General features: G+C 32.9%; 2 protein-coding genes and 1 pseudogene across 7 annotated transcripts; 2 read left to right on the forward strand and 1 right to left on the reverse strand.

Annotated features, from left to right (window-relative positions):
* The first annotated feature begins 16,892 nt into the window (after window positions 1-16,892).
* On the forward strand, window positions 16,893-88,006 carry LOC126725283 (putative leucine-rich repeat receptor-like serine/threonine-protein kinase At2g19230). 4 transcript variants are annotated; one of them, XM_050429846.1, is made up of 13 exons: window positions 16,894-17,108; window positions 18,742-19,297; window positions 20,762-21,123; window positions 22,296-22,434; window positions 23,084-23,155; window positions 23,723-23,794; window positions 23,879-23,959; window positions 24,218-24,381; window positions 26,044-26,249; window positions 26,386-26,512; window positions 29,134-29,196; window positions 85,237-85,426; window positions 87,466-88,006. In XM_050429846.1, exons 1-13 carry the CDS (start codon window positions 16,952-16,954, stop codon window positions 87,872-87,874), a joined length of 2,598 nt encoding a protein of 865 aa, XP_050285803.1. In that variant the 5' UTR covers window positions 16,894-16,951; the 3' UTR covers window positions 87,875-88,006. The 4 variants fall into 4 exon arrangements, with proteins under 4 accessions (XP_050285805.1, XP_050285803.1, XP_050285802.1 ...); XM_050429845.1 differs by lacking the exons at window positions 85,237-85,426; window positions 87,466-88,006 and adding exons at window positions 29,435-29,624; window positions 31,568-32,232 and having other exon boundaries at window positions 16,902-17,108; XM_050429848.1 differs by lacking the exon at window positions 29,134-29,196 and having other exon boundaries at window positions 16,893-17,108.
* Window positions 88,007-113,072: 25,066 nt separating this feature from the next.
* Window positions 113,073-118,808, reverse strand: LOC126725288 (uncharacterized). 3 transcript variants are annotated; one of them, XR_007655389.1, is made up of 5 exons: window positions 118,732-118,799; window positions 118,021-118,148; window positions 114,160-115,453; window positions 113,899-114,072; window positions 113,073-113,605 (listed from the first exon to the last, which is right to left on the reverse strand). XR_007655389.1 is itself a non-coding variant. In XM_050429856.1 (5 exons), exons 3-5 carry the CDS (start codon window positions 114,340-114,342, stop codon window positions 113,345-113,347), a joined length of 618 nt encoding a protein of 205 aa, XP_050285813.1. In that variant the 5' UTR covers window positions 114,343-115,453; window positions 118,021-118,148; window positions 118,732-118,789; the 3' UTR covers window positions 113,073-113,344. The 3 variants fall into 3 exon arrangements, 1 of the variants encoding a protein (XP_050285813.1); XM_050429856.1 differs by having other exon boundaries at window positions 118,732-118,789; XR_007655390.1 differs by lacking the exon at window positions 118,021-118,148 and having other exon boundaries at window positions 118,732-118,808.
* Window positions 118,809-122,007: 3,199 nt separating this feature from the next.
* On the forward strand, window positions 122,008-125,130 carry LOC126725291 (uncharacterized; annotated as a pseudogene).
* Window positions 125,131-144,179: the final 19,049 nt, after the last annotated feature.

A 144,179-nucleotide genomic window follows, 5' to 3' on the forward strand; every position in this document is an offset into this window, starting at 1 on the left:
TGAAATGGAAGTAATTGGAGCCTATTAATGTTAATTGGAAACTAATTTGGAGCCTATTAATGTTAATTATGCTAAAACTATTATCTTGCAAATGACTTTTGTTCACCATTTCATTTATATCTCTCAAAATATTTTGAATTTGTGAGTGATGTTAATATTTCCAGAAACTAGACATCTGGGGCTTCAATTTAAGCACAAGAATGAGGCAATTCTGATTAGAATTGAGAAAGATATGATTTTTCAAAATTAGCTCTGAAAACTATTGCAGGAGCTAAGGGAAAAATTGAGGTATTAGACATTGAGCTTTCTCATCACTCCCACCAACCTCCAAATTTAATGCACAAACTTTCTCTAAATACTGAAATAGGGTTTAGGTTCATGATTCTCTTTGACCATTTGTCAACCCTCATTAAATGCCCTTACATTCATATTTTCTCCAAAACTACTATATAAACTCTTATTCTCCTCCATTCTGAAGCACACAAAAACATCCTCTCTTCTCCCCTCTTGAGTTCTAGTGAAGTAGAGTTAGTCTTGTCATGTCTTGGTCTTCTTGAGACTCAAGGTATTGAGTGAAATTCACTCTTCCTCTCCTAGTCCTTCTTCTCTACTCCACCCTTAGGACTTCCACCAAGGTAAAGTTAGTCTTCTCTACTCCACCGTTTGGATCTTGCATGCAGGTATAATCTATTTCTCTAACTTGTTGTTTATATTGCTATGATGAGAATTTATGATTAAAGCATGCTAGTGATTATTTAAATTCTTTGAATATGTTCTTGATATTCTTAAATGTTCATATGCGATCTTTACATGTTCTTGGTTGTTCATCACATATTCATGCATGACATTAGTTGTAATCTTAAATCCACATCCAAAATATGAAAAACATGTTAGTTTCATAATTCTCTCAAATCCTTAAATCTAGGATACCACCATTCACACACACTCACTAAAATTTATTTTTCAATCGAAATTCAATGATTAATAAATGAAATTAGGGTTTATCACATGCACACACATTAAATTTAACATGAAAATTAATTGAGAACATATTGGATGATATGATATAAATGTTGGCCTAACATCTTCCCATCCTGTAACATAACCTCTAAGCTTAGGTTAAGGGTTACTAAATCAAATGCTTATCCATGTACCTTTCAATCTTTAGATTGTAGTTAGGCATTCTTCAACACCGGCTTGCCCATATGATCCCTGCTAAGACTCTAGCTTTGCATTTCAAACCAAAAGTTGCATCGTATCAACCTTTGGTCAGTTGGGTGAAGGAGGCAGCCAATTTATGAAGGGGAGAGGTTGACAAGTTTCTATGCAAACAGTTTACGACATCTACACGGACTCACAGAGTTGTCTAGTGATTTGGATCATCATTATTTCTATTTTGATTTTGGACCAACTATAGGGTAGATTATTAGGTTCTAAGACTTTAGGAACTAATTTATTAAAACTTCAATTTGTATATGTTGGCAAACCATGACCAAAACATTTAGTCTAGGTTTAGACTTGCTCAAAGTTTAGTTTAATGTAAGTTTGGAATCGAGTAATTACAGGAAATTACAATTCAATTTCTGCAAGGCTTGATTGATTGAAAATTAGACTCAATCAATCGAGAATCGTGAATCAGCAATTTTCTGCAGAATTCTCAAACCAGCCTAAGGCCATATGACGTGTAGGGTTAAGTGTTTCAGTTTTAGTATAAAAGAAAAAACCCTAGCTACATTTTAGAAGTCTTTGTTGATTTGCATATTGAATATTTTGTGAGATTTGAGAGGTGTTTACCTTTAAACACACACATAGAGCTATCAAGATAAAGATTTACATCAAGAACTTGATGGTTGTTTCAGTTGCTGCATAAAGAACTTTTAAGAAGATCTTTTAAGAAGATCTAAAACCTTTGAGTGGAGTCTCAAAGTCACAAGTAGGAGAACTTGTGGTTGCTGCAGATTAAGAAAAGAAGTAGTTTGTGGACTCGGAGCTGTCACGTGGTCGTGGTAGTAAGTTTTCTACACGAGATAGCAATAGGATGTTAGTGGTCTAAGTCTTATTGTACAAACTTCAATTCTTTCATAGTTGATCTGTTTCTACCTTGAGGATAGCTAGGTTAAATCCTCCCTAGGTTTTTTACTGGTTTGGTTTTCCTAGGTCATCAAATCTGTGTGTTCTTTACTTTCCGCATTATATTTGTTTAACCTAGATTTAATTAACAAACTTGTTAATCAACTTGGCTTAATATTAGATTAAATATATTGTGTTAAGGGATCTAAAACCTAACAAGTGGTATTAGAGCAGGTTAGCTCTTATGTTAGATCTCTTGATTTAAGAGTTGATCATTGACCCCTGTTGTCATGAAACACGACTACTCTCTTGTGATTCCTCCACACTTTGATGGGAATAACTATGTCTGTTGGAAGTTTAGGATGAAAGCCTTCTTGAAATCTATAGATGATAGAGTGTGGAACTTTATTGAATACGGATGGGAGAAACCGACTACTCCTGTTAGTGAGTGGTCTACTTCCCAAAAAGAAGCAGCCGCTTTTAATAGCAAAGGCATGAATGCTATTTTTAATGTTGTTTCTATAGAAGAGTTCAGGAGAATCGCAAATGTTGAGGTTGCTCATACTGCTTGAAAAATTCTCCAAACTGTGCATGAAGGCACAAAGGTAGTTAAAATAAACAAGTTGCAGTAGTTAACAACTAGATTTGAAAGCATTAGGATGTTTAAGGATGAAAGTTTTGATGAATTCTATGCTAAGATTAATGATATTGTTAATTCTGCATATAATTTGGGTGAAATTTATGATCAACCTAAGATATTTAGGAAGATTCTTAGATCCTTAACTGAGGACTTTAGACCCAAAGTAACTGCCATTATTGAAAGCAAGGATGTTGATGACAATGGATTTGATGATGAACTCTCTTTTACAGAAATTGCATATCTTGCCAAGAACTTTAGAAACTTTCTCAAGAATAAAAATAGAAGGGCAAGAGGTAGAAACAATGCTGAACCTAAAAACTTTAAGAAAAATGAACCAACTAAAATCAATAATGTTGGAAAAAAAAGAAAAAGTTGGTCAATCTTCTAGTAATTCTCTAGGTTAACAATGTTTCGGTTGTCAAGGGTATGGTCATGTAAAATCTGAATGTCCAACATTCTTTAGATCAAAGGGTAAAACTATGGTTATAACCCTTAGTGATGGTGAAGTTTCTGATCACAAGTCTGGAAGTGATGAAGATGGAAACTTCTTTGCTTTCACAGCTACTGCTGTAGTTAATGAAAGTGATTTGATTGAAGAGAACCCTTTTGATGGGGAACTCTCTGAGTGTGCTGACTTACATAACAAGCTATGCAAGGTTGCAGCAAAGGATGCAATAAGTGTGGATTTAGGGCTAAAGAAGATAGCCACTCTTGAACATGAAAAGAAAAACTTGTTGTTGAATTTGCTTGATGCTAATGAACTGGTTAATAAGGTAAAGACTGAAAATATTATGTTGCTTGATAAGATTAAGAACCTAGAAGTAGAGTTGTCTATTGCTAGAGAACAAACAAATAGGTTTGCTAATTCTAAACTTGATCACATGTTGAGTATTCAAAAGTCTCCCTTAGACAAATTAAGTTTAGGTTTTGTTGATAGCATCTCTGTGTTTGAAACTCATTCCACAAACTTTGTTTCTTCTTTTGAACCATCAAAGATAGAGGTTGTCAAACCAAAAGAAGATGGACCTGCTCCTAGGAAGATCAAGGTTGATCTTAAAAAATCTAAACTTAAGAGTCCTAACCTCCCTAAGGACAAGAAGCATGATAGACCTTTGTGGGTTTGTTATTTTTGTGGAAAAGCTGGGCATACTTGCCCAAACTGTTTCAAGTTGCAAGCTACAAAGCAAGCAAATAAGCAAAAATACCTATGCCTCAAGCACAAGATCCTATGGTACTTATTGGTGAATTGGTAAAGACTTTAAACCTTTATACCAATGCTGGAGTTGCTCATCATTCTAATCTAAATAATAACTCCAACACCAAAGTTGCATCTAAGAGGTTATGGATGCAAAAGGCTTAATCTAATTGAGTCTTTCTGACATGGTCCTTGTGCTTCATCTCAAAATCCTTTGTGACCATTTTCTTGATTTGCTATTTTCTTTTGTTTCTAGGATTTTCATTGCATTACATTCATGCATTTCATATTAGGTTGTTTTTGTTTGTTTTTCAAAAAAATAAAAATAAAATAAAATAATAAAAAATAAAAAACAAAAAAATGGAAAGAGGAAAGTGAAAGGATGTGTTTTGTATTACATATCATGGATGTGTAGTTAAGGTTAACTATATTATCTTTGCATAACATACCTGTGTACCTTGGTTAGCTTGGATGAGCTTATTTTTCTGCAGTTTGCTAATTTGAGCTATGTAGTGCATGTTGTGTGTGAGTTGTTTATAGTTTTTTATCACATAATCTTGATTTTGAAGTCACATGCTTTTGATTGTAAGGACTAAAAAATCCTAAGAGAAATGCATAAATAACCATCTCACCACTGTTTACTAGTCAATTATGAACACTTTAGTGCATATCATAACATTTTGTACTGAAGAAAGTGTAGCACATGCACAAAAAGAAAATAAGGTGTAGCCTTAAAAAAAATGCATGTATACAATAAGGCTAAATAAAAAAATAAAATAAAAATGCGTGATTGCAAGCTTGTTTTCTAAGAGATGTGGGAGTTATATGATGTAACTCTTTAGATGATAGGCACTTTCAAATTTATGTGATGAATAATATAGAAATTATGATTGAATACTATCTACATATCACCTCACATGTATCTCATGCTGTTACTAGTTGCACACACTTCACAAGTTATTCTTTCCTAAACTTAGTACATGAAATTAAGTGTGAATTTGGTTTGGCCATCCAAGATTATATATTCTATGATTTTAATACAAAATATGTTCATGGATTGAAAATTTAGGGGTAAAAAGTGTGAAAATCTTGCCTTTTGAAATTCTAGGTTGAAAACAAATGTTTTTGAAAAACTTTTAAACTCATTCTCATGCATTTCATTCATGAAATTATTTGGATTGAGTGTTTTTTCCATAAACTTCTACTGTTTTTCAAAAAATCCAATTTTCTAGAATTTTGATCAATCAAATGTGTTTTTTGACCGATTGAAAATCCTTTAACTTTTAAGCCTGGTCTCGAGTTGGCTCGATTGATCCTCGATTGGTGTTCGATCAATCGAATTTGTTTTCCGATTGATTGAAACCAATTTTTGACCAATCAAAATTTTGAGTGTTTTTAAAGAAAACCTTCTGTTTGGTTTGATTGGTACCTGATCGTTTCTCGATAGATCGAGTTTCGAAAAGAAAGAAAATAAAAGACTTTTTCTCAGCATGTGTTCACTTTTTCAAATAGTTTTCTTTCCTTTTCGCCGTTTTCTCTCTCGACCGATCCAATCCAAGATTTTTTGTCATTTTCCTTCTCATATCTTCAAAGATTTTTTGTCGTTTTCCTCTTTCAATTTATTTACATTTTTCATGCATTTTCATCATTATTTTCAAACTAAGGAAATTTGGGGTTTTTGATTTTTGAGTTGTTTTTGTTCAAATTTGATCATTGGGTTTTTGTTCTTAGATGATATATACATGATTCTCATGCATTAATTTGATCAATTTTGTGATTTGAGAAAGATTTGAAATTCTAGGGCTTGAAAGTTTGCAAAATTGGGGTTTTTGTTCAATTGAGCTTAAATTGATGAGATTGACTTGTGAAATTGATGGATTGAGTCATTATATGATGTGCTCTAACTAGTATAATGATTAATTGATCAATTTGATTTGGTTTTGAAAAGTGGGGTTTTCAAAATTTGGGGTTTTAGGTTAAAATTCTTTTGTTCAAGCCAATTGTTGGTAAATTTTGAAAAATTGAACAAGTTTTTGTGCATTAGAGCATATGTGCATTCATTACATGCATCATATAGTTTGTCATTTGTGATATACATTGTGCTTTAACCCTTTCTAATGCAGTCTGTCCTTGGTTTTTATGTGTGTGTGTGTGTGTGTTTTATTTATTTATTTATTTTTTTTTAAAGTCATGCTTAGGAAAACTAGAGCTAAGAAAAACACTACTTCCTCCTCTTCTGACTTTGAAAGGTCTAGATTTCAGTTTAAATCTAATCAAGAAGCTTATGAGAAGTTTAATATCTTTAGGTCTGTTTGGATTAAGAGGAAAGTTATCCTAGATAGGGTTAATCTTGAGATTCATAGGAACTTGAGAGTCGAGCTTGGTTACCTCTTCTGGATGTTAAGCATCACCCTCCAACTGCTTTGATTAGAGAGTTTTATTTAAACCTCTCTATCCACTTTGATGATTCCAACATTCACTATGTGAAGACTTTTATAAGGGGTGAAGAGTTTGTCATTACCCGTGAGGTAGTGGCTTTTGCTCTTGATGTACCTTTGGTACAGTAGCCTGTGTATCCTTACATAAGGTTTCCTCCCATTGACGACATTATGTCTCTTCTTACCAGTACTACCATTAGTTAGGGTACTAATCCTAGGGTTACCACACATGAGCTTACCGACCTCAATTATTTGTTTTTTTAGGATTTCTTATCATAGTATTTGGCCTATTTCTCACATATATACCATTCCCATTGAGAGATGTGCATTCTTGTACGCTCTCATCACTAATGCTCCTATTAGTTTTCCTATACTTTTCATTCGTTCTCTTGTTGAGCTTCATAGGAGTAGTGCTAAGTCTCATGGTTTGTTTTTCCTGGTCTTTATACATAGGATTCTGTTAGATTTAGGTTTAGAGGACTTCCTCGCATTTGAGCCTGTTTATATCATAGCTCCTATAGGTGCCACCTTTCTTAGGCAAAAGGCTGCTCAGTTAAAAGCTAGCTTTAAACAACCTTGAGTCGAGTCTTCTACAAGTGATGTATCTAGAGCCCCTCCTTTTGGTGATCCTACTGTTGAGGATTTTGTGGACCCCACTACTGCCATGGATCCTTCACCATCTACATCGTCATCTTCGTTTATGCGTACTATGCTGGAGATGTGTCTCACCGTTCAGGTGGCACATGGACAAATTTTGTTGGATTTTCTCAATGAGGTTGCGGCCTTACGAGCAGATTTAGCTGATGCTAGAGATGCTTCTCCACCGACTCCACCCTTTGATGAGTCTTGATTGCCATTTGGCAATACGTCACAAAAAAGGGGAGTGCATAGTGATAGGGGGAGATGAGGAGGTGAGATATTTTTTTTGGTGTAGATTGTATTTTAGGGGGAGATATGAGTTATGTTTTGATGATGTGTTGTACATGTTAGGGGGAGATATTTTTTTTTATATATATTTTTATGTTCTTGTTTTATTTATGTTTATGTTCTTGTTTCACAAACTATGATATATTGGTTATGATTTATATTATGAGGTTATTCATGGTATATGTCTTTTATTTTATGTTTTGTGAAAACAAGAAATTTATTTTGGTTTACTTGTATTTTTCCACACATGCGTTCATGGTTTGTTTAGTGTTTCAGGAATTTACAGGTTGATTCATTTGAAGTTGTTATCTACTTTTGTAACTAATAGATAGTAGTTAGGTTGAATTGTATTTTGGGCAATAATGGGTAATTGGGTTGTTTTTACTTTGAGCATTTTAACTCTTGTAATGTGTTTTGTCACAGATTGCCAAAGGGGGAGTTTGTTAGGTTCTATGATTTTAAGAACTAATGTATTAGAAATTCATTTATATATGTTGGCAAACCATGATCAAAGCATTTAGTCTAGGTTTAGACTTGCTCAGAAAATTAGACTCGATCAATCAAGAATCGTGGATCAGCAATTTTCTGCAGAATTCTCAAACTAGCCGAAGACCATATGACGTGTAGGGTTAAGTGTTTCACTTCTAGTATAAAAGGAAAAACCTAGCTACATTTTAGAAGTCTTTGTTGAGTTGTGTGTTGAATCTTTTGTGAGATCTTAGAGGTGTTTACTTTCAAACACACACATAGAGCTATCAAGATCAAGATTTACATCAAGAACTTGATGGTTGTTTCAGTTGTTGCATAAAGAACTTTCAAGAAGATCTAAAACCTTTGAGTGGAGTCTCAAAGTCATAAGTAGGAGAACTTGTGGTTGCTGTAGATCAAGGAAAGAAGTAGTCCGCGGACTCGGAGCTATCACGTGGTCATGGTAGTAAGTTTTCTACATGAGGTAAAGAAAATGTCGTGGATGAGATGGTTTTTTTATTTTTTTATTTTTGTTCATATCATCATCTTCTTCCTCTTGTCTTTCTTTTTGCACTATACTTTTAGGCCTCCAGCATTCATAAAATTCTTATAGTTGGGTTGGAAAGCAGCCATTGAGCTTCTCTTTTGTTTATTCGTCTAGTGTTACTATGTAATTTCATAGTTGATGTTAAGGAGACCACATGTGCTCTAAAACTATTGTAGTGAAAAGATATTTCTTAAATTTGGATTTCCATTACCACCATTAATAATAGTTTTGTATCTATAAAGGAGTTTTTAAGCGGATGGCGTATTTTCTGTTGAAGAAATTTCTTTGTGGAGGAACCATGAGAAGAACTTTCACATTAACTTTAAGAGAGTATCTTGACTAAAATATTTTGTTTATATATAGAGATGTTATATTCAGAATTCTTTCAATGGCGAACCTAGCAAGAAGAAAAGGACTTGAGAGTTATTTTCAGAATTTTTTCCAACAACGAGTCTAAGAAGAAGAAAAGACTTGAGATGTTATTTTCAGAATTATTCCAACCACCATTCATGATGGAGGCCTGTAAGTAGAGTGCAAAAAGAAAGACAAGATGAAGAAGATGATGATATGGAAGAAAAAGAAGAAGAAGAGAGTTAATGTTGTGGTAGCAGCAAGAGGGCTCCGAATCCGAGTTCGAGCAGTTCTATCCTCTTTGGCCATTTTGGTCATAGCTGCACAATTTGAGGGGGAGCATAGCATAGCATATCATAGATATTGGTTTATTTTGGTGGTGGTTTAGTAGTTTACTTTTGTGTCTACTTTCATTTATCTTTATAGTTTTTATAACTCTTTAATATTTACATTACTTTCTTTTAAAGCTTTAAAGTACTTCAGTTTAAAAACTTCAATTTATCTTTAGTACTTTGTTTATGTATCCTTGCTTTTTAGTTTTTTAATTACTTTTATATTATCTATGCATTATCTTTAGTACTTCACACTTGTGCCCTTGTTGGATCTTGTATCCTTGATGTAAATACCTTAGAGTTTTGCATTGGTTGTGTGTTGGATATGCAATTGATTTTTGCGTTGTTCTTAATTGCATTACGTGTCCAGATGATCATTTACTAGCTAAATGTTCATTGTAGTAATTCTTTAATGACTGTTCATGTTTGATCAAGTTATGCTTCATTAATTATATCTTGTTTAATACCTTGATCGCATTCTACTTGCTCCTATACGTACCTTGTGTTCAACTTGTCATAAGCTTAACAAAAGTTTTGTTTGTGTGTGAGTGTTTTAGGATACAGGTGTATACGTGCAAGTGCTTCATAGTTTCTAGAATTAGGTGTGAGTGAGTTTTGCCATTATTTCCAAACTCATGTTTAAGTCTAGAGTCTATTTTAGGGGTTTTTTCATGGAATAGCCAAAGGGGGAGATTGAAAGTTGTTATTTACAACTATTTTATGTTGGCTTTAATTCTGTGCCAAATTTGATTGTAACTTTGTTCAATAATGTTTACCCTGTATTTTATGTGAGATTTTATTGTAAGAGTTGTGTGTGAAAGAGAGTGTGAAGACTCAAGATCTCATTGAAAACCAAGTGGATTTCGTGAGAAGATTCGCGAAAAGCTATCCCGCGAAGTAAGCCACGTGCAAAGCACATGACTGGAATGCAAAGAGTCATGACAGCTGGTTTTCGTGAGTAATTCGTGGGTAAGGTTTTCCCACGAAATACCCGCAAAACATTATGTTTTGCTATTTTGGCATATCTGCTCCACAATGTCTTCACCTACACTATATATACTCTCATTATCCACATATTGTAAGGAGTGTTTTTTAGAGAGAAAACCCTAGCATACACACTTGAGAGTTAGAGATTGTCATACCCACAATCATCTACACAATCCTTTGTGGTTTTCTTCTACTCCTACCTCTCCATATTCATATTCTTGAGACGTTGATAGCCCAAGCACTTATCACACCCAATCTGAGTGTCAAGTGAGGTTTTGGTGCTGCTGGGAAGTATTGGAAGAAGCCAATCATTGGCAGATGCAATCAAGCTGAATTGCGTGATCTGGGAAAGCTAGAGAAGACAAGGCTTTGTCAAGTCAGTTGGTAGTAGGAGCTTAGAGGACTCAAGTACATGGGGTAGACTAGGCTTGGAGGGTCTTTTGTTATTCATGTATTCCAACTTATTCTTTAGTGGATCGATTTACCGCTTGGAGGGCAGCAAAAAGGTTTTTTGCCGAGTTCTTCGGTTTCCTCTTCAATAACACATCGCAATGTTATCTTGTGTTTGCATCCTTCTTCCCTACTCTTTTAGCTTTCATTTTACTGTTGTTATTTGTTGAATATGGCTTAGAGTAATTTTATCGTTTATTTGCTCGCACTTACTCTTATTCTACACGTAGTTTAAGTTAGAGTAAAAGCAACCGAGCCGTAATTTTTAATTGGGGGTCTAATCAAGCTCTTGTATTTATACATAAATTCAAGCTTTCAAATGGTATCAGAGCTAATGTCATGGGTTCGAGTTACGGGAGTGTCATTGTGAGGGAGGGATTATTGGAGGACCACAATTTGACTCCCTATAACCACTCTAAAAACAAGCCCACGTGACGTGATATCGAATATCATAAAAGATTTGAGTGTGTCTTCCTCATTACCAATTAGTTTTGAGATGGAATGACACAGCTCATGATTCGACAATTGAGCAGCTAAAGAAGAACATGGAAGAGGCTATAAATCAATTGCTCCTGCTTCAAGCTTTGACATTTACACTTTATCCATCGTACCAGTCGTACGTTGCTTTGCGTTGAATCTTCCAAATTTATTGCATATGTATTATGGAAAAGTAGTTAGGTACAGAGGGTAGATTAGGCTTGGAGGGTCTCTTGCTTACCCATGTATCTCAACTGATTGTCTAGTGGATCGATTACCGCTTAGAGGGTGGTGGAGAGGTTTTTTGCCGAATTCTTTGGTTTCCTCTTCGATAACACATCTCGGTGTTATCTGTGTTTGCATCTCTTTTCCCTACTCTCGTTCATTTCATTTTACTGCTGTGTTGCTTTAAATATGGATTAGAGTAGCTCCCTTGCTTGTATGCCTGTGTTTACACTATTCCGCACTTAGTATTAAGTTAGTGTAAAATCAACCAAGTCGTAACTTTAATATTGGGGGTCTAAACAAGCTCTTGTGTTTTCAACACATTTTCGAGCTTTCAAAAAACAATATGTTGATGTAGTTTATAAGAGTTCTTTTTAGGAAGCAAAAAAATTTTACAATTATTTTAAATTGGGCTACCACCTTACATATGGGTCATTAAAAAATTTTTAATTGCAGATTGTGGTGAACAAGGGTAAGCTAATTTGAAATGTTGTGAAACTGTAGTAATTTTTTTATTGGCTCCCTAACTTTATTAAGCCCATAATTCTTGAGGTGTTTGAATGAAAATATTTCCAAAATGTAGCTAATAAAGAGAGAGACTCGTGAAAATGACTACCCCATTCTTCTTAACATATTCCATAAATTTTGCTTTCAATTTCTTTCCACATTAAACATGGAAAAGTAAGCAATAGTAGGGACAGTTAAGTCAAATCCTGTTTCTACTCACTTCAATTTCCTCGAAAGTGAAATGATTCTTCCCTCTAATGCACGGCCAGTTAGAAAAATGATGATATGGATTGGAGTGTCAAGTAATGACTAATTTATAAGGACCGATCAAATATTTCCTCCAACCCATTTGATAAGTAAAGTTCATCCCACACCCAACTATCTACCAATTGAAATAAGCATTCCATCACCACAAAAAGATATAGAGCTATGAAAGAATGAAAGGTAATTGCATGTTTGGGATTTAGTGCTGCTACGTTGTCAATATGAGCATCGCTGCCTTTGCCATCCCTTTCCTGGTCATAGTTTGAATTGGTCCTCAAAATGCCAATCGACTATTCATCATGATCGGCTCACCAAGATTGTAACAGCTAAGTAGTTCAAAGTTGGAAGCAGCAGCAAAAAGAAACGAGAAGGGTTGTATCTCTGTCCATTCATTCAGTCGTGTTGCTATATTTGTGGATATGCTTTTAATTACAGGATTTTTTAAAATAAAATAAATTAACTCAATTGTTGTCAAGAATCTTGTAATAAAATTGGTGCCTCTTTATGTTTCAAACAGCAACCTTAATTAGAGTTCAAATTTCCCCTCATCCCTTGTAACTATCTAATTAAAAAAAAAAAAAAAACCATTGCACACCCTTAGTATGATGGTCACTTCATAAGTATAAGTGCTTGTGGGATGTAGGGGACAAGGACCAGGATTCAAGTCTTCAAGAGAGAGCTTTACACACTTATATACTTAGATTAAGTTAAAATAGAATTTTTATTTTGTATAAAAGAAAATTTTAATTAAAAAAAAATTATGTTACATAATCTTTAGAACACATAGATTGTCATAAACCACCATGTATTGGGGGTCAAGTGAGTATTCACCAAAAGAATTGAAACATGTAAACGAGAAGGGTTGTATCTCTATCATAATCTATTGATTATTTCACTAAATGGGTAGAAGCTGCCTCATATAAGGTTTTGAACTCGAAAAAAGTTGCTCAATTTATTCAGACTAATATCATTTGTAGATATGGGGTACCACATGAAATTATCTATGACAATGGGCTGCATTTCAAAGGAGAAACAGAGAAGCTACTTTGACAGTTCAATATTCAGCATCATAGATCCTTACCCTACCATGCTCAGACTAATGGGGCGGTTGAGGCTACAAACAAAAATATAGGGCAAATCCTAAAGAAGAGCACGAAAAACAAAGACTAGCACCTACAATTACCCTATGCACTTTGGGGGTATAGGACATCAATTCGATCTTCTATAGGGATCACTCCTTAATTATTAGAAATTTTAAATAAAAAAAAATGTTTTTCTACTATATCCTCCTTCTGTTTACACTAATATTTTCCTTTAATTTAAAACTTCTAACACTTTTTTTTTAGAGAGTTTCAACCTATGGCGTTCGCTTCTGATGATAGGGCTTTATCATCAGACTAAGATACCAATCAATTTTTGGTGTAAGCGGGGATTGAACCTCAGATCTCTTATATAACCATCAGAGATTTTATCAGTTGAGCTAACTGAAACCCACAACTTTTAACACTTTTAAAAATTAAAAGTCTTGTAACTTAATTGGTTGATATATTTTAATGTTTCTAAATAAAATATCATAGTTCAAATATCTCCTCTATTTATCCTATTATAAAAAAATACCTAGAAAAAAAAATTAATAACCACTAATGGCCACTGGTCGGTAGCACAGGTTCTAAATTTCTAAATGAGAAGAGTCATATAAGGGCCCCGCAACAATTGCAAATTCAATTCGTAAATGTCGGGCAGAGCCCCAGTCTGGGTCTGGGGCCTAAATTCAAGAATTGATAACTGCTTCATATGATTTGAGTCACTTGACTTAACCTACTCTTGGATTTGGCAACTAAAAACAAAAACAAAAGCAAGAAAAAACTAGTTTCAGAGAGTAACATAAATGTCTTGTTGGAAAAATCAAGTAGAACATTAGCTAATGAGCACTTCTCTGCATCAACCACTGTGGCTTGTCCCCCTTCGACTAACTTCAAAATACAGTTCAAGTTAAATTGCATTAATAAAAATAAAAAATAAAAAAATAAAATAAAACCCAACCAAGGTCAAGTCTTGGTAGGTTTCTAACTTCAAAATACAGTTCAAGTTAAATTGCATAAAGAAAAAACCCAACCAAGGTCATGTCTTAGTAGGTTTCTAACTTTGCACAGCGAAGTATATTTTAGAATGAGATTAAGGCATTTATAAATCTCTAACTTGCTTGGTCTCTTGCGCTTATAGAACACATAAGGATTCTGATGGTTCATTAGTGAACTCTGCGAAACTATGGAAGTAAATCGTGGTGCAACACTTAAACATGAATATTTTCAGTTTTGGATCTTTTACTGCGGTTGAGTATATTGAGATCCAATTCATATAAAATATATTCTTTATATTTCTTTATCTAATATTTATGTTTTATTCTTAATTTTTTAAATTTAGTTTTCCCTTTAGGTAATTAAACTTTATAATTATATTACATTGATAACTTAACATGGTCCATGGCATTTAATATATATATATATATATATATTGCTCTTTTCTTGTGATGATATCATTTATGATTTTTGAATTGTGTACTTGAGAACTTATGTATTATTTAACTTTTGTTGTTGAGTATTTTGTAATTTATTCTCTTGTAATGAAAGGAAGGTTAAAATAATATAATCATGGGATGAAACTATGATCTTTTACTGCAGTTTTTTTTCAGGTGGATTTTCGGGGCTAATACTTAGAAGGCTTTCAGGTGGATTTCACATTTTTACACTATCCTTAGGATATTTGTTTTTTGTTGGGGGGGGGGGGGGGGGGGGGGGTGGTGGTGGTGTTGGTTGAAATCCACTATGCTTAGGAGATTAAGCCATGATAGCTCATTTTTCCTTTTACACTTTGCTTTTAATTTTGGTAGGTAAAAAATGTAATATTTTTGTTACTAATAGCACATTTATTAAGCTTGATATAGGGGTTTATACCAAGGAAGTCAATACCGTACCGGAGGCTATACCGGTTTGGCCAGTGGTACGATATATTTCGGATACCGGTCAATACCGGTGTACCGTTTCGGGTTTATCGCTATTATTATTATTATTATTATTATTATACATACTTGATTATTTATTTAGAATTATTTATAAATCTATATAAGAATCCTTAAATTTATAATAGCATATTTCTCTAAATTAATTGCTTATTTTTAATATGATTAATTTTTGCTCAAATATCAACCCAATAATGTAAATTGACATACTAGATTGTAATAATAATGAAAGATAAAAAGATGATATTAATTATTAAAAAAAAAAAAACATAAAATTGCTTACCAAATGTGAGTGGCAGCCAGCCTAAAAGTCAAAGCATGTTGGAAATTTGAACTCATTAGAGTTCACGTGGGTGTGTCAGACCTCACACAAAACAACTAAACAAGAGCCACACACACAAAACTAAAACTCACACAAAACAATTAAACAAGAGCCACACACACACAGCTGAAACAGAAAGCACAAGAAGAGAGTTTAGTCTCGGTCAAAACTGAAGAAGAAGAAGAAAAATAAGAAGAAGAAGAAGCGGCTGGATGTCTTCCCCAGTTTTTCAAACACAGAGTAAAGCAACAAATTATTTCTCTCTCACAGCTTTGGCCTTCACTTGCTCTACCTCTTTCTCTCCCTTTCTCACTTTTTCTCATCTTCTTCTTCCTTTTCTTTTTCTTTTTTCTTCTTGTTTGTACCGGTCCGAAACATTTTTACCGGTCGAAACAGCCGGATTTCGCCCGTAAGCCCGGTACGAGGCCGGTACAACCGGTATTTTTTCCGGTACGAAACAATGGTGTACTTGTACTGGTGCACTGGTAAGTACGGTATATACCGACCATACCGGCCGGTACAGTACGAAATTAACATCCTTGGTTTATAAATCTATCAATTTATAAAATACTTCTTTGCATTGTTGAACATATTAATAATTATTTTACAAAATTATATAACACAATATATAGCATGTAAAATAAATTTGAGACTCAGACCTCTCCTTCTCATTTGTAGTCCCTACTCAACGTCAAATTTCAAACTTCTAACCACACCCTAGACCCAATGACCCGGTAAAGTTAAATATAAGGGCCCCCACAACAATTTCAACTTAAATGCGTAAATGTCAGGTTGAAATGTCAGGTTGAAACCAACTCTTTCGGCCTGGGGCCTAAAGTCAAGAATTGATGTTTGCTTCGGCATTCTAAAAAAACAAAGGAGAAAGCAAAACATTGTCCTATACTCTACAAAAAGTTCCCAAGTCACGCTAAGCCCCCAGCGTTTGAGATTTATCCACAACATTGTGATATGGTAATCTTGAATTTAGGCCTACGAATCTCCAGCCTTGGAACTTGGAAGTCCTATTTAAAATTGACCGATATACATAGTCCACCAAGTAATACTAACACAAATAGACAGTTCGGCCAAAACAAAATAACACAAATAAATAATTATTTTTTAAGAATCATGTGAACTGGTGCTCTTATAGAAATTAATAATAAACCATATTAAGAAATTTTTTAAACCACTTTCATGGGAAAAAAATTAATTACTATATCATTTTTTCCATAAAATATTTTTTAAAATAGTTCTTAAACCAATGTTCTTAGGGCATTTATTAACATTTTCTTTTTTTAATATTAAAAAAATAGACAGTCTTTTAAACAACATTTTGTTAACTATGAAGGTTTTTATTTTAAATAAAAAAAACTATTATATATTAAGAGGGAAGTATCATATAACAAATTCAAAATATTAAAACTCGTAGAATGAAATTATAAAACTTTAATGTATTTGCATGCATATTTTGTGATGTGGATATATTCAAATTTTTTTCTTAAATTTTTATAATTTAAGTTTTTTAATCATCACCCTAAATAAATTTTTTAGAGCCGCCATTGGAAATTAGAGAAATATACAAGTGGGGTCCTCCTCTATCTCTTTCGTATGAATAAAAGTAGGCAGTTAATTGACAATGACTAAAAGTTGTTTGTTAGTAACACAAGTAATCGATGTAGCTAAGAATTTGGGCCTTAAATAGTATACATCTTCCTTTTGAGTAGAGCATAATATGCCAATAAAGATCATCATGGATTACGCCCTAGAATTAATTTTCATTCTGAAAGCATGGTGTGTGGTTGTTTTGGTGATTGGTATTCTTGGCAATTGGAAACTAGCTAAAGGAGACAATGAGCATGCTGGAAGAAAACTTGTTGATCATGTTCCAGGTATGTCATTCATCTTGAAGCCTCGTTCAGTTCAGTTCTCCATCTCTCTCTTCAGAACCTAGCTTTTAGACATGCTTGCTTGAACATATTCCCATAAATACCCATAAATATTTTATTTTATTCTTTGCTTCTAATTAAATGGCAGAAAGTATACACCCAAGAGATTTTTTAAGATTTTTTTTTTCAAATTTTATAATTCAATAATACAATAGATCAAGGAAGGTTTAAATTCTGATTCTTTTAATAAAAGAGGGTAGGTTATATATGTGTTAAATTGCTCTTCCAAAAGTTTAAACTATTAAAAAATGAAAATTTAATTATTTAACCACATAATTCTAAAAATATACCACTAACTTAAAAGGAAGTTGACAACTATTCAAGAATCTTACCATCTTAATGATAGAGATATCACAAGTTTGTTAAAAATGGAATCCTATGTCAAATTATTGGGGGTCGGACTGGATTGGATCATGAAATGTGAAATTTTACTATTTTTTCATTTGTTGAAAAAAAAACACACACACACACAAAAAAAAAAAAAAAAAAAAAAAAAAAAAAAAAAAAAAAAACACACACACACACACATACACATTGGTAACTTTGTATGTTGACTAATCGCTAAATTTATAAATTTATCTAAAAATAATAATTATAAAGTTATGTATCAAGGGTTTAGCTTACTTTTAGTTATTTTTTAAACTGGACATCTCCTTTTATTTTAAATATACAATGACAAGTGATAGTTTGTTTAATCCCCACATTTTATTTAGTTAGTGGGTGATGTGACAGTTTCTCATTAAAACAAAAAGAGATTTCAGTTAAAAAAGTATTGAAGGTAAGCCAAACTCATGCATCAATATAATGTAATTTGTATATATACTGGAGGTAAACAAAACATATATACTTAATTTTTTACTAACTCTCTATCACACACTCGCTTCATTGGAACCAGCCACAACACAAAAGTGCACACACTTCATGTGCCTACAGACTTTTTATTTATTTTGCAGCTCCCCTCCCCCTTTCCTTGAAAATATTGATTAAAAGTATGTGCCTACATACTACGTACAGTCTTGTTTTTGTCCTTGGACCTCTGTAATACGTATTCAAGGAGAACATATATGTAAATGTTGCTAGTTTCTTTTCTTATCTATCTAAACACATGTAGCAGAAACCAAAATACAAATGACAACCCGAAAATCACTTTATCATTTTATAAGAAAATAAAGTGGCTCTAAAAGAGAAAATGGCGTTAAGTGTAACTATGATATTATTTAAGAGAGGCATTATATACCATGGTTACATGACCCAAAAAAATATCCATGAAAATATTATAATTTTTAAAATTAAGTGCTTAAAACTGCCCAAGTTCTTCGAAATTTGACAACCACAAAACCCTCAACTCTGCTAAGGTTGGGCACTTTTGTGATTTATTCGTTCGTGCTTAAAACTTAAAAGGGATAGCAAATTTTCGCAAAAAGTATATGGAAGGGTAGGTGCATAATCTATCGCAATTTCTTTTTTTTAATTTAATTATTTTGAATTTCAAACTCAAATTCTTCTTGACTTTTCCATATTGATTGGTGTGTTCTAAATTTATATATACCTTTCTTCTTTGGCATTATATATCTAGGATTCATAAGCATTGATTGCGGGGCAACCAAAGATTATTTGGATGATGGCACTGGTATATCCTACAAGTCAGATACAGGTTTTATAGATACTGGGACAAATTTCAACATATCCCCCGAGAACTACGATGCAGATCAGTATTATGGGCGGCAAACAAGAAACCTGAGAAGCTTTCCACATGGAAAAAAGAATTGTTACACTTTGAAACCTGAACAAGGCAAAAATAGTAATTATCTCATTAATTTTTTCTTCTATTATGGAAATTATGACAAGAAGAATAAAATTCCAAAGTTCGACTTGTATGTCGGGGTTAATTATATGACCACAATACAAACGGAAAAGGTAGATTCTACACAACTTTTCGATGTGATTCATGTTCCCACCTCTGACATCATATATGTATGTTTGGTAAACACTGGGACTGGAATACCTTTTATTTCTGCCTTGGAGTTACGTCCTTTGGACAAATCCCTTTATCCGTTCGACTTTGGAGCGTTAACAGATAGCTGGCGATTTGACCTGGGCACCACCACAGATAAACAAGGGAATTTTATCAGGTAAATCAGTTACAATTTTGATTTTCTTTTTAATTAAAACGTCAAAGTACAAAAACTATAACTGAGGTTTGGCTCAAAGCTAACTATATCAAAACTTCTAAAAATATTCAATTTGTTCTCTACCCACAAAGCCACTTAACACTATTTAAAAATATTCAATTTGGCTTTTATTTATTTATTGTTGGCTAAAACACTCCCTCACAGAGTGGTGGAGTCAAAAAAAATTCCTGGGAGTACAAGTTATGTCACTTTAATGTGCCTCAACCTATACAATGTAATATAAGAGACATATTATAGTAATAAAAATTACATAAAAATATATATTAATGAAAGACAAAGAATATTTCCCAAATTTTTAACCATAAAGCTCATAGCATTTTTTCTGAACCAAAAAAAATATATTATGCATCCATATATCCCTAAATTAAAAATACTACATGCAAAATGAAAATGAGTTGTAACTTGTAAGGATTTTTTATTTTTATTTTTAGAATATTAAGAATTTTTAACATACATACAGGGAAAGGAAAGAAGGTCTTAAAGAAATTGACAATAGTGTATATCTAAAAAAACCTAACTCTTGGATTAGGTGAAGTAATTGCACCTGATACAATTACTTTTAATGGCTGAAATTAATAGTTGCAAAAAGAAACTTTCAATCTCAACCATTGATTAAAAAAAGTTAAGAAAAACTTTATCAGAAGTAAAAAGTAAAAGTTGAAAAGGTAAAAAAAAAAAAAAAAAAAAAAAAAATTGTGAGACAAATAAAGTGAATTGCACTCGGTACATAGCATAGACTTTAAACTTTTAAATGAGTTGTAAGCCTAAAATAAAAAAGAAAACATTTTTTATTTTTTTTATTTTTTGTGAAATAAAAATAACTTTTCTAACGAGATTTACTTAGTTAAATATTTTCATGAACATATGCTCTAAATACTCTAAAAATACTCCTAAAATGAATGAGCTATATATGGAAAAAAACAAATTGAACATTAGAAAAAAAGAAAAGAGAAAATAATATTTTAAATGAGTGTCATTATAATATTTTTTATAATAAAGAGGGTCATTAATACTTATATATTCTTATGAATATATACTCTAAATACTCCTAAAAGTAAGGAATTATATATAGTAAAAAAAAGTAAATATTAGAAAAAAAAAATAGAAGACACTCAATACTTATGAGCTTTCCTACAATTATATATATATATATATAATTTTCATAATACAATTATTGTGAGACTGTTACAACAAGCTATTGAAAGGAAGCAAAATATTTAAAGTATGAAAATTTACCTGATATTACTATATTAACTCAAAATTCGGGATGCAAACTCAAAATTCGGGGTGGTTCTTATATCTTACCATGTAATTATATTGTTTATTACACCGATTTTTAAAATGTTGGATTTTAATCTCTGAAAATTTTAACGTGACAATTACCTTTTCCTTGTCCAATCCTAGGTACAAGAACGATGTTTATGACCGCATGTGGTATACTTTTAGTAAGCTCTCAAACTCAGTTCTGATCAATACCTCCTCAAATTATGTTTGCTTTCACTTTGCTGAAATTGCAGAACTCACGCAAGGAAAGAAAAGAGAATTCATTATTGATGTGAATGGGGGAAGCTATACCTCAGACCCTATAACTCTTGACTACTTAAAGCCATTGTCCATATGTCTCAATCAAATATTCGAAGGGGGGCAATTTAATTTTGTTATTAGTGCAACAACAGGGTCTGACCTTCCTCCCATCCTCAACGCGTTTGAGCTTTACAACGTAATTCCTCAGTTTGATCTACACAAACCAACCAACTCAAGAGATGGTATGTACCTTTATCTAATTATTCTCTTTCTTTTTTCCTTTTTAAAGTATTTAAAAGTTTGAGGTTAACTGAAATATATTCTGATTTGAGCTAAACAAAACAAAAGCTGAATGGAGACATTGAGGGATACATTTCACGGAATCAAGGACTGAAAAACTGTATATTTCATTAATTAGCGAAATGATTATAGAAATCATATATATACAAGTCTATATAAGTGTGAACACGAAATAACTAACTACCAGACCTAACAACCTATCACACGTGCTAGCTACGGGACTAACTAACCTTCTCACGTGTTAATACTTAAGTAAGCATCTAATCACACTAAACTACGGCCATATAGTCATTGTACTTCACTTATGCTTCTCTGTCGTTTATGCTCTGATATTGATTCAACTGCTCTGTGAACACTGCTATGACCCTTTATGTTGCTAGCTTCTACCTTGCTCTTGCTACTAATCTTGGCAGCTTCATCTAAACTCTGATAATACATGAGCGAACACATGATAGGTTTGTCATAAATGAGAATATTTAAAACTACTATAAAGTTTGTCATAAAGACAATCTATCTTGTATAATAAAAAAATAAAAAAAATAAAAAAAAAGGTATAATTTTATTTTTCTTTTTAGTATAAAAAGAAGTCTTTAAACTCTCGTTGTATGACAATTTCTCCTATTGTGTTTTATACAATCTTTTTATGAAAGAATAATATCTGATTAAATTCTTAATGTTGAGTTATTCCTTTCTCATAAAAAGTTCATATGTATCGAATTATTCCTTTCTCATAAAATATGTTTTTTTTTTTTTTTTGTTAACATTTAAACAAAAATGTACATACTATATATATATTGACACAAAATTTGACATGCATGTTAAGAACATAGTAGTTTGATCCATAAATTTATTTTTTATGTATAATTTTATGCTACAAAAAAAAATTAAAATTTAAACATTTAATTGATGATATAATTTGTAGCTAAACTTTGTCAAAAAAAAAAAAAATAGAGTTATGGCAAAAATTGTAACACAAAATTATGGTAGTAGAAGACAAAAATAGAAAAAGAAAAAGACATTTTATAACAAATACTTTAATCCCTCCTTTCAATTTTTATATATCCTGAATGATCATAATATATTAATCTTAAGTACTATTTCTTATAAACAACAGTTGCTGCTATCAAGGACATCAAACAAACATTAAGGATCTCTAGAGAAGACTGGCAAGCAGACCCATGTGTCCCAATTGAACTAACATGGAGTGGTTTGACTTGCAATTCATCAGATGATACTCCAATAATAATTTCACTGTGAGTGCATTTCCAACACGTGAAACCAATGGATTTCGTTTTTTTTTTTTTTTTTTTTTTTTTTTTTTTGTTGAGAAGAAAGGCATTGCATTTCAATTAATGGAGGCTGTTAAAATCAGCCTGTAGTACAATAGTGATATCTAGTCGAAGTTAAATTAATGTATTTATTTTCTATATTTTGAAACAAATATATTTATTTTCAACCAAAAAAAAAAAAAAAACCATGAGTTGGAATCCATTAAAATAGGAAAAAAGTTTGGTCCCAAAACAATTTAGATTCATCTTTCTCCAACTTATCATGTGGCAATTGAAGAGATTATTAATGTGAAATTTTGGTTACATGACTTTTTTAATGAGTCATGTTACTCATTTAAATGTCTAAAATGCAAATTGGGTTTAAGTTTGACTAAAATTCATTTTAGTCATCAAACTTTATTTTCGTTCAATTGAATCATTTGAATTTAAAAATTATTTAATTCAAGTCTTTTATCCAATTACGTTAAAAATTTCTGTTATTATGCAATTAACTAATGAAAAAAAAATCTCACATAATAAAATTAAAATAGTCCCAAACATAAATGATATAATTTGCAAAATTTTCTTTTTGGCAATGGCATCAACTCTTTCTTCTTTGATAAATTACATGCAGGAATTTGAGCTCCAGCAAACTGACAGGGGAGATACCATTTTCACTCTCTAACCTCACAGCGCTGCAGCACTTGTAAGTAAAATTGTAAAAATGGCAATGGGAAATGTCGGAAAAACTAGTGATACCCTACATTTATATGAAATATGAATGGAGTCTCTAAGTGAATTCTTTCTAGGAATCTCTCTCCACCTCAATAAATGTGATCGATGTTGTGGAGGAAAAAATATTAAATGCTATGTTGTGTAAGTCTTGTAACTAAGTGTATTGTTGTTGATTCTAAAAAAAAAAAAAAACAAAAAAAAAACAAAAAACAAAAAACAAAAACAAAAACAAAAACACAACGTATTGTTGTTGAGAACGTATCATATGAGATGGTATCTCATGAGATCACTTTCTCTTAACATACGTTGGATTCACATGTGTGTGATCCACAAATATGAAAGGCATGTCTCTTAAGACCAACTTGTAACATACTTTTGGTTGAGGAGAAACTGAAAAAGCTTTAAGCTTTAGCACTATAGTTAATTGTGAGGTTCTCATCTGGGACAAAAGCAAATAGTTTAGCTTCACATCCAATGATATATTTACCCAAGTTATTGTTAAATGTTAAAATCTTTCTTTTTTTTTGGTCAATTCCAGGGATTTATCATACAATGAATTGACTGGGAGCGTACCAAAATTTTTAGCACAATTGCCAAATTTGAAGACCCTGTAAGTTATTGAGCTCTAAGCTTGATATTATAAAATTCAATTTAGGGGTAGGAAATGAAATTTTATTTTACTATATATTTGCAGTAATTTAAGTGGAAACCAGCTCAATGGTTCAATTCCAGAGGATCTTATACAAAAGTCTAGGGATGGATCATTGGTCTTCAGGTTAGTTTTTCATCCTACTTATATTATTTCATTTTTCTTTACTTTTTAATTCTAATTTCAAGTTGTCCTGTCCCCCCCCCACCCCCGGCCCCCCGACCCCCAAATTTTTTTTTTTTCCATGCAAAAACACTACAGAGGTTCTATGTTTATTTGTTTCACAAATCCAATTTCATTTATATTTCCAATTTAATTCAATATATGAAAGTATCACTGATCTTTCAAAAATATAATTACTATGGCATGTTTCGAATATGCAAGTTTTGGCGAAAAGCCAGATCTTTGTCTCTCAGTTCCATGTACGAAGGAGAAGAAGAAACCGAAAAGGGAGCTTATTGTTGCACTTGTTGCAACGTCGATGGTAGTTTTGGTCCTTTTGCTGTTGATTTTTTGTGCCCTGGCTATCTATAAAAGAAAAAGACGAGGTATGTCTTTCTTTTGTTTGGTTCTATATATATTTTTCTTTGGATAAAATATAAAGGATAGGAAATAGATTGAATTCTCTATTTGGGCATTACCTTAAAAAAATTCTACTAGATGGGTTTGGGCCGGCAAGCATCGGAATTAGTGAGTCATAGTTGTTATCTCATCGTCACAAGTGAGTATTGAGCTAGGGGTGTGAGGTTTTTCCCAAACACTCCCCATTGCGAGATTCAAAATTGGGACATCTACCTCCCATACCATTTGGGAGTATGCCCAATGACCACTAAATTAAACACCACTCTCCATGGTTGGTTCTATATTTATTACATCACATAGTGTTGAGATCAAGGACAAAAACAGGAGTTGGAGTTAGGGGGAGTGGCTCTGCTGCTCACTGTGTGTAGCGGCTCCGACCTCTGACTCTATTGCTTAACCACTAAGGATTTTTATTTAAAACTTTTTAAAGAGCTAAGTTGTTTGTTTTAGGTAAAATAGGTTGATTGGGCTTAATTTTTTTTAGCTTTATTATTGGTAATTTTTGTTGTTGGCCTAATTTTTTTGAACTTGTATATTTTGTTTTAGATTTAATCTATTATTTTTTTTATAGTCTAAAAGGTAGAAAATATTAAAACTACAAAATTTTTACAAATTGCTAATGTGATGAGTGATTATTGGTAAGCAAAAAGTTATGCAAGTGTGTAAACCAATAAGAATTTGCTACCTTAACAATGTATAAAAATGTTGTAGAAAAGTTTGTGGTCATAATATTACTCTTAAAAAAATTGATGGCATTGTTAAGTGGACAAAATGTAATTTTATTGAACAAATTTGCTAAAATTAGTACCTATTAAATTTTTTTTGGAGGGGGGGGTCATTGCCCCCCAAGCCCATATACAGCTTCGTCCCTAGTTGAGATTGTTTATTAAAGACCCTGAAGCCCAATATAATAATTTTTTTTCTAGGATAAACCAAAACCTCCTAACTTACAGAAACAAAAAAATCATTGAAAAAATATAACACCAGCTTAGTGTCCAAAGAACACTTGTTAGGTATACAAGCGTGAATGAAATCTCATATTGAATATTAATGATAAAAGTAAGTGATTAATATAATATAATTGAGCAATGATATTTTAACTACTAAACTGAGTTTCTCAAAAGTTCTCTCTCCCCAACATATCTTATTAGAGACCAGGATGACATGCACCAAAACATTACACAACCCTAATCAAGTGATATTATCACTAACCCAAAAATCCACAATTTTATTATTTTATCTACTCCTAACTAGTAGGAGACTAGGAGTATGTATGATATTATCCTAAACATGCGATAAGTCAATAATAATTGCCAATTTTACATGGGTGATATGTATTTTGAAAAGGACAATGTACTAGAACCCCAATTTAAGAGAAAATCCTTTTGAATTAAAACTAGAAAAACCATAGATCACCTCGCCCATGTGATTGGGTATGAAAATTTCACACATGGACCTTTCAATTTTATATTAAAAAGTGATCAATAATTGTTAGACCATGCATGGCCTAATGGTATAAAAATGTTCAAAAATTTAATTCAAAAATTTAAATAGTCTGTTTTTTAAAACCATGCAAAAATTCCTTTTTTTGGGAGGTGTTACATATGATGTGATTTCCCTTACTATAGAGAGAGCTTCAAGATCCAACTTCAAAATAAAGAATCGACAATATAACTACTCTGAGGTTGTGCGAATAACTGATAACTTTAAGACCATTATTGGAGAAGGAGGATTTGGAAAAGTATACCTGGGCATTCTGAAAGATGAAACTCAAGTTGCTGTTAAGTTGCTTTCTGCATCATCAAAGCAAGGCTATAAGGAATTTCGAGCAGAGGTTAGATATATATAAGAGTGCAAGATTCTCTTTATAATTATGCGAAATTTCATCTTGTATTAGAAGTATGATAGCATAAAATATGCAAATACAATATTTTCATTAAGCTAAAATGGAGAACTATTTATAAATGCAGGCACAACTCTTAATGATAGTTCACCACAAAAACTTGGTCTCTCTCGTTGGGTACTGTGATGAGGGTGAAAACAAAGCACTCATTTATGAGTACATGGCCAATGGCAACCTACAACAAGGTTTATCAGGTATAAATAGTGCCATTGTATTTGAGGTAATTCATTTATTACTCAATGTATGTTAACTTATCAAATTAAAAAGTATATGGTAAAACTTAAGTACAATATCTTAGGTGCATTACATTAAATTCTTCCATCAGAGTTAAATACATGGTTGCAACAAGGTAGTCAATACTGTACCAGTACCAACTGTATCGATATCAAAACATCAATTTTTCATACCGATTTAAATACCAACCGTACCGGCCATGTACCAATCATACTGGCCAATTTTAGGCAATACCTGCTAGTACCGACTGGTACAAGAAATTTTTTTTTTTTTTTTTTTTAAGTTTTGTAATTTTTGAATTTTTGTTAGGGCAGAATGGTAACTTATTTGTACTAACTTATTAGTATTATTTGTTTTCATAGTATGCAATAGTAACTTTTAACCTTTCTATTTTTTATATTGTGTTTTTTTTTCTTTTTTCTTTTAATTGATACTAAAGTCTAAAACCATAAATAATTAGTTCTGAATTGAGGAAATGTTTTATGGAAAACTTTTATATTTATTAAAATATATACACACACACACATACATACATACATACATACATATAAATATAAATATATATATATATATATTTATTTATATTTATTTATTTATATTTATTTATTTATAAATATAAAAAATAGCAGCAAACCTGAAACGATATACCGGTATTGACCGGTATCCGAAATATATCGTACCGCGGGCTAAACCGATACAGCATCCGGTACGGTATTAACTCCCTGGGTTGCAGTGTCCAATAAAGTAAAATATAACCAAATATTTGAATTCAATTGGAAAAAAAGTATATTGTAAAATTTAAATACAACACCTTAGGTGCATTACATTAAATTATTCCATTAAAGTTAAATACATGGTTGCATTGACCAATAAAATACAATACAACCAAATATTTGAATTCAATTGAAAACTTAATATATTGCATCTAAAATACTATACTTAAATTTTAATAAAGCATATTAGTCTAGGGAAAGACTTCCACATTTCAAGTTCATTGACGGTGTCCACCAATAAAGTATATCTAGCTAAACCCTGCAGGTAGTGTCCACACTCCACATTAGACATTGCTTGCTCATAATTTGAAAGACAATGACAACACCCAATAAAAATCTATTAAAGTCTTGTCTTTGGTGGTCAAGAGTATTGTGGTGCAATGACAATCCCCTGTTCTCCCGTGATGGAGAATTTGAGTATAAATCACCTAGTTGTAAGCAAATGAGAAAAAATAAAAATAAAAATCTTTTTTTTGCAATGCACCAATGTTAAAACCTAATTCTTTTTCTTTTCTTTTCTTTTTTTAATTTTATTTTATTTTTTTTATTATTACTATTCTTTTGGGAGTGGAGGCGGTTAATTATAGTTAATATGGCGCAATTGCAATGTTCCCCTCTAGTTGTTTGTAAGTAATAAGCACTTTAGGATTTGTCAAATTCAATGCAAAAGTGAATTTTCTCAAAAAAATGTGACAAACAGAAATTTGAATTTTCCATTAAAAAAAAAAAAAACACCTTAACGAGAAGAAATTTTACCATGAATTTGACAGGAATCCTAATAGAAGGGGGGAATAGTTCTTAATACCAATTGTTAAAGTATGACGCAACTCATTTTTAAAGGCAAAATTATACTTTATCACCCTAAACTATACCCCAGATTACACTTTGCACCCTAAACTTTTCGAATGCACATTTTGCACCTTAAACTATTAACCTTATTACTTGGATGAAAAAGTATGACATCATGTGAAATGACTCAATTGCCTCTCTTCTCAATCCATTAAAAACAAATAAGAATTACACTTTACTGCTCTAAACTATACTCTTGATTACACTTTGCACCATAAACTTTATATTTCCATCCAAGTTAACAGCAAACTTAAGGTCAGGGTGAAAAATGTAACAAAGTCATAGTTTAGAATGCAAAATGTGCATTCAAAAATTTTAGGGTGCAAAGTGTAATATAGGGTATAGTTTAGGGTGGTAAAGTGTAATTTCCCTCATTTTTTATGTATAGGAGTCACTACAACTACACCATATTTTAGTGAGAAGCGCAATTTCCCCTCTTTTTGCAGGGGAGAAGTTTGAAAAGATTGAAATTCATCAAAGGACTAGAAGATCCTTCTGTGATTCCTTGATTTGATTTGAGACGTAAGACTAATTGATGGAATAAAGAAAAGAGGGAGTGGGATGAGGAATAAATAATGTAATAAAAGTGAAAATAAGCCTAAGGACACAATATTTTTCTTTTATATATATATATATATATGTTTGTGTATATATGTGTGTGTGTATATATATATATAATGCCAGTATTGGTGTATAAATTAAATGTGGTGTTGATAATGGCCTAGGTAAAAGTTATTTTATTCCAATCACAACAAGCCAAGCTAACTGTGAGAAATAAGGCTATGAAAAAAAATGTTATGTTGTTAATATTACTAAAAGCGAAAGGTTGAAAAAGAATAATAAAATATGTGTTTTTTGATAATTTTATAATTATAATTATATTCTAGTGTGATCGCAAAACCGGGTTGTCTTCTATAACAACCTCTACCAAAGAGATAATTTATACATTTTGGCCGCAGTGACCAATACAAATGTCTTGAATTGGAATCAGAGACTTCAGATTGCGATGGATGCAGCACATGGTTAGAAATAGATCAATCACATCATTATTCCTTTTCAATATTTGTTTCTTTGTTAGGAAAAGTTAATGGGTGCCTTATGGGAAAAGAAAAAACAATTGTGCTTTTGACAACTTTTTATATTCCCATGAAATTGATATTAAAACTTTCATAAAAAGGTCCATCAACAAATGCCTTAAGGGCACCCATTAACCAAACCCTTCTTTGTTTGCATAGAAATTGCTCACTACTGAAGTTGTAGGGTTGGAGTATCTACATAATGGTTGCAAGCCGCCTATAATTCATAGAGATTTGAAGACATCCAACATCTTATTAAATGAAAACATGGAAGCAAAGATAGCTGATTTTGGGTTGTCTAGGGCTTTTGCAACTGAAAACGACTCTCATGTCTCCACCAATCCTGCTGGTACTCTTGGGTATCTTGATCCTGAGTAAGTTTCAAGACTTAATGAATTTTATGTACTTTTAGCACAATTAATTAGAATATATTTAGGCATTGTGTACATAGTTTCTAATAAACAACACAATAAGCCTTATTATATTGAAATTTGCCACTGCTTCAATATCTTTTACCCTTAATGCAAAAAATAGGAAAGAAAAAAAAATAGGGTTAACTATACTTTTCTCTCTTAACTTTGTTGTAGTTGTAATTTCTTCCTAAACTCAAAATTGAGCAATGTTTCCCCTAATTATTAGTAATAAACACTCCTAGCAATTAGGATTTTCGTCAAATTTAAAAAATAATAATAAAGTCTAAACTTTTCAAAAGATCTATTTGAAAAGAAATATTATACTCTTTTAACACTTAATCCCAGAATATTTGGATTGATTATGAATTTGTAACTAATTAGAGTCAATCATCTGTATTCTTACTTTTTGTTCTTTCTTATCCAAAATCAATTTGTCAACTCCTTACTTAACATGTCATTGTTTACTATTTTTAACAAGTATCAAAGTTATTTTAAGTTTTCTTCTCTCTTTGTATTCTCTTTGTTTGAATCAAATCACTATATGTTGGCGCATTAATTGCTTTTCCACAAACATAACTGAACCAACTCAAGTAACTTTACCTCATCTTTTAATTAATAGGAGCCACTCCATCTTCAAACAAATTTCTTCATTTTATATAAAAAAATTATGTTGGATTTTCACTTATTTACTTTAAAATTCTCATTTCAACAATATTCATTTTATGAACATGTTGCTTTTGAAGGCACATTCAAAACCATATAGTTGGTCTTGTAGTGGTTATAAATATTTTCTCTTTAACTTAATAGGCATTCTACAACCATGCAATATTTCTTATGCACTTTCCAGTTTCTCCACCATGCTCTTATTCTATGATTTATATCTTCTTTGATTCCAATCATTATTAATTGTTGATCCAATATATCAAAAATATTCATTTTTTGGTATTTCTAGACCATCAAATTTTACAACCTCTTCATCTTTATTTTTTTTTACAAAACTTACACTCCATTTACTATGTTTTATTTCTTCTTAACCTCTTTTAGAGTCCAAACCATTCTTCCAAATTTCCAACTTGGCATTGACTACACGTCTAGTTTCATCTAATAAAACTATATTGCATGTTTTTCATGTTTTTATCCTCCTCTATGCATTATTTACCTTGTCCATCAGAATTAGTCAAACAAACTTGTAGTTTTTATCCTCCATTAATTTACACAATCTATTTAATTTTTTTTATGGTTTCCATTTAAAAAGGTTATGAAAATAACTTTTTCATTTCTCTTTAATTTCCCCTTCCTTTATTAACTCTCTTTGATCTTCATCTTTATACACTTGGTACAATTCAAGTAAATTTTAAAGATGCTATTATGTATCCATCTTTCATCTCCAACTTACTATATAATTCATTGAAAGCCTTAATTCTAGCATCTTATGCCACAATTTTAGCTCCCTTATTCCCCTTTTTATAATTTATATAAGCAATATTGTGACTACAATTACATAGGCTTCTCTCTCTCTCTCTGCTGTTTGAACATCCTTATTTAACCACCAAGTCCCCTTAGTCTTTTTTTTTAGAGAGTTTCAACATTTGGCTTCCACTTCTAATAATAACTCTTTATCATCAAACCAAGACACCAATCAGTTTTTGGTGTAGACGAGGATTAAACTCTAGATTTCTTATTTAACCATTAGAGAATTTACCAGCTGAGTTAATTGGAACCCACAAGTCCCCTTAGTTGGTAGTCAATATCGTTAGATTCTCCAAGTACTTCTTTAAAAACTTTTTTAGTTCAACTAGTTATTTCGTTTCATAGCTTATCAACATCTTTGTATATGAAGTACTTGCTTTATTTGATTATTCTATCTTTAACCACAACAAAAGCCACTTGTTTTTTACATACAGATCTCAAACATCTGGAAACTTAAACAAAAAAAGTGATGTTTATAGCTTTGGTATCATTTTATTTGAACTAATCACTGGTCGCCCAGCAATAATGAGAGGGCATGAAAAAAACACTCACATACTTGATTGGGTTCATCCTATAATTAAAAGAGGGGATATTGGAAGCATAGTTGATCCAAGGTTACAAGGAGAATTCTACACCAATTCTGCCTGGAAAGCTGTGGAGATAGCTATGTCATGCATACCATCACCTGCAATCCAAAGGCCAGACATAAGTCAAGTATTGGTAGAATTAAAGGAATGTTTGGATCTGGAGATAGCTCATGGAAGAAGCCAAACACTGGGAATTGAGGCCAATGAGACAACTTCAAGCACTCCATTCATAGTGTCCTCTATGGAGCTTCAATCAGATATTGCTACCCTGGCTAGGTAGTTATACTAAAAAAAAGGTTTGCGGTAAGTAGTTCCATCTATGCAAATATGAAAAATTACATAATAAAACATTTGTATTTTAGAACTTCTCATATACTTATTTCATGTTTCTCACTCCTTTTTAGCTAAGTTCAAGTGATGTATTATAATATACTTACATTGCACCCGATGGACATGTATATTAGATACAATGATGGATAATTTTTATGCTGAATGAATTTATCATTATAATCTTTATATGCAAAACATAATCTTTTTTTCTTAATTATGCAAAATACATTACTGTTGATACGTTGGTACCATCAATCATGTAATACGTATGTAAAATGCATTAAAGTGACTAATCCACCGGCTCTATATAAGTGTGTGTGTGCGCGTACGCGTGTGTGCCGCTGAGCTTTGTAGCTCAATTAGTTGACATTTTTTGATATATCAAATGAAGACATATAGTGTTCAAATTTCCCTTTCCCAACAATGCCAAATGAAGCAATTTGCTTCATTCTGTTGCGAAGACATCATTTTTATTGGGAGAAATTACATTTTATCACTCTAAACTATACCCCATATTACACTTTGCACCTTAAACTATGACCATTGTTATACTTTACACCTCAACATCATGTTTGCTATTAACTTGGATAGAAATTCAATGTTTAGGGTGCAAAGTGTAATCGAGAATATAGTTTAGGATGATAAAGTGTAGTTTCTCTTTTGTTTTTAAGGGATTGAGAAGAGGCACAATTGAGTCTTTTCATGAGATGTCATAATTTTCCATCCAAGCACGACAAACTTAATGTCAAGGTGCAAAGTGTAACAAGGGTTATAATTTAAAGTGTAAAACGTGCATTCAAAAAGTTTAGGGTACAAAGTTTAATCAGGGGTATAGTTTAAGGTGGTAAAATATAATTTTCCCTTTTTATTGTGAATGAATTTAGCCCATTTTGTTGCCCCTAGCTCTATAAGTTGATTTGGAACTATAATTTTATTTGGAAATGTTGTAAAATTATTAATTTGAGAGATTAAGGACGATATCCATTACTCCAAGTGAGGTACTCCCTCATCATACATGAATTATGGGTTCCATTAATTAAGTTTACGGTGACATTTTTTATTCATGTGAGAAGGAGCAAAAATTTTACTTGCGAAAATGTGAAATTTATGATAACATATATAATGTCATACACTCGCAGACATACATCCCCACGCATGCTTTTTATTTTTCCAAATAATTTGATAATTACAATAGAGATGAGAGATTTGAACCTTGAATATCTTAGAAACACTAGAAGGTGTCAATCAGTTGGGTTACAAGGTTTTGTACTTCTAATTCTTCTTGATTTTGCTTGTGGTGTCAATGTCTTTCTTGACATCTTGATGTCTAGAAATGCATAAGGCTTCTATTTATAGGAGTTTGGGGGTGGTTGAGAGACACATGATAGAATCTAATTGGTGACACTTGTCACAACCTGAATGGAGAAGCTTGAAGACTTTTTCTCCAAGACACATGGCATTATTTAATTGGCCAAAATGCCTTAATTTTCAAGATGACACGTGTCAGCACTCAATTGGATTGCTTTTGTCATTGCTAACATGTGTCAATGTGTGATTGGCTCACGCATGCTTCTTTTTTTTTTTCTTTTTTCTTTTTTATGTTTTTGCTTCATGACACTTGGCAAATTTCTTTTGGTTTCTGAATAGTGATAGTAGAACTCAATAGTAGTACATAGCACTTTGTAATTAGATGTACTTTATGGACATGGTAGTATAATGTGTCAATTTGTGATAGGTCATAAATTTTCCCTCTCTACAATTGGTATTACAGTAAACGTCCACAAGGAAAACACCAACGCAAAAGTTAACCACATCATAGAATTCAAAGACCATTTGTTTCCATATACGGTACCCATCTACTTAGGAGAAATGGAATGAGATGTTGTGTAATAGGAGATATTGATAAGAAGTATGCAGTAAATTAATGAGTCTTTTGAATTGGTGAGAAATTAAAGCAAAACATGGAATTGGTTATAAATCAACTAGAAAGTACAGACAGGGCATGGATGGGTGTGAAACGATGACACGAATTTTAAAAAAATAAAATTTAGGACATAGATACGGTGGGAATATATATATATATATATATATATATATTCAAAGTTTACAAAAATTTTATTTTCTTTTATATAATTGTTAAAAATTATTTTAAAAGCATATTAAAGAGTAGGCACTGATAATATATACATTTGTCCACTGTCTACTAGATGGTGAAAAATGAATTGTCAAATTTGACTACCTCTCTTGATAGGTGGTGGACTTTAACTCATAACAGACAAAATTTTGAAAAGAAGCAATTATTTACACATCCATTGTTCAAGTGGGAGGATAGAGATAAAAGAGATCTTCATGTGTGGAACACTAGAAAGCATTAAAGTGGCACACACGGATAATATAAGGAAAAAGCGAAGAGGGGTAAAACTGTAAAAGAGAAATAGGTTATGGATCTAAAAGCATCTCCAATAGCCTCTCTTAAGCCATATTTGGAGAGCAAACACACAAAAATCAAGCTCCAACAACCTCTCTATCTCTTTTTTTTTTTTTTTTTTTAAGACTTTTTACAGTAGCTCTCTTGACCTAGAGAGCATTGTAGCAACTCCTAACCTTTTTCGCTATTAAAAAAAGACGAAACTGCATTATTGGTATCTGAAGTTAATCCTATGAGTGCAATTGGTTCCTTAAGTTTTAAGTGAGTGTTATTGATTACAGTTAGTGATATTGCTTATATGATTAACAAATTAGTGACTAGACATTCTTTTAATGATGTGGCAAATTTTTTTAATGAAAAATTAAAAAAATTATTTACTCATCACGATTTAAGTTGTCAAACGATTAAACTTCTTCTAATCCCAAAACAACCCAAGTCCCCTCAACCACAATCTTCCGCTGGCATCCATACCAAAACCAAATACCACACTACTGCAAATATCATCACGAAATCCTAATCTTTTGAACCAGTTGATTTGTCAAAATTTGTAGAGTTAGAGCCATTAAAATCAAAATTAGAAACCATGATGGGGCTATTGTTCTTAGCTTTTCACAAGCCAAGTTGCCTTCATGAGAAATGAGAGTTCCCTAGTCGAACTTGGATGCCTCTAGAGTCATTTGGGACTATAGGCCTTTGATCTTAACAAGGATATGAGAATTGCCCAAGATTGTGTAGGTGGAGTTTCGCTGGGTTTTTGGTTTTCTTGGCAGCTGTCTAAGCTGCGTGCCAAATGAATAAGGATACTTTAGGTGTTCAAAACTTAATCTATTGATTAATTTTTAAAAAAGGACATATATAAAATTTTCAATTTTGGTAATTTACTTGTCAATTGCGATGGGTTCAAGAAGATTTAGATTTTTCAATGGTATTTGCAGTAGTCTTTAGATTGGTACTTGTTTTTTCGTATGGCATCGGCGATGGCTGAAGGGATTTGGATTGTTTGGGGAGTTAATTTGATAAAAGTTAAAAGTGTTTGACAAGTCAAATTGTGAGTTGGTGTTAATATGTAATTTTTTAATAATAAAAAAGTTGCCACATCACTTTAAAAATTGACACATCAGTCTTGCATTAGACATATAGACAAGAAAACTAATTAAAGTTAATGCAGGGATCAATAGAGCTTTTTGAAACCTCAGAGATTGATAGTGCTCACTTGAAACTTAAGAGATTAATTGCGTTTACAGGGAAAACTTCAATGACCAATAGTGTAGTTTTGCCTTAAAAAATAGGTGAAACTACACTATTGGTTCCTGAAGTTTGCCTATTGGTCTCTCAAGTTTAAAATGAGCACTAATAATCCCTCTAGTTTAAAAAATGAGCACAATTAATCCTTCTATTAATAGCGGTTAGTTTTAATGCTTATGTGTCTAACAGAATTATGATATGGAAAATTTTAAGTGACATGACATTAAATTTAATATTAAAAAATAAAAACACAAAATGTGACTCACTAAAAAATCAATCCAACCATTAGAATCTAACCCATTTTAGGTGATCCGTTTCAAATTGGGTATTCCCAATTTGAAATCACATTGTACTGATCTAGAGAGGGAGAAAGAGAGAGAGAGATAAATAACAGCGCTGTTGTTCACCTCTGGCACCACCACTCCCTCGCGATCCATTCCTCTCATCACTAGAATATTGGAACCTGATGACATTACAAGTTAATTTTCAATTAAAAAATTCAACAGTTTTAAGTGGATCTTTCACACTCGATGCCAATTATGGAATGAGACCTAATTAGCTATACAAACTTAACTTTACTATACTCTCCCTAACCAATGCAGTTCATTTCCCATCATCTCTTCGCAGAAACTCCACAACATCGTCAAAACCAAAGCAAAAACTATGGCTCAGTCAACCTTGATTTGGGTTGCTTTGGCTCTATTGCTGGTGTCTTAGACTCTGGGCAACTCAGACGTGCCATTCATCGTGGCCCACAAAAATTTAAAAGGCACGTATCATAACAACACACAAGGACAAAGCCAAGATTCTGAGTTAAGGGGGGCTAAAGTAAAATAAAAAATAAAAATAAAAAATTATGAAACTCTAATTTTTTTTTTTTTTGAATTGAATATTATGAAACTCCAATTAGCATTAATAAATCAAGGCAATCAATTTGACTAAAGAAACAAAATATTTCTATACCAATTAATACCTACCCATATGCCCGTTTTAGAATTACCATTACTTTAATATATATATATATATATATATATATATTGCACATTATATAATATCAATATATTGTTTCTCAAAAAAATATAATATCAATATATTAACCTAATATATAGTTATATAAAAATACATTATATTTCAACTAGGATTATATTATCTGTACTTCAGTTTTTCGTTTCCCACCCACTGACCCACCTACAAGCCAGGCTTTTGTTTTTGTTTTCATCTTATTTATTCTCCTCCAACCATTCCTTATCTTCTAGACATTTCTTTTTCTCTACCTCTTCCATATCCACACAATTAATCATTTTTATTTCTCCTCTCTACTTCTTCAGCTTTTTTCTCTTTCTTTGTTTCATCTTCTTCATTTTTCTTTATTTCATCCACTGTAAACACCCCCCCCCCCCCCCCTCTCTCTCTCTCTCTCTCACAAGTGTCCTTCAAAACATCAATTATGCACGTATATGTATGCTCAATCTGCTATTGTGTTGTGTTGTAACGACTCTACCTCTTTGCCTTTCTTTTCAGTTCAGTGTCTCTCACTCTCTCTGAGTAAGGGGTTTTTATTTTATTTTTTCCTTTGGGAATTTGATGGAAGGATCGAAACTTTAAATTTGTAGATTAGTTTTGTTTCAAAAATTTTAAAGGGTTGGGCTTTTTTTATTTTAGTAAAATTGGTAGATTGGGCTTAATTATTTTTGTAACTTTGCTGCTGGTGATTTTATTATTGGGCTTATTTTTTTGGAGCTTGCTATTTTTAAGGGAGCCTAATTGTAATTTTGTTGAAAAAAATGCTAAATTAGTACCTATATATATATATATATATACTATTTTTTTCCAAATTCAACGGCCCCCAAGCCAAAGCATGGCTCCGTCCCCGACACCACAACTTGGTGGTGCTGCTAGGATGGATGGGTTTTCAGGTCACCTGAAATGGGTTAGGTTCACCGTTAATGATTGGATAGGTTTTTTAATGAGTTAGATTTGCTTTTTTATTTTAATATTAAATTTAATGTCAAGTCACTTAAAATTTGCCCTATCATAATTACGTTAGACACATAAGCATTAAAACTAATAGATATTAGTTAGACATGTAAGCATTAAAACTAATAGTTATTAATAGAAAGATTAATTGCGCTCATTTTTTAAATTAGAGGGATCATTAGCGCTTATTGACCAATAACACTCAGTGGTCAAACTTCAGGCTCGTGTAATTTCGCCTTGAAAAATGCCGGTTGGATTAAAATATTATCTCTTTCTCTCTCTTCTTTTTCTATTTCCCTTTCTCTTTTGTCTATTTCTTTGCTCTCTCTCACTTCTCATCAGATAACAACCGGAAGCAGCCCTTCTCTCACAAAATCAACACAGCTCTCTCACAAAACCCCTTAACCGTGACTTTCAATCAGAGTTTGCTCAACTACCTGTGAGGAAGAATGGAGATTGAGAACATCAACTCAACCATGAAAATCGGTACCCAAAATTTGATTTTATGGGCTTTTCATCATGTTTGAATTTATTGGTTTATTCTACGAGTTGATGATTTGGTAGTTTTGGATGATTCGCTATTTTCCTCACTACTATCTGGGTTTAGGTTTAGGTTCTGGGTTTCTGGGTTCTTTATCTCTCTATCAAATTGTTTAAAACTAGGTTGTTCTGTTGTTCAATCCCATGATCATTAATAGAAAAATGAATTTGTATACAAGATTTGAGTCCACTCGTAAAAAATAAAGAAGATTGCCCATATTACAAGTGGGTTCTGCTTAAAGATGAAGAAGACGTGACTTTTTCTTCTCTCTCTTGGCCAAACTGTTGAACATATCAGAACATAATAAACTAACAATAAAGTGTTGTAACATTTGCAATATGTGCTCCCACACCAAAAACTTTGGGACTGACCTTCATTTATACAATTAGATCTGTTTACATGTTACAGGAGATAAGAGATAAGATATTTGAAAGATATAAAAATGAATAAATGGCATAAGAGAGTTCCTATTTTTTAGCTAATCTTGAATTGATTTGAGTTAAAGTTATCTGTTTTATTTAAATTAGCGTCCTTATCCTTATCCAATAGGTGTGCTTCAATAGATTGCATCTTGGTTTCAAGGATTTCTGCAGATAAGTTTGGGTGTTTTTCTAAAAAATAATAATGATAACAATAAGCAGTTTCAGACTCGAGTACTTAGCCATGGTTATTGTTGATAGATTACATCTTGGTTTCAATGATTTCTGCAGATAAGTTTGGGTGTTTTTTTAAAAAAAAAAATAATAACAATAAGCAGTTACAGACTCGAGTACTTAGCCATGGTTATTGTTACTTTTGTGGTCTATGATTTTACTTACCCATAAACAGAAAAGGGATTTGTCCTGAAATCTAGTGATAAATTGATATCCAAATTTTTTCTATGCTAAAATAACATGGCAAGTTTTATAAGTAGTTTGTTTTGTTTGGTTAATTGTAGCAGTAGCTTCTGATAATACTAAAAAGAAGGTGGGATGTAATGTGGCATCCTGCTGATGATAAAGAATCCAATCCCTCGCTTTCTATTTTGGGGCTGCTTGTCATCTATCTGCACCTACTTTGCCTTGAATGCAGATGTCTCTAGTAATACAACAGTGATAAAAGCCCCAGATGTATTATCTGTATTGTGATTGAAATTTTTTGTTCTTGTAGAAAGTAACCATATTACTTGCTTGACCATCTCATATTTCCTACTTCACTCATTTTTCTTTTTCTTGATACCTGATATTAACATTAATTTTCTTTCTTTCTTATTCTCAATGATTTTGTAGTCTTCATTTATGAAAAAATAGTATTATCTAGAAATGTATGTATATGGTCAAACCAGGAATGCTTGCAGGGACAGCCGAATCTTATACTAAAATATAATCGTACTACAGATACTTCAATGCTTGCAGGGTCGTAACACAAATTATGTACATACTACATAATATGCTTTGAAATGACTTTGATTCCGATGTTGATTTTGAGATTTTCTTTATTTTAATAGATTGGAGAGTTTATATTTGTGGATTTAAAGAATTTCTTGGCTTTTATCTACAACAAATACTAACCCATTTTTTCTACACTTTATGTTATGCGTCACATTTCTCAATTTTGAAATTAGTTCCCAAGAAAAAGAAGCCAATATAGATAAGGCTTCATTAGCTCTGTGGCTTGGCTAGGTGGCTATTTTATAGTGGTGATGGCCTGATTGGTGATTATAGAGTAATGTTATGGACACAAAATTTTCACAATAGTATGCTACTTGGACTCTGTTTTTCATTAAAAACTTAAGACCTTAACATTTGTGAAATATTTTATGAAAATTTTTGTGTTGGCCATCTCTACCGCATGCTACTTGGACTATGTTTGGAAGAAGAGCGTGGAATAGACCCTCTCTTTTACAATTAAACGTCTAATGGGCCAAGTTATGAGCCCATCACTATATTACAATTAAAGGCATGAAGAATTGATTACTAGCATGGAAATGAAATCATTAGAGAAATTTCAGAACTTCAACTCTCTCTCTCTCTCTCTCTCTCTCTCCTCCAAATTATTATTTTTTTTTTAAATCATAACATTCTTTTATAATAAAATTTTAAGAGCATGTCACGTTGTCAATCCAGTAGCATAACTCTAGAATAATAATGGTCAAAAAACAAATTTAAATGATGTAAAAGATTCTATTATTTTAGAGAGTTTTCTATGTGTTGTAGGGAAATTAGAAAAGGGAAATGGAACAAATTCGAAAAATATTAATAGATTTTCGTTCGACGAGTTGTCTTACTATCAATGATTGAAAAGTTTTCTAAAGAAAAATGGAAATTCTATTATTGCATATGGCAAATTTAAATCTTTACAATTACTCTCTCTTTTACATTTTAGCTTAGCAGAGAGAGAAAGAGTGGGAAATAAGTTTGTTACAATAGTCCCTAACGGACTTAATTATCTAACTAACTGTCCCTAGGATCCCAGTAATTAATCCAGGGCATTACGGAAAGATCAAAACGTCAGCGTTTCCTCCTTTAAGTGATTTTGCTACTTCTATGCTAAAACGTCAACGTTTAAATATCCTACAACAAAATACCCTACGACATTGGCATTAATTGCATTATGCCAAAATACTCCTAAACCTAAAAACTTACCAAAATATTACTAAACTTGCATAGAAATAACAAATTCCTACGACATTGTTTTGATCTTTACCATTGGAATAGGATTCTGTGAATCATCTTCTATCTCTAGACTTTCACTGATGTCTAAAATTTGAAATTGCTATGATAATTTTTCATTGTTACAAAGAAAACGAGGAAAAAGGAGAGGATTTTCTTCTTCGATTTTGGGAATCCCTTTTTTTGTGTTATTTTTGTTTTAGATTAATGGTCAGTAAAGCTAAGTGTAGACACTCGATTTTGTACCCATAATTTAATCTTAGAAGATGACTAGAATGACCATTCATATACCCAATATTTAGAGTTGCATTACATGCATTAATTCATTCATTGCATATCATAAAAATGATCTTGAGGTTCTAACGGTCATGGCGGTATGTCTGATTTCCAAATCGGACTGTCAAATTGAAAGATATCACATGATCAAGCATGTGATTGGTTGGAACCGATCACGTATGAGTAATTTAAATTAATTCTGATTGGCTAGACAATTAAAATTAATTAAATAATTTTATGATTGGTTGTTAGTTAGTGTCAAAAATAGACTTGCTTGCATGGAAATAAAGTGGATAATCAAATAACAAAGGAATTGTGGATAATCAAGACTTTTTGGAATATTTATCTACAAGATAATTATCACTTTAAAGACTTGAATATCCAGAAAAAGAGATTAATTTTTAGAATACGGATTAAAAACGTGTCTAAGTACAATTCCCAACTCAAAAATCCTCAAAAAATGAGTCCAAAATAGACCAAAACTCAAATGCGGGTTCAGCACCCCAGAGGGCTATTCGGCACTCTTGGAGTGTCAATCAACACATAAAAAGTGCCGATCGGCACTCCCCAAGTGCCAATCGGCACTTCTCAAGTGCCAACTGACACAAACTCGAGGCTAGGCCCGAGGACTTCTAGATTGAGATAAACCTTACCCTTTTCGACTTTTTAGAGATAAGGACGCACCTCAATTCGTATATGATCATTCAGCTAATTTTTCGAAGCATTCCAACCTCCTCTACACCCCCCCCCCCCCCCCCCCCCCGGCGGTCTTTCTAGCTCTTCTCTTCTTTTCAATTGCCCTTACATGAGAGACGTTTTGGAGACTTTTGCTTTAGGAACTTTTTTTTTTTGTAAGTAAAGTATTTTAGCATTCAAAGAGTTGAATAAATTTCTTTGAATCTTAAAATACTCTTTCACTAAAAGAGCACGCTCATGCAAGAGGTATTATTTTTTTCTTTTTTCTTTTTTCCTATTCTTCTCTATTAATTTTGGTTGATGATGCATGAATGGGTTTAACATGTTTTATTATTTCTTGTTCTTGACATATAATTACCATGTTTTGCTTGAATTTTTCTTTAACATGTTCTTAGATGATTGTTTGTTGTGATTTCTTTCCTAAATCTCAAAATCTGCTAACTATGAAAGATTTCTTTAAACACACAAAACTAATATGAATTTATTCAGATCTGATTTTTTTTTCCTAATTCAAAAAACTGATCTGAATTTTTCATATCTAATTTTTTATAATTCAAAACTGATCTGTATTTTCATTAAATACAAATCTGAATTTTTTAAAGATTCAAAATTGATCTGTATTTTCATTAAATATAGATCTGATTTTTTAAACTCACAAAGCTGATCTGTATTTTCATTAAATACAGATCTGATTTTTTTTAACTCAAAGCAAATCTGTATTTTCATTAAATACAGATCTAATTTTTGGTTACACAGTTGCAGATTTTGAAATTTAAAAGAAGGGATTGAAAATTAGGTTGAAGTCTTTTCTTTTTCTTAATATGTGATGCATGCATATTAAATTTACCTCATGAATGTGGATCCTTTCTCAAATTTTTTTTTTAAAATTTTTTATTTTAACTTTTCAAAACAAATATGATTTTTCTTGGTAAAATCACTCTTTTTTACTTTACACAAAAATAAATCTGATTTTTCTTGATAAAATTACTTTTTTTACTTTACACAAAACGGATTTGATTTTTTCTTGATAAAATCTTTCATTTTTTTTTCTTTTACAAAAACAGATTTGATTTTTTTTTTTTTTTTTTTTTACAAACCATGTCTTATTCTTTTTACCCTCAAAACAAATCCAAAATTTTCTTTTAAAAAAGAGGACATATTCACGAGGAAAATTTAATTTAGATTAATTCATGTCAAGTGTTTGTCATATGAGTTTAGCATATCATTCAACATTATGCAAAAAAGGGTATATTGGTCATTAGAGTCTAGAAAACCAGACTTTGTCTCGGTGGAATGGGTGCCTAACACCTTCCCATTCCGTAACTTAGCCCCAAAGCTTAGGATTTTTGGATATGCATATTAGTTTTTTGTCTTTCTTTAGTTTTGGTAGATTGTAACTAGGACCAAAGTTTTGTATTCTTTTGCATAGATTGTAACTAAGACCCAAAGCCTTGTAAGGTTTAATTTACCAAAATTGTGCTATTCTTTATTCAATCAATAGCATTCAAAGTATTTTGAATATGTATTTTGTATTTAGTTTTTCTTATTTTTTTTTTGTATAAAAAATAAATGGCGACTTTACACCACTTACCCAAAAAGAGAGAGTCCCTTAAAAGAATCTAAATCTCTTTATTTAGAGCATCCAAGTTCCCGGTCTCTAACACTAAGCTAATGAGTGGATTTGGATAACTTGGGCTCCAAGTGGAAAAGCTCTCTAATGATACAATTCTAGATTTTCACTAACTTTGGAGGGTTTGAGAGGAGGAAGCAGAGGAAAATGACTAGATATTCTCATTGTCAAAAGGTGTGTGTATATATATAATATTATTTTGAGAAATGCTATATTCACAATATTTTCACAATATTTTTACAACAAATTCTAAGTAGCAGGTTGTTACAGGTTATTATTAGTGAGGCTAAAAAGTAATTTTAGCGATAGATTCAAATTATAACCAATAATAACTAACCACCTATAATTTATTATGAAAATATTATGGACGTAACACTTCTCTAATATTTTTGGTCTTTGAACTCACAACCCGTCAAATTACCTCTTTAAAGCCTTTATTATTATTATTATTATCAGTGGTTCATAGTTCACAATCTTGTTGTTTTGACTCTCAACTCCAAGCAATTGATTCTAAAAAAAAAATCCAATCAATTAAAATATTTTAAAAATAAACTAAAATAATGTAGTTCTCTCATTACTATATAAACAAAATTGTCAAATGCATTCACATTGTTACACTGTGCTTAGGATATATATTTTTTAGGTGGGAATCCACTATGCTTAGGAGATTAAGCCATGATAGATTGATAGTTCAATTTGCCTTTCACACTTTGCTAATAATGGTAGGTAAAAAATTAAAAATGAAATATTTTTGTTACTATTAGAACATTTATTAAGCTTGATATAGGCTTTACATAATACATGTATCAGTTTATAAAATACTTCATTTATATGTTGAACATGTTAATAATATTTTTACAAAATTATACTGTATAACATAATATAGCTAGTAAAAAAAATTTGAGACTCCTTGGCTGTCAGAGTCCTTACTTGATTCAATAATATTTACAAAATTTGAGTTGTTTTTTTAAATTATAATTTTGAGTTTATGTATTGGATTGATGATGTGGCATAATTTTATCCTTTTATTATAAAAGAAATATTAAAATTTAAAGAATTTTTCATATTGTAGTAGTAGATGTCCCTAAAAACTTGAAGTGTCTGTCTGGTTGGAAAGGTAAAAAAGTGGAAGGATGGAAAAATGGGAGGATAGAAAAGATTTTATTTTCTCTCTTTTTTGTTTGGTTAGGAGTGGAAAAGTAAAAGGATGGAAAAAATGAGTTTGAATTAATTTACTCATATACCCTTGTTAAAGAACGATGCCAAATTAAAACAAAAAAGTGGCAAATAACCACACAAAAAAAAAAAAGAGAGAGAGAAATCATCGAAATTTATTAAAAAAATAAAACTCATGTCCCAAAAAAAAATCACATCTAGTTAAAAAAAAAAAAAATATATATATATATATATATATATCACACCCAGGCCCTAGAAAATCAAAAGAAAAGAAAAAAAGAAAAGAAAAAGGAGGCAACAATATTGCCTAGGGGAGAAGAAAAAAAAAAATAAAGGCAACTTGAAGAAGCCCATGTGCATGTACATGGGCATTTTTCTCAATAAAAAAAAAAATTCATCCTCACTTGGTTTTCTCCCCATTATGGGGAGAAAATATTTTGGTGGGCCCCGGGAGAAAACACCTAGGTCCCTCCATTTATTTTCCTTCCTCCCTATCTAAACAAACACACTACAAAAAAGTTTTTCTTCTCATTTTTTCTCCAAAGTTTTCCATCTACCCTATTTCACCTCCAAACAAACATACCCTAATGTGGCGTTTGGTACGGGGTAATGTTTTAGGATTCCTAGGAATATTTAAAGATTCTAATAGTTGGTTACAAATCACGCTAGGGAATCAGATGCCAGGAGAATCTAGATTCCTATTTTAAATCTCTCTCAGTAGGAATGTGGATTCCCTTTAAAACTGGTGGGTATCTAAATTCCCAAGCTTAAAAGAAATTGTATTTTTTATAAATTGACAATTTTAACCCTTTTTTCTTATCATTTAAGCAATTAAGATAAAATATAAAACAAATCATCAATATCTTTTCTCTTGTCTTATAGACCTAAACGTTGTTAGGTTGTTTTGTAATGGATTAAACTCTTTTAAAAATTATAGGGGTGGCAAAATAAGCCCAAACCCATTTGCCCACCCAAACTTATCCACTCTAATTAAACCTAAACCCACCCAATTATTAATTGAGTTAAATGGACATCAATCTAATTAGACCTAGTGATTATTGAGTTTTAATTAAAAACCTATTTAACCCCATTTAACCCAAAAACAATATCCTCAAATTCAACCCAGCCCTTCCCACATTTATTAAAAAAAAAAAACCCAACCCTGAGCCACCCACTCTTTCGACTCGCTCTCCTCCACGAACAGCATCACCGGTTCAAATCAGCACCCACTCGCTGAACTCGGCATCCCTTCTCAGCTCGAGCTCGATATCCCTTTTAGCCTCGCCTCCATCTCCTTCCCCAAGTTTGAGCTCCTCGTCCTCTTGTACGACCATCGGAACTTCTTCGATTCCGCGTCCAACTCGCCCATCACCCTGAGTCGACTCTGTGCCTGACTTACTGTTGTTGTCAACATCGGTGGCTCCGTGCACAGGCTACAGTTCCTGTACGCCCCTGACACTATCAACAGTGAAAGGCTTATTCTGATTCTATGTAAATATAATAGTGATGACTGTGAAAGGCTTACTTTATTCTTAAGCTGTGAAAACAAAATAAAATATGATGATCTTGTATTGGTTTTTTTAGTAACCAAATAACAGTTAGAGTTAGAAACTTGTATGGATCTCATATCTATGTTTCGGAGCTGCGAAAGGCTTTTCTGTATTTTTCTTATTTTTGGTAGATTTCAACTATTTGGTAGGTGAGAAAGGGCGAGAAAGGGATGCTGAGCTCCCCGTCCTCTTGTATGACCATTGGAACTTCTTCGATTCCGCGTCTAACTCGCCCATCACCTTGAGTCGACTCTGTGCTTGACTTGCTGCCATCGTCGACGTCGGTGGCTCTGTGCACAGGCTACAGTTCCTGTACGCCCCTGACACTTTCAACGGTGAAAGGCTTATTCTAATTCTATGTAAATATAATAGTGATGACCGTGAAAGGCTTATTCTATTCTTAAGCTCTGAAAACAAGATAAAAAATATGACGATCTTGTTTTGGTTTTCTCAGTAACCAAACAGTGGTTAGAGTTAGAAACTTGTATGGATCTCATATCTATGTTCCAGATCTGTGAAAGGCTTTTCTGTATTTTTCTTATTTTTGGTAGATTTCAACTATTTGGTAGGTGAGAAAGGGTGGGAAAGTACAAGAAATTTGTTTAATATTTTGGTCATTTTTTAAGATTTTAGAGTATTTTGGTCATTTTCACTTTAGTGGCATTTTAGCAATTTTGATAATTGGGTGGGTTGGGGTTTATCCAAAGTAATTGGGTTGGGTTGGATTTGGGTTAGAAGCAATTAGTTAAACGGATTTTAATGGGTAAATAGGTTTTATATACCCAACCCAATTATGCCCACCCCAAACCTACCCAAATCCACCCATTTGACACCCCTAAAAAATTATTATTAAGAATAAAGTATTTGAAAATTTAAATAGTTATTTTTGTATTGTACTTGTTATTTTAAAATGTTAAGCTACAGTTTTAATAAATTTGTCATAATTAATAGTTTATATTTTGTTTTTCATTATTTATTTAGAGGAAGATTTTTTTAAAAGGATTTGGTAGTTCACATTCAAATCTAACGATTGAATGAGAAAAATAAATAATTCATTTAAGATTTCTAGGAATAAACCAAATATTATCATCTCACATTCTTAGGAATCTTAAGAGATTCCCAATGAAATCAAACAAAGGAATAACTACATTCTTAAGCATCCAGATTGTAAGGAATCGCATTCTTAGAAATCTGGATGCTAGGAGCAATGTAGATTCCCCCGTACCAAATGCCACATAAAAGATATCGATAAGCATATCTATTGTCACTTGATCCTTACTTAAATTTTAAAATATTTCAATTAAAAAGAATAATCGTTCTCCTACTATCTCCTCTCCTTCTCAATTGTAGTCCCTACACTCCACCATCTTCAAACATCAAACTTCTCACCCCTTACCAAACTCCTATAAAAAAACTAAACTCATCACATGCGCTTCGCGCGTGCGATAATTTTCTTTTTATTTATAGGGTTTTTTTTTTATAATTATTTTTATAATTTTTTTATTAGTGTTATAGTGTTTAAAAGTGATATATAAATAACCGTGTTTATTTTGTTTTTTAAAGAAAGAGATAAGGTAACGTGGAATAATGTTTAAAAATAAGATAGTAACAATGTTTTAATTTTTAGGCTGAATGGAGAAGATAAAGGAAAAAAACCTAAAATTTAGGAAAAGTATATTACTCTTTTATTCTGTCAAGTCTGGATACAAGTTGCTCATGGAGATGGAGTGTGGGAACGGTGCTGATGCTAGTTCATCTTCTATGGGAGCAATGAAGAGCATTTGGAATGGAATTTGGAAGCTAGAGGTCCCAAACCGTGTTCGACTGCTCTTGTGGTGTGCTGGGAATGACTCATTACCTACAAGAGTCAATTTGACCCGCTGTAAGATGTTAACAGAGTCCACATGCTCGCTGTGTAAGATGGAACCTAAAGATACATTACATGCTCTATGGAAGTGCCCACTTCTTTCAATGGTTTGGCAGGTGTCTTTTGCTGATTTGGTGGATGGAATTAACGCTGTCTCTGATTTTTTAGATGTTATTCAGCTTGCCCAGCAGGACAGATCACACTTTGCTCTGTTTGCATGGATGACTTCTCTTGTCTGGATGCGTAGAAACAAGCTTCGAGCAAAGGAGGAGACTTTCCCGTTGGCTAAGATCAACTCCTTGGCTAGCGAAGGTCTTCAAGAATACCAGCAACTGCATCCTATTCACACAAAGATCCCATGCACATCGAGGTCTGTGAAATGGCGCCCTCCACCAACAGGTTTGCTCAAAGTTAATTTTGACGGAGCTTACTTTACAGAAGACAACAAGGCTAGCCTTGGCATTATAATCCATAACGATGTCAGATTGGTTATGGCTGCTTTAACACAACAGATTCCATTACCTGCTTCGGTAGAGATGGTTGAAGTGTTAGCAACGTGCTGAACTCTCTGGTTTGCAATGGAGTTGGGATTTCATAGATTGGTAGTTGAAGGTGATTCTAAAGTGATTATTAACTCAATCAAGGATGGCAATATGTCTCAATTTGTGTTTGGGCATATCTTGCAAGACATTACTTCTCTTTGTTCTTTATTTAGTTATGTATCTTTTCAGCATATTAAGAGGCAAGGTAATTGTGTAGCTCATAAACTAGCTAGATGGGCTATTACAAATCCCTTGGATGTTTGGATGGAGTCTGTTCCTCCAAACACGAATGATGTTTACAATTTTGATCTCCATTTTATTAATCAATAACAATCCCCAATGATAGGGGCTTCTAAAAAAAAAAGATTGTGTTTTTTTTTTTTAATTTTTTTATTTAAAATTATTTAAGTAAATGATAAAGGTATTTTAGAGAATTTAAGAATTTGTGTGTGGGAATTCAGTATGCAAAAAGTTGAAAATTAAATTGAGAATCCTTTTATAATAGTACTAGACTCATGACATGCGCTTTGCGCGTGCAACAATGTTCTTTATTATTTATTTATTTTTTTGGTTTGGTGTTATACTAATGTTTAAAAGTGATATATGTTAGGTTCTAAAGTTTATGATTTTATGTATTTAGAATTCTAGTGTGTATTGTTGGCAAACCATGATCAAAACAATGTGTTTAGAAGTGTTTAAGTCTAGCTCAAAGTCGTGATTTTATGTAAAGTTGGAATCGAGTAAAAGCAAGAAGCATTGTGCCTTTCGGCCTGGCTCGATCGATCGAAAGACAGGCTCGATTGATTGAAGCTCAGGTAGAATGCTTTTCTGCAGATTCGTCCAACTCAGCCCTAGTTGTTTTAAAACGTTTTTAGGGTTTTTTATTTGTCCTAAGTATAAAAGGCAAACCCTAGCCACGTTTTAGTGTTGCTAATATTTGCGGTTTGTGTAAATCTCTTGTGAGATCTAGAGAAACTTTCCTTTACACAAACTTAGGGTTTTCAAGGAGAAGATTTATCTACGCCTTGATGATCAATTCAGTTGCTGCCATTGAAGCTTAAAGAAAACATAAGCGGGTGTGCTTGTATCTGGTGGTGAATCCAAGAAAGAAGGAGTCCGTGGATTCAGAGCTTGCACGTGGTCGTGTCAGTAAGTTCTACTGGTTGATAGCAATAAGAAGTCGAGCGTGGGGGCTTATAAGTCTTATTGTATGAATTTCGATTCTTTCAAGATGGTGGATTCAAGTTTACCTTGAGGATAGCTAGGTCAAATCCTCCCCAGGTTTTTACCGGTTTGGTTTCCTGGGTGATCATATCTTGTGTTATTTATTTTCCGCTGCTTTGCATGATTTGATCTTTTATATTGTGATAACCTAGACTTGTAATTTGGACTAAGTAATCACTTGACTAATTACCTAGGTTTAATCAATTGTTTAAGGGGTCTAAAAACTGTCAAGTGGTATCAGAGCAGGTTGTTCTTTTGTTGTTGATCCTTTGATCACTGAGCTGATCCTTAACCCCTGTTGTCATGGAACACGGACACTCTCTAGTTATTCCTCCTCACTTTGATGGGAATAATTATGCTTACTGGAAAGTAAGGATGAAAGCATTCCTAAAATCCATTGATGAGAGGGTGTGGAACTCTGTTGAATACGGATGGGAGAAGCCCACTACTCCTGTTAGTGAGTGGGAAACTTCTCAAAAAGAAGCAGCTTCATTTAATAGCAAGGCTATGAATGCAATTTTTAACGTTGTTTCTATGGAGGAATTTAAGAGAATCTCGAATGTTGAGATCGCTCATACTGCTTGGAATATCCTCCAGACTGTGCATGAAGGCACAAAGGCTGTCAAAATAAATAAATTGCAGCAATTGACTTCTAAGTTTGAAAGCATTAGGATGTCTGATGATGAATCTTTTGATGAATTCTATGCTAAATTGAATGATATTGTTAATTTTGCTTTTAACTTGGGTGAAATCTATGATCAACCTAAAATTATTAGGAAGATTCTTAGATCTTTGACTGAAAACTTTAGACCCAAGGTGACTGTTATTACTGAAAGCAAGGATGTAGACTCCATCCCTGTTGATGAACTTGTAGGATCTCTTCAATCCTATGAGTTAGATCTACCCAAAACTACCAAATCCAAATCAATGGCTCTTAAGTCAATTAATGATGTTGAAGGTGTGGATTTGATGATGAGCTCTTTGTTACAAAAATTGCATACCTTGCCAAGAACTTTAGAAACTTTCTCAGGAATAGCAATAGAAAGGCAAGAGGCACAAACACTGCTGAACCTAGAAATTTTAGGAAGCATGATCCCACTAAGGTTAACAACAATGATAAACTTAGAGAAAGGGTAGGTCAATCTTCCAATAATTCCTTGGGCTCTTAGTGTTTTGGATGTCAAGGGTATGGACACATGAAATCTGAATGTCCAACCTATTTGAAGTCTAAGGGTAAGGCTATGGCTGTAACCTTCAGTGATGGTGAAGTTTCTAATCATGAGTCTGATTGTGATGAGGATGGAAACTTCATTGCTTTCACCGCTACTGCTGTAGTTGATGAGAGCATATCTGTTGAAGAGAACCCTTCTGATGGGGAACTCTCTGAAGATGTAGATCTTCAAGAGACCTATAATAAACTTTGCAAAGTCGTTGCAAATGATGCTATGAATGTTGAACTTGGCTTGAAGAAAATTGAATCTCTTGAGCTTGAAAAGAAAAGTTTGCTTGTTAAACTGTTTGATGCTAATGATTTTTTGAACAATGTGAAAACTAAAAATATGCTTTTTTGCTTGATAAAGTTAAATCTTTGGAACTTGATTTATCTGTTGCTAGATCTGCTAGTTCTAAACTGGATCAAATGCTGAGTGTTTAAAAGTCTTCTTCTGATAAAACTGGATTAGGTTATGTTGATAGCATCTCTGTGTCCGCTCCCCATTCCACAAATTTTGTTCCTTCATCTTCTTCTTCTGAACCTTCAGTGAGTGAGATAGTGAGTGAAACTGTCAAACCTCCTGTGTGTGAGGTTGTTAAACCCTTAGAAGGTTCATCATCTAGGAAGATTAGGGTTGATCTGAAAGAATCTAAGCCTAAGAAGCCTACCCTATCTAAGGACAAGACACATGATAAACCTGCATGAGTTTGTCACTTTTGTGGAAAGTCTGGACACATCCGTCCAAATTGCTACAAGCTGCAAGTTGCTAAGAGAGCAAACAAACCAAAAGTACCTGTGCCTCAAGCACTAGATCCTATGGTACTTATTGGTGATTTGGTAAAGGCTTTAAACCTTTATTCCAATCCTAGAGTTGGTAATCATTCTCAAATGAATAAGAACTCCAATGCTCGTGGTGCATCTAAAAGGTTTTGGATGCAAAAGACTCGACCTAATTGAGTCTTTCTGACATGGTCCTTGTGCTTCATTTGCTCTACCTTTTGTGACCATTGTTCTTTGGTTTTGTTTTGTCTTTTTTGTTTCTAGGATTTGCATAGCATAACATTCATGCATTTCATTCTAGGTGTTTTTATTTTTATTAAAATAAAAAAAATAAAAAAAAGGGAAAAAGGAAGCACATTTTGTTTTGCACTATTCTTCTTGGTTTTTGAGAACAAGGTTGGTCAATGTATTTTCACATAACATATCTTTTGTACCTTGTTTAGCTTTGATGAACTTATTTATTGCACTTTACTAGTTGAAGCTTTGTAGTGCATGTTGTGTGGAAAAGATGTTTATGGTTTTTGATTATTATGTCTTAATCTTGAAGTCACATGTTTTTAATTGTTGGACTTGAACTTTTAGAGAAAGGCATAAATAACCATCTCACCACTGTTCACTAGCCAATTATGAACACCTTAGTGCATATCATAAGATTTTGTGCTCAAGAAAGTGTAGCATATTCATAAAAAGAACATAAGGTGAAGCCTCGGGTTAAACTGCTTAATTCTTAAAATCAAAATTGGTGTGTACTATTAGGCTTGATGCCAAACTCACATAACTTAAAATTGGAATGTATATTATGAGGCATAAATACAAGAAACTTACATGATTGCAAGCTTATGATCTAGGAGATGTGGGAGTTATATGATGTAACTCTTTAGGTGAAAGTCTCTTTTAAATTCTTTGCGATGAATTTTGTAGTCTTTGTGATTGATTGCTATTCACATATCACCTCACATGTATCTCAAACTTTTGCTAGTTACACACACTACACGAGTTACTCTTTGCTAAACATTGTACATGTTATTGTGTGTGGTTATGGTCTGACCAACCAAGTTTTTGCAAATACTTTGAATTATGTGCAAATTTGATTTGTTGCTTGAAAATTTGCGGAGAATGCAAAAATTTTGTTTTTGGGCTTAAAATCCTTGATTTGAAAATCATATCATCTCATACTCATGCATTTTTGTTCTTAAATTTCAATGCTTTGAGTTAAATCAACTTGTTTTTCAAAAATTGTGTTTTTTCTTCAAAAATATGGTGAGCCTCTGCCTAATTCGATCAATCCACTCTGTTTTTCGACCAATCGAAATTTTTAAAATTTGAGAGAGGGAGTCTCTGTCTGTTTCAACCGATCGAGGCTGATTTTTGACCGATCGAAACTCGTGAATCAAGTTTTTAAAAAGACAAAATTGGACTTTTTCAAAGTTACTTTTCAAATAGTTTTCTTCTTTTCTCTCTCTCCGCGTTGGCTCTAGGCTCCACCAACCATTTTTTTGTCATTTTCCTTCAAGATTTTTGCAAGGTTTTTGTCCTTGGAGGCCGGTAAGTCCCTTTTGCCCTTCTTTTTCAAGTTTATTTCTTTATTTCATGCATTTTTCATGCATTATCATGGGCATTTTCGGCACTTTCAAAATATTGGGGTTTTTGATGATTCGAACCTATTTTGGTGAAATTGATCAATGGGTTTTTGTGCTATGATGCTATAATGATGTTCCCTATAGTTTAACTTGATCAATTTTGTGGTTTTTGAAAAATTGAAAATTCTAGGGTTTTGAATTTGATCCGAATTGGGGATTTTGTCAAATTGGCTTAAATTGATGAAATTAGCTTATCCAATTGATGTATTTGGTCATTATTTTTGTTATTATATCATGTGTAATGATCAATTCGTCAATATTTTTTTAAATTGATCAAGTGGTTTTCCAAATTTTGGGGTTTTTGTGTTAAAAATCTTAATGTTCAAGCCAATTTTGTAATTTGAACCTTTTGGACTTAATTCGCTACATTAGAACATGCATCATGACATTTAAACTTGTTCATGCATCATAGAGATTTTTATTCTATATTCTATTTTTGTGCTAACTTGCAGTCTGCCCTTGGTTTTGTTTTTGTTTTTTTGCTTTTTTCTTTTTTTTTGTCCTTTTGCTCTGTGTTTTGATCCTTATCTTAGCACTATGCCTAGGAAAACTAGATCCCATAGGACTACTTCCACTTCCTCTGAGTCTCCCACTAGGGTTGAGCTGTTTAAGAATGATAAGTGTTGGGAAGCCTATGACACTTTGAACTGTAAGCGTAAGATCTGGTCTGAGCGAGCTGTTGTGTTAGATGAGCTTGATCCGGCCATTAGGGCCAATTTTGAGTTTAGAGGTTGGTTGCCTCTCTTAGAGATAGATCATCCACCCCTGACCGCCTTGATTAGAGAGTTCTTCTCAAACCTCTCTTGCCACGTCTATGATTCCAACACCCTAGTTAGGAGTTGGATACGAGGTGTAGAGTTCACCATTACCCCTCGGGTAGTGGCTGAGGCTCTTGGGGTGCTGGTTGTTCGGGATGCTGACTATCCCTATGATGAGCCACCCTCATTAGACGTTGTTGTGTCTTACATCACTGGGTCATCTATCTAATGGGGTATGATCCTTGGATCACGTCCGCTGAGCTTACCGAGACGGCCTATCTCTTCTTTAGGATAGCGTGTCATTCCTTGTGGCCTATCTCTCACTTCCACACCATCCCTCTAGAGCGATGTGTGTTTTTGTACACCTTTGTTTCTGGAGCGTCTATCAGTTTTCCTCACTTGTTCCTTCGTTCTTTGAATGAGGTTCATAGGAGTTCTACCGTAAGGCATGCACTGATTCATCCTATTTTCATTCATAGGATTTTGCTCTTCTTAGGTCTAGATGGTTTTCTGTCTGGTGAGCCTGTTTATGTGATTGCTCCCATAGGTGCCACCTTTCTTCGTCAGAGGGCTGCTCAGTTGAGAGTTGCTCCTTCTCGTCCTAGAGGTGTGTCATTTAGTGGTGTTCCCCCTCCTTCCTCTTCTACAAGTATGGCTGCTGCTGAGACTTCAGGTGTTGCTGTTGATGCTGATGCTGATGCTGATGTTCCTCCACCGACTGCTTCGGATGATTCAGACATTCGTCGCACGTTGGATCATGTCTTGACCGTTCAAGCGGCTCAAGGATAGATTTTGGTGGACGTGCTTAATGAGATCTGTGCCTTGCGTGCAGAGTTGGCGCAGTTTAGACCACCTCTCTTTTGATGATGGATATCTTGTTTGCCCTTTGGCATTCCGTCACAAAAATGGGGAGTACTTTGTAGGGTTTTTTGTTTTCAGGGGGAGTTTATTTGTTTTTGGTTGGAGCTTGTGGAGTTTTAGATTTGTATCTAGGTGCTTCATTGTGTACTTAACATTTTTAGCTCTAACCTTGTTTTTGTTGGGTTATTTTTGTTAGAGGGAGTTTTATGTTTTGTTGGAACTTTATTTGTTTCTTGTTTCAAACTGCTTATTGATTTATATTTTTGAGTTATTCATTGATATATGTCTTTGTTTGTGTGTTGTTTGAAATCAAGAAGTTATTTTGTTTACTTGTATTGTTTGCACACATGCGGTTATGCATTTTGTTTAGTGTTTCAGGAAATATACAGGTTGATTCAATTAAGCTGCTATCTACACTTGCAACTGATGGATAGTAGTTAGGATTGAATTTGTTTTATGAGTATTATTTTGTAAAGGGCTTTTTATTTTGTAAACTTTGAGCTTCTAGTTGTGTTTTGTCACAGATTGCCAAATGGGGAGTTTGTTAGGTTCTAAAGTTTAGGATTTTATGTATTTAGAACTCTAATGTGTATTGTTAGCAAACCATGATCAAAACAATGTGTTTAGAAGTGTTTAAGTCTACCTCAAAGTTGTGATTTTATGTAAAGTTCGAATCGAGTAAAAGAAGGAAGCATTGTGCCTTTCGGCCTAGCTCGATCAATCAAAAGACAGGCTCGATCGATCGAAGCTCGGGTAGAATGCTTTTCTGCAGATTCGTCCAAGTCAGCCCTAGTTGTTTTAAAACGTTTTTAGGGTTTCTTATTTGTCCTAAGTATAAAAGGCAAACCCTAGCCACGTTTTAGTGTTGCTCATATTTGCGGTTTGTGTAAATCTCTTGTGAGATCTAAATGAGCTTTCCTTTACACAAACTTAGGGATTTCAAGGAGAAGATTTATCTACGCCTTGATGATCAATTCAGTTGCTGCCATTGAAGCTTAAAGAAAACACAAGCGGGTGTGCTTGTATCTGGTGGTGAATCCAAGAAAGAAGGAGTCCATGGATTCGGAGCTTGCACGTGATCGTGTCAGTAAGTTCTACTGGTTGGTAGCAATAAGAAGTCGAGCGTGGGGGCTTGTAAGTCTTATTGTATGAATTTCGATTCTTTCAAGATAGTGGATTCAAGTTTACCTTGAGGATAACTAGGTCAAATCCTCCCCAAGTTTTTACCTGTTTGGTTTCCTGGGTGATTATATCTTGTGTTATTTATTTTCCGCTGCTTTGCATGATTTGATCTTTTATATTGTGATAACCTAGACTTGTAATTTGGACTAAGTAATCACTTGACTAATTACCTAGGTTTAATCAATTGTTTAAGGGGTCTAAAAACTGTCAATATATAAATAACCATGTGTTTTTTTTTTTAAAGAAAGATATAAGGTAACATGGAATAAGACTTAAAAATGAGATAAAGAACCGTAAGAAATTGAAATCCAATGGAACATTTGAATTTATTGATAAGAAAAAGAATTGTGATAAGTAAAAAAATTTGAGATTTAAACAAAAGAAAGACGATATATGTTAGTGTGGATGGATGAAGGATTTGTGATAACTGTATTGAATTTGGATAACAAATTTTTTTGGAATGTTTTAAAGAATTAAAAAAAAAAAAAAAACCATAGAAATTTCGGAATAAGAATGAGTAGTTTTTACGTGAGGTAGTGGGTTTTTTTTTGAAGTAATTTTTTATGTTCTTTTTTATAAAGATAATTGAAGTATTTGAATACAAATAGATAACAAATATCGATAGGACTCAGAAATTTAAATACAAAAGGGTGGTAAGAATAACAGTATCTTTTTTTTTTTTGCCCTTTTGTACTCGAGATAGTATAACTTTTTAAACATTTTTTGAAAGAAGTAATTTTGTATTTTTTTTATAAAGATAATTGAAATATTTGAATTCAAATAGATAACAAATACATATAAGAATCAAACATTTGAAGACAAATGGGCGGTGAAAATAAATGTTTTTTTTTTCTTTTGTACGTGAGATAGTCTTACTATTTTAACCTTTTTTTTGCTTTTTTTAGCAAAATAAAATAAATTAAAAGTTATGTTATTTTAAAATTTATTTGAAGATATTTCAGTACACTAAAAATTGAAGACGAAATCAGAGAATTATCTTATTAACAGTGTAGATAAATAGATTAATAGCAGAGGATTCTAATTGTGAAGACCCAATGACCCAGTAAAGTCATATGAGGGCCCCCACATTAATTTCAAATTCAATGCGTAAATGTGGGGCTGAAACCTACTCTCTGGGCCTGGGGCCTAAAGTCAAGAATTGATGTTAGCATCTTATGACTTTTATCCTACTCTTGGACACGGCAATCAAAAGCAAAAACAAATTGAAAGCAAAAACTTGTCTTACTCTTCAAAAAGTTCCCAAATCACGCTAAACCCCCAGCCTTTGGGATATCCTCAACATTGTGATAAGGTTATCTTGAATTTGGGCCTAGTTGATTCCTGCCTTGGAACTTGGAAGTCCTCTTTATAATTGACCGATATATGTAGTCCTCCACCAAGTAATACTCATGCATTCATCCAAAAAAAAAAAAAAAAGTAATACTCATACAAATATACGGTTACTCATTAAAAAAAACAAAAAACAAATATACAGTTATTTTTTAAGCAAAACAGAAAAAGTAGACAATCATTTAAAATAGCGTTTTGTAAATTAAGAACTTTTTTTTTTTAATATTAAGAGGAAAGTCCTTAAAAATACTTATATAATTTCATGTTTATGACAAATAAGCACCTCTTTTTTTTGGGTTGAAGATTTTCATTAGCGGAAGAATCTTACCTTAGGGTAATATGCTATGTCAGAACTAATGGACTAAAGAGTTTTATTCATTTCTTTTTTATTTATTTTGTAAATAAAAGATGGGAATTGGGAAGTGTCGAATTTAAACTTTAAAGTGACACAAACTATGGTTAATTTTAGTGAAAGATAAAATTCATAAAACCATAAGGTTTCATTTTTAGACTTTTCCCAAATTTTATTATTCAATTCGTAGATTTGAGTCATTTGACCAATCAAACGGTGGATAAATTCAAATTTAATGGCTAAATGTTGAGAAACTATCAAATAAATTTAGCTAAAAACTCACAAAAGCTCATGCCTGGACAAACTATCAAAAAAATTTAACATTTAAAGTTACCTTGCCACAAATAGTGAGACACAAAACCTGTGGCCAAAATGGCCATATACCACCTTTTTTTGGAAATTTTTAGCAAAAAAACACTGTTTCAAAAATAAATGGCAAACTACCACTTTTTTCAGAACTCGAGTTTCAGAAACTCGAGTTCCTCATCAGTTCTACCACCGTGGCACTGCTGAGTTGGATTTGTGCTATTAAAAAAAATTATGTGGTACTCGAGTACCATTTACACAATACTCGAGTATACCAAGCTCGAGTACCTTTTATAAATAAAATGCAAAAAAAAAAAAAAATTACACAGTACTCGAGTTTACTAAACTCGAGTACTGTGTACTTTTTTTTGGTCTAGGGATAAACAACAAATAAACATAAAGATAAAAATAAGTAGTTTTTTTTTTATGTTTTTATTTATTTAAATAGAAGTATTATAAAATATAGAGATTTTAATTTCAAAATATGAATTTAATTTCTACATTAATTAAAATTGTTCATTGTTTTCTTATAAAAATTGTTCACTGTTTTCTGTATAAACAATTTCTATGATTTTGTATAAAATTATTTTCTGTTCAGCATTATTTAAGAAATTGTTCACTCTCTTTTTTGCATAAATTATTTTCTGTTCACTATTTAAAAAATTGTTCACTGTTTTCTTATAAAACACCTAGTGAAATCGTGTTTTTTTAAATTTAAACGCCAAATCTGAATGCTTTTTCATGTTTGAATTTCACAATAATCGAATATATTTTTCTGAATTGATAAAATCTATTTCTACATTAATAAAATTTTCCCTTTGCACATCATATTTACTGTATATTTATATCTGCTTACTGCATTCATAAAATCTGTTTTCTGCATTAAGTAAAACTGTTCACTGTTTTCTCATAAAAATTGTTCACTGTTTTATGCATAAACTATTTCAAGCATTCTCCATAAAATTATTTTCTGTTCAGCATTATTTAAAAAATTGTTCAGTCTCTTTTTTGCGTAAATTATTCTCTGTTCATTGTTTAAAAAATTGTTCACTGTTTTCCCATAAAACACCTAGTGAAATTGTGTTTTCTAAATTTAAAAGCCAAATCTGAATGTTTTTTCATGTTTAAATTTCACAATAATTGAATTTTTTTCTACATTGATAGAATTTGTTTCTACATTAATAAAATTTGCTCTCTACACATTATGTTTACTGTATTTTCAAAGTTGCTTACTGCATTCATAAAATCTTTTTTTGCATTAATTAAAACTATTCATTGTTTTCTCATAAAAATTGTTCACTCTTTTCTGCATAAATTGCTTTCAGCATTGGCGCAGTTATTGCACTTACATGGTTTTTGTGTGTGTGTGTGTGTGTGTTTTTTTTTATTTTTTATTTTTATAAATATGTAACCATATGAATAATGGACAAACTCCATGAAAGAAAAATGAATGATTCATACAAATCTCCTAATGGTAAATGCCTCGAAAAATTTGAATTTGTAAAAAAGTTCGAATTAGTTGAATGTAGAACTGTTCACTAAGTAAAACTATTTTCTGCATTAATTAAAACTGTTCATTGTTTTCTTATAAAAATTGTTCATTGTTTTCTGCATAAACTATTTCTAGCATTCTGCATAAAATTATTTTATGTTCAGCATTATTTAAAAGATTGTTCACTCTCTTTTCAGCGTAAATTATTCTCTGTTCATTGTTTAAAAAATTGTTCGTTGTTTTCCCATAAAACACCTAGTGAAATCGTGTTTTCTAAATTTAAAAGCCAAATCTGAATACTTTTTCATGTTTAAATTTCACAATAATCAAATTTGTTTTTGTAAGGTTGAATTTAATCAACCATTTTATTGGCTTTATTCCGTACCAAATTTGTTTGTATTTTAGCATTTAGTAACCCTGTATTTAGGTGGGTTTTGTTGTAAGGGTAGTGAGTGAGATAGAGCATTGATTGCTCAAGAGTGTGCAAGAAAACAGAGACTTGCGGCTTGATCTCGCGGGTGGCTCGCAGCTGCAAGCCACTAGATGCAGCACACGTGCCAAGCATGCCAAAAGGTGAACAGTTATGCTAGCTGGAGTACTACAGGACAAAACAGGACAACTGGCCATATGGTTATCTCACGACTGGATCTCGCGACTCAATCAAGTTGCGAGGCCAAGTCGCGAGCCACCCCTGTTTTGAAAAACCTGACGTTTCCATTCTCCTCTCACCTCGGTATAAATACCCCTTATACCCACAAATGAAAGAGAGCTTCCAGAGAGAATTTTGAGAGAGAAATCCTAGAGAAAAACAAAATTAATTCACCTACAATCTATACATTAGAATCTCTTCAAATTTCTCAACTCTCTTCCTCTCCATTGTCAAATCTTTGAGAGGCTTTTTACCAAAACGTTGTTCTCACCATATTATCACTGTGAGAGGGCTGTTTGGTGTTCTGGGAAGTAGTTAGGAAGGAACCAATCTACATTGGTTGATGCTACGGTTTAGTGGTAGAATTCGGGAAGCTAGAAAAGAAAAAAGGTTCAGCGCAACCTCATTGGAGCAAGAAGCTTGGAAGGCTTAGATGCACTGGGTAGATTAGGCTTGGAGAGTCTATTGCTGTCCATGTATCCCAACTACATTTTCTAGTGGATTGTTTACCGCTTGGAGGGTGGCGGAGAGGGTTTACGCCGAGGGCTTCGGTTTCCTTTTCAATAACACATCGCGTGTTGTCCTTGTGTTTGCATCTTTCTTCCCTTTAATCTTTGCCTTTTATTATTTGCTGTGGGTTGTGATTTTAATTTGGCTTAGGTAGTATATCCAATTCTATATTATAGTTTTTGTTCATTTTCCGCACACTAGTTGTTTGTCATAAAGCTTGAATTAGTTAATTTGTAAATTGGGGGTCTAAACGTTCAAGGGTGTTTTTACACTACTTGAACTTTCAGTTTTTCTGCATTGATAAAATCTGTTTCTAGGTTAATAAAATTTGCTCTCTACACATCATGTTTACTATATTTTCGAAGCCGCTTTCCGCATTCATAAAATTTATTTTTTGCATTAATTAAAACTATTCACTGTGTTCTCATAAAAATTGTTCACTCGTTTCTGCATAAATTGTTTTCAGCATTGGCGTAGTTATTGCACTTATATGGGTTTTTTTTTTTTTTTTTTTTTTTTTTTTTTTTTTTTTTTTTTTAAATATGTAACCATATGAATAATGGACAAACTTCATGAAAGAAAAATAAATGATTCGTACAAATCACCTAATGGTAAATGCCTCGAAAAATTCGAATTTGTAAAAAAGTTCGAATTAGTTGAATGTAGAACTGTTCACTAAGTAAAACTATTTTCTGCATTAATTAAAACTGTTCACTATTTTCTTATAAAAATTGTTCATTGTTTTCTGCATAAACTATTTCTAGCATTCTGCACAAAATTATTTTCTGTTCAACATTATTTAAAAAATTGTTCAGTCTCTTTTCTGCGTAAATTATTTTCTGTTCACTGTTTAAAAAATTGTTCGCTGTTTTCCCACAAAACACCTAGTGAAATCGTGTTTTCTAAATTTAAAAGCCAAATCTAAATGCTTTTTCATGTATTTCACAATAATCGAATTTGTTTTTTTGCATTGATAAAATCTGTTTCTATGTTAAAAAAATTTGCCCTCTATACATTATGTTTACTGTCTTTTCGAAGCTGCTTACCGCATTCATAAAATCTGTTTTTTGCATTAATTAAAATTGTTCACTGTTTTCTCATAAAAATTGTTCACTCTTTTCTGCATAAATTGTTTTCAACATTGGCGCAGTTATTGCACTTATACGGTTTTTGTGTTTTTTTTTTTTTTTTAAAATATGTAACCATATGAATAATGGACAAACTCCATGAAAGAAAAATGAATGATTCGTACAAATCATCTAATGGTAAATGCCTCAAAAAATTCAAATTTGTAAAAAAGTTCGAATTAGTTGAATGTAGAACTGTTCACTAAGTAAAACTAGTTTCTACATTAATTAAAACTGTTCACTGTTTTCTTGTAAAAATTGTTCACTGTTTTCTGCATAAACTATTTCTAGCATTCTGCACAAAATTATTTTCTGTTCAGCATTATTTAAAAAATTGTTCATTCTCTTTTCTGTGTAAATTATTCTATGTTCACTATTTAAAAAATTGTTCGCTGTTTTCCCATAAAACACCTAGTGAAATCATGTTTTCTAAATTTAAAAGCCAAATCTGAATGCTTTTTCATGTACTTCACAATAATCGAATTTGTTTTTCTGCATTGATAAAATCTGTTTCTACGTTAATAAATTTGCTCTCTACACATCACGTTTATTGTATTTTCGAAGCTGCTCACCACATTCATAAAATCTTTTTTTTTGCAATAATTAAAATTGTTCACTGTTTTCTCATAAAAATTGTTCACTCTTTTTTGCATAAATTGTTTTTATCATTGGCATAGTTATTGCAACTATATGGTTTTTTTGTTTTTTTTTTTGTTTTAAAATATGTAACCTTATGAATAATGGACAAACTCCATGAAAGAAAAATGAATGATTCGTATAAATCACCTAATGGTAAATGCCTCGAAAATTTCGAATTTGTAAAAAAGTTCAAATTAGTTGAATGTAGAAATGTTCACTAAGTAAAACTATTTTCTGCATTAAGTAAAACTGTTCACTGTTTTCTGTATAAACTATTTCTAGCATTCTGCATAAAATTATGAGAAAACAGTGAACAATTTAGAAAACACGATTTCACTAGGTGTTTTATGAGAAAACAATGAACAATTTTTTAAATAATGCTGAACAGAAAATAATTTTATGCAGAATGCTTGAAATAGTTTTTGCAAAAAACAGTGAACAATTTTTATGAGAAAACAGTGAATAGTTTTACTTAATGCAGAAAACAGATTTTATGAATGCAATAAGCATATTTGAATATATAGTAAATATGATGTGCAGAGGGAAAATTTTATTAATGTAGAAACAGATTTTATCAATGTAGAAAAATATATTCGATTATTGTGAAATTCAAACATGAAAAGCATTCAGATTTGGCGTTTAAATTTAGAAAACACAATTTTCACTAGGTGTTTTATGAGAAAACAGTGAACAATTTTTTAAATAGTGTCCAGAAAATAATTTATGCAAAAAAGAGAGCGAATGATTTCTTAAATAATGCTGAACAGAAAATAATTTTATGCAAAATCGTAGAAATTGTTTATGTAGAAAACAGTGAACAATTTTTATGAGAAAACAGTGAACAGTTTTAATTAATGCAAAAAACAGATTTTATGAATGCGGTAAGCAGATTTGAATATACAGTAAATATGATGTGCAGAGAGAAAAATTTATTAATGTAGAAATAGATTTTATCAATGCAGAAAATATATTCGATTATTGTGAAATTCAAACATGAAAAAGCATTTAGATTTGGCGTTTAGATTTAGAAAATACGATTTCACTAGGTGTTTTATGAGAAAACAGTGAACAGAAAACAATTTATGCAAAAAAGAGAGCGAACGATTTCTTAAATAATGCTGAACAGAAAATAATTTTATGCAAAATCGTAGAAATTGTTTATACGAAAAATAGTGAACAATTTTTATGAGAAAACACTGAACAATTTTAATTAATGTAGAAATTAAATTCATATTTCGAAATTAAAATCTCTATATTTTACAATGCTTCTATTTAAATAAATAAAAACATAAAAAAATACTTATTTTTATCTTTATGTTTATTTGTTGTTTATCCCCAAACAAAAAAAAAAAAAAAAAAAATTTACACAGTACTCGAGTTTGGTAAACTCGAGTACTGTTTTTTTTTTTTTTTTTTTTTTTTTTTTTTTTTTTTGCGTTTTATTTATAAAATGTACTCGAGCTTGGTATACTCGAGTATTGTGTAAATGGTACTCGAGCTTACCAAGCTTGAGTACCACATAAATTTTTTTAATCGCACAAATCCAACTCAACGGTGCCACGGTGGCAAAACTTATGAGGAACTCGAGTTTCTGAAACTTGAGTTATGGAAAAAGTGGTACTTCACCATTTATTTCCAAAATAGTGTTTTATTGCTAAAAATTTCTAAAAAAGGTGGTATATGGCCATTTTGGCCCAAAACTTGCTACTACTAATGAAAATATTTTTTATATTCTCACTCTCTAATGTAACTATTTTCATGATTTTAAAAACTAGTATGGTCAAAAAATTGGTTTTGACCCCGGTTCTCAATTTTTACTGATTTATACCAGTTTTGGGGTATTTTATCTAACTGGACTAGTGCCTAATTTTCAGTTGAACTAGTCAGTCCGGTTTTTAAAACATTGACTCTCTCTCTCTCTCTCTCTCTCTCTCTCTCTCGCAAAGATGGTGAATGGGTTTTCTCTCTCCAATCCACAAATCTGTTCAGTGATGGTGGTAGATGGGTTTTAATGGCAAATAGTAATTTGTGGATTTGGTGATGCTTGGTGGTGCGATTGGGTTTGGTGCTTGAGCCTTAAACGTTGGTTTCATCTATGATTGGGTTTTGTGCTTGAAGCTGAAGTTGGGTTTGTGGTGGAGCTCGCAATGGAGGACGTTGGTTATTGATTTGGGTTGTTTGTGATGGAGTTGGGTTGAGAGAGTGGGGTTTTATGTTGGTTTCATGAGAGAGAGAGAGAGAGAGAGAGAGAGAGAGAGAGAGAGAGAGTTTGGTCTAGAATTTTCTGTGATTTTGTTGGATAGTAGGAAGTCCAGTGGTGTTGTTGAAGGAGGGTCCGTTGGGCATAAGGGTTGTTAGGAAAGGGGTGGGTGAGGAAGAGGATACAAACAGATATGTTTATTTATTTTTGAATATAGAAAAAAATAATATTTAAATAGGATAGATAAGTAAATATTGAAACTGATTTATGAGTGTACTCGTTAAAGTAGTAAAAGTATAGTTATTTATTTATTTATTTAGTTTAGTTAAAATGTTGTTGGGCTGATGTGAATGTCCTAATAAAGTAAGTCATAGCTAATCAACTAAAGGATTTTATTTCATTTAATTCAAATGATGGATAAATTTCCTAAATATTTGCAATTCAATTATCATCTTCAAATTCTTCTTCCTCATTATAATCATCAAATTAAAAAAAAAAAAACCAGTGAATATACTTAAAAAAACTAGGACTATAGCAACGTTTATATTATTCTTAAAGTGAGTTTATACTATACTATCCTATCTATTAAAAGAGCATTTAAATTCAACATAAGATGCCCTTGTAAACTTTACGCATTTTCTTTTTAACATATAGTGTGAGTTTGGATTCAGCGTTTTCGTTGAATCCTGCGTCACACATTTAAGGGAGAGACAAAATTTACTGTTCATGAGAAAAAAAAAACTATTCACACACTGTTCATATACTGTTCATGAACTGTTTATGGGTCCCACGATACTATTCACACATTTAAAAATTATTTTGCTACAGTGTTTTCAGTTTTCAGTTTCAACAACAATAAGTTCAATCCAAACGAACCCATAATGGTGAACGTTATTAAGCAAATTTTTTTTTTCTTTTTCTTTTTTGAGAAGACGTTATATATGCAAACTACTTTTATATATTTATTTATTTTACATGGTTAAGCTAAATAAGATTATGATTGCTCATTTTCTCAAAAAAAAAAAAGGGGTTATAATTGCTCATACATACAAATACAATAAATATATTTACAATACTCCATTTATTTAAACAAAATTTAAATATTGATTTGTTTGAATTCTTTGAACGATTTAGATTTATATGTATTGCAATTATTAAAATGGATATGATCCCATCAATTTTTCGGGCCGCGGTCCTATGAAAGTCTTTCACTCCTTTTTTTTTTTTTCCCTCTTTTAATATATTTATTTTCTTTGTTTTCTTTTTTAGGAATTGGATCTGATTATGTGTTTACAATAAAAAAAAACAGCTTCCATAAAATAAAATAAAAGGTACATCATTTATTTTCATTTCTACATTTTTTGGTTTTTATTAAAAAATAAAAGATTTCAATATACATGTATAGTGGACTGCATTACGTATTATATAGTTTATTTTGTTAAAAATATGTTTGGAAGTTTGGAGAGAGAAAAAAGGAGAGAAAAGTAGGAAAAATGGAGAGAAAATTATCCATTCCCTTTTGATGTTTTAAAAATTAACTAATTAGAATAGAGAATATATAGTCATATGTATTGAAAATTTCAATCCTATTTTGTTATTATTATTTATAAAAAATTAGATATATGTTAACATCAAACTGATAATATTAGCTATTCAACTTATTAAATAGAAGTGAAACCCCTCCCAATCAACTTTTCCTCTGGTCCCAATTCTCTCCCTCCATTCAAACACGCTAAAAACAGTCACTTTACCAAAAAAAAAAAAAAAAAAAAATAGTAGTCTTGCCAGTCACACAAAATACAATATTCGAAAACTCATCATGTTATAACTAGATCTCCCTCTCACATGTCATGCTCTAAGAAATGACTTAAAGAAAGAGAATGGCTAAGTAGATCATTCACATTAGTCAATATATAACGGTTCATGGGGTAAATTTTCACCTCCAACTTAAAAAATTACTTACATCAAACCATGTAAACTTATATAAATTTGAATTGCTGTTATAATAACTGTGTAAATATACACATTTACTATTCACCTGCAAATCCATTTTTTACAATACTAACTCATATACAGAGAGAGAGAGAGAGAGTAATAAAAATAATATTTTTTATGAAATGTACTGTATAATAGATAATTTGATATGGATTTCTTGAAAAGTAATTGTGTGAAAGAAAAAGAAAAAAGAATTCTTTTCCTAATACATATATATATATATATATATATTTATTTATATATTATATGAACTAATATGAGCCTCTTAAAGAAAGGGCTTAGATTTAGAGTGTCTCCAATATGATGAGAACATGTGACCGTGTCATATCTGATATAGGACGGCTGTTATAAATGCTCTTAAAGAAAAGGCTTAAATTTTTGTGTGTCCCAAATTGGACGAGAACATGTAACCGTGTCATATTGATTTAGGACACCTGACCCATTCCATGTCTCAAGGGAAAGGTTGATTCATAGGGGCAATGAATTTGAAGAGAATAACCTGGTTATGTTTGGTTAACTTGTTTTCATAGGAGCAACATAGGGGCAATGACTCATAAGTCATAAGCAACGCGACATTCACGGCACCGAAATCATTAATCAAACTATTGCATTATCAGTCAACGCCGGGGGTTTTATTTCCTATCCAAAAAAAAAGAAAAAAGAAAAAAAAAAAAAAAAGAGAGGAATATAGTGGGAAATACGGGGACAAGAATATCTCCATCTCTCTCGCCATAACAAAAGTAGGCAATTGAAATTGATGAAAAGTTGTTTGTCAGTAACATATATGTCATTGTCGCTAAAGTGCTATTTATATATCTTCCTTCTGAGTAGAGAATGATATGCCAATAAAGATCAGCATGGATGATGCCTTAGAATCAATTTGGGTTCTGAAAGCATGTGTTCTCGTTGTTTTGATGATTGGTATTCTTGGCAATTGGAAACTAGCTGAAGGAAATAATGAACATGCAGGAAGAAAACTTGTTGATCATGTTCCAGGTATGTAATAACTAGCTTTTAGACATGCTTTCTTGGAATATAAAAACTTGTTGCCATAACAATTGCGAAGGAAGAAGCTTTTATTTTGTTGTTGTTGTTGTTGTTACTATCTATGTGTATCAATTAGATTATAAATTGGATTCCAATTGTTATTAATCTTACCCAATGTGTCTTATCTAAGGTTTTTTTTTTTTTTTTTTTTTTTTTTTTTTTTTTTTTTTTTTAATTTAGGTGAGTTAATGTTGTGTAAAAGGCAAAGAGTCTAATATAAATTGTTAGAATTTTAGACCCCATGGAAACACAGTTTGTTTAACCTAATACAATAGCCAAGTTGTTACTTAGGTCAATTATTCAGATCTAGGTTAAATAATAATAAATCATATAATGCAAAAGGGAAAAGTAAATAACACAATAATATAATGACTTAGGAAAACCAATGAAACAATTCGTCTCAAGGTAAAAAACCTGGGGGAATGATCCTAAGAGAACAATCCACTATATCAAATTGAGATTTACAATTTAGAATATCAATTCGTAGTAAATCTAACACAGTTACCTAATTGGGCTCTAACTCCACACACTTCCTTGATCTGGATCTTGTTCTCACATGAACCACCTATTCATGCTTTGAATCTCCCACATAGACCTCCAGTCTATGATTTTAAGACCACCCTTAAAGGTTTAGATCTCTAGCACCTTTGATGACTAGTGATGTAGCAACTTCAGATCTACTGATTCTAATGGTATGTAGATTGATTTCCGGTTGTTACTTTGAAAGGAGAATGCAAAACCTTTTAAATCTTAAAAGATAAGCTCCAAAGTCATCACAAAACGTGGCTTAGGGTTTCCTTTAAATACTATGTGAATTGGATCTAAAACCTTAATCACTTGATGAGCTTAATGGGCTGTTAAGCCTTAATTAAATTTTGTAGATCTATGTCTTAATTGGTCGAGCCTTCTTCTCGAATAGTCGAACCTAGCATGTTTTGAATTTCCTAAGCTTGCAACTTTCTTGTTCTTGTATTTTGACTTGCAACACCTTGAGCATTGTCTAATCATACTTATAGACTTAGTAATTTATATCTAGACAAGTTTATGCTCCCAATTTGCCAATTATTCTAAACTTTTAGAACCTAACATAATTAAACCATCAAAAACCAGAGAGAGAGAGAGAGAGAGAGAGAGAGAGAGAGAGAGAGAGAGAGAGAGAGAGAGAGAGAGAGAGAGAGTGTGTGTGTAATTCATTTATGACTTAAAAAATATGTAATTCTCACACTAGGTATAATTTGAATTTATATATGTGTATAACTATGATTGTTTTTAATTGGATCATGCATATGCATGTGTTATACATTAGTTTTATTATTAGAAGTTTTCAATTATGATCACAATATTGCTTTGCAATTTTTTTTTTGAAGTTCCCTTTTATTTCTCTAGCAATCCATGCAAGTGTGTGCGTGTTTTAAGTCAAAGTTTGTGAAAAAATTCAATTAGATTCTTTTTTTTTTTTTTTTTTTTATAAGGTAGAAATTCTACTTTATTTTAATCTAAGTGTATATATGTGTAAAGCTCTCTCCTAGAGACTTGAACCCTGACCCTTGCCCCTATACTCCCTAAGCACTTATATTTTTAGAATGACTACTACACCAAGAGTGTGCAGTAGTTGAATTGGATTTCAATTGAGGTCCAATTTTACATTATGTCTCCAATTTAAGATTTTTAATTTTTGTGCTAAGTTAATTATTTATTGGAAAAAACGAAGAGTCCAATATTAAATGAACCATATAAAAAAAAAAAATCAATCATACACCTAATCTAACCTTTTTTCTTTTTTTTTTATTATAAATACTTATGATCTAAACAATCTTAAGGTTGATCTTAGGATAATAAATGGTATTTTATGGACTATGTAATATGCTAGAAGTACTATGTGGGCAATTGATAAGTTTCATTTTAGTACCAAAAAAAATTAATAAATATTTGTTATTGACCAAATTTTAAGTATATATAGGTTAATTAGGATCAAAACATCTCTTTGAAACTGTATGATAAAATATTTAAAATAAGTGCTAACAAAAATTTACATTAAATTATCATTGTTTAAGCTAAATAAAAGTTAAAGTAGAAAGAGATTTAAAAAAAAAAATATCCTAAAAATATTAAGATACTATAAACAAATATATGATCTACAATTTTTTTTTTTTTTTTTTTTTTTTAAGGTAAAGGATCTATAAATTTTAGTGTATGTAAAATTGAAGCTGCACATAGTGTGGGTTACATGCTAGTATGATATATATATATATATATATATACACATACACACCATGAGAGAATCTTACCATATCAATGAGTAGGATTTATACAAACCAATACACTATCTCATATTGGTTTTTCAAACTAAATTAATGGCAAGAGGCAATTGACCCGTGGCTTTTGAAAATCCCCATCCCCTCCTATATTGTTTATATATATATATATATATATATGCATGTATGTATGTATGTGGGTCTGGGTGACCCAAGATAAGTGGAAACTACCACAACATGGGTATATAGGAATGCTACTATCAAAGTTCAGGTCCGAGCTCAAGCTATGTTTTTATTTATTTGTTTTGTGATCGAAGGCATTCCTAGGAGAGTAATTAGGCAATCCCAAGCTACTTTCCAATTGGATTGGATGGGGGCATTCCCCCCAACCAACCACATGTATGTATCCATAGTGGGCAACCTTGCTATTTTCTCTACCTGTGAAACCCACATCTGCTTGGAAAAAATCGTTCAATAATAACTTGATACCCTCGATGATGGGACCAACGCTAGATGAGGATTCAACTGCACCCTTGATTGCATTGACAAACGATTGAGCTTCTCCTTCAATCAGAACTTTCCTGAGATCGAGTTCCTTTGCGAATAGAAGAGCAGATTCAAATGCTACCTCCTCAACTTCTTCAGCGCTGTAGCTGTTCTCAAAACCTTATACATTTAGCAGCAATAATTCGCCCTTGATGATCTCTGACCACTATCCCAACACCTGAGCTGCCATCCAGATAAAATGTTGCCATCAACGTTTAATTTGTCTATCCCATGGGTTGGCGGGCTCCACCCCATCTGAGGAGGTTTATTAGCTTGAATTGGCGGCAGAGCTGTTTTGCTGAAATCCTCCAGCAATTGTTGTCCCATCTCACTATTTCCTCAGCACTAAGACGAGTGTCCCCATGAACAGTTCTGTTTCTATTGAACCATATTGCCCATGCCACTGTAAAGAAGAGGGCCATCTCGCTACTTGTTGCCTCAAGACTGATCTTGAAGATGAATGCCATAAAATCCCTCAAGACAAGTGTTTTTTGCTTCCCTACACTCCCACAGAGCAAGAGCCATTGACTCAACACCTTGGCCTCACAATTTGCATTGACCTGTATTGATGCCACACCTCAATAAATTCCCCAGTTTTAGGGAGGCTGTCAATTGTTACTATCCATTAAATTACGGATTTTAGGCGGTGCTCACATGTTCCACTCTTATGATCCTAGTGTTCCATATTGATTAAGTTTAAGGTTAACCATGAGTTTATAAACTCTTGGGCACCATTCCCTTGCAAGCCAATTTTCAAGGGTGATTTATACTCATGGATTTGTAACATTTGGTATCAGAGCCAACCACCACCTTGATTAATTAGGTGTAACTCATTGAGTATGAGATCAAATGAGTTGTAACCTCCTGGACACCTTCCCCTTGCAAGCCAATTTTCAAAGTTGAGTTCTACTCATGGGTTTGTAACATCCACACTTTCTTCCAAACGAGTTTATAATCAAGCGTGGCCATTGAATATGAGATCAAATGAGTTGCAGTTTTGTAGTTGGATTCTGGAAGGGGCGACCTAGAAGTTAGATTAAAATTATTGATAGTTGAGTGGGGCCACCAAAAAGAAAAAGAGCTACCAACGGGTCAGTGTTGCTAGAGAGAGTCGTCGTGAATGTCGGAACGTGGTGGTATGTTATGATCCAAGTGTCTCACATTGATTAAGTGCAAGTTTAACCATGTGTTTATAACCTCTTAGGCACCTTCCCTTAGCAAGCCGATTTTCAAGGGTGAGTTCTACTCATGGGTTTGTAACATCCACACTTTCTTCCAAACGGGTTTCGTTGGGTCTCCATTTGAGCTCTCTCCTTCATGTTTTCCTTCCAGTATGTCAAGTGCTATAGGGTACGCACTTTTCACACTGAAGTTGTCATGTTTCATCACAACCAAAATTATAGAGTCATCTGGAAGTCTATGACCTAGTGGAATGCTAAGGATGGTGGTAATGTCATGTGGTAAGAACAATATTTCCACCATATTTATTCTCCATTGTTTTGTTTCGGTATCAATGAGAGAGGAAGCTATAGGTATACAATCAAAATCCACTTGCGAAGACATGAGCCGCATGATATGTTATTGCAGTTGGCCGCCACCTATCCTCCCATATGTGAATCATTTTTCCATTCTCCACTCTCCACCTATCCTCCCATATTTGTGGCTTGCTTGAACACCTCTCAATTAAATTGCTTTGTGGTGAGCAATTTGATTAGTAGGCTTGCTTGCCCTATCATCATCGATTTCTCTAGAGCCTCCTTACTAATCTCTATATGGTCGTCGTTAGTGGAGGATCTTGCCAATCTTTGACACAGACTAGACATACCTTCACTCATATCAAAGATTTCACAAGAGAAAAATAAAAGGAATAAAATAGGGAAAAGGAGCATCCAAATGAAGATTGAGGGAATAATAAAAGAGAACAAAGACTATAGAAGAAGAGAGTTCTGTGTGAAAAGTGTGTATCTCTCTCTCTCTCTCTCTCTCTCTCTCACAAACCCATCTATCTCAATACTTTTCCAAAAACCCTAGATACATTCATCACCTTTCTTTCTTGTGCTCCCTCTCTCCATCTCTCTAGAGCCAAATCAGTCTCAAACTCAGAGAGAATGGTGGCAAGTGAGCACACCAAACCTAGTAACCCAAAAACCCACTGAATTGAAGTAAATTAAAGCAAATCTATAGCGAATCTAAAGCAAATCTAACAAGGTAAGATTTGATGTGGATGTGGTTTTATTTGTTATGGGTTTTGGTGTTTAGATCTTGGATTTTTGGGTTAAGGTCTTAGATTTGTAGGTTTAGATATTTGATTTCTGGGTTTAGAACTTAAATTTTTAGATCGATCTCTCTCTCTCTCTCTCTCTCTCGTGGCAGAATCTGGGATTTTGGTGCAATTGACTTCCGATCTAGCAAAAGCCACATTGATGGAGGCTAGAGAACCGACCTCTGATGATCATGATCAGAGCCTGCAAAGGGGTAATTGACTCCTATGGTGTGGTGACAAAATTTTTCAATAATCGCACTAACCAAACCATGAGCACTATATGAATTTGGAATGCAGGTTTCTTTTCTTATCTATCAAAACAAGTGTAGCATACTCCAAAATAAAAATCACAACCCAAAATTGATGATGGTTTAAAAATGAGAAATGCTACATTCATAACAATTTCACTAAATAATATAATAAACAAATGTTTATATTACTTTATGTAATTAGTAGCACATTAGTTTGTAAAACTTAAATAGTAAAATTTGAAGTATCTGATTATTAAAAAAAAAAGGGTATTATCCTTAATATCACTCTAATTTATAATTTTTGACACCATATGCCCGGGGCGCTAACCTTTTTTATTTTATATATATATAATAATAAATAGGGCAATGTGGACTCTTTTTTTTTTTTTTTTTTTTGGGTGCAAATATATACAAATATAGTTGGGAGTGGAATGATTTTAACTCTGGATGTTTTTATTAAAAATGATAGAAAGTATCAACTAGTTAAACTTCAAGAATTTTGGACAACCAAATAATATCACTCACAAATTCATGTTTGGTTTTAAGAGAAGGGCTCTTAGCTGCAGTCCGTAGTTTAGAACAGGAGTTCATTTGAACTACCACAATTTTTTCTTTTATGGGAACCACAAAATTCTTAATAGTTATAAAACTATGATAATATTTCAAATTAAGAAAAAGGTACTTAGTCTGGACCACTCTTTTTCATTTATTTTATTTGTTTTTAATTATGTTGAATTTCGAACTAAATTCTACATGAATTTATCATATTGATTGATATGTATAAACTTATATATATCTCTCTTCTTCGGCATAAAATTTCTAGGATTCATAAGCATTGATTGTGGGTCAACCTACGATTACTTGGATGAAGACACTGGTTTATCTTACAAGTCAGATAAAGGTTTTGTGGACACTGGGACAAATAATGTCATATCCCCTGAACACTACTCTTCAAATACTCTTTTCAAGCGGCTATTAATTAATGTGAGAAACTTTCCCCAAGGAACAAAGAATTGTTACACCCTCAAACCTGAACAAGGCAAAAACAGTAATTATTTCATCAGGGCTTTCTTTTACTACGGAAATTATGACGACAAGGGTGATGTTCCCAAGTTCGACATATATGTTGGGGTTAATCATTGGACCACAGTTGAAGACTACACTAGGTTCATTTTTTCTATGATTTATGTTCCAACGTCTGACATCATATATGTCTGTTTGATAAACACGGGATCTGGAATACCTTTCATTTCGGCCTTGGAGTTACGTCCTTTGGACAAGTCCATTTATCCATTTGACTTCGGTGTGCTACAAAATGGCCGGCGATACAACCTGGGCACCTCAAGTAATGGTCAGGTTTTGGTCAGGTAAATAAGCTATAGCTTCTTTTATTGATTTTTCTTTATATCTTTTTTTTTTTTCTTCTGTTTATGGTAGACAGGGTCCCTAGAATTTTTTTATTTATTTTAATCCTATATTAATATTTGTGAGTTTTATTCCAAATTTAAAACAAAAAAAAAAAATCCATTTTTATTTTAATAAAGAAGAAACAAATTACTCAAAAAAAATTATTGGACACACCCATACTCACACTAATCAACATCCTACTTAAGTGCCAACTCATAATTGATGTGCATCATTTGACAGTTGACATAACATGCTCAAGTGCTTGTGGTAGACCCACATAAAAGTGCTCAAATCTAATCATAAGTTGACACTTAATAGGGTGTGGAAATGAGTTTATTCGTAGGTGGACTAGAAAGATGTCTACTCAAAAATAAATTGGTTTATGCATTATAACTAGGAAAAAATTGGCTTTTGCCTTTTCTTTTTAAAATATCCAGCAAAATGTTCAATGTCTGAAACTAATTAGAGAAATGTCCCTGTTTTGAAACTCAATTTTCTAAAAATCGAGTTTCAAATGTATAACTCAATTTTTGGAACATCGAGTTATAGCCAACGTGAACTTAGAATTTTTTTTTTTTTTTTTGGGAACTTGAGTTCCATGTAAAGTACTCGAGTTCCACTTGAATTTTTTCAAGGAACTAGAGTTTTTTTTTTTTTTTTTTAATTTTCAGTTTGCTATAACTCGATTGTCCAAAAATCGAGTTTTAAATTGAAAACCGAGTTTCAAAACAGGGGCATTTCCCTAAATAATTTCAGATATGGGGCATTTTATTGGATTTTTTTTTAAAAAAAAAAAAGCGCAAAAGCCCATTTTCTCTATTATAACTATGTATGTATGACATTATTTTGTTGTTGTTGTTGACTTGTATATTGTCTAACACTTTGGTTGTTCGCTTATTTAGTATTCAAAATTAAAAGTGTAAGACTTTGATTTTTGAGTTTGAGAATTATTGTACTATCCAACTACACCTAATGGATGGTTTAGGTGTTTTTTTCTTTCTTAGCAAGATGATTTTATAATTAGGCGTCATTATCAATTATGTATTGTTTTATGTTGTAATAATTTCTTAATTAATTGAATTAAATATCAATTTAGTGAACACATGTTATTTGCTCTTAGCTTACCTTGACCCTCGATAATCATACCTTGATCTTGATAAGCACATGAATCTTTATTTTTTTATATTTTATTTTTTATAATAATAAAAAAAATTTATCCACAAGAATTAAAAAAAAAAAAAAAAAAAAAAAAAAAAAAAAAAAAAAAAAACTACAGTTGAAAATGGAGCTTTATTATTACAGAGCATAATATAATGTAGTTCAACATTTGAATTTCATAATAAATTGTTAAATATTTTTCAATTGTTCCAATTATGATTAGAAAATCAATGTCCTAATTACTTTTTTTTTTTGAGAAATAATTACAACATGCTGCTAACCTTGCAGCTCGAACCATTTCCCTCCTAAACCTCCAAACACTTTGTACATGGAGAGGTGCCAATTCAGCTACAAAGCCTTTGGCAATGTCCTAATTACTTAATTATGAAGTGATTGAACATTTGTACTTATACTATTGCAGTTTCTAATATTTTTTAATGCTACAATGGCCTCTTTCCTATCCTAGGTACAAGAGCGATGTTTATGATCGAATGTGGTATTCTGTTAGAACGTTATCAAACTGGGTTCCGACCAATGCCTCCTTAGCAATTGACATGCAGGGCAGCAACGATAGCTATAAACTACCGCTAGAAGTGTTGAGAACTGCCATCCAGCCACCAAGTGGTTACCATGCCTTACATTTTGAGGACGACAATTCAGATGATGTCTCTGAACGTTATGTTTGCTTTCACTTTGCTGAAATTGCAAAACTTACGCAAGGAATGAAAAGAGAATTCATTATTGATGTGAATGGGGGAAACTATATCTCAGAACCCATAATACTTGACCATTTAAAGCCACTTTCCATATGTCTCAATCAAACATTCAAAGGCCATTTTAGTTTTTCTATTAATGCAACAACGGGGTCCGACCTTCCCCCCATCCTCAATGCCTTTGAGTATTACTTTGTAATCTCTCCCTTCTATCTACTCAATGCAACCGACTCAAGAGATGGTATGTTCTTTTATTTTAAAGAGATATTACAAATTTTATAAAATTACCTTTGCAAGTTATGTGCTATTAGTCACAAAAAGAAAAAAGAAAAAAAAAATCATTTGTTATGATTTTAAATCTCACCAATCATATTAATTGCTATATCATGTTATGTTATAAAATTTGTAGTAATTATAGCATTTTATTTTATATCTCATTATTCTCTTGGCTGCTATAATAGTGGTAACATTGAGTCTAATGTTATTGTAGTCGGTTTTCTACTTTTATTTATTTTAAAATCCTTTTATTGGTTGAGCAATATTACATAGACAATATTTTTCACAACACATTTCACAGCTTTTAAGTTATTAAGTTGTCATTGATTCCTATTGGAACTAACAAACACAAATCCTCAGTACCATTTTTAGAGTTTGGCGGCACCCTATATATATATATATATATATATAGGTAAAATTGAGAGTAAATCCAATGTATGTTTTAAATGGGATTCTAATTGTTGTCCAATTTGTGCCACATGTCCTATTTAAATTTTTTTTATTTTTGTTCTAGGTGAATTAATGAAGTGCAAAAGATGAAAGGTCTAATATAAATAAATCATCAAAAACTCAATAAAAAAATAGTAAACTCATGTGTATATCCAAAAGAAATTTAAAAAAAAAATTAAAAAAAAAAAAGAGAGATAGAGAGTAATTTGAATCTATATATATGTGTAATTGTACTTTTTTTTTAATTGTATCGTGCTTATGCACATATTATACACTAGTTTAAAATAATGATTAACTATATATGATGCTTTAATTTGACTGGCTTTCGTAGACAATAATGAGGCTTATGTAGTGAGCCCAAATGAAAATCAATATAACTTAACCATTGTCAATTTTGTTGTGAAAAAAATATTGTGTATGTAGTATTGTTCAGAAAATTTAAAAAACATGAAGTGAGATCTTGATTTTCCTTTTTTTTTTTTAAATAATAATAATAATATGATAGTTGGAGAAGAGAGATTTGAACTTAAAATATAAAAAATAAATTATTGTTGGAGAAGAGAGATTTGAATTATTCTATTAGAAACACCAGGACATCTTACTCTTATAAATAAATGACAATGTTTTTAAAAAATTAAAATTAAAAAAATCTTAAGGGGAGTCTTATATGAAAAACTTACTTTTAGTATAAAAGTAAGTAACGTGCGTACAGGTTAATTAAAAGGACTTAGCTTAGGTCTAGTATCTCAAGTGTTGGATCTAGTGTGATGGCAACTAGTGACTAAAAGTGAACACATATCATCTCAACGAATCCAGTGCACTAGAGTATTAGACCAAATCTTTGCCCTATTTAAAAAGCAAGAAAATTGCTATAAACACAAACTATTTTACAACATTTTTATAAACTGTTGATGTAGCAAATTATTACTGATTCTTATATGGACCCACCATGTAATATCACATTTTTACTTACCAATAATCATTTAGGACATCAACAATTTTGTAAAAAAGTTTTTGGCTTTAGCATTTTCCTTAAAAAGCCAGTGGCACCCCTCTAAGTCACTTTATATGCGGTTGCGCTGCACCAAGAGAATTTCAGAAGAAAGGATGCTTTTGACAATCTTGGATTATTATTTTTATTCCTTTGTTGATTTCATATTGTATAACAAGTATTCTAAATTTCTTACCCCTCCTTTCAGTTTCTTTTGAATGATTATAATCTTAAATAACATTTTTTTGTAAACAACAGTGACTGCTATCGTGGACATTAAGCGAAATTCAAGAATCTCTAGAGACGACTGGCAAGGAGACCCATGTTCCCCCAATAAATATTCATGGAGTGGTTTGACTTGCAGTTCAGATGGTACTCCCAGGATCATTTCACTGTAAGTGCATTTTCAACACATGTGAACCAATGGAAGTTCAATGGATATGTTTGTTTTCTAAAAATAAATATATTTATTTTTTAAAGAATAAATATCGAGTACGAATCCATTAGAAATTTAGAATAGCTGGACCATCACAAAACTGCTAGTAGTTTTAAAGATGCGCCATTCAAAATAACAAGATGGAATTGATCACATTTCAAATGATTTGTAAACTAAGAGCGTTGGTTTCAATCTAAATTTCTAATGGAATTGGATGAACCCAAATGTTTTGCATGTTACTGAATTGAAAATTGCACTATTAAAGTTTTCAATTATTGATTTTGCCTATTAAAATTTAAAAAGATAAAATGTAATTTTGATTCTTAAACTTTACTAGAAATTTGTTTTTTATCCTTAAACTTTAAAATTTTCATCTTTTGTCCAAAAACCTTTCTTTTTTTTTTTTTTTGGTCCTTTAACAATTAAAAATGTTTTGCTTTCTATTCTTAAACTTTATCAAAAGTTTTCTTTTCGACCCTAAACTATTGATTTTTTTTTTTTTTTCCATTTTTCATCTCTATTTTTGTTTCTAAACGATTGAAATTGATATTTAAAAGTTTAGGGGGAAAAAAAACTTTATTGATAAAGACGGACTCAAATAATATTTTATCCTTAAAAAGAAACTTTGACTCTAACCACTAACTTTATAGGATATTTTGATTTGAGCCTTTGCAGTTGTATTTGTTAATGGGGATTGAGATTAGGATTAATAACTAGCGTATTGTGCATGATGCAATTGTAATCAATGAATGAGATTGAGAGTTGAAAAATATAACTTTTATTCAACCATTAAATTAAAATATTAAAAATAAGTTAAAAAGTTAAGAAAGTCAAAAAAAAGAAAAAATGTGAGAGAAAAGAGGGTAAATTGCAGCATATCAGTCTCGTAAACGTGTGGTGCTAAATGCCAAATAAGTAATCAATTTGGTCCATTTAAAATGTGTTGCATCACTTGAAAATATATTTCAATAAATAAAAAAATTATTAAAAAGAATAAAATCAAATATCTCTCTCTCTTTTGCATGGATGTTCAAATTGGAGAGGCCAAACACGAAATTGATCTTCAAATCGATTGCACTCCATCTCTATTTTTTGAAACTTAACTTCTAATAAGGGCATTTTGGTCCAAAAAAGAATATTCGTTAATATTGCCCATCGGGATGATCAAGTCTTCCAAATGGACATGGGCCAAAGACCTGTTGGGTAGCACCCCTTCAAAGGGTCTCGTTAGGCACCCACATATGTAGCTAACATACACATTGGCATTTTCTAGTTCACAGACTAGCAGATGGGAAAGTGTATCGACGGGATGAAAGTAGCCTACACCTGACGGATGGGGCAGCATACCGATGGGTTGAGGTGGCCCAGATTGACAAGTGAACCATTGGGCCCCACAAGCCTTTGTGTATTTCCCACTCATATATCTCTATATGGAAAGAACTTACGTGCCAAACCCAAAGGCAAAACTCTGCGCTCGTATCTTCCCTACACGGGAAGAAAAGCCCAAGATCTCGGAGCCTTAAATCTAAATCTTCCCTACAAGGAAAAACCTTGCGATCAAGGGATCTAGGTCAGCTATATATCACTATATAAGCGTTAGACCTCCTCATCGGTGCTCTCTGTAGCCCTTTGTTTCTTATTGTTCTTCAGGTACGTCGATTGGCGCACATGTAGACGATCAACTCACTGATGATTTTTGTGCATCATCAACTTTGATATCTTTATCTAGGTTTAGGATCTTTTCATTTGAGATCTGAGATTTGTGACTTAGGTTATCTTTTTCTCTCACACCCTTTTTTAAGACCTCAAATCATTGATCTTTTCAACCCTAGCTAGTGGCCATCTCCAACCACCAGTTTTTTTTAACCTCAATAATCATTTGTGATCACTAGTTGTTTCAAACCAACTACCTTAGCAACCATATCTTAATTTGATTACTAATTTTGTAAGGCCAGTGTACTTGTTTGTTGTTTGGCATGAGTTTTTTTTTTTTTTTTTTTTTTAATGATTTTCTTAATTTCTCATTTAGCTACAGACAGAAAAATATATTGGAAAAAAGAAAATGGAAATCTTAGACTAATATCGAAGACTCTTGATTAGGGTAGCGGTTTTATGTTTGTTCGGCTGCTTTGGTATTAAAAATGGGGTTGAGATTGTTGTATATATAGGTATATACATGGATAGGTTGTTAATGATGTTTGAGTTTGGAGAATATGGTCTCATAAAGTGAAAATTCAAGTTCTAGAATTTTGAGATAAAACCAATTGAGGTGTCGTTGCTATATACAGGGTATCGTGGCTATGACTGAGAGGGGGTTATAATTGAGCCTTTCAATGACGATAATGGTGTTTGAATTTGCAAGAAATTACTGAATAAAGGCAACCAGAGAAGAAGAAAAAGAACTTAAAAATCAAAAACAAAAAAACTATTTTTTTTACTAATAAATAATTAAAAGACATAAAAGAAAGATTATTTTTATAATGTAATCAAATGACGTGTTCTATAACCCTAACGCTAGTCATTTTAAGTTAAGGTGGACACCTCAGCAATAGTCATTAATGGGAGGATTAAAGTATTAACATTAGGAGGTAAAATCATAATGATCTCAAACCTATATAAGGAGTAATTACTAATTAAAAATTTAGTTTTTTTTATAAATTACAATGCTTGGATTTGAAATTTAACTAAGAACAAGCTCTTAAGGCAAATTTTTAGACAAAATAGCTTCTACTGTGATACTAAAAAACATTCATTATTCCTTTGTTTTGTGTGTGTATGTGTGTGTTTGTTTGATTTTGCAACAATGGCATCAACTTTTTCTTCTTCGATAAATTACAAGCAGGAACTTGAGCTCAAGCCAATTAACAGGGGAGATACCGATTTCACTCTCCAACCTTACAGCACTGCTTTATTTGTAAGTAAAAAAAAATGGAACGGGATATTATTTTAGTTTTCGAGTTTGATGTGATGTACAAAAGTTTAACTTTTCTCATACTCTACCAATCACAACTTGCTATGTATTTATTTACCTTTCCTTATAAACCACTTATGTTTAAAATAGAAAAAATAAAATCAATCATATAACATATCATGATTGGTGGAATATAAAGTGCGAAACACAAAAAGTGAGATATATGTTTTGTATTCCAACGTTTTTGGGTTCAAGTGATATCTTAACATGTATATGAATAGAGTCTTAGTGGAGTCCCTCTAAAAGTCCATAGTAAGGGCTCGTTTCGTAATGTTGTTTTAGTAAAAAAGTGTTGTAGAAATGCGTAGTGTTGTTTAAACAACAAAAACTGTTGTTCAAACAATGTTGCCAAATAGCCCCTAAATGTGGTTGATGTTGTGGAGGACAAACTTTTAATTTTATATGCAGGTCATGCAATTAAAAGTATTGTTGTTGTAGAGAAATGTTTTAAGCTTTATATGCAAGCACCATAATATTCAATGTGAGGTTGTCATCACTCATCAGTGACAAAAGAAAATAGTTTAACTTCAAATCTATGGATATCTTTACTCTTTACCCAAAGTTATTGTTAAATGTTTACATTTTTTTTTTTCTTTTTTCAATTTTAGGGATCTATCGTACAATAAATTGACTGGGAACATACCACAATTTTTAGCACAATTGCCAAATTTGAAGACTCTGTAAGTTATTGAACTAAAGCTATGTCCAACCTTTGGTTAGAATATTCTATTTTCTATCCATGAGGCACCTTAAAAATCTCATGGAACTCATCACTTGGGTACTACTTGCAAGTAGGAAATGACATTTTATTTTACACTATATTTGCGAGCAGTAATTTATGTGGAAATAAGCTTGATGATTCAGTTCCCGAGGCTCTCGCACAAAAGTCTAGAAATGGATCAATGATCTTGAGGTTAGTTTTTCATGCTATTTATTTCATTTTTCTTTACATTTTTGTTGTTCTAATTTCAAGTCCCCCCCCCCCCCCCCCCCCCCCCAGCTATCGCTTTCTAAACGTGCAAAACCAATACAGAGGTTCTATGTTCATTTGTTTCGAAAATGTAATTTCATATATATGTAATGTTAATCTCATCTAACTTTTAAAAACTTAATTGTCATGGCATGTTTCGAATATGCAAGTCTTGAGAAAATGTCGGATCTTTGTCTCTTGGGTCCACGTACGAAAAAAGAGAAGAAACAGAAAAAGGAGCTTTTTGTTGTGACAATTGTTGCAACATCCGCAGTAGTTTTAGTTCTCCTATTCTTTTTTTGTGCCCTAACTATCTATAAAAGGAAAAGACAAGGTAAGTCTTCCTTTATCTATAATTGGTATTACAAATTTACAATATACAGTTCATAGAAGTTAAAAGTTGCAATAGTTACTTAAAAATGATAAATTATTGTATAAAAAAAAATAGCTGTAATAATAAATTATAATTTTCAATTTCAATTTCAATGGAAGCTTTAATACCATACCACATTAGGAAAATTTGTTGCAATAATTTAAAATAAAGAAATCATTGTAATAACTTGGTATCCATTATTTTTGTATTTTATTGCAACAAAAAAGTCAAAATGATTGTTTATTACAAAGAAGTTATCATTGCAATAACTTAATATAAATGATTTTACTATCTATTACTACAACAAATATGAAATAATTATCTATTGCATAACATATATATTATTGTATTAAAGTTGTCATTAAAATATTTAGAATTTATTGTAAAGGAATTTTTTGTTGCACAAACTTATTGTCTCAAATTTTATTGCAATGTCTTGTATCAACTATTGCAATTACTCTAATGTTATTGCAAATGATTTTTTTTTTTTTTTGGTGTATAAACATATTTTCTAGTAGTGGAAGCTTTGTTGAGTATAGAGAAAGTATGCTTAGATTTTTTCAAGGAGGTTTGGTTTAGGTCATTTTGGTCACTCAGTAGTTGTTCTAGCAATAATTCTCCATTTAAATTTGTAGTAGAAACCTATGGCGACAATGTTGCTTGTGATGGTTAGACTATGATATTTATGGGTGGCAGTGAGTAGAAATTTGTGGGCTTTGATATTTATTTTTATAAGTTTAAGTAATTCAAGATTAAGGGAACAAAAATTACTCTCACTTTTTTCTGTGTATTACATGTGATCGTTTCGTTTACTGTAGATAAGAGTCATAAGACTTCAAAATCCGACTTCAAATTGAAGAGTCCGCAATATAACTACTCTGAGGTTGTGAGAATAACTAATAACTTTAAGACCATTATTGGAGAAGGAGGTTTTGGAAAAGTATATCTGGGCATCTTGAATGATGAAACTCAAGTTGCTGTTAAGTTGCTTTCTCCATCATCAAAGCAAGGTTATAAGGAATTTCGAGCAGAGGTTAGATCATGATTAAGAGTGCTATATTCTCTTTCATTATTTGAAAATAATGAAAATTTCAAAATTGTATTGGAAATATGATAGCATGAAACATGAAACAACATGGAAAAGTTAACAAATTTTCTAAGGGTATTGATTTATAAAATAATTTTAAAATTTTTTTATGGGGAAAGAAAAACACAACTATTTTTTTTATGACAACTTTTTAAATGCAGGCACAACTTTTAATGATAGTTCATCATAGAAACTTAGTCTCTCTCGTTGGGTATTGTGATGAGGGTGAAAACAAAGCGCTCATTTATGAGTACATGGCTAATGGCAACCTACAACAACATTTATCAGGTATAAATAATACTATTGTATTTAAGGTGATTCATTTATGACTCAACATTTGTGAAGCTAAAAGCATATTAGTCTAGGGCAAGGTTGTTTTATAACTACAATTTGTAATTGGTAATGTCCACCAAGAAAGCATATCTAACCAATTCCTGTAACTAGTGTCCGCACTCCATACTACATTTCCCCCCTTTTTTGTGGGGAAGGAGTTCGAAAAGGTTGAAAATTCATCAAGGGACTAGAAGATCTTTCCATGATACACCAATTTGAGACATAAGACTAGTTACAAAAAGGGTGGGGGTGGGGGGGGGGGGGGGGGGGAGAGAGGAGGTGGGATGAAGAACGGGGAATCCAATAAAAGCAACAATAAGTCTGAATACAAGTTCATGCAATAAAAAAATAAAAAAACTACTAATATGGATGCATATTAAAAGTGATGGCAGTAGTTGTCATAGGTAAAATTAATATTACTCCAACCACAACAAGCCATATTAACAATGGTGGAAAAATCAAATTATAAGAAAATGTTATCTTCTTAACATTACTAAAAGTGAAAGGTTACAAGGAATACATTGGGGAAACTAAGTCTCAACTAAATATTTGATCATTTCAGAATTATTATTTCTATTCTAGTGTGATTGCAAAACCATATTATCTTCCATAACAACTGCAACTATAGACAAGTTAATACATTTTGGCTGCAGTGACCAATATAAATGTCTTGAATTGGAATCAAAGACTTCAAATTGCAGTGGATGCAGCACATGGTTAGAAATAGATCAATCAAATTATTATTTCTCCATAGCATCTATTTATTTGTTTGCATACTAATTGCTTATTGGTGAAGTTGCAGGGTTGGAGTATCTACATAATGGTTGCAAGCCACCTATAATCCATAGAGATTTGAAGACCTCCAACATCTTATTAAATGAAAAAATGCAAGCAAAGATAGCTGATTTTGGGTTGTCTAGGGCTTTTGCAACTGAAAATGACTCTCATGTGTCCACTGGTCTTGCTGGTACACTAGGGTATCTCGATCCTGAGTAAGTGTGATGACTTTATGCATTTTATATACTTTTTAGCCATAGTTAGAATATATTTAGGCAAGACCCATTAGTATTTAGGTGGTCTTACACCATAATCCAATGTGGGGGTTTTAGTGGCACAGGAGCAAAGACCACACCTACAAGCCCATATTTTTATGCATTAAAAAAATTAAAATATATTTAGCTTCAGGTGATGTGTATGTAATTTCTAATAGATTTAGCAACACAATAAACCTTTTTATGTTGAAATGTTCCACTACTTATATCTTTTATCCTTGATGCACAAATTGACAAAAAAAAAAAAATAGGGTTAACTATACTTTCCCCAAATCTCTTCTTCTAGTTCCTTTTATTAATTCTCTCTTGAATCAAATCATTACTTATTGGTTATTGGGGAAAATGGACATCTGCCCCTAATTTACAAACTATGCAACAAAATGCCCCTATTTTAAAATTATTTAGCAAAATGTTCCTGTTTTTTAAAATCGATTTTAACAAAATGGAGTTCTGTGTAAAACTCGATTTCCTCAAAATTGAGTTCTATATATATTTTTGAGTGGAACTCGACATTAGCAATGTCAGGTTTCACTTAAATTTTCAAAAAATTTTAAGTGATAAAATATGCATAGAACTGTACATTGCTAATGTCAAGTTCCACCTGTAACTTAATTTTGTTAAAACTGAGTTTTAAAAAAATGGACATTTTGCTAAATAGTTTCAAAACAAGGGCATTTTGATGCATATTTCCTAAATTAGGGGCAAATGCCTATTTTCCCCTCATTAATTGCTCTTCCATACACATGAACAAACCAACTCAAACAACTCTCGCTCTTATCTTTTAATCAATAAGAGTCACCCCTATCTTTGAAAATATTTCTTTATTTTGTATTATGTTTCTTCTTTTTATTTTCACTTATTTACCTTAACATTCTTATTTCAACCATGCTCATTTTATGAACATGTTACTTTTTAAGGACCGAACATTCATTACCATAGAATAGTTGATTCAATAACAGTTCTAATTTTTTAGTTAACTTAATAGTTATTCTATAAACACACAATACTTCTTATATACTTTTTCACTTTATCTACCTTTCTCTTATCTTATGATTAATAGATTCTTCAAATTCTCAATCCTTATGAATTATTGATCAAATATATCGAAAGTATTCACTCTTTGGTATCTTTTGATTATAAAATTTTACAACATCTTCATGATTGTTTCTACTTTTGCAAAACTTACACTCCATGTATTGTGTTTATTTCTTCTTAATCTGGAGCTTTAAGACTCTAAATCACCCCTCCAAATTTATAACTTAGCATTGATTACACATCTAATTTCATCTACTAAAACTATATCACCTGTCTTTTCGATTTCCACCCGATCCTCAATGCATCATTTACCTTGACCACCTAATTCTTAAACAAACCTACAGTTTTATCCTCAATTGATTTAGTCAATTCAATTTCTTTAATGGCTCCCATTAATAAAATGTTTCGAAATAACTTTTTGATCTCTTCTTCATTTATATACACTCGTTGATCTTTATCTTAAATACGCACACTTGGAACAATTCAAGTCTCTTGTTTTCCTTTCTACTTGTGTTTGCGAGTTTAAAGATACTCTTTCAATGATCCTTTGTCACCAACTACTATATAATTCATTGCAAGCCTTATATACGGCATCTTGGGCTACTTTTTTCGTCCCTTCTTTGCCTCTTAATAATTTAAATAAGTACAATGTCTTTACATCTATGTAGTCCTCTCTCTCTCTCTCTCTCTCTCTCTCTCTCTCTCTCTCTCTCTCTCTCTCTCTCTCTCTCTATATATATATATATATATTATTTGAACTTCCTTGTTCCACCACCAAGTCTCCTTAGCATCATTAAGATTCACCAAGAACTCCTTTAACCACTATTTTTATTCAACTAGTTATTTGATTTCGCAGCTTATCAACATCTTTGCATAGGAACCATTTGCTGCATTTGATTGTTCTATCTTTAACCACAACAAAATCACTTGTGTTTTACTTACAGGTCTCAAGCAACTGGAAAATTAAATAAAAAAAGCGATGTTTATAGTTTTGGTATTGTTCTATTTGAGCTAATCACTGGTCGTCCAGCAATAATGAGAAAACGTGAAGAAAGCACTCACATACTTAATTGGGTTTATCCTATGATTGAAAGTGGGGATATTGGAAGCATAGTTGATTCAAGATTACATGGAGAATTCTACACCAATTCTGCTTGGAAAGCTGTGGAGATAGCCATGTCATGCATACCATCAGCTGCAATCCAAAGGCCAGATATGAGTCAAGTATTGGTAGAACTAAAGGAATGTTTGGCGCTGGAGATGGCTCATGGAAGAAGCCAAACAATGGCAACTGAGGCCAATGAAATATACTCTATGGAGCTTCAATCAGATATTGCTGCCCTGGTTAGGTAGTTATACTAAACAAAAACTTTGTGGTAAGGAGCTCCGTCTATGCAAATATGAAAAATTATGTAATAATTCATTTGCATTTAAAAACTTCTTATATACTTAATTATTTCATGTTTCTCACCATTTTTCAGTTAAGTTCAAGTGATGTATTATAATGTATTTTCATAGCTTTTGATGGGCATATTAGATACAATGATGCATAATTTTTGCGGTGAATGAATTATTATTATTATTATTATTATTATTATATGCAAAAGATAATTTTTTCTTAATTATTTAAAACACATTACCGACTTACCATTGATAAGTTGGTACCATAAACCATGGAATATGTATGCAAAATGATTTACAGTGACTAATCCATCGGCTCTCTCTCTCTCTCTCTCTATATATATATATATGCCGTCAAGAGATTTGTAACTTAACAAGTTAATACTTACTAATATTTTTAACGGAAAGATATGTGGACACCCCAAAAAAGAGAAAGAAAGCTAGGTTAGGGCTTCTGCCTTATTTCTTTTGGTTTATCACACATTGAGTCCTTAGGAACGTGACTCTTAGTGTGTATGTATTTTTAGGGTGAAGTGTGTGTGTAAGTTCCTTTTTCATATTTTTATTTTAGGAGTCGCCAACAACCATTGGTTTTTTGTATTATGTGTGATTGGTCACTTATTTGTCTAACTCTTTTCAAGTTACCTAATTAGCTAAACCAATTTTTAAGGGTTTATTAATTAAGGTAAATTAAAAGTCTCGAACTAAAGATCTTGGACTCAGAAGTTCAGTTAAGTGTAGGGAAGGTATTAGGCACCCTACACTGCCTATCCAAAGGATAGTACCCCATCTTAATTTAATTCAAGCGTTATCCTTTTAGTGAAGAAATAAAATACTTGCCATTTTGATTTTTGAAAAAAGGTTTTACATAACTATAAATATATATATATATACACACACATATAGACACACACATGTGGGTACTTATTTACTTATAATATATCATGTGAATATTCACATCAATGAATACTTACAATCAAAGCACGTGAGATATATATATAAATAGCATGTGAGGGACATTTACCACATAGCTAGAAATAATACATACAATAGCATTTGAGTACTTATTTACTACATAATTAGCATGTGAATAATTTACTACATAATTAGCATGTGAATACTAAATACTATACACAAATAGATTACAATGTAATAATAAAAAGAGAAGGTTGGAAGGATAGCACCTTGGTGTCATCCACAATTTTTCTCATTTTTACATTGCAAAAAAGATGACAATGAAAATATGTTAGTGCCAAAGAAAAGAGAGGGACTATGTAAGCTTGATTGGTGCCTATGAGTTCAATGGAATTGAACCATATGCACAAATGCTTAAAGATTTAATCCTAAGAAAAAGTTTTAAACAACAATGCATTAATTATTTTGGAAAGAATTTTTCTTTGAAAACATTAATTCTATTATTCTTGGAAAAGGGAAGTTTTGGGGAGAAAAAAAAACATTTTCTTTTTTATGAGGGAAAAGTTTGTCATTTTAAAAAGGAAAAGTTTTAGAAAACTACTTTTGTCATTTTTTTAAAGAAAAGAATTCTTTTGAACAAGTAAAGTTTGCAATGGGAAACAAATTTTAATTTTTTTTAGAAAGAAGTTTATGAAAAATTTTTTTTTTTTTTTTTTTTTTTGAAGAAGAAGAAGAAGAAGGAAGCCATTTTTTAGAGGAACCCGAAGTTTTCCCCACTTTGAAATTATTTTGTAGAAAACACTTTTTAAGAAAACAAAAGAAAAGTGAGATTCAAAAGACTCATGGGTTTCTTTGGGAAAAATGGGTTTGAACCAAAAATCCCATGATTTTTGTGATGGAAGGAGAATTTGCAAAGAATTTTTGTAGGAAAATTGGTTTTGGAAGAAAGAAAATTTTTTAGTTAAAGAAAATATTCATGGGTTTTATTTTCAACAGAGAAAGATTGGGTTCCAAAAATCCCTTGATTTTTAAGAAAATAAATGCTCCTTATAGAAACTTTGCTCATTCAATAGATTTCTTTTTATCATATTTTTTTGAAAAGAAATTCCAACATGGTAAAAGAAAACTTTTTTTTTTTTTTTGAAGAAGAAGATTTCTTTTTTTCTTTTTTTTTTTTAAAAGAAAAAATGCTTCTCATTTTTGGATTTTTAAAAAAAAAGGGGAAGAAAAAAATATGTTTTTTTTTTTTTTTGTATAGAAATAAAATTTAAAGGAAAAGAGAAAGCTTTAAAAAGGGAATTTTTAAGAAAGAGGTGAAAACAACTTTTGAAAAGGGGACAAAGCTTTTTGAAAAATCATTTTCTTTTGGAAAATCATACTAAAGAGATTTGTTTTACCCAAACTTATCAATTTATGGCAACATTATTAATGAGAAAAATAAAAGAGCAACAATAGTAAATAAGTGATATGAATTTAAAGATGAGAAAATAAATGCAATAAAATAAAGGCAAATAAATAAATTTTCTAGAAATTAAATGACAAGGAAATGTAAAGTACTTGAATTTAAATGACAATAAAAGTAAAGTGCTTGAATTTAGACGACAATAAAAGTAAAGGTGCTTGAATTTAAATGATAATAAAAGTAAAGAGCTTGAACTTAAATCACAATAAAAGTAAACATTGATTAAAAAAAAAATTTTAGGGAGTCTTCTTAAATAAGCTTTAATCTCTTTCAAATCTTATGGGTTCTTTGTCAAAAAGAGATGGGAGTTCTAAGTTGAATGTTAAATTAGTGTGTAAAACACCTTGAACGTTTAGACCCCCAAATTAGAAATTACCAATTCAAGCTTATCATCAAACAATATATGTGCGGAATATGAAAATAAACTAAACCAAAATTGATAAAACAATCTAAATCAAATAAAATCACAACCACAGCAAAAATTAAATGGCAAAGATTAAGAGAAGAGAGATGGAAACATAAAGACAACACAGCAATGTATTATCGAAGAGGAAACCGAAGTCCTCTTTGTAAAACCTCTCTGCTGTCCTCCAAGCGGTCAATAATCCACTAGAGAATGAAGTTGGGATACATGAACAGCATAAGATCCTCCAAGCCTAATCTACCCAGTGTTCCTAAACTCTCCAAGCTTCTTGCTCCAACGAGATTATGCTGAACCTTTGTCTTCTCTAGCTTACCAGATTCCGCTATAACCCATAGCATCAACCAATATTAATTGGTCCCTTCCTAACTGCTTCCCAAGCATCAAATAGCCTTTTCACAGATATGGGTATGGTGAGATAAGGTTTTGGCTAAAGTACCTCTCAAGGATGTAACAATGGAGAGGGTAAGAGTAAAGGAATTCGGAAAATCAAAAGATGAAGATTATGAATGAGTCAATCTTGTTTTTCTCTAGGGTTTCTCTCGCAAAATTCTCTCTAGAAGCTCTCTACAATACATGGGTATAAGGGGTATATATACTGGTATGTGTTTGGAATGTGAAAGGTCAATTTTTCCTAAACAATGTAGTTTAGTGACTTGGCCTTGCAACTAGACTGAGTTGCGAGCTAACTGCCTGGCCAGCCTGGGACTTTTTTCCTGTAGCACAATAGCTAGCGTGACTCTTCAACTCCCCTGCATACTCCACACGTGTGCCTACTTTGGTGACTTACCAGCCGCGAGCCACTCGTGAGATCCAGTCATGAGTCCCTGAAAAAAGCACACTTCTAAGTTTTTCTTTACACTCTCTCACACACTACCCTTAGACAGCATGCCCATATTGTGTTTTATTTAAGGTTTAAAGCCTATTTAAAAGGAATAAATAGAAAATATTTTTTATATTAGGCAATGAAATAGTAATATATATATATATATATATATAACAATAGGAATTAAAAGGTGCAATTAATAAAAAAGGAGTGGAGATAAGAAAAAATTAAATAGGATGACAATAATGTAAAGAGAGAAGGGGAAGAACATTAAAATAAATGGGATGACAATAAAGTAAAGGGGAAGTGGGGAGAACATTAAATAAATGGGATAATATAGTAAAGGGGGAAGGGGAAGAACATTAAATAAATGGGTAACAATATAACAAGATAAGTATATGAACAAGAATATAAAAGGTTCCCATATTCCTAGAAGAAATGAGATTTCTTCCCCCTAAGGGTACTTCTCATATTAGGTCTAGGTTATGGTTCAATACCCATCTAGGAACTTAACAACAATATCACAATCAACAACAAATAATATAAGCACAAGGGAAAAGAGAGATAGATATGCACAAACACAAAAACAAAATTCTAGGAATTTAAAGTAATAAAGTAAAGAGACAACAAGCAAATAAATGGAATTTCATATATAAGATGAATGGTGTTTACATAAGAAGAAATAGAGAGGCTGGGATGGGTGCAGTTATTAAGAAACTGCCCGTCCCTACATGTTATCCACAAAGATTACAGTAAAGATGAGAGGGGATGAACTTTTGTGATGGATTTCCAAAAGAGGGGAGAGAGAAATATTTTTAGAATTTTCTAGGGTTTTTTTTAATGATTTTTTGAGTATTTTTCTCTATAATTTTTCTATTTTTCACCTCTAAAAACTCTATATTTTTTTTAGAAAACATGGGGCGGTATTTATAGGTAGGCCAATAAAATTGGAGGCTATGTGATGGTGTTCTAGAATACCATCACATAGCCTCCCACTTGTACACCAAGTTTGGCTATTTTGTCTTTTTCTCGGTTTCTGGTCCAATTTTCACACAGCTGTTTTAACCCATTTTCGAGCTCTGTTTTCCTCAAAATTTATATCCCTGAAAAGATATGGATGTCTAGTTTCCATAAGTTCTAACTTTGTGAGATTCAGAGCTACGGTCGTCAAGATATCACATCTGGAAGGGAGGTGATGAAGCGTAAGAAATTCTATAATGTTTTTCCTTGAAAAAATTTATTCCTTCCAATCCATGATAGATATCATCAGACTATTTTCGTGAGAGGTGGTCGAGACCTCATACTTTAAGTTGGTTTAGATTGATCACTCCAATTATTGAACAATTGGTACAATTTTTTGCGTGAACTTGATCCAAAATCAGCCTGCTTGACTTGAAAAAAAAATGTGAAACTTTAATTAGCGTTTTGGGGTTTTATTGATACCTCATTCGTTTTAACTTCAATTTTGGTGTGTGATATCATTTCAAAGAAAAAAATATGACCTACGAGACGGTCCAAAGTTCAACTCAATCAGACGATTGGATCAAAAAGTCAACTTTTTAACCATACCTGGTTAGGGTTTTTGGTCTTAATTGCTATCAGAGGGGTTTTGAATGTTGTAACCCTTTGATCCACCACTAATAATGTTACATTTATTTGTTACCCTTTTTTGGCTTTGAAACTTGCGATTTGTACTTTTTTTCAAATTTTGGCATTTGTTTTAACGCTTGAATCGAAGTCGAACAAAATATGGTATCAATAAGATATATGATTCGAATTACCCTCTTCCAACAATGCCAAATAAAGCAACTAGCATCATTCTGTTGTGAAGACATCATTTATTGTGAATAAATTTAGTCCATTTTGTGGCCATTGGCTCTACAAGTTTATTAGGAAATATAGTCAAATTATTAATCCATATCTCAAAATGGTACCCCCTCATCTAACATGACTTATGAGTTTCATTATATGTGTATATATATATATATATATATGTAACTTGAAAGTTCAAAAACGTGTATAAACACCCTTGAACGTTTAGACCCCCAATTTACAAATTAACCAATTCAAGCTTTATGTCAAACAACTAGTGTGCGGAAAATGAACATAAGCTATAAACAGAATTGGAAAACAATCTAAGCCAATTATAAATCACATCCACAGCAGAAAATAAAAGGCAAAGATAAAGGGAAGAGAGATGCAAACACAAGGACAACACACGATATGTTATCGAAGAGGAAACCGAAGCCCTCGGCGTAAAACCTCTCCGCCGCCCTCCAAGCGGTCAATAATCCACTAGAAAATGTAGTTGGGATACATGAACAGCAATAGACCCTCCAAGCCTAATCTACCCGATGTACCTAAGCCCTCCAAGCTTCTTGCTCCAACGAGGTTGCGCTGAACCTTTTTCTTTTCTAGCTTACCGGATTCCGCTACTAAACCATAGCATCCGCCATCTTTGGCATCTTCCAATACTTCCCAAAACTCCAAGAACACTCAACACTCTAAATGGGTGTGGGTAGTGTTTGGATAGAAATCTCCTCTTAATAGGTATGACAATGAGAGAGGGAATGAGAAGAGACTACAAAGATTTCTCTCTAAGAATGAGTAGCTCTCTCTAATTGGGTGGGTGTTTTGAAGAAACCTCTCTTAGGGTTTTTCTTTCTGAATAGCCACACATATCTTGTGGGAATGAGGGGTATTTATACTGGTGTGAGAAAAGAATGCAAAGAGTCAGTTTTTCCAAAAACAGGGTTGGCTGGCAACTTGACCTCGCGACTTGACTGAGTCGCGAGTTTAAGTCGCGAGCTAACTTAATGGCCAGTCTGGATTTTTTGTCGTGTAGTGCTCCAGGTGGCGTGACTGTTCAGCTCCCCTGCATGCTCTGCACGTGAGCAACTTTTGGCGGCTTGCAAGCCGCGAGCCACCCGCGAGTCCTAGCCGCGAGTCTCTGCTTCACTGCACTGTCTTGAGCATTTCTTCACACTCTCTCACACACTACCCTTACATGATTCCCACCTAAATACAAGGTTTCTAAGTGCTATATTACAAGCAAATTTGTCATGGAATAAAGCCAACACATGGTTGATTAAATTCAACCTTGCAATCTCCCCCTTTGGCTATTCCATGACAAAACACCCTAAAACAGACTCTAGACTTAAACGTGAGTTTGGGAACAATGGAAAAACTCACTCACACCTAAATCTAGAAACTGTGCAACTCTTGAATCATATGAACATGAATCTCTTGAAACACAACAATACACCATGATCATTGTAAGCAGAAAATCATAAAATGCATATGAAACAGGCAATATGTGATCAAGCAAAGATGGAGTTAAGAAACAAACCATGGCTTGATCAACCAAGTGAACACCACAAGGTAGTGATCACAGTGCTCATTCACACTTGGAATGAACACAAGGACATACAAGTTAACAAGCACAAGACAAGACACTTGTATGCTCAACACTCAACCAATGCATAACACACAAGGTATATGCATCTAGGAACAATCCTACAAGGGCACAAGAGTGACAGTACTTAAAAGAAAATGCAGTACATTTATATAGAAGTACTGATTTAAACAAAGCATAAAAGGCTGCATAAAGCATGGTACAAACCATAAAGCCTACAAACTATGCATAAAACATTAACCCTAAAAGCTTACAAAAGCACATGGGTACAAACACATTATATTGAATAAAAACTTAAACAATATAAACTAAAAGTGCTTAAAATTTCTCCCCTTCAAAGTGATGAGAAGCTGTGATGCACTTGGAACATATATATACTTGTACCCTGAAACACTTGCACAAAACACATTAGACCCTCAAGGTAAAGCAAGTAATAAATGACAAGTATAATATAACAAGTATAGAAATGACTACAATGATCACATAGCAAAGCAATTGATCATCCGAACATGCATTCAAAGAAGCACAATAGCAAAAGGAAGTATGCATGTCCAAAACAAAAACATGATGCGAAGAGAATCACAAAACATAACTCAAAGCACCATAAAGCCTGTGCTTGTTCAAAACAAAGTTTTCTTATTATCTCAATGTCTTCTCCCCCTTGGTATATGCATCTCCCCTATGGAATATCTCTCCCCCTACAAATGTGCATGATAAATAGAATTTCTCCCCCTAAGGATGTGCACAAGAGTCATATAGAAATGACAAAATACTCCGAAATATACTCTAGAGTATACTCTCCCCCTTTTTGTCAGGAATAGACAAAGGGTCAAGAAGAAACGAGGGCAAGAGATGAAGGTACGAACAATGCTAATGATGCATGAGGGGTGCACGATGAATGAGAAAATGAAGCTCAAACCTAAGACAAAGTAGCATGCTACAAAGCATAAGGTAAACATGACATGCTAGGATGAAGAAATAAGGTAAAGTCCAATGCATGACAAGGGTAGCAAAGGTGTGTGCAAGAGGTGGCTAAGTGCATGCATGTTCAATGCATGAAAAATGCACATGTGGGGCAAAGTGTGTTAAAATACACAACCAATGAACCAAACATGTTCCTAATGAGGAAACATGAGAAACCCCAAAGTTTGGTACTCATCGGAGTCCAAACAAGCGAGAAAATGTCTAAGAGGCATTTTATCAAACACCTAGCATGCACACTATGAACAAAAATGTGAAACAATGCATGAACATCATGAAATCCACCCTTAATACATGTTCTTTCTGCCACAAGGGGCCAACATCCAATGCATATCAACAAAAGAAACCAATCCCATGAAGAAAATTGACAAAAAATAAGTTTTCCCAACCCCTATGATGAAAATCCCAACCAAGAGCACAAAACTCTCCAAAACATAATCTAAGGATCAAAATCAATGAAAAGAGTTTATAATTACCTTAGAGATGTTAATGGATTGAAAAACCATTCAAATTGGTTGGGTTTTGATGTAAAAATATTGAAAGAGGGGTTTTAGAGAGGATGGGAGAGGTTTAAAACAAGTTTCCCACGAAAAAGCTCTTTAAAAAGCTGATTCTGGGCGACTCGCGACTGGCGAGTCACGAGCCAAGTCGCGAGTGAGCCGCGAAACCTCTCTGTATGAACTCGCGGCTTAGGCTCGCGGCTTGCAAGCCGCCAAACCGAGTAGCCAAAACTGGCAGCTTGCTGGCAGCTCACGCAAGTAGCCAAAATGAGTGGCCAAAAAATCTGACACTTGTTTTTCAAACCAGAACATGTTTAAACATTGAAAAACAAAGTAAGCACTAAACATAAACACAAAAAGTGATAAAAATCACTTCCAAAAACATATAAAATGATCAAAAATATTTTTGGATTGAACCATATATGATTGAGCACACACACATCACATTTAGACAAGTACAATCTAACAAATGAATGAGACATTCATTGAACATTAGGCATGTGTGTTGTGTGTGTGTATCAAATGTGGAATAGTCCTTAGTCTAGAGTGAAGCTTCAATGATCAATTCAATCAAGTCATACACAACTAGTGCTAAGTCAAGTGGTCTATCTCAATAATAGAAATGAACATATATGACCTCCCACAAGAAAATGATTACATATGATGAAGCTTTTCATTTGGCTTCTTTACAATTCATAACATTTGATCATTTTGAATCAAAACATCTCATTTTGAGATCGATGCCTGAAATATGTGATATTTCAATTTGATGAACAAGCCTTTGGCTTTTTGGGCATCATACAATTTCATTTAAGTCGCTTTCCCTTTTTCCTAGTCGAATACTAGTATGTGCGACGGCTTTTGCAGCTCATTATCTCTTTTCATTTTGAGATTTACATTTATTGAGCTCTTTAAACAATAAAAATAAAAGAGTGGGAAGAGATATAAGCACAAGTCTACGCATATATCAAAACCAACATGACTATTGACTAATCATTCATGACAAGCTTGAAGATCGATTTACAACAATCACACAAAGATGTCAAGATTTTTCCCACAAAGATATAAGTGCAAAAATAACAAGCTAAGCTCGTAAATGCACAAAGCCATTTGTACAAAGGTACAAGGCCAAACTCACATGTGATATGTGCTCAAACATATACGATCAAACTTTTTGAATTTTTCACTTTTTATGTGGTTTTGGATTTTTTTTTTTTTTTTACTCACACAAAACTGAAATATAAAAGTAAGATAAAAAACAAAACAATGCATACAAATAAATGCAAGATGCACAAAATGCATGAAGATATGACATTTAATGCATGAAGGATCCTACAAAGATCGAAAGAATTAGATCAAGGACCAAAAGAGCAAAAGCTCAACCATAGGAACCCTTCCTCATCCAAACGGAATGATTGTTTGGAATGAGTGTCTCATGAGAAATGAGACGAGGGTTGGAAGAATGAGAACCGGAGATGCACATAGTCAAGGAGTTAAGAGCATTAAACATTTTCTTTAACAACATGTTATTTTCACTTAAAACCGGTTTACTCTTTTTAGCACAACTTCCAAAAAGCTCAAGTTTTTCTTTTCTTTTGATTCTTTTAAAAGCATGAAACTTAGAGCATTGAGGTCTTACATGACCAAAGGCACCACAATGGTGACACACAATGTGTTTAGGTCTACTAGGCTTTTTGGGAAGAGATCTAGCAACAAAGGTTTGTTCTCTTTTTAACTTGGGGCATTGGGGTCTTATGTGACCAATCACACCACAATGGTGGCAAGTTGGAACAAACTTAGATCCATCCAAAACCTTAGGTTGAGACCTAAACAGAGGCTTTGACTTAACAGCCTTTCTCTCCACCTTTTGATTTCTTTTATGTGGAGGAATGTACACCGATTTGTCCTTTACGGTAGAACACATACTAGGCACAAAATCGGGTACCACAACATGATTGCAACACATATTTTCATCCTTTTTAACAGTAGGTTCAGCAATCAAACACTTGGCATGCATCTTAAGAGATTCATTTTCACATTTAAGATCATCAACAAGTTTGTTAGACAAAACAAGTTTAGCATCCAAGTCCATATTCAAACGTTCAAACTCTTTCAGCTTTTCAAGAGAAATTTCAGCAAGTTTTTTATATTTCTCAACCAATTTGTTGGATTCATTGAGCTTAGCAATCAAATCATCATTTTCACAAAATAACTTGCTCAAATTCTTTTGAAACTTCTTAGCATTTTTCTTCAAGAGTTTGTCAACAACACCCATGGATTCAAATAACATGTCATCACACTTATGAGGATTAACACTCATAGAGGCATTTTCACAAACATGTGGCATGTTACATTCATCACCAACCAAATCATGCAAAGAGGCATACAAAGCACAATCCATGGCAAATAAACACAAGGGGTCAAGGATCACACTTAGGTATTTAAACCACAACAAGTGTACCCGCTCTGATACCAATTGAAAGTTCAAAAACGTGTATAAACACCCTTGAACGTTTAGACCCCCAATTTACAAATTAACCAATTCAAGCTTTATGTCAAACAACTAGTGTGCGGAAAATGAACATAAGCTATAAACAGAATTGGAAAACAATCTAAGCCAATTATAAATCACATCCACAGCAGAAAATAAAAGGCAAAGATAAAGGGAAGAGAGATGCAAACACAAGGACAACACACGATGTGTTATCGAAGAGGAAACCGAAGCCCTCGGCGTAAAACCTCTCCGCCGCCCTCCAAGCGGTCAGTAATCCACTAGAAAATGTAGTTGGGATACATGAACAGCAATAGACCCTCCAAGCCTAATCTACCCGATGTACCTAAGCCCTCCAAGCTTCTTGCTCCAACGAGGTTGCGCTGAACCTTTTTCTTTTCTAGCTTACTGGATTCCGCTACTAAACCATAGCATCCGCCATCTTTGGCATCTTCCAATGCTTCCCAAAACTCCAAGAACACTCAACACTCTAAATGGGTGTGGGTAGTGTTTGGATAGAAATCTCCTCTCAATAGGTATGACAATGAGAGAGGGAATGAGAAGAGACTACAAAGATTTCTCTCTAAGAATGAGTAGCTCTCTCTAATTGGGTGGGTGTTTTGAAGAAACCTCTCTTAGGGTTTTTCTTTCTGAATAGCCACACATATCTTGTGGGAATGAGGGGTATTTATATTGGTGTGAGAAAAGAATGCAAAGAGTCAGTTTTTCCAAAAACAGGGTTGGCTGGCAACTTGACCTCGCGACTTGACTGAGTCGCGAGTTTAAGTCGCGAGCTAACTTAATGGCCAGTCTGGATTTTTTGTCGTGTAGTGCTCCAGGTGGCGTGACTGTTCAGCTCCCCTGCATGCTCTGCACGTGAGCAACTTTTGGCGGCTTGCAAGCCGCGAGCCACCCGCGAGTCCTAGCCGCGAGTCTCTGCTTCACTGCACTGTCTTGAGCATTTCTTCACACTCTCTCACACACTACCCTTACATGATTCCCACCTAAATACAAGGTTTCTAAGTGCTATATTACAAGCAAATTTATCATGGAATAAAGCCAACACATGGTTGATTAAATTCAACCTTACATAACTCCATGCACCCACATGCATACATACCTTTTTTTTTTGGTTAAATTTTATAATTTGATAGTTGCAATTAAGCGAAGAGGGATTTGAGATGTAAGGGTGTCCACTAAAACCCAAAAACTGACCCACACGTCCAAACTGCTTGGGCTAACCTGAAAACCAACTGATCCAATGCCGGTGATGGTTAGCGGTAGGACTCTACCACCAAAAGCCGACTTAGGAGGGTTGGGTGGTGGGTTTTCTTCTCCAAAACTAGATGAACCCAATCCAACTGACAAAACCCATGAAAGATGGCCAGATTTACCTAGATCCGTTTAGATCCAGCTATATTGTGGTTGTTTTCTCTCGGATCCAATGAAGATTTGGTAGTTATTGGTTAGATCAGGCAAAGATCTAGGTTTTTTTCTCTTAGATCCTGAGATGAGATAAAAAAGTTTGCTCAAATCTAGGCTTGATGTGGTTGTTTTTGCTTCGATCCGACAAATATTGATTGTAACATAGATTCGGCGAAGAGATGGCGAATATTTGGTGATTGTAACTCAGATCCAACTTCGACTGACTCAATTGTTGTCCACCGAAGACCGATCTGACTTGACCTGAGGTTGTTTACAGTTGGTGGCAGGTCTTTCAACCTTCCATCTAATGTGAGCGGGTCGATTGTGAGTTAGGCACAAACCTGACCAAGACCGACCTATTGACACCCCTACTTGGATGTCTTAGAAATATTAGAAGATGCTAACTAGTTAAATTATAAGGCTCTTGCTACCTACATAAGCTTTGTGTATACACAATGCACATACAACTTAAAATGTAAAAGAATCCATAAAATGATAGTATATATATTATATTGTGTTTATTTGTTGGATTTTTTTTATATTTATAAGTCAATTATGCTTATAATTCTCCTGTAATTATTTTTTTATTGATACGATAATATTTTAATTTGTGGTTTCCATTCAATGATGATTGCTCTTATCATTAGACTAAAATATTAGTCAATTATTTGTATAGAAAGGATTTGAATCCCAAATCTCTTATTCAATGATAATAGACTACTAGTTGAACTAGTAATAATTTTTAGTAATTAAATAAATGTTATGTTGGCTTTTGTTAAACCCATAAATGACAATTTAAAGCCATATAATAACGCATTTGTGCATGTAAAATCCAAGAGTTTAACTTAAAAATAATATCAAACTATGAATATTATATCATTTTCAATTTTTATTACAATACACTAGTTTTTATGAAAAATAATAAATTATCACATAAAGAATTTTATTCTTACCACTTTGAAATGTAATAATCCTTTTACCTGCCGCCCCCCCCCCCCCTCCTTTTTCTATCTTTATTTTTACAATTACAACTTTTAAACCTTTGATAATATTGGCATAGTAAAAAAGATTTTCTTCTCTTTTTTTCAATGAAATTTGACATATAAAGAGATATATCAACAAAAAAACAATAATACAGGAAAAGAAAAGAATACAACATACATACATACATACATATATATATATATACACATATATATATATATAAATATATCTATATATATATTTATATATATAATTATAGGGAGATTTTTGCAGGGTTAGGGGCAATTGTATTCCTTTGACCCCTAACTCCACCTTTGTATGAGAGGATGAAGTACCAATTGCTCTGATTTCACCATCTTTGGAGGCGGAAGATTTTGAAGCAATGTTGTTGAGCCTTTTTATGACATTTTTATCCCATTTGGAAGAGGCTTGTTGTTTGGACATTGATAAATGAAACCCAATTACGTCAATGTACCAACAATTAGGCCTCCATCCATTGAAAAGGTAAGTTGGGTTCCTTCTTCAATTCCAATTAGCCCAAAGGTCCTACTATTGCTCTTGAATTCATACATCCATCTCATCAAAGACTTTAAGACTTCCATTCCAAACAGTGATCAGATAACTAAACTGCCACCATGCACTACAGGACAATCGTGGCCACTCACATTGATTAGGAACTCCTTTGGGTGTTGCAGCTTACACTACAAAAAAATGGGCTATCCCAGCATTTTCAGAACCACTGGGATAGCCCTAGAAAGTGCTGGGATAGGGTCAAAATTCCTATTCCGGTGTTTTTTTTCCGGGGCTTCAAACCGCCGAGCAGTGAATGTGGGTATAGGATTGCTGGACCTATACCGGCGTTTTTCAAAAGCATCGAGAAAGGCATACGCCCTATACCAGTGCTTTTGAAAGCGCTGGTATAGGCCTTTTAAATTATATTGATTCAAGACGTATACCAGCGCTTTTGAAAGCGTTGAAATAGGTACTGCCTATGCCAGCGCTTTCAAAAGCGCTAGTATAGGTCATGAATGAATATAATTTAAAAGGTCTATACGAGCGCTTTTGAAAGCGCTGACATAGGCAGCACCTATTCCAGCATTCTAAAAAGCACTGGTATAGGTCTTAAATCAATATAATTTAAAATGACCTATGCTAGCACTTTCAAAAGTGCTGGTATAGGTCCCTTTTTTTATTAAAAAAATAAATAAATTTTTTTAGCACCTGTAATATACCTAAAATACATATTTTCCAATACCTATTTTATAACACCTGTAATGAACCACAATTCATATTTTCGAATAGCAAATACAATACCACATTAAACCAACAAACTAAATATATTTACTTATAATTATTTACAATAGCAAATACAATACCACAATATAACAAACTATTTACACTAAAATGGCACAAAAATGAGCTAAATTCACAGGTATTTCAATATACTTTCAACTAATTAAATACATCAGATTATACTCTTATTACACCTAATTTTCACTCAAATTTCAAAGCAAAATATAAGGCAATAATTCCTTGCATCTAATGATTTAACTAAGCTCAATGTCCATGATCTACAACACTAATTATGACAATGCGTTTAATGAATAATACAAAATACATTAGGTTGACAATTACACTTTCAACTAGTACTTTACATGATACATCCAAAAAAACAAGGAAAAGATAAAATGGCATAACTCATAAACAGAATGCTACTAGATACATCTCAACAACAATCTTAATCAGCTATTAAACAAGAAACACTCTTCATTATAAAAATAATATACTACTTCATGTCCGCCTATGAAATGTATAAAAGATATAGCCTACTTCATGTATAATTCACCATAAACTCATAGCACAAAATCAAGAGGAAACAAAATCAAGAAGAAAAAGAGAAGAAAACATACCAATAGCAAAATCAAACCGTAATGCTATGTTCACAGCCAACTTATGTACAGCTTTTAAAGTATCACTTTTCCTAGTTACAGTTATACTTACTTTTACACTACTTATTTTGTAAAACTAAACTAAACCAAACAAACTCAAGATAAACTTTACATAAATTATGCACTTCAATAGTGATGATTGACAACTGAAAAATAGTAGAATAATTAAATGACTATATTTCATGAAGGTGTGATTCTATGGAAAGAATTGGGATGGAAAATAAAATTAAATGCTTTGCCGAGGGCAATACTCCATTTGATTATATAAAAAGGTTGATTCAATCTTGTTCTCCTGCCCAACAACATCAACTGAGTTTGTGCCTAAGTAGCTGAAAAGTGATAAAAATAAAAAGAACACATAACCAGCATTTTCACTAATTTCCACAAAAACTATTGTATTACAAAAAAAATTAGACAGTAGAACAATTACATCCATAGTCAAAGTTGTACATATAGGAAGGCTAGCAATTATGTGGAATCCAAGAAAACAATAGGGAAAAAAAACATGATTAATCCAACTCTAAGGTTCCACATATTCATGAACATTCTCAACTCCTAAATTTTCTTTTTTAGCACTATATCTAATTCAGACACAAACCCCCACTTTGAAAAAGAAAATGCAAGCAACCCATGAGTTCATAATAGGATTTTAGTGGGCCAAAAATTAATGGTTAGCTGACTATGAAAAAAGACACTTTTCGCAGGGCCTGTAATCAATCTACTAAAGACTGGGTCCACATTGCATCCTTAACAAATTTGAATCCTAGACACAAAATTACCCCAGCAATCACACCCAAAGCATCTTAATTACTAGAACCCCAAGCTATGTCAAGTTTTAAATGACATATGCTTAAGGAAGCCAACATTTTTTTTTACAATGGATAATAATGCAAATAAAATAAAAAACTCTTCACAATTAATTTCCATTAAAAAGAAAGGGTGAAAAACAAAACTAAAAGGACAATGTTGAGTCATGAAAGGTAACTTTTATGTTCCCCTCTTTCAAATGCACTTTTATGTGGTTTGAAAATACCATCATCAATGAAAGGTAACTTCATTTAGAAATAGGGTCATAAATGTCAAATAACAAATTTCATTTTGAATTCAAATAGAAGAACTATTTTATATATTTAATAAATTTTATTTTTTTAATCAAATTACAACCACATAAAACGTGATTTAAAAATAAATAAATAAATAGGACGGCAAAAAGAATGACTAAAATATACCCCCTAAACATAAAAAGTCACCAACACAGTTTCAAAGCTTCTTAAAACACTATACATACATATACATATATAAATATATATATATATATATATATCCTTACAAGTTCACAATTTCCTTTATTAAACCACATCAATCCTTGATCTCCTTGATTGGCTTAGATTTAAATCCACACTTAAGACACCAATGGTAAATTACACTTAAGTACTCAATTAAAACACTAACAACTATATATCTAATAACTTAACCACCTAATAGCCACATATATTGCTTTGTACTTACTTAGTATATGATCATAATACAATTAGCCATTCACTTACTTATACATATATGTAGTCAATTGTGCCTATCAATTAAAGCCTAGTTTTTAGGTTTGATCTAATCTATGATCACTAGTTCCCTTGCTATATAAGTAACAATCTTAGTGTAATGATTCGTGCTAGTTAATATTTAACCCTCCATTACTAACCATTACGGTCTCTTAGTTTAATATAATGTCCTAATTGGTGTAGGGCACCATGGTGGGAAGCGCCAAGCTAGAGAAATTGGATTTAGAAACAAAGAACAAGAATTTTGATGAATAAATAGAATCAAGCCATACATATACTTATCGATGATGAAAAATCTGAACTTAGTCATGGGTAATAATCAAGAATGCCTTGAATTTGACTCCATAGCTGATGTTGAAAAAGCTTTAAAATGCTAGACCACTCCAATCACCTAGGAATCTAGTGTTCACAAAACTAAAAAATATAAGTTTAAGTCAAGTTAGATCCATACTTGTTCTACCTAGGGCTAATCACTGAATACACCAATGCATAAGTATTACTCAAGCAGCAATAGATAAAAAGTAAACTTAGATGATCACATAAAAGATGGATTTATTAAGGAAATTCCATTGAGAATGACTAAGTTCATCACCAATAATTATTGCACAATAGGAACAACACAATCAACACTCCCAAAATAAAATACACTGTCTTATATCTCCGCGCAAGCCACCTGCTTGCTCTAAATCAACAACCCACCACAGCAGAATATTTGAATTTACTAAGAGGAGATAAAATAAATTCACATAGTTGAACAATAATATCACAATATTCACAAGACAATCAACACTCCCAATAATGAAAAGTAAACCACCTTATATCACCATGCAAGCCACCCATTTGCTCCAAATCAACAACCCACCATAGCAAAAAATTTGACATATAATTATAGACTAGTAGTGTATTATGAAGTAGATTTTACTCACCCTTTAGCAATTCATTGGTTTACTCCTAAAAAGAGGAACTCAAACTTACAGCAAGCTACTAATCTTGCAAAATCTAAGTCTAAATTATAGACTACTAAGATAACTTAAAAGACATAAATTAGGTGACTTCATGTCCAAAATCATATAAAAAGAGAAGAAACTACTAAACTAAGTACATTGAGAGAACAAACTATAAACTAAAATAGGGAGAGGTGTGCAAAGATATACAAACCAAAAGATAAGCTCCAATATTTTGCTAGTTTGCATTTGTTCCACAGTAAACATGAGCTATTTAATAATTTAATCATATGTAGTCAGAGAATGAGAGGTTAACTTACTAGTTGCTACCTTGCTTTGCTCCACGGGAGATGCCAAAGATATTGCAGTACCCACCAAATGTTTAATCTATCAATTTAACAAATCAAACAGTTAGAATTGAGTTGTTTTTTATTTTAATAAAAAACACAATGACAAAGTAAAATAAAATTATCAACTCAATTGAGTGGAAAGATTAATGCATAGAAGCATTGTTAAAGGCACTTGCTTGATTCATGTTTGAAATATTGATAAATTAGACATGCCATAGCAAACTTGTAGTTCTAGTTGTAGTTGTAGCTCCCTCTCTCTCTTTCTCTCTGGGGATATATATTGATAGATGATGTATCTAAAATCTTGCACTCTCTTACAATGCAAGTATATTTACTATTAAAAAAAAAAAAAAAAGACTGCAAGAAGTCAAGAGCAAAACTCACTCATCAATTCAAAAGGAATAAAAATGGTAGAAATAATTGCATTGCCAAATTGCAAAGGCATGTTACATATTAAATAATAGTATTTATACATTATTGTCATTCAAGTCAATTCAGATTATTATTTGGAACCAACTGTTTGCAAATGTTAGCTATATTTTTAGTACAAGTATTCTTGGTCAACGCTACATTAAGCACTCAAAAAACAAAATTCAATGAGTTTGGCCCACTTCAGATGAAATGGTTGGCTAAGAAACCAAACATGAATTGACATAGATGAATGTAAGCTTTTAGTTTGACAAAAATGCCCTGCAAAGTACCATATTGGCAAAAAAGACCGCGGGGGGGGGGGGGGGGAATATATATATATAACACAGCCAAGTCTAGATACTCAATAAGGATGGTGAGACAAGGACATTTGACCCATAACCTAAAAACCTACTAATAAAAGAAATGGCCACATTTTAGGCCATGAAATGAAAGGACCAACATCAAAAAACCTTTCAGTTATTAGTACTGAATGCATTAGCCTTTTCACATCCCAATTACATCAAGATGTAACCAAAAATCATTGAAAGAACTCTTATAAGAAGACCTTACCACAATCGAATGCAATAACAGACTTCAATTTTATCTCTTCTTCCTAAAAAATAATCAACAAATAAAAACTAAGTAATTGGTAAAACTTAACGACTAAAACAAGATTGTAGTTTAGGGTTAAAAAAACTTCACACTAAACTTACAGAAGAAATACAACAGAAGCAATAATACAAATGAACTTAGTAATATCATAAATAAAGGTGAAAAGTACCAACTCATCACTCATACCTTCACCCTCAGTTTCTTGGCTCGCTTAGATACATGACGTTGAGAAAGCTCCCTATTTTGTTGATCCTAAACACAAGTAAAACTATAGAGGTAAAGAAACAAAATTTGCAGGCATAACTAAAGTGGACATCACTTAGAAATTCTTCATGTGATTAAGAAATTCTCACACTTAAATCAAGATATAAAAGTGTCAAAGGCCCAGCATCCACATGAATAGACAAGCTCTTAAAGCAAGCATTAAAAAAAAAAGTTTGTTTCTCAAATGTGTTTAATGTAAGACCCAATGAAGACATCCCTCATATTTAGAATTGCAAAAAAAATTAAACTTGTATCTAATAATTAAAAAAATTAATAAAGCATATATATATACACAAACTTAGTAAATTTCGATCCCCTGCTAGCAATTTTCCCATAATGAAAATAGTATGAACCGGAAGCCCTCGTCCAAACTCAGCTTCCTCCACATACTTCCAAAACTTCCATTCTCCACCATCAGTTACCTCAAACCCCACTTGTTCCAATAACTATAAATATCCCAAATTCACTACTATAAAATTCAAAGCAACTCACATTTTTTCTACATTGTTAAAATATCAAATACAACTAAATTTTACACACTTAAGGTTTAACTTTTCACTAAATACTAACCCAAATTCATTATTAGAAAAAAAAAATGAGCATTTAAATGGCTTTATTAGAATTTTAAACTCAATATACAAAAATTACATGGTTACAATCTAAATCGCATATGGGGAAAATATAACATTTTCTACACAGCTTCCAAATAATTTTTTTTTTTTTTAAATAGAAAAGGAAAAAGGGTATACCTTTGTGAGAGCAGAATGGAGATCGAAGTTGGTCAAATTGATGGATTGGGTGCCTTCGACGAGGATTGCAGACTCAGAATGGGATTCAACTTTCTTTTATATCTTGAACACATGTAAGAAATGATAAATTCAAAGGATGGAAACCCCACTTTTGTGAAATTGAGAACTAAAACTAACAAAAACAAGATATACATAGAGCATAATCCAAAATCATAAACAGATGGAAACCCCAGTTTTTTTTGGAATGGAACTCACAAAGAAACCCCAATTTGAAACACAATTGTCCCTGAAATGTAGGTAACACAGAAGTGAATTATAAAGTAGAGTAAACCCCATATAGCCATTAACCAAATTAACCTCAAAACCACACTTAAACATAACCCAATATCTAGCAAAGTTAATGATTAATCACAAAAATAAAGTATATAACAAAATCAGCAAAGATTCCGTACTTAATTTACTTAGAGCAAAATTACAGGGCTAAGAGTTAACAAAAGTTTCTTGAGTGGAATTATAGCCATAAAAAAGGTGTTCACAAACTTTCAACATATCAAATCAATGGAACCACTAGCTTGCCAACTTTAGAAAAAGAGGTGTTTTAGACTTGCCACCACTTAGGTCAAAAGTTTTCACATAACCTCATAATGAAGTACTGCACTCTCGAACAGCCAAACTGCCATCTCCACCACCTTGTCCTCAACACTCACTAACACCACAGCTACTAGCATTGCTTACAATGCCTTACCAAACCTTCACTACCTTTCCCAGTAAAGTCACTAGATACAAATTAAGGAATTAACCAAATATGTTATGCACAGAAGCATTTACAATAATATAAACAAATAGTGTCGAGACAGGTTAATTGTGTGCATATATTTGACTTATTCAACAATCGTACTACAATAGCACAAAAAAATGGCCATAACATACCTTGAGTTTGATAAAGTCCTTCAAAACATCTGTCATTGCCAAAATTCAAACTAGAAAATAAACTTCTTTTCAAATTCCAATTCATAGTTCCTTTTATTTTTTGATAGGTACAATTCATAGTTCTTTTATTCAGTTCTCTGATTCTCCTGCTAATTATTGACATCACGACATGCAAGGTGTATTACACATGTTGAGAATTTAATGGGGCATCCTGATGATGTATGCGGCACCTACGGTGAGATCTTTTATGGCCACGAGGATGTCCCCTAGGTGGTGTTGGCTTGCTTGAGGTATTAGGGAGATGAAGGGCCACTTTGCAGAAAATATTTGAAGTTTAATTGTATCTAAACTTTGTCATTTGGTACACAAGGAAACTTACCCATTATGCCTAAAATGTCTCAACTGAAAAAGGTCCTCCAAATCATCCAAATTTTGCATATGAGAATGCTATTGCAGAAAATTTTAATGAGTCATGGTGCATAAAAATTTAGTAACAATATATATATATATATATATATACATATATATAAAGAGCATTTAGTGGAGATTATTTACTCATGACAAGAGTGAAACTCCAACACCTAGGCCAATAACACCAAATGAAATCAGCAAAAAAAAAAAGAAAAAAAGAAAAAAAAGAAAGCCACATCTTTCTTAAATTTCCAAGATTATAAAAAATTACTATAATTTCATATAAAGTAATAATTGTAATTTCAAATATAATAACACACACACACACAAACACAGCTTAATAAAAACTAATTCTCATCCATAACTAATTCTCTGCATTCAATGAAAAAATAAAAACTAAAGCAAACATATACATACATACATACATTTATATATATAAATATATATATATATATATATATAATGATAGCACATTGAAGATATAATTTTTAAGTAGAAATCCCCATCTAATGGAAGAATCTCCTTGTACACATTAGTGGGTAGTGGGCTTTTAAAAAAAATTAATCTCAAGCTAGCTAACCCACAAAAAAAATAATAATAAAAATTCAAAATCTACACACCATAGAAAAATTAAGTAGAAATAAAAAAATAAAAATCAAATACAAGATTTACAAACTTGTACAGAAACTTACAATGATTCAGCCTTTGATGCTTAGGTCTTTTTGCTCAAATATCCAAATTTGAATAATAGTTTTTTGTACCAAAATCCAACCAAAACAAGCAAACAACAAAAATTAGCACGAAAGTTCCATGACCCATTAAAGAAAAACCAAATCAAAGCAAACCCATAAGCTAGAACACAAAGACTCCATGACCCATTAAAGAAAAACTAAATCAAAGCAAACTTATAAGCTAAAACACAAAGACTTACACTTTAAAAAAACTTGAACACCAAAAAAGAGGGGAAAAAGTATGGCGATGGCAATGGGTGGTAGTGGAGCTTGTAGAAGTGATAAAGGGAGGGGGAGAATATAGAAGTGGGAAAGGGAAGTTGTTTGTCTAAGTTAAAAAAAGAATGACAAGAAACAAAAGAATGAAAAAACGTGTACGGGGGAAAAGTGGGAAAAAGGAGGGACAAAAACATGGGAACTGAAAAGTCAGTGAAATTTAGTGTCACCCTATTCCAACGTTTTTTGAAACCTATCCTAGTGCTTTTTGACCCTATTCCAGCACTTCAAAAAGCGCTGGGATAGGTCTTTTTATTCTCTTATGGATTGATCCTATCCCAGCACTTTTTGAAGTGCTGGAATAGGGTCACCCTATTCTAGCGCTTTTTGAAACACTGGAATAGGGTGAACCTATTCCAGTGCTTCCAAAAGCGTTGGGATAGGTCACTCCCTCCACCTATTCCAACGCTTACAAGAGTGTCGGGATAGGTTTTTCCCCATAAGAGAAATCAGTAACCTTATCCCAGCGCTTTTGGGCTTCCTATACCAGCATTTTTGAAAAACGTTGCTATAGGCCTCCTATTGCAGCGATTTGTAAAGCGCCGGTTTTGAGCCGTTGTAATAGGATTTCCTATACCAGCGTTTTCAAAAAGCGTTGGTACAGGCTTATCTATTACGGTGGTTTGTAAAAATGCCGGGAAAAAAACGCTGGGACAAGACGATTTTTTTGTAGTGTCTTCTAAGTCCAAGCCTCTATGTTAAGGCATGAAAATAATATTTTACTCTGGTCATTAGCTACTTTAGTATTTTTCATTTATTACTTAACTGCAAAAATTAGTTTGATACAATACCAAAAGATTATTATAACCCTTCATCTTTGACTTTAAATTTAACTTTAACTTTAATGTGATACCAAAATCATAATTTACCAAAAATTTTAACTTGTCTTAATGTTTGATTTCGCTTTTATATTTTTAATGTTGTCCATTTCCATTAGTAATATGACTATCCTTAATATGATTTTCTCCTTATAACAATAAAAATACTACATTTCACAATATTTTAGAACTATCATGAAATAGTTAACACATGAAGGGCACCTAACGGTGAACTTCTAAAGAGGAATGGACAACATAACCAATATAAAAATAATATTAAATATGAATTGCTAAAATGGAAAAAAAAAAAAAAAAAAATCCCAAATTTTAAAGGCCAAAAATATACTTTACTCTCTTTTTTTGTTTTTGATTTTTTTCCATTTGCCAAACTATGCCACCTTCCTATTTTCAAGAATGTAAAAATCATATTATAAAACATTGGACTCCCATGAAAAAAATTTTAAATCCATTTAAATTTTTTTTTCAAGTATAATATATATATAAAGTTGGATTAGGATCACACAGTTTCATCATAGAGTTGTGATTAATCATAAGATTATAAAAGGATGAAGTAGATTTTGTCACAATCAAAAATTAACAAAATCAAATTCACTTGTTTCAAAATGAATAAGAAGAATTTTAAGAACTTTAGAATAAAGTTATTCCAGAAAATCTAAAAGGTTTTATTGTAAAAAGTCAATACTTACTTTACGTTTTAGCTGAAGTATATACATCATGATTTTTTTTTTTTTTTTTTTTTGAGGTGAATATATCATGATTTTTTTTATTTTAGTTTCAAAGATAAGTGAAATTATTTAGATATTTTATTATTATATAAAAGATGGGTTTAAACTTTAAATTCATTGCCATTATGAGGGGAAAATAACAGGATAAATCTGCATATAGTTGCAACATGTAACTTAAAGAACTAATCTTACTTATGTATTTGATTTACATAAGACTAAGAAAAAGGCAAATAGAAGCCCAATTAATTTCTCAGAGGAGGCCTTCTAAAGATCTGGCTGGCAGCACATAAAAAATAACTTAGAGACAACGAGGGGAAAGGCAATGGAGATAAAAATAGTACCATTCTTGTTCAAAACTAGAACAACATTCATTTTATTAAAAGGAGATAAAATACCTTCTTCTTCTTTTGAGAGAGTTTAAACTTATAGCGTCCACTCCTAATGATAGCTCTTTATCATTAGACCAAAACACCAATCAGTTTTTGATGCAAGCAGGGATTGAACTTCAAATCTCTTATTCAACCATTAAAGACTTTATCAATTCAACTAATTAGAACCCACAAATAAAATACCCTTTTTGTTCAACGCTAAAATTGCATTCATTTTGAAATATGATTGTGGCTGTTGTTGCTACCAGTCGCAATTCTCTATTGTAGCTAATTGCATAAAAACTAGCTCAAGAAATCCCGTCGTTCATATGCAATGCATGGCTGTGTAAAGCCTTGTGTCATTCAGATTTGGTAATTTTTAGCAATATATGTGAAAAAATAAGTCTAAGAACATAACATTTTTGACAACTACTGACATGGCTAGTTGTGGTTTGTGCGTAACAAAAGTCTAGGAACATAACATTTTTGATAACTACTAACATGGTTTGTTGTGGTTAGTGTGCATAACAAGAGTAATGTTAATGATAGACTTAAGTGAAAGTGATATTGATCTAATTGCAACAAGTCATATCAGCAATTATTAGAAAGCAAAAATATTGTGAATGATATTGTATGCCTAATGTTAATTATGAAGATAGTGAAGAACATACACCTGCTAACTAGTTCATGAATTAACCAATCATTTTACTGATTCGGAGCGTACTAGTTCATGAATTAACCAAATCAGTGACTACTCATATTTAAAAATCTCAATAATGTGTTCCGATTATATTTTAATCCTTTAACCAAAAAAAAAAAAAAAAAAACAGGAGTAAGTTTAAATAGTAGAGCTACAGTATTAGATAACTTTAGACACTGATATAGGATTAAAAGTACAACCTCATCATCCGCCACTTGCCTACCATACGTTCAACAGATTCCCAAGATAGTCTATAACCGGTTGTCTGGTGCAGAACAGTCGGAGATGACTTCAACCAAGGAATCCAGCCAAATGTCCTTTTACCAGTGGCTGCTTCAATGTTTTCAATCTTGACACCCTTCAGAAAGTGTCGCCAACATTTATTTCGAGTGTTGTACGTACAGCAGTCTGGATTTTCTCCTCTGTGCATCATCTTTTCATGTACCAACTATACATCAGAGAAAAAAAGAAAGAAAAAGAAATTCAGTTACAATAGTTCCCAGGAAGCACAAATTCAGAGTTTATTCTTCCATACTATAGAATCCATAGCACCCATCACAGTTATGACAAAGTTCATAACATGATGTGTAGAGAACACACACACACACACACACACAAACACCATACAGATGCACAACCCATTAGCCATGCATATTTGCGTACAAAGGGAAGTCTTCACGAAAATCATTTTTGACAGCATGACAATGTTATATGTTACAGCTCTGTGAGATCCTATCATACCTTGGGGAATTCACTGCTGGGAGATGATACTACTGATAGAATCTCTGGGTGCCATGTCCTCAACAAATTATCCAATAAATCTTCAAGGCCCATTGATGGTTTGATTATTTCAAGCTTCAGATCAGATTGTGGAGGAAGCAAAATTTCTTCCAAATTTTCGTGTATAATGACATTCTGAGGACAAGCAGGAAAATAAATTTTGTCAGATGTAGTAATTTGATAGGGGTTCATAATTTTTCAGAAAGTTAAGAAGGCAAATACCTTTCTGGAGCGGACAACCAATTTTAAGCCATTGGAGTGTTTTAACTTCTCAAGAAGTTTTCTCAATCTAGCAAACCAGAGAGCATCCTCACCTCCAAGGTGGTTATAGCTACGTATATGTACTGGTTCAAAAGAAAATTTGGCCTCCTTTAATGATAAAGGATTTGAAAATGAGAAAGGCATTTTATCACCCTTAAACTTGAATGAAAAGAGATTTGGAGCATCTATGTCAGCCTCCACTAGATTTTTTTATCCTCTCAAGACAAGTCTTCTAAGCCATACACTCGAAATCGTTATATTCTTCAATTTATTGCATTTGCTTAGGTCCAGTTTCTCAAGGAAAGGAAAACTAGCTAACCGATCTCGAAACATTTCATCTGTCATGTTGCCATCCTCCAATGTTAATCTTTTTAAAAAGACACAAGCAATCAAATCAATTTTGCAGTGCATGGATTCCTTCCCACAATACCAAAAAGTTTGAAGATTTGGAGCTTTGACTTCAATCTCTTCCAGTCCATGGCAATGGTGTACCTCAACCCTGTCAAGTTTAAGAAGAGCTGAAACCCGCAGAACCTTCAACCCTGTGCAGTGTATGAATCTTAAATCCTCAATTAAAGGGCAGCTGGAAATCAGATTGTCAATAATCTGTTGATCAACAAAGACCTTGCGGAGATACAGTTTTTGCATGTTGTTTTCAATGGCAATGCTAATCCACTGCTCCATATGAGGGGCCAGTTCTAAATCATATCTGGTAATATGTAGCACCAATTTCTGTATACTTAATTTTCGCTCAAGGTGGTTCTTCAGAGAGTTGTCAACAAAGTCAGTAAATACCTTCTTCATGTTCCTTATATCCTGACGTCCCTCTTGTTGTTGAATCTTGTGTTGGTCAAATATCAAAACGGAGAATGAAGTCCATATCTGCCTCCACTTTCTGGACAAGATACTCGTTCGAGCTGCATCTTTTGTATCATCAAGGAAAGAAAGGATGTGATGGATGATGTATTCCGGCAACTGGGTGATTAGATCCCTGGATTCAACACTTCGGTCCAGCTTGTCTAAATGTTCCTCACTTAGCTTCCTTCTTTGCCCAATAGTCTTGTCAATGGTGTTGAAACTTCTTCTCGTTCGTTTCCCACAAACAGTAGGTGCCTGTGAGACCAAATCCATGGGGATGGTTCTCTCATCCACAGAAATGGAATCTTTTTTCTTTTCCCCAGTACACATTTTCTTCCTTGAACTTTTCTGAAGGGCTCTTCTCAGCATCTTTTCTTATCCTCTTCTTGGATCTTGTCTGCAATAGTATTATGTTACATTAGGATAAAGTTTTCCCCTCGGGATAATAATATTCATGAAAGGAGAAAAAAATATTACAAAACGAGTGAATTAATCAAAATTAAACACCCTGGGCAGGCATGGGGTTTAAAAAAAAAAAAAAAAAAAAAGAAGATAGACAGACAAAAAGAAAGAAAAAAGATAGGGGGAAAAAACAGGTAGGAAAAGACTAATTTAAAATCTGCACAACGCAAAGACATGAAATTGATTACTACCATTCAAACAAAATCCTTAAAGCAATTTTTGTCACTATTAAAGATTTCAATGGATTGGTCTAATGGAAATTTTAATTGGAATCCAAGATTTCTAATAATGGCACAAAATTGAGAAAATGGTTGAGGATTTAAGAGCTATTATAAGGAATGAAGTACAGAGGGTGGCAACTCTTTCCTCGGAGAAGTAAATGGAGAGTCAAAGCTTCACCAAGAGTGGGAATTTTCATTTGTATAGCAATATTAGAGAAGATCCTTACAACAGATAAGGAGAGAATGTGTGGAACAATCATTGCAAATTGGTGCTATTTTGTAAATTAAATTGGGACAGTGGATCATCCAATTTCTTCACTGTGACATTGCTAGGGAAATGTAGACTAATGTGTTTTCTTGTTTGGTGTTAAATGGGTCATGCCAAGAACAGCAGTTGCATTATTGCATTGCTGGAAAGGATGCTTTGGTAGATATTGTAGTGGTGAAATTTGGAAGGTAGTTCCTATGTGTTCAATGTGTTAAATGGGCCATGTGGTTGATTGATAGCATTTCTGGAAATGACACTTTCGTTGATATTGTAGCAGTGAATTTGGAAAGATTCTGTTTTGCAATGTGGTGTCTTTGGAGAGAGAGGAAAGCAGGTGCAGCATTTTTAAGGTAGTGAACCATCGGTAATGAGGTCAAAGCTTTTGTCCTTGTGATCTCTTCATGATTGAACAATGGATAACGTTTCATTTTCGTTTTCAAATTTGTTGGAGTTCTCTGATCTTTTGAATTTTTTATGCTAGATATCATTTTGGGTTTTTTTTTTTTTTTTTTGATAGGTAATAAAACTTTTATTCAAATATGGTGAACATCATGTTCATGATGGTGAACATTATGATCAAGAAAAAAATACAACAAGAACAAAAACTTAAGCTAACAGAGTGTATGAATTCATTTTGGGTTCTCCTTGTATACATCTTGTGTACTTGAGTTGTGCCCCTAATAGTGCTTTATATTGAAGTTTACTGACTAAAATATATATATGAAATTGAAGCTTTCCATGTTAACCTCTTCAACAACAGAAGTGAAAGTGAAAAAATTCCCTACTATGCGATTGAAGGATACATTATAATATGTTATGACTTCACATTTTAATGAACAAGCACAAGCATGGTGGTTTCATGAGTGTTGCAGAAGGTAACAAGACTTCCATATAGTCAACATATTAAAAGACAGTTAACTGTAATAACTCTTAGACACATGTGAAGAAATTTAAGATGTAAAGGGTTTTTGGTCTCAATGGGTGGATCAGTTCAGTTGTAGAAATAATTTTATTAAAAATGCTACTTAGAAATATATCACATGAAGACTGCAAATAATGTATTTATAGTTTATACTCTGTGAATGCTTTAAAAATTAAAAATGTTACACAACATGCAAAAACCTAGTTTCTGAGTCCATTACATCAATGCCACTAAAAGTTATTATCTCATTAACTGCCCCATTATTATTATTATCATTATTTTTAAAGCACCCAACAAAACAAACTAAGATGATTTGAACCTCACAATTCAAATTTAAAAATATCACAATCTTCAAAATAACATGGTTTTGTCAATCCCAATTACTAATTGGATATGCACCTTAGGATCTTTATAAGGATTAACACACAATGTTTATATAATCCACTTAAATACATCACAAGATAAATAACTAAATTAGAAACAAGTTCCAGAAGAGAAAATAAAAATATGTGTCACTTTAGTTACTAACAGTAATTAATAATAAAGTTCATCTGGGGAATCTGGGAATCACTTGACCAAAGATTTGAAAGAAAATTGGAATGAATGTCAATATATTCTACTTTTAGACTCTTTTTGCCATTAGATCAGACACAAACATTCATCAATACTAGAAATGCACTAGAAAAGATACCCCATATTGCTATTTTCCATGAAATGCCAACATTATGCATGGTCCTCAAACCAATAAATTCTAGAAAAAATACACTACAAAACAGGGTTGAAGGGCAGGTCATGAGACTAAATCTCCCAGAATTGTAAAATCATGCACTTCATCTATTATTCTTCAAAGAACGCAAGAGTGTTGACGAGAATGACAAAACACAATGAAATTTAATCTCAAAGGCAATAGTTGAAATTAGTCTTAAAATTATGAGTTCCCTAGCAGATTTATAATAACAATGAACAATTGAAGATCTCCAATACCAGTAGAGAATCAATCAGATATATTTTTAAAGAACACAGTAAAGCAGAAATCCAAAAATGAGAATGAAGACAAAAAATTAAAATGATTCAGGTAATCGTTTTCTTACAGGTTTAAACCAAAATTTGATTGTGAATCTTGAAGACAACTACTATTGCTAGACCACATTCCTTAGTAAGTAAGGTTAGCTGCATGATACATGCTCAGTCTATTACTCAATTTTCTTTGTAGCTCTTCCTGCAATGTTTACTTATTAAAAAAAAAAAAAATCACTTCCTGTAATCTTTTAAATTTGAAATAATTTTTTATGCTGATAATATAGAATTCAAGGAAAAACAATATTAAAAATATAATTCAAAAGCGGTAGAACAAAAAGCAAACAAATTTGAATCCCCAGAAACTCAACTAATGTATTATTTACAGCAACTCTCCATTCAATTACTTCAATCCTCTACTCATATAAGATATTAAGACTATGTTTGAATCAAAAATTTTCAAAAAAAATATTTCCAGCAAATTTTTTTATCTAAAAAGTCCCAATTTTTTCAATGAATTACTAACAAAGACTCTAAATTTATTCACACAAATCCATCAAAACAAACACAACCCAATTAAGCAACCGCATTAAACTCAATTGGGTATGCGTTATTTTTTGTGTATGAGATCTCAAACAATTGAGATAAGCAAACAAAGCAAAGCATAAAAAGAAAGGAAACCTTTTTTTCCAAGAATTATAAGATAGTGCAAGTAAAACACAGAAACACATACATATGATGTGAAGCAGAAAACGATGAAAGAGGAAGAGCACTGAGGAAGTTACCTTGTCGAAAAGGACTGTCTCCACAGAGAGAGAGAGAACGGTGCTATGATCTACTAGGCAAAATTGTGTTACTACGACTTTTACTTATGGGTTGGGCTGTACTTTCTTTTATAATTACGAGTTTTTGTGGGCTTTCCTCTAATCTATACCACAAGCCCAATTGCAAGACATATTGCGTTTCTTTGGAAAATTTTGGTATTTAGACTGTGTTTAGAAATTTTTTTTGTGAACAGTATGCGCGTCAAACTATTTAGTTAGTTGGACTGATTTTGGAACTCGAGTTTGGCAAACTCGAGTTCCAGTCCAAAATTCAAACTATAATGGCGTTTTTTTTAGTGGCGTTTGTCAAAAAGGCCACTATATGTACCCTATAGTGGCGTTTTTTATAAACGCTGCTATCTAAAAAAAACGCCACTATAGTGTTTGCTTTCCAGCCCAAAATCGAGTTTGGCAAAGTCGAGTTTCAAAATCAGTCCAACTAACTAAATAGTTTGACACGCATACTATTCACACAAAAAATTTCTAAAAACAGTCTAAATACCAAATTTTGCCCGTTTCTTTTTCTTTTTCTTCTTAGAAAAAAAAAAAAAAAAAAAAAAAAAAGAAAGAAAAAAAACCTAACTTTTTTTTTTTTGATACCAAACAAAGAAAGAGTTCATACAAAGTTACATAGAGCAGGATTATGCCATCTGTAATACAAGGGTGTGTTCACAGCTTGTTTAGCAAAGCACCACACAGCCATAACAACTACATGAGAGACAACCAAAGTATTACAAAATAAACCATTTTGAGAGAGAAAATTCAGATCAGCTATCCTATTACTATCTAACCAATCTGTGCTTTTCCTCAATTTGAAAACTTGATGGAGATTGACCCTGTCAGTTAAGAACAAAACATGCTGAAATCCATAGTTTTTAGCTATGATACCAGCTTCCACCATTGCTTCAAGTAAAGCTCTTATTGCTGTGTTAGCAAGACTACAATTAACCCCTGAATACACTTCCGCTCCTTGCATATTTACAGCTACAAAAGCGTATGCTCTCCTTTGTGGCTTTATTCTTCTTGCTTCAGCTACTTTGATGATGAGCTGATATTGCCCTGCAGCTGTGAGATGTCCTGACTTGGCTGTTCTAAACTCTCTGGTAGGATGATATAGGCCTGCATAAGCCTTCCTGTACCTGCAAGATAAAGTTTTGGCAGTTAGAATAACTTCTAGGGGAATCGGGGTCAAGCCTTGGTGAAGCACTTTGTTTTTGTGATTCCAGATTAACCACAAAACTGTAAAAATTGATTGAAGGATGACCGAGCTTTGATCTTCATTATTTAAGTAAGAGCTGATATAGTCCTTTAACCAAGACTGAACAGACACATTAGTGATGTCAGAAGTATGCAGACCAAGATCTGACCCAAACCAACAAGCTCTAGAAAAGCTACAAAGGAGAAACAGATGTGTGGGAGTCTCTTCTTCAACATTACATAAGGGACAAGTGACATCATTACTGATGCCTCTGCTGTGTAGAGTGGTCTAAAAGTAGGTAGGCTGTCATGGAGAAGTTTCCACACAAAATTGATAATTTTTAAGGGAACATGAGCTTTTCAAATTGCAGTCCATATCTTCCTTTCCTGCTGGAATTGTTGTGACTCTGAAGAGTCTTCAATTAACAACTCATAACCTATATATATTGGAATTGGATCAACCGCATTCCCCGCCACTGTTACACTCGTTCATAGCAAAATCAGTGAAACTGTGAAAACAAAGCTTTTGAATTCTCTCAGGTTCGCTATTCTTCTCTCAAAGATCATTTTTTCCTATTATAATATTTCTTCTCTAAAACAACATAGGCACAATTTAGGATACACGGATAAATCATTTGGGGCATCATATCTGTGCTGTAAGGGAATGTCCTACTGTATCATGTTATAATTTTTCAAAACTTGCGCATTGTGTTGGTGTTTGTGCATCCTACAGCCACACAGTACTCCATTAGAAAAAGAAAAAAAGTTCAATACTGTATTTTGTCACATTCAATTGACGTTACATGTGAATTGTGTTATAAAGAAAGAAAAAAAAAATTGGGTTGGGTTGGGGATTTCATTTTTTTTGCTTTCAAAATTATCTGTTTTAGTCACAATAACAAAACCTTAGTCCTAAAATATGGGGTGGGGTCGGCTATGGATCCTCAACAATAAAGTCTTGGTTTTGTCACAAATAAGTCATAATTTCGAGACATAGGATTGACTCTTTCATGGTTGTGTTTTTGACGGATCTAAAATTTGCAGCCTCTTGTTAGCACATTAACGTGAATGTCATTGATGAACCACTACTATTAGCTCTTAATTTCAGCTTGGTTCTCTTGGGTCTGGCTAGAATTATTTGAGAATTTTTAAATCTTACGTGGGTTTTAAAGATACAGTGGGTCTGTTTGGATTGAGCTTATTGTTACTGAAACTGAAAACTGAAAACTGAAAACATTGTAGTAAAATAATTTTTAAATATGTGAAAAATACCGTGGGATCCATTTTTAATATTTTTAATGCGTAAACAGTGTTACTACAGTATGTGAACAGTACTGCTACAGTGCATAAACAGTAATTTTTGTCTCTGCACGGTAAAATTACTGTTCATGCGCTAAAAAAAAAAAAAAAAAAAGGACAGAAACGCAGAATTGAAAACGTGAACGTTGGTTTCAGCTGAAACCAAACGCTCACAGTAGCTTATCAAAATTGAATTTAAACACTTGGTTGCATTGACAAATAAAGCATAAACATTGTTACCATATTTAAGGATAATTAAATGGAATACAATTAGATGCTTGAACTGCACCTAAACTAAACATTGCTATTAGTTTTTAACTTTCTCTTGAAGTATGAACACAAATTAGCTTTTAAGTTGAACTTATTGTGATTTGTTCCATATCCAACATGGTGGAATGATGGCCATCTTATTGTAATTTGTTCCATATTCATCGTAACCAGTCTTATTATAAGGGATTAAGGGTGCTCACAAATGCCCATGCTCTGATTTTAGTCTATACATCTAAGCATAGCTTTTGCTATAAAATTTATCAAGCTTGTGAATTGAAGGTTAAGCTAGACGAGTATAGGGAGAGATCATGTTGAGAGAGTGCTAAGTTTGCAGCCTTTTTCATCTGAAAATATGTTTAGGGAACTTGGAAATTTATGTTAATATTTGCCATGGGTACAAAAGACATTTTCTAGTGATATCAACCTTTCTCATTGGTGCCAGGAAGTATAATAATCTTCTTTGAACTCCAAATGGTGAGCCCGTATGCAATGAAAGGGAAGGAGCGAAAGAATAGGGAAGAGAGGCATGACATAGAGCAAGATGCAAAGAGAGCCATTACAGAGAACACAAGTGATGGTGAGGAAGGAGGAGAAGAGGTGGAGAATGGACTTGAGGATATTCCAGTTGTCCCAAGTGACCAGAATAATACTAACAAAGCCAGGGTCATCTTCATTCTTGAAAAAGGCATCTTTGGAAGTTGCAAAAGTTGGAAAGGTCTGTTAATTATATTGGAACCTTTTTTTTCATATGTATTTTGTAAAAGAAGAAATTTTTTGGTTTTGGTCTGTGTGGAAGGGTTGTTTTATGGGTTGTAGGCTTTCTGGTATGGTTGCAGTGCTTTCTTTAATAAATTTTTGTCAGGATATATACAAATTTTGATTTTGGTTCTCTGGGTTTTGGGTTTAACCTATGCTTTATGGCTTTTATTGGAATTTCTTTGTGATTGGTGTTTCATTGTTTCTAGTGATTTTTTTTTTTCCCCTCTTTTTGTAACTAGTTTTATGCATACAGAATTACCAACTTTTGAACTCAGACGACCATGCATATTTCTTAAAGAAAAATAACAAAAATCCTGCTGATTACAGGCCTGACATTGTTCATCAGGTTAGTGGACTTTGCCATTATGGGGTGACATTGTGCTTCAATTATTGCTCTTGAATTTTTGACATTGGCGAACCATGCATGATCTTAAGGCGTTGTTGTGTTCAGGCTCTCCTAACTATTTTGGATAGCCAACTTAATAAGAGTAGGATGGTGCAAGCCGTGTATGTGAAAACTGAGAAAGGTGTCCTTTTTGAAGTTAAACCATATACACGTCTTCCAAGGACATTTAAGCATTTCTGTGGCCTTATGTGTAAATACAACAGTTCTCACCTCAACATCAAAAAGCACGCTGATATTGTGTCTATGAGTGTGTTTGTTTTTTGGTTGGGAGCTCTATTTGATGTTTTTAACTTCTTTTCTTCTCCTCTTGCTACCTGCAGTGCAGCAGCTACAAACACTGAGTATTACTGCTGTTGGTAAGCGTGAGAAACTTTTGCGTGCGATCAAGAACCCTGTAAGCTGGTATCTACCTGTCAACTCTCGCAAAATAGGTGAGGTTAATGTTGTATGATTTTTCCTGTGTTATCTATTCTGTACTAGAAATGAGGTTAATATTTGCTTTGATACCAGGCTTATCACATAGTTCAGAAAAATTGGCTAATATAAACAACTATGTGGACTCTACTGATAGTGATGTTGACCTTGTTTTTGTGGTAAGCTCAAAATAATTTTAACACGGATACATATGTTATGTCACCAAAACTTGGAATTTTTTCCCTAATATCTGGGTTTTCAGGTTGGTGCAATGGCCCATGGTAAAATTGACAGACAGGACACAGATGATTTAATATCAAGTATGTTTTTTTCTACATTGTTTGCTTATACAAGTCCAAAGAGTCACATCCTCTTTGTGTGCGTGTCAGTGTGCTTTCTTCATGTTGGTGTGTATCTCTTCTTTCAGCAAATTTGAATTTGCCTTCACCACCCCCCCCCCCCCCCCCCCCCCTCCTGCACCCCCTTCAAAATTCACCACCATCACAACAACCCAAATTTATTTCTAGAAATGGAGGATGTAGGTGGCTTTTGTTTCTGCTGACTACCAAAGACTACGGCTATCTATTTAGAGATTGGAATGCTTCTCAAAGAAACTCAGACTTGTCAATTGAGTTGTAGCTAATTTTCAAGCGGATGATTTCACGTATTCTTTTCTCTTAGGTTTCAGCATTTGTATCTGATTGAAGATATGAATATGCCTAAAATATGCATTTCAATAAGTGTTTCCCACAGATAGAAATGCGGCTGATTTGTCCTTACTTCTTTGACATGAATCAGGTGGGGTAGTTTCCACCTTTTCTTGCCCACCCAATGCAGGATTATCAGCTGCATCATTTGTTGGGTACAGGAAAATTCACTGTTCTGTAAAGTTCAGTTATCTCTTTTGTCCATGAGTGAGCATTCAGTAGGTTCTCGTCTTTGTAAAACTTCCTTCTCGAAGTCTATCATAATTCATAAATGAGATTTTTAAGTTTTCTTATAAAAGTGGAAAACCATGGAATTATGAGCAGTATTGGGTGAAATGGGGCAAGGATGCCTCAATTTCAATTGCAGCCTGAATCTGAGTTGGTTCACCATGCATATGTCGTTCCTGCTTGAACCATGGTTACTAAGAATCCAGACCTACCACAGTAGAAAATTTGGGTTGGATGGTCAGGTTTTCCTATGCACATGCACAAGGCATGCACATGACTCACTATCTATGTTAGAAATCTATGTTCGTATTACTCGACACAAAGTTAAAAATCAAATATCCTTTAACACAGAATTAGGTGAGGTAGTAAATTTAGTCTTCATTGGTTGAACTCGATACAATACTGAGTTATAATGTCTGATGCCAAATTGAATCAAAAGGACCTTTACAAGGAGGATTTTAAGGTTATTTGGCATTTTTATAATTGTGTAATCTTAACTGTAATAATAAATTGTCATATTGTTTACAGACTAGTACTGGTAAAACTACATACAATGTTATTTATGACATTTCCAATCAAAATATATCTGTTTTGGTTTTTTTTTTTTTTCTTTGATGTTTTAATTACTTGCATAAAGAAATATTCCTTTCTGTTTGCTCTTTAAAGTTTAGGAAAAAAGCTTGAGAGTTTGTCTTGGATATCAGAGTATACAGATAATCTGATTTATAATCATTTTTGTTCCACATTGAGCATTCTGTGGGGTTGAAAGTGTTCCATGGCTACCTGTTCTAACAATGCTTGAGAACTTATTCCTTCAGCTTTGAGGTTCATGTTTCTTTTTTCTTACTGCTCTATTGAGGATAGTAAACCGTTGGGAAGCTAAGAATTATCTAATAATTTTATTTTTCCTTTGGAAACAGAGTCCAAGTATATCATTGATTCTTTTGGAACACAAACATTATATTTTCTGTTTGTAACTAACAAACTCCCATTTTTTCGGTTTCCGATTTCCCACTGAGCGCTGCATACTGCATTGGAAAGATTACCAATGCTTTCGAGACAAAGCACAACATCTTGTGAGCCTACTCGCTCTTCTAATATTTGTCAACTATATGATAGTGTATTCTTCCAAGGAAAATACATTTATCAATCAGAGAAATATGCAACAAGTTCTCAGGATTTGTTAGTAGTTTCACAGTTGCAGGGATAATAATTTTTTTTCCTTTTTAAATAAAATTTTGTTCTGCGATTTGCGTATATTAGTTGAGAAGTCAAGATAATTGAAGGGCAGTAATATGGAATACACTAGTCTCATTGGCCTTGATATCTAATGTGTTGAATCTAATGCTCTCAATCTATTAGAAGCATATATTATTTGTTGTATCTACTACGTATCTGAAAATCTGAATACATACTTTGACCTTGGTTACTATCTCATTGAAATGTCCTACCACTGGATTGAATTAGTGTTCAATTACTCTTCATACATTGCAAAGTAACTCAGGAAAAAAAAAATTACTTGTTGTTTGTTGTTTTGTTTTTAAGGTTGCTTCAAAATTATTTCGACCAAGCAATTTATGGGGCAAAGGGATTTTGCAATAGAAAAAAGGTGTTCTGGGGGGTGGCGGCTTGTTGGTGTTTAAAGGAACAAGTTAAAAACACGTCTATACTAAAATTTTAAAATAACTTGGATCCACTAATGACAAGATTGATTAATTCTAAGCTTGGAGACTTTGTGATGCATAACCATCTATAATCTTTTTACTTTATATCCTTCCATGCTACTTTTCACATCTCACCTGAATCAAGTCATTTGAAAGTTGCCAACATCTGAATGCTTTACTCATAGTAATGTCCACTTGGTGTTAGATAACCCTACTTAGTGTCCGTTTGGCATGATTAATTTTGCCAACTTATTTTATTATTCGGCTTATTTTTGCTATTATTCATGAGTCTCACTGCACTTTTTGGTGTTATTCATGGATCTCAGTGTACTATTTTAACTAACTTTTACCTTTATTTACAGTACTTTCAGCAAAAAGTTTTCAATCTCAGTAAAATAAGCAGATCCCAAACAGACTTTATTCTATAAGATTGTACAGCCTCTTTAATTAAGCTCTATATTATCATTGTAAAGCATGCCCTATTCAAACTGGAGATTTCTATTTTTGCCCTAAACTCAATAAATCTAGGTTGGTTATCATCTTCTGAATTGTGTAGGGCTCCAAGCAAATCTGCATCCTCATAATCAGAGCGCAAGATGATTCTACCATGTGTATGTTTACCAATGCATGTAAAATTTGAAATTCAAAAAAAAATTAAAATATAGTTGCGATAGAAGCAAAAACAAAGAAGTTATAAAACTACAGCCATTATCTTGTGGAGGAGTTAAATGGTTATAAAAAAAAACACTTGTTCATAAAATAAAAGGTAATTTTCTAAACCTTATATATATATATATATAGTTGGATTCAAGTTACACTTAGTGTAACTTTAAGAAATATTATACCATTTAATATAATTTTTTTAATTGGATGTAAATTTTGACAAATTCACTGTTAGATTATATTATTTTCGTATATTCTTCATACTTGAAAATTTTCAAGGTGATTAAAGATTAATAACTATCTCATCAATCAATTGTTTAAACAGCTAAAATAGTCATGTCATTAGTCAAATATTAATAGCCATGTGATCAAAGATTAATAATCATGTCATCAATCAAGATTATTTTTATGAAAAGCATTTATAGATTAGACAACTAAAATAGCAATCTTGCCTAAGAGGTGTGCAATGGTGATGATATGCAATGCAAAGCAAGTTAGGACAAATGGGAGTTGCAAAATGGGGTGCCTACACAAGGAAACAAATGCATTTTATATTAAATTAATATATAAGGTAAGATATTTTGTAAATTAAAAGTGTTGTTGGAATTGATTTCTAATATTGCTCCATACAAATGGTTCATCCTCTATATGTCTTAATTTATAAGTTTAGATATTTTGTAAAAATTAAAAGTGTGGTTGGAATTGATTTCTAATACTTCGTACAAACGGTTCATTCTCTTACATCTTAAATAGTTTAAAGAGTAAGAAAATATAAGTAAATTCATCACTTATATTAAGAAAAAAAAAAATATATATATATATATATATAACTTTATTAATATAAGAAAAATGTAACTTTATCAAGAGCCTACCAACATTACACTAAGAAGATGACACAATTGTCAATGAAAAAACTCCTCATTCTACACAAACTTCTCGTTGAAAAGTATTGTTTGGGGGCCTTTTTTGGTTACCCAGCCACGTATGGTCCGTTGGAGGGATAACCTTACTAGGCCCGGGTTCTTTTTGGGGAGTTGCATCCGGAACTCAACATTGGGCCACGTGGTCCAATGGCTACCGGCGTATTTTTAAGCCTGTAAAATCATTAAGGCCAAAGTCTAAGAATAGCGATAATGGTTGAGTAAATATGTAATATGTGTTTGATATAATAGCTTTGATTAGTAGTTGTAATAACAGTTGAAATAAAGTAGTATTTATTTAGAGGTAATGTAATCATGTACTTAATAATGTAAATTAAAAGATACGGAAGCAAAGTCACTTATCTTTGTATGGTTTGTAGCCCAGCTGTGTAGCATCAGTGGGCTGATAGGATTCCAGCAGAATGCCAGTGGTAGAGGCTAGTTTAACATGCATTTAAATGAGTTTAAGCCTTGGTTAATAGTTGTAATAGTAGTTGGTATAAAGTAATATGTATTTAAATGTGAAGTAATCATATACTCAATGATGTAAATTTAAAGATAAGGAAGTAAAGTCACTTATCTTTGTATGGTTTATAGCCCAGCTGTGTAGCATCAGTGGGCTAATAAGATTCCAGCACATTGCCAACAGTAGAGGCTAGTTAAGCTTGCTCCTCTTATCATGCATTTAAATGAGTTTAAGCCTTGGTTAATAGTTGCAATAGTAGTTAGAATAAAGTAATATGTATTTAAATGTGAAGTAATCACATACTCAATAATGTAAATTTAAAGATAAGGAAGTAAAGTCACTTATCTTTATATGGTTTGTAGCCCAGCTGTGTTGTTTGTTTTTAGACCCCTTAAAACAATTGATTAAATCTAGTTAATTAGCCAAGTTTTTACTTAGTCCAATTAAACAAGTCTAAGTTATCACAATAATAAAGATCAAATCAAGTAAAGCAGCAGAAAATAAATAACACAAGATATGATCACCTAGGAAACCAAACCGGTAAAAACCTGGGGAGGATTTGACCTAGCTATCCTCAAGGTAAACTTGAATCCACTATCTTGAAAGAATCGAAGTTCATACAAAAGGACTTACAAGCACCCCCGCTTGACTTCCTAATGCTACCAACCAGTAGAACTTACTGACATGACCACGTGCAAGCTCCGAATCCACGAACTCCTTCTTTCTTGGATTCCCACCAGCTACAAGCACACCGCTTGTGTATTCTTTAAGCTTCAATGGCAGCAACTGAATTGATCATCAAGGTGTAGAAAATATCTTCTCCTTGAAAATCCTAAGTTTGTGTAAAGAAAAGCTCCTCTAGATCTCACAAGAGATTTACACAAACCGCAATATGAGCAACACAAAAACGTGGCTAGGGTTTGCTTTTTATACTTAGGACAAATAAAAAACCCTAAAAACGTTTTAAAACAACTAGGGCTGAGTTGGACGAATCTGCAGAAAAGCAATCTGCCCGAGCTTCGATCGGTCGAGCCTAAGCTTCGATCGATCGAGCTAGGCCGAAAGCCACAGTGCTTCCTACTTTAAACTCGATTTCAACTTTACATTGACATACAACTTTGAGCTAGCTTTAAACACTTCTAAACACATTGTTTTGATCATGGTTTGCCAACAATACAAATTAGAGTTCTAAATACATAGAATCCTAAACTTTAGAACCTAACAAACTCCTCCTTTGGCAATCCGTGACAAAACACAACTTAAAAGCTCAAAGTTTACAAAATGAAAAGCCCTTTACAAAATAATGCTCATAAACCAAATTCAATCCTAACTACTATCCATCAGTTGCAAGTATAGACAGCAGCTCAATTGAATCAACCTGTATATTTCCTGAAACACTAAACAAAATGCATAATCACATGTGTGGAAATAATACAAGTAAACAAAATAACTTCTTGATTTCAAACAACACACAAATAAAGTCATATATCAATGAATACCTCATAAATATAAATCAATAGGCAATTTGAAACAAGAAACAAATAAAGTACCAACAACACATAAAACTCCCCCTAACATGAATATCCCATCAAAAACAAGGTAAAAGCTAAAAATGTTAAGTACACAGTGAAGCACCTAGATACAATCTAAAAACTCCACAAGCTCCAACCAAAATCAAATAAACTCCCCCTGAAAACAAAAATCCTACAAGTACTCCCCCTTTTTGTGACGGAATGCCAAAGGGCAAACAAAATATCCATCATCAAAAGGGAGGTGGTCTAAACTGCGCCAACTCCGCACGCAAGGCATGGATCTCATCAAGTACGTCCACTAAAACCTGTCCTTGAGCCGCCTGAACGGTCAAGACATGATCCAACTGACGACGAATGTCTGAATCATCTGAAGCAGTCGGTGGAGGAACATCAGCCTCAGCAGCAGCAGCACCAGCACCAGAAGTCTCAGCAGCAGTTGTACCTGTAGAAGAGGGAGGAGGGGGAACACTACTAGATGATGCACCTCTAGTACGAGGAGGAGCAACTCTCAATTGAGCAACCCTCTGACGAAGGAAGGTGGCACCTATGGGAGCTATCACATGAACAGGCTCACCCGACGGAAAACCATCTAGACCTAAGTAGAGCAGAATCCTATGAATGAAAATAGGATGAATCAGCGCATGCCTTACGGCAGAACTCCTATGAACCTCGTTCAAAGAACGAAAGAACAAGTGAGGAAAACTGATGGACGCTCCGGAAGCAAAAGTGTACAAAAACACACATCGCTCTAAAGGGATGGTATGGAAGTGAGAGATAGGCCACACAGAATGACACGCTATCCTAAAGAGGAGATAGGCGGTCTCAGTAAGCTCAGCGGACGTGATCCGAGGATCAGTACCCTACTGGATAGATGACCCAGTGATGTAAGACATGACAACGTCTAAAGAGGGTGACTCATCATAGGGATAGTCAGCATCCCGAACAACCGGCACCCTAAGAGCCTCAGCCACTACCCGAGGGGTAATGGTGAACTCTACACCTCGTATCCAACTCCGAACAAGGGTGTTGGAATCATAGACGTGACAAGAGAGATTTGAGTAGAACTCTCTAATCAGGGCGGTCGGGGGTGGATGATCTATCTCTAAGAGAGGCAACCAACCTCTAGACTCAAAATTAGCCCTAATGGCCGGATCAAGCTGATCTAAAATAACTGCTCGCTCAGACCAGATTTTACGCTTACAGTTCAAGGAGTCATAGGCTTCTCTACACTTATCATTCTTAAACAGCTCAGCCCTAGGTGGAGACTCAGAGGAAGTGGAAGTGGTCCTATGAGCTCTAGTTTTCCTAGGCATGGTGCTAAGATAAGGATCAAAACGCAGAGCGAAAGAACAAAAACAAAAACACAACAAAAAAAAAACAAGGGTAGACTGCAAGTTAGCACAAAAACAAAATATAGAACAAAAATTTATATGATGCATGAACAAGTGTAAATTGCATGATGCATGTTCTAATGCAGTGAATTAAGTCCAAAAGAGGTTCAAATTACAAAATTGGCTTGAACATTAAGAGTTTTAACACAAAAACCCCAAAATTTTAGAAACCACTTAATCAATTTGAAAAATATTGACGTATTGATCATTACACATGATATAATAACAACAATAATGACCAATTACATCAATTGGATAAGCCAATTTCATCAATTTGAGCCAATTTGACAAAATCCCCAATTCGGATCAAATTCAAAACCCTAGAATTTTCAATTTTTCAAAAACCACAAAATTGATCAAATTAAACTATAGGGAACATCAATATAACATCATGGCACAAAAACCCATTGATTAATTGCACAAGAATAGGCTTGAATCATCAAAAACCCCAATAAGTGTGAAGATGCCGAAAATAGCCATGAGAATGCATGAAAAATGCATGAAAAAGAGAACAAAACTTGAAAAAGAAGGGCAAAATGGACTTACCGGCTTCCAAGGACAAAAACCTTGCAAAAAATTTGAAGGAAAACGACAAAAACTTGAGTGGTGGAGCCTTGAGCCAACGCAAAGAGAGAGAAAAGCTTGAAAAAGTTTGAACAGTGACTTTGAAAAAGTCCAATTCAGCTTTTAAAAAAACCTGATATATGAGTTTCGATCGGTCAAAAATCAGCCTCGACCGGTCGAAACAAACAGAGACTCCCTCTCTCAAATTTTAAAAATTTTAAAAAATTTTGATCGGTCGAAAAACAGAATGGACCAATCGAATCAGGCAGAGGCTCACCATTTTTTGGAAAAAACACAAGTTTTGAAAAAACGAGATGATTTGACTCAAAGCATTTAATTTTAAGAACAAAAATGCATGAGTATGAGATGGTATGATTTTCAAGTCAAGAATTTTAAGCCCAAAATTCTCAAAAACAAAATTTTGCGTTCTCCACAAATTTTCACGCAACAAATTTAGTTTGCACATAATTCAAAGTAATTGCAAAAACGTGGTTGGTTAGACCATAAACACACACAATAACATGTACGAAGTTTAGCAAAGAATAACTTGTGTAGTGTGTGCAACTAGCAAAAACTTAAGATACATGTGAAGTGATATGTGAATAGCAATCAATCACAAAGTCTACAAAATTCATCATAAAGAATTTAAAAGAGACTATCACCTAAAGAGTTACATCATATAACTTCCACATCTCCTAGATCATAAGCTTGCAATCATGTAAGTTTCTTGTATTTATGCCTCATAATATACATTCCAATTTTAAGTTATGTGAGTTTGGCATCAAGCCTAATAGTACACACCAATTTGATTTTAAGAATTAAGCACTTTAACCAAGGCTTCACCTTATGTTCTTTTTGTGCATGTGCTACACTTTCTCGAGCACAAAATCTTATGATATGCACTAAAGTGTTCATGATTGGCTAGTGAACAGTGGTGAGATGGTTATTTATGTCTTTCTTTAAAAGTTCAAGTCCAACAATTAAAAACCATGTGACTTCAAGATTAAGACATAGTAATCAAAAAACCATACACATCTTTCCCACACAACATGCACTACAAATCTTCAACTAGTAAAGTGCAATAAATAAGCTCATCAAAGCTAAACAAGATACAAAAGACATGTTATGTGAAAATAAATTGACCAACCTTATTCTCAAAAACCAAGAAGAATAGTGCAAAACAAAGTGTGCTTTCTTTTTCTTCCCTATTTTTTTTATTTTAATAAAAATAAAAAACACCTAGAATGAAATGCATGAATGTTATGCTATGAAAATCCTATAAACAAAAAGAAACAAAACCAAAGAATAATGGTCACAAAGGGTAGAGCAATGAAGCACAAGGACCAAGAAGCCAAAGACAAATCAGGGACACAGAATCACACCAATCACTTGACGAAGAGTCTCAAACTTACTTCTATCAAGAGGTTTGGTAAAAATGTCAGCATTCTGACGCTCAATAGGAATATACTCAAGACACACAATTTTTCTTTCAACAAGATCCCTAATGAAGTGATACCTAATCTCTATGTGCTTAGTCTTAGAATGCTGAACAGGGTTCTTAGATATGTCAATAGCACTAGAGTTATCACAGTAAACCACCATGGTATCTTGAGATATCCCATAATCTGTTAGAACCTTTTTCATCCAAAGAAGTTGTGAGCAACAACTTCCAGCAGCAATATATTCTGCCTTGGCAGTAGACAAGGACACAGAATTTTGCTTTTTGCTCATCCAGGCAACAAGGTTAGTACCAACATAAAAACATCCACCAGTGGTGCTTTTTCTATCATCAGCATTACCAACCCAATCAGAATCAGAAAAACCAGCAAGAGACAGATTAGACTCTTTGCTATAAAATAATCCATAGTCACAAGTTCCAGCAACATATTTAATTATTCTCTTGACAGCATTTAAGTGTGAAAGCTTAGGATTAGACTGAAATCTAGAACAAACACCAACACTAAAAGCAATATCAGGCCGACTAGCAGTCAAATATAACAAACATCCAATCATGCTTCTGTATAGTGTAACATCAACAGACTCACCTGATGGATCATTTGTTAGTTTTGCATTGACGGTCATTGGTGTTCTAGCATGGGCAGCATGGTCCGGTCCAAATCTATTGACTAGATTCTTTGCGTATTTGGCTTGGTTGATGTAGATCCCTGAATCCGTTTGCTTTACCTGTAATCTCAAGAAATATGTTAGTTCACCAACCATACTCATTTCAAACATTGCCTTCATTTCATCTGCAAAAGAATGAGCAAGAGAATCATTAGTAGCACCAAAAACAATATCATCTACATAAATTTGAGCTACAACAAAACTGTTCTTATCCTTTCTTATGAAGAGAGTAGTGTCTGCAAATCCCCTTTTGAAGCCATGCTCAGTAAGATATGCAGTCAATCTATCATACCAAGCCCGTGGAGCTTGTTTCAAACCATACAGTGCTCTCTTCAATTTATACACATCATCCGGTTTGTGAGGGTCAACAAATCCTTTAGGTTGTTCAACATAAACTTCTTCTTGCAACATTCCATTCAAGAAAGCACTTTTGACATCCATTTGATATAACTTGAAGTTCAGGTGACTAGCTATAGCCAGTAATATCCTAATGGATTCCAATCTTGCTACTGGAGCAAAAGTCTCATCAAAGTCAATCCCTTTCACTTGTGTGTAGCCTTGAGCAACAAGTCTTGATTTATTTTTGATAACAGTGCCATGTTCATCTGACTTGTTCTTGAAGATCCACTTAGTTCTAATTACATTCACATTCTTTGGTCTAGGAACTAATTCCCACACATCATTCCGAACAAATTGATGAAGTTTTTCATGCATTGAGTTTACCCAATCAGCATCTTGAAGTGCTTCATCTACCTTTTTCGATTCAAATTGGGACAAATAGCATGAGTGTGTAATTACACTTAAGGCTTTTGACTTTAGTCTCATATTGTTATTCAGACTTCCCAATATATTTGAGGAGGGATGATTCAGCCTTACTTTAGAGGAAGGACCTTTAACTAGAGATCTGGTTGTACCTCTCTGTTCTGATGAAGAACTAAACTCATGTTGAACCTGTTGAGTCTCATGAACTGGAGTGGAAGGTTCAGGACTTGATGGCACAAATATTGCATCATTCAACACCATGAGCTCCTCATCACTATGTTTCACAACATAATCATCAGGGAGAGAGTCATTAACCTCCATTGGCTTATCTTGAACCTGAGTAGTACTTTTTGAATGTGCTTCTGGACATACTTTATCATTAATCACAACATTTGAAGATTTCATGACAATTTTGGTTCTCAGATTGTACACCCTATATGCCCTACTAGTAGAGGAGTACCCTAGAAAATATCCTTTGTCACTCTTAGTATCAAATTTCTCTAGGTGCTCTCTATCACGTAGAATGTAACAATCACTACCAAAAATCCTAAAATACTTGACAACTGGCTTCTTTCCTCTCCAGAGTTCATAAGGAGTCTTCTTGGAGTCAGGTCTGAAATACACCCGGTTTAGTGTATGGCAAGCAATGTTAACTTCTTCTCCCCAGAAAGATTTTGGCAATTTTTTATTGTGCAACATCACACATGCCATCTCTTGAATGACCCTATTTTTCGTTCAACTATTCCATTTTGTTGCGGTGTCTTGGGTGATGAAAATTCTTGTTGTGTGCCCTGTTCATTGCAGAAAGTAGCTAGCTTGGTATTCTCAAATTCTCTTCCATGGTCACTTCTGATTCTGGCTACCAATGTATCTTTTTCAACCTGCAATTTCTTACACAGATGTATTATCTTCTCAGGAGCCTCAGCTTTATCTTTCAAGAGCACAACCCAAGTGTATCTGGTAAAATCATCTACAACCACTAGAATATATTTCTTTCCTCCCAAACTCTAAACTCGAGCAGGACCCATAAGATTTATGTGCAGTAACTCCAGAGGTCTTGAAGTTTGAACACTAGCCACAGACGGGTGTTTAGATTTTATCTGTTTACCTATCTGACATGGTCCACATATGCACTTATCTATCTTCTCAAACTTAGGTAAACCAACAACAGTATCACATTTTGAAATCTTTTCTAGCTGCTTATGACTTGCATGCCCCAACCGTTGATGCCACAAATCAACTTGATCAATCATTGCACTAAAACACTTGTTGCTTATGCTTGGTGTCAATCCATAACAATTGTCCGCTGTTCGTACACCAACACACATACAGTCACCTCCACCATCAAGTATCTCACATTCATGCTTAGTGAAGAGAACATTTAGTCCATTGTCACAAATCTGACGATGCTGAGTAAATTTGCCTTTAGTCCATCAACATACCAAACATCGTCAAAGACCGGTAACCCTGGGATGTCCACAGTTCCAATGCCTCTGATCACAGATTTGCTTCCATCTCCAAAAGTGACTGTCCCAATCTTTCCTTCAAAAAGAGTCTTGAATAATCCTTTGTTTCCTGTCATATGCCTGGAACAACCACTATCCAAATACCAAAGACAAGAATCACGTGCCTTTAAGGCGGTTAAGGCAGTATAACACAAATAATTATTATCACATATGATAAGACCAAGATTTTCAAGGAAAGATTTAACAAACTCAATAAGAGACAAATATACGAAGTAAGCAAGTTGATGAATAAGCAGAAAGAATTTCCAAAAATCCATACCAAAGGGGTCAAGTATCAGCTCAGTGATCAAAAGATCAACAACAAAAGAGCTACCCGCTTTGATACCACTTGTTTGTTTTTAGACCCCTTAAAACAATTGATTAAACCTAGTTAATTAGCCAAGTTGTTACTTAGTCCAATTAAACAAGTTTAGGTTATCACAATAATAAAGATCAAATCAAGTAAAGCAGCGGAAAATAAATAACACAAGATATGATCACCCAGGAAACCAAACCGGTAAAAACCTGAGGAGAATTTGACCTAGCTATCCTCAAGGTAAACTTGAATCCACTATCTTGAAAGAATCGAAATTCATACAAAAGGACTTACAAGCACCCCCGCTTGACTTCCTAGTGCTACCAACCAGTAGAACTTACTGACACGACCACTTGCAAGCTCCGAATCCACAGACTCCTTCTTTCTTGGATTCCCACCAGCTACAAGCACACCGCTTGTGTATTCTTTAAGCTTCAATGGCAGCAATTGAATTGATCATCAAGGTGTAGAAAATATCTTCTCCTTGAAAACCCTAAGTTTATGTAAAAGAAAGCTCCTCTAGATCTCACAAGAGATTTACACAAACCGCAATATGAGCAACACAAAAACGTGGCTAGGGTTTGCCTTTTATACTTAAGATAAATAAGAAACCCTAAAAACGTTTTAAAACAACTAGGGCTGAGTTGGACGAATCTGCAGAAAAGCAATCTGCCCGAGCTTCGATCAGTCGAGCCTAAGCTTCGATCGGTCGACCCAGGCCGAAAGCCACAGTGCTTCCTGCTTTAAACTCGATTCCAACTTTACATTGATATACAACTTTGAGCTAACTTTAAACACTTCTAAACACATTGTTTTGATCATGGTTTGCCAACAATACAAATTAGAGTTCTAAATACATAGAATCCTAAACTTTAGAACCTAACATGTGTAGCATCAGTGGGCTGATAGGATTCCAGCAGACTACCAGTGGTAGAGGCTAGTTAAGCTTGTCCCTCTTATCATGCATTTAAATAAGTTTAAGCCTTGGTTAATAGTTGCAATAGCAGTTTGGATAAAGTAATATGTACTTAAATGTGAAGTAATCATATACTCAATGAAATAAATTTAAAGATAAGGAAGCTAGTTCAATTATCTTTGTATGGTTTATAACCCAGCTGTACAACTTCTGTGAGTTGATAATATCCCAGCAGAGTGACTCCAGCAGTAGAGAGGCAATTTGCCATGATAACTTCAAGATTGAAGGGGAAAAATGGGTGCAACTGGAGGGGGAGAGAGTATGTCGAGCTGTGTGTAGGGGCTGGTTAAGCTTGCCCCTCTTATCATGCACTTAAATGAGTTTCCCCTTTGACAATGCTCGTTTAATTGTTATGAGGTTATGAATAGAGTTGCCTTCCATGAGAAGGGCTTTTGTATGGAGTATATGTGCCTTCTAAGAGAAGGGTTTTATGTAAGAAGTAGTTGTACCTTCTAAGAGAAGGGCTTTGATATGAGGTCTTGGTGCCTTCTAGAAGAAGGGTTTTAGTAATAGAAGTTCATGCCTTCCATGAAAATGGGCTTTTAGTATAAGTGTCTCACATCTCTTGAGAAGTGTGAAGATGGTAAAGACATAGGTGTTTTGTGGGATGTAGTATTTGTTATATATGTGATATATGGCAGTATGAGAGATATGGTTGTTAAAGATAGTAAATATATGGGATTATAACTGTTGAAAATGTTGTACAGATTGCTTTCCAAGAGGAAAAATTTTGTAAGAGAAGAGTATGGAGATGTGTTTAGGCATTTGGAGATAGGAGCAGTAAGATAGGTGTAGAAGAGTATTAAGATGTGTTTATGAGCAGCAAAACAATAGAATTTCAAAGTGAGAGAGTATGAGAGTGGAGCTTAGAAGAGTTGTGGTGCATTATATGTAATGGTGTAGTAAGTGTGTATGAGATTATGTAAGAGAAGTGAAGAAAGAGATGTTTAGAGATATGGGTAGCAAGATATATGTATTTTTCAAAATATGGAACGTGAGATGATGAGTATAAGAGAGTAATAGTATTGTAGTGTGTTTAGCAAAGCTGCTGGGATTTTCTACTGGAGGATGTATGAGAGTTTATGAAGGCATTTATGAGCTAAGGGCTGAAGAGTTTAGTCTCTAATTTGGAAACTAAAAACTCAAAAGCTTAGTACTTCATTAAGAGCTTTAGAAGATAATTAGAGGTTGAGAGAAATTTATGAGAGACTTCTCCTCCATTGGTGTCCCCCTTAAGGTGTTGATTAAGGATTCTTTTAGAGCTGAGTTTAAGGGGGTATTTTAGCAAATAATCTCAGCCAAAATCTGTCCCAAATAGCAATGAATCTTCAGAGAATCCGTCTTAAAATTTGGCCAAAAATGGTATGTTTAGCTTTAAGATATTCTTGCTGTTTCGGGTAAGAGTTGCTGGGGAAAAAGTAGCAGAAAAGGAAAGTATTTTAGCAAGAGAAAGGTAGTTTCAATAGTTGGTTTTGGTTTTAGCCAAATGTGAAAAAATCAGTAATGCTTAGGCTACTGGGTCAACTATCACAGCTATTCTGAAAAGGCTGTTCCAGCTATCAGGAAAAGCTATGACAGCTATCATGAAAAAGCTATCCCAGCTATCAGGAAAAGCTGTAACACCTATCATGAAAAAATTGTCCCAACTGTCAGGAAAAACTGTTTGCTTTGGGTAGAAGCCAATTGGTCAGAAGGGTGATTTTAGACTGTTGGAGAGGTCATTTCAACATTTATTGGATGGATTTGGCTGAAAAATGGTAGGATCTCTTTGAAGGGTATCTTGCTATTTTGGGTATAACAGTTGGTTGCTGGGATTTTAGCATTAAATGGCCGATGACATCACTTCTAGCTAGGTGTCAAGTGCTTAATAAACTGCTGGGGTTCAGCTAGAAATGTTTCCTTTTTAGGGTGTTTGTGTTTTTGGTCCAAGGTTCCATTATAACACATTTCTAGCAAGTAATAGAAAGATTGGTTGAAGGCTAAGGAAGTTTTAGATATTTGGTCAAAGTCTCATTGTGTTGTGACATAATCTTGGTGAGCAAGAAGAGTATTTAATGCCCTGCTTTGGCAGCTGGCAGAGAAAAATATGGTTTGATTATGGCAGACAACAGCTAGGTATGGGAGATATCATGAATATTTTGTATATATTTAGAGATAAAAGACAGCCAATCAGATTAGGCAATAAGTTTGAGTTGGATTTTAGCTGAAAGTAGTAATGAGATTTATGTAGAATAATATAATGAAGTTTCTAAATATGTATAGCAACAGTTAGGGATTGAATAAACAGTTATTTTCCCAACAGTTAGATGGCTAGGGATATTGAGTATTTTTCACATGATGAATATTAAGTTTTAGGAAAAGAGCAATGGGGAATTTTATTATTTAAAGTGCTATGTGATAAGAGATGCTTACCGTATGTTACCCTACACACAGACTCGTTAGAGTTTAGGGAATTGGAGAAGACATGCCAAGCAACATGTTTCTTTTATCAACTTTAAATCGCTGGAGCTTTACTGAACATATCTCTTGGCCCTCCAAACCACGACTCCCAAAGTTTCCCCAAAGAGACTTATAAGCTTGGGTCATAAGCCGAAGATGAGATAACGTACCTTGGGTTTTGTTGTTATTTTTTGTAAATATGGACTCTTGTTGAAGAAGCCACTTGCCATGAGTATAAGAGAGGTAATATGGGCCGTGAGCTTTGATTCATTGTTTAAGCCCAATCCATATGTTGATGTTGATAATGTCGTGGGGTTATGATCCCAATTGATAAAGAGGAAATGTGGACCATGAATCCGCCTTTTGAACTAAGGATCTTGTAGGTTATATGAGCCCAATTCATGTAGTTGAATGAGATATAAGATTGTTTTGGGCTTTAAAGAGATTTACCCAAAAAATCAATAATATGTTGATGTGGCATAGGTTGCCAATGAAGTAATGCCACGTGGGCTGAAAAAACCGTCCTCAACAAGTATGAACATGAATTGTTGAAGTTATTTTTAGTAGAAAATTACTTCTATTATATGCCGCATAACTCATATTTATATGTCTATCCAACACATTACCCCTATTCAACTCCAAGTCAATAGAAATATGTTCAATTGTAGGGGTATGGAGATTGCTTTCAAAATTTCGATTTATCCTACATGTTAGAATCATCATTCTTGAATGTGCAGAATAAGTGGACTTCATAGTACCTACAAAACATTGTTTAAAGTTTAAACCATCATGATAGAAACAAATCATTAGAAAAAAAAGTAAAAAGAAGAAAAAAAAAATTGTACAATACAAAATGTAGATTATGTTTAATATATTTTGTACTTACAAACAAATATTTCTTGTTCATTTCATTTGTCTATTCATCAATTTTTTTTTTTAACTATGTATTTTGTGTTTTTGGATATTAAAGAGAGGAATTGTATAATTTCATATGTATTATTTTTATTTTTATTTTTTTTGTATTGAATCTTTGCTGCATTTTTTTCAAGTCAAGGTTATTATTTTTTAACATAACATTTTCATGTTTTAAATATTATGGAGAGAAAGTTTGAGGCTTTTGGCTGAATATTGTAAAAAATGAAGTTTATTTATGATATGGGTACTGTTTAAACTTATTTGGAGTAATGAGAAGAGAAGCGAATTTCAGTAACACCATTATCGAAATTCTGAGAAAAAGTAGGAGAGAGGAGAGAGGAGAGAAAAATGATGTGACAGATGTGGGAGAGAGAAAAAGGAATTTGGCAGTGATATTGCCAAAAATTAAAAAATAAAATAAAATAATTGAATTGTGGCAATTGAATTGCCGAAATTGGAGGATTAAAAAAAAATTTGAATTATGGCAAGAGTAATGCTACGGCAACAAACTATTTTACCATATTTTTACAAACTGTTGTTATGACTAAATTCTTACTAGTTCTTATCAGGACCCACCAATAACATCACTTTTTTATTTATCAATAATCACTCATCATATCAACAGTTTATGAAAGTTTTTGTAAAAAAAAGTTTGTATTTCTAGCATTTTGCCAAAAGTGGATGATTTTAAAAAAAAATAAAGAGACTCCAAAAGTGTGGTTGTAACATTAATCTTACCACAATCCCTTTTTTTTTTTTTTTTTTTAAATCCTCCCCTTTGGGCAAAATGCTAGAGATACAAATTTTTTTACAAAAACTTTCATAAACTGTTGATGTAATGATTAATTATTGGTAAAAAAAAAATGATATTATTGGTGAGCCCTAATGAGAATCAGTAAGAAATTGGTCATAACAACAGTTTGTACAAAATATTGTAAAATAGTGTATGGCCGTAGCATTACTCTCGCTACAGTTCATTTTTCTTTTTTTCTTTTTCTTTTTTTAATCCTCCAATTTCGGCAATTCAATTGTCACAATTCAATTTTTTTTTTCTTGACAATATCATTGCCGAAATTCCTTTTTCTCTCTCCCACATCCGTCACATCATTTCTCTCTTATCTCTCCTTTTTTTCTCAGAATTTTGGCAATGGTATTGCCGAAATTCGCTTCTCTCCTCAAATAAGTTTGAACAATACCCATATCACAAATAAACTTCATTTTTTGCAACATTCTGCCAAAACACTCCAAATTAAAACTAGTAAAAATTTGTCACATTAATAGTTTGTAAAAATATTATAAAATAGTTTGTGTCTGTACTGTATTATTATTCACTTGCACCTCCAAATTATCGAATTATATATATATATATATATATTTATATGATTTGGTAGCATTTTATTTGAAGAAAATTTTTTAAAAGTTTTATCCAGATCATAAAAAAAAAAAATATATATATATATATATATATATATGTGTGTGTGTGTGTGTGTGTGTAATATTCACTTCTTTTACTTGACCGTAGCTAATCGACATTATTGAAAATGTAAGTCACATAACTTTAAACTGCTTATACATGTTCCAAAAGTCGAAATTATTAAAAATATATATTTATTTGAACAAAAATATTCGAAGATTAAATCATTTTTTTTTTTATAGTTTTGACTCAAAAATATTTTAATCTTTCAATTGTATATATGATATAAGAACTAAAGGGTTAGTTCTTTCAATTCTAAATTTAGCTTTTGAATAAAAATATTTCTTAAGTGGAAGCAAATCGATGGATAAGAAATTTATGAGTAACCTTTTGTTAGGAATGATGGTGTTTGTTATTCTTAATCTCTTTGAAATGCAAGCCACCGACCATGGGTCTTCCTCTTTTCATCCCTTTTCAGCTTCAATCCCACTCTCTCATTTTTCAAACTTGATATTGATGTTAAAATATTATATACTTTACTAGAGGTCATATAGACACATACCTTTGGTGGAATAGATCACCAAATTGTCGGATCGTGTTCTTTGCTTGCTTTACGAACTCCTCACAATCTCCTTTGTGGAACACCTCCAAGTCGCAAGAAAGGCTACTAGAGTCTCTCCTAATTTCCACGCTCCAAATTCTAGGGAACAGTAGATGGTGTCCCAGAGAAATGGCTTATTTGAGAGAGCACCCAAAACTATACGTATGTTCACTCACTGTCATCTAACTGATGTAGGAGTATTTTAAATACTAGTAGAGATTGACTTACTATCAGATATACGTGATCCCTAAAAGATCTCATCTGTTAAATTTAAATTACTCCACTACTGATATTGATAACTCATATCAATATCTGTTAAGTTCAAATTTAAACTTACTTACCAGATAACCCATGTGGATGATCCATGGGCCATGGTTTATGGGTTGGACCAAAACCAGCCCAATTTCTAACATCTCCCACTCGTCCACACTAGGTACTATAGTTAGAATTGGATCCTCTCAATCTTTTGTCCAATCCTCTCTTTATACAGAAAAATGGAGTGTGCGACCTGACGAGAAGGTATAGGGTAGGAGTACTATATTAAGTCACCATCTAAACTAACATAGTACATCACTTATAGTATCTCGTCTATGCCCCAGATTATTTGATCACACCCGATCAATTTTCTTTAATCCCTCATGAGTTCAAAACTCAAAGCAACACTTGATCGTATACCATATAATATGCTCATGATTATGTTGAAAAACAAATTCCTCATAATCGCTCGGGCAATGAGCCATAAAATAAATGGTGTGTTCTAAATAATCTTCCCCAGACACTCATGTCAATTCATTCACACTTGACTACTTTCCTAGACATGCTCCGCAAGACCATATATATCATGGCCTTGAGATGACATGCTAAAGTAGCGACATCAAACATTCATATCATGACATAGTTTTAGGTCGAAAAAAGGGCACAGAATGGACCATATTATGGTCGACTAGGGCTCACATAGTGATGGAGTAGGGATCTATCCAATCACTCCCTTAATTGGTCGGCTATAGCACATACAGTATAATTTGTATGCTACGGTGGAGCTCCCACTCAACTGGGCTTGTCACACTCAAACACCGTACAAATCTTAGTCCAATTACCACAAAAGCAACCAACCTGAGTTTCTCAGCACAGTTACACATCAAGTTCTTGTCCAAGATCTCACATATGGCTTTATTCAGACTTCATGAAGTTGTGGATACACTTCAAGTGCGACTCCCATAAGTCTCATCTTAGCCTAGCTAAGGCGACATTCATTATATTATCTTGCACGCCTCCCTAAGCATCAAGATGATCACTTACTTGATTTACAGAAAAAACAAAGTGATTACTATGTCTCATCCTACTCGCTACTCAAGCGCTAGGGTGATTGTCTATGTAAGTAGACCAATCTAAGCCTGGTGACATAATCTCAAATCACATCATAAGATGAATCAAAATGAATAACATCATTATTGCATGAAGTATGAATAAACATAAATGTCCATAAGGTATCCAAAAACATATCAAATCCTACAAAGTTCCAAACTCCTAACATGAGCCTGAAAGGCATCTCTAGCAATGGCTTTAGTAAGTGGATCAGCCACCATCTTACTAGTGGAGATATGTTGGAGGATCACCTCTCCTTGTGTAATAGCAAGACAAATGTAGTTATAACGAGTTTGTATGTGTTTGCTTTTGCTATGATACTTAGGATCTCTAGCATGAGCCAAGGCTGCCATATTATCACAATACATCTTTACAGCTTCATCTGCAAGAGATGTCACCCTTAGACTTTGGAATAATCTCTTCAACCAAACAGCTTCTTGTGCTGCTCCTGAACAAGCAACATACTCAGACTCCATTGTGGATAAAGCAATGCAAGACTGTTTCTTATTGCA

Source organism: Quercus robur, chromosome 5, assembly GCF_932294415.1.
Source record: "Quercus robur chromosome 5, dhQueRobu3.1, whole genome shotgun sequence".
NCBI classification, from domain to species: Eukaryota; Viridiplantae; Streptophyta; class Magnoliopsida; order Fagales; family Fagaceae; genus Quercus; species Quercus robur.

Bases quoted from the DNA above. Each gene is read 5' to 3' on its own strand.
- LOC126725283 (XM_050429845.1), top strand. From the start codon at position 16,952: ATGCCAATAAAGATCATCATGGATTACGCCCTAGAATTAATTTTCATT. The intron at 26,250-26,385 runs GTTAGATATATA...TTATAAATGCAG, and splicing joins ATAAGGAATTTCGAGCAGAG to GCACAACTCTTAATGATAGT. The intron at 29,625-31,567 runs GTAAGTTTCAAG...TTTTACATACAG, and splicing joins CTTGGGTATCTTGATCCTGA to ATCTCAAACATCTGGAAACT.
- LOC126725288 (XM_050429856.1), bottom strand. From the start codon at position 114,342: ATGCCTTTCTCATTTTCAAATCCTTTATCATTAAAGGAGGCCAAATTT. The intron at 114,073-114,159 runs GTATTTGCCTTC...GCTTGTCCTCAG, and splicing joins TGGTTGTCCGCTCCAGAAAG to AATGTCATTATACACGAAAA. The intron at 113,606-113,898 runs GTATGATAGGAT...TCTGATGTATAG, and splicing joins CCAGCAGTGAATTCCCCAAG to TTGGTACATGAAAAGATGAT.